The following is a 144,179-nucleotide window of genomic DNA, read 5'->3' on the forward strand; positions in this document are numbered from 1 at the left end:
ACTTTAGTGTTCACCACTCCCTTGTCTATTTTGGGTGTCTGTTCCACGATTTTGCAATTTGATGGGTAAATGTTAGACTAGCTTTCAACTACAAATACCCATGGGCTGTATTTAATATTGCAAGGTACCTAATGTACTCATGAGGAAACAGACAGCCTGCTCAGAAAAAAAGTCAAAAGACTACTCCTTAGTTTAATAAAAAAAATACTCATAGCTTTGAATATACAGTATATATATTTTTCTTTCATTATTTTGTTCTTGAGTGTCATGTATTAGTGTTATTTCTAAAATATAGTCCCTTTAATACAAAGTTGTTCTTGGTTGTTGTTTATTGTAATGGTTACTTACAAAAAAAATCCTTCCAGCTATTTTGCTTTCCAGAAAATTAACAGTTTTATTGGTTTCTCACAAAGAAAAATATTTTTTAATATTTGCACATAGTGTAGTGCTCATTATTTTAAATGTACAGATTCCTTGGGTTTGCTATAACAAAGAGAGAACTCTCCTCACAATTTGCTGGCAGTACTTCAGTAACAAGTGAACATTAAACACCCAATAAGACAGGATTTTATGTGATTTCCTGTTTCTCTGTTCCTTGTCAAGCCCTAAGCCAATTCACTGATTAGAAATAATCCAAGGATATTCTCAAGCAGGTCCCATACAGATGGGTCTGCTTAGATGGCTGTTTGGAGTGTCTTATTTGAAGATGTCAAAAAGACAATTCTGCGGACAGAGCTGTGTAATTCACAGATGCTTTCTTGTACGGCAAAAATACGGATGATTAACAATCAACAGGAAAAAAATGTGGTTAGAGTTGAAATTATTAAATATATTTATGTCTCTGTAAATATAAAACTACCATAAATTATTGAACAATATTATGTCAATCCAAAGAGTCACCTGGATTTACTGTAGTCAAGAGGTGTCACTAAATCCCTTGTGTGTCAATGTGTGCTTTTGTGTGTGTGCGCACTAGCATCCTGTCCAGGGTGTAGTTCCTGCATGTCCTCCTGTGCTATTAGGACAGGCTCTGGAACATGCAGAGTCTACACAGAAGGCACTCCCATCTGGAGGTAATGAAGAACAGGTTACATATTGTAAATAACTAGTGCAGGAGATGATGTGACATTATATTCAGAATGTATTTGGGTTTAGAAAAAATTAATGTAAAAATCTAAATTTCAAACAATTACACATACAGCCTAAATTAATTCACAATTCAAAACAAATGTATCAGGTAAGAACACAATGTTGTCATGAAGGTAATGGGATTGTCGATATTTTCTGCAAACAATTGTATTTTTGTTGTACATTTACAAATGTAATGTCTATGCTTTTTGTTTATAATTTAAGACTTCTTTGTTTGACTATAAGTGGTAGGAACTGTAATAATGTTCCATGCAGAAGAGATGAAGTCATGAGTCAGATCTAAGGTAGCTCTAAATACCTCACTTTTATGGTAGGCCAAATCTGAACACAACATTTCACATGGTTGTGAAAAATGCCTTTGTCGTGCACTAATTGAAAATGCTTCCCCAACTATTTCAAATCAGTTTACTCTTATCACGCATTTAAAAACATGTTTTTGTATTATTATTATTGGTGTTCTTATAAACATTGGCAAATTATGCTAACTTCTTTTCTTGAGATAAAAATTGATCTCTAAAAGCATAATTTGTCTCTTTAATGCCTTAGCACATGCACACAGGTGCTTTTTATATTCTTTCAAGAATTCATCTGAAGGACTTATGAATACTAGTAAACTCTGTAGGAAAGATGCTGATTGCCAATGATCTTCAGCTAAATAAACAGTTACTTTCTTAAATTATTGTTAGTTTTTGAGATGATGACATCTTCCCATGATGCATGTTAGTTATATGTTATGATGATCTTGCCAGGTTATGTCAATAGAATACTGTATGTTTTATATGTACTGTATGTATTCTCTATATGTATGCTACATCATGTACAGTATGTCTTTATCAACAATCTTTCAGGTTGGATGCTCCCAAGCATCTTTGATCACATTTATGGGTGTTAGGTCACCTATTTCCAACAGGTAAACCTCCACTTAACCTGCCCTAATGTGTTAAAAAGCAGCTGGCATTTCACTGGAATGCAAAGATAGTTCACATGGCAATAACTGTAGCTTTACAAGGAAAGGTGACACAAACATTTGTGCTCCTGACTGCTGGCATTTTTATCACTCGCGTTAATGCATCAGCCCTCAGAAATCTGGCCCTCTGTGTGCCATCTAAATATGTGACATTACTGAATTCTGACAAGCTGAAAGCAAAGTCTTGCTAGAATAAGAGCCTTTAAAATCATATTGTGAAAAAGTCATAGCCAAATGTAAACTCTAAATCCTTTTGAAATCCCTTCTTCATCTGGGTTTCAACCATGGGATATTTAATATCAGAATAAACTTGATTTGTACTTTATAGAGAAGGAAAATGTGTCAATGTGCGAGCTGCAAAGGAATGAGTACAGGTTAATTTCACCCTGATAGAAGAAATGTGATGTTTTTGCTGTGGAGTTTTGTTTTAGGAATTTTATAGCACTTTCCCACAGAAATGCATAATGAGTGGTATGAGTCACTTTACTCATAATTATCATTTGTTTTATTGTCAGAAACGCAACCCGAAGAGGCTTTTTAACTTAAAAAACTAATAATGATATTTCTTAACATAATCTATTAGAATTTTTTTTCTGGTTTCTTTTTTCTTGTCATAAAGAGCCTGCTTAGACGCATCTGATAATTAAAGTGCTATGGTACTGAAAGTGCAAGTGTAATCAAGATCTCTTGAATGGAATCCAGGGCAGCATCTATTTTGGGCCTTACAGAAAATACTGGAACATCTAATGAGCGAGTCATACTGCAAACTGCTGCACACAGATCTCCTGTTCCCCTCCCACAGCCTGGGAGGACATTGCTGCCCAATTCTTCTCAGCAAACCGATGAGCAGGCTCACTGCAGGCGTATTAAGGTGACAGAGCGCATTGCAACAGCAGGGGTCAGATCTCTGTGGAATGTGATTCCTTCCTGCCCTGGGGTAGTTGGCTGTCAGCTGTATGATTTCTAAATGTAACAGTTGGTGATAATGAATACACATTTTATTTAAGATCTCTTTTCAAGAAAATCAAAGCACTTTATTGACACATTTTGGAATCCAGTCATCAACACCTCTATATCTAGTAAGACTGGAAAGAATATTAAATTCTCAGCCCTGTAATAATGTTAATTATCAATTATCCATCCATCCATTTACTAACTGCTTTATCCAATACAGGGTCACAGTGGAGCCAGAGCCTATGGCAAGGCAGGATACATCCTGGACAGGCCTCCAGTCCATCACAGAATATACAGTATATATATGTTACATGTACTGTATGTTACTGTATATACAGCACACTGCCATTCAAAACTTTTAGACATTTAAAACATAATCAGGAGTTCCAATCTGTGCAGGTTATAACATTAAACATCTAACTCAGAACTCAATGGTGTTTTCTGCCCTTATAGGACTTTGATCAGTTTATGTAGGAAGAAACTAAACTTGTCATTTACAAATCTTTAATCCTACATACCAGCATTCCACCATCAATTGGTTATTAAAGTCTGAGTGTTCTGTCACATTTCAATCTGTCTTTAGGCAAATACATAACACTGGAATTACATAGAACTGCTCTTGTTAAAGTTGCTGATGTTAGGGGCAGCTGATTCATTTTCACTCTTAATACTCTTAGATGTCAGTGCCACATTTGATACTTTAAAGTATGACTTTCTACTGTACTGTACCATACCTCGTGTGCAGAATACTGTAAAGACTTACAGTTTTGAAAAAGAATGCCAGGCTGCTTAAGTTGTCTGTGGATTAATGTGTTTTTTTCCAGAACTGATTATTGTAATTCCCTACTTGCCGGAGTCTGTAAATCTACACTTAATGAGTTCCAATATGTTCAGCCAATATTTGGCTGCTAGCAGCCTGACCCGGTTGCATTTGAGTGATCACATCACTTCTGTCTCAGAGTCCTTGCATTGGTTTCCAGTCAGTTTAAGTTTAAATACAAATGAAAGTTAAATTGAATTGGAGGGAACACCTTCTCATTTTTATGTCTAGTGGCACCATAAGTAAAATAAGAAAACTAATATTAATTACAAACATATTTTCCTTAAACTAGTATCTCTTTTAGGATTTCCATTTCTGGTCTGTATCCAACAGAGGTGAGCACTGCAGACAACCATACTGCCATTCGTTACTCATTTCTCACTGAGTATATGATTTCATGGGTGACCTATCTAAAATAATGTGGCCTTAATGTCATATAATCCTTGAACATAGATGAAATGTATTGAGTATTTACAGTAATTGGAATTACAATAGCCTATGATGCCATTTACTTGCTTTTAGTGGAACAGTATGAGGAATAGAGAAGTTATAGCAAACTAACGTGACAGTTATGCTGCCCAGCTGGCAGGTCTGATTCAGAATGCGGGAAGCAACCAACTCAGCATTGCTGAAATACCAAAACAGTGCAGAGTCAGGTAAAGAGACTGTAGCAAATGACATATCTACATGCCATGGCTTGGTGATTCATTCATTTTAGCATAATTTTGCCTTTAATAAATACCATCATACTCCCAGAGTTCCTGAACATTTCAGTTTCAGTTGAGCTCTCAATGATATCCAGCTCTCTTCCCTTGAAGTAAACCATGTCTGGGCTGTGTTGTACATTGACATTCCCAGCTCTCATGTATATATTTTAAACCCCCGTGGTCTTAAAATCATGATCTAATTTAGACATCATGTACTGTTCTGTTCACCACATTAAAAAAAGGGATATTGCATTTCTGGAATCAGTTAAAAAACAATAAGGTTAATTCCTGTTCTTAATGGAATATCATGCACAGACAGGTAAAAACCTTTCATTTCTTTAATTTTGAATAGAAGAGGCTACAAGGAGACTTTTTACAAGTATTTAAATCCTGCAGAGTGATGACAAAGACAACCCAGAGGATTACTTTATGACTAATAATGATCTAAGGGTAGAAGTGGAAATTAACGGGATTTGTTTTTAGGGATTAAAACACATAACATTTGTTAATGTTGTGTGCAATACCTGTAATAAGTCACATTACTGAAGAAAACACTGGATGAGATTTTCGGATCTTGTTTCTAACTGTTCTTACCCTTTGCTTCACATTTCTAAAATTCTGTTATTATTTTAACAATGCTGAGATTACTCTGGCTTTATTTTAAATATTACAAAAAGAAAGATTCTATTTGTCATACATATTAGATAAAGTACTTTGATTTTTGGAAAAGTATTATTTTTAGTTTTGTTTTCCAATGAAAGGTTGGCTTTCTGTTGATGATGTGCATTATTAACTCAAACATATTATAGTAGATTCTTGCATCTACAGTATCTATACAATTCCAGGAATATCACCCTGGATGTTCTGTATATTGTGAGACTGAATTCTGAGTTCTTTATTCTGATCAGCAGTTGCTACATCATAAATCAGCAACAGCTTGGACCCCTCCAGATATTCAACTTTTTGAAGTCTTCTGTGCCTTGACACTTTAGGAATTATGTGTCACTGTATGATGCCATATTATGTGTGTTACAAATGCTCAGAAAAAGCAATACTTTTAATTGACTTATGTAAAACATTTTACAGCTTCTCTAGGCAGACTTGTGCTTTTGTAGATCAAGACAATGAATGGTGCTTGGCGTAATAGTGTCATTATGCTACTAAGGGGTCACTGGCAGTTTTGAGCCACACTGTGCTACTGTTTTTGAAGGCATGTTGTCATAGACGTTTTCCAGGGTTCTCCACCTGGGAAAGATGGGATGTGAAATTGAGTGATATAGAGTGAAACAAAGGTGGAATGTCCTGTTTATAAATCATGATTTCTTACATTAGTTGGTCACTATTATGTGTGTAGCATACACAGAAATATAAATGTTAACACGGATGAACTTCAATCTTGGTGCCGCCTTAAATCAACATCATCTATAGACAGTAACTTCTGAGGATTACAAAGAAAATCATTTCACATTTATACCCACCGCCTCAATTTTTTGTCCCTTGAAACAGTTGTAAAATTAAAATATTTACTTAATAATTATTGACTGTTAAACCTCATACACTGCATCCTAACATGCATTGCCTCTGTACCTCACCTCCACTTACACAAGAGGGCACTCGAACCCCGCCAAAAATGGTATTATTCTGCGTGTGCTTGAAACTGACCCCTCCTCACAAATTTTTCATATTATTTTCAGTTGTCCATGATGACACTATTTAAGCTTCAACGACAGATTTATTATTTTAAATTATTTTTAAGGATGATATTTCTCTCTCCCCTCTTAGTAGAGATGTAAAGATTTTTCATTCAGATGCAAATAATACTTGACGTACAATTATTATAACTCAAAGTCTAAAACAACAGCTGCGTGAATCTTTAGGCGTGAATAAACTACTTCAAACTAGTTCAAAATGTATCTGTTTTGACAGATTTGTAGTTTTATGGATTTTGCTGGTGAAACTGAGTACAGTACTGCCTATTTCACACGAAATTGCAAAACATTCCCTCACTGTTCTAACTAACCTACAATCAGAAGAGGCGTCGTGTTTAAAAATGAAGAGTCTAAGTAGATGATTTTCTAAAGACACTATGTTGCCTTCAAAGAGGGCGGTGTTCCCTTTAAAAGGACAGCCCTCGGCTGACGAGTTAAGTCACATGTGAACGGCTTCTGCAGGAAATCGATTCTCTGGGTAGCAAGAGGAAAGCAAGGTAGAGCCAGGCTGAGACAGAAACAGTACTCTCACAGCAGAGCACAGCGTAATTAGACTCGTATCTTCCCCTAACAGGGATGTTTTTAAAACGGGATTTGTAGTGTTCCTCCCCTTCCATCAGTTCTAATGAATGACAGCCTAGATAAAATATCACACACTCTCCACAGCACGATGGACTGTTGAGCAACCCGGCAGATCTAGTATATGCACATGCTGTGTCCTGTATTGTCAGAATGGAGCTGTTTCAAGCCAAAGATCATTATATCCTACAAAGCGGGGATAAGGCTTTGTGGTGTAGCAGAAAAGATGGAACTATGGAAGTCAGACCTGGTGAGTAATGATGCTCAATATTTTACCTCGTTTCTGGTTCGTTCCTCACCCTTGGGAAATTTCTCCTGCCTGGGAGTTATGTACAGTATCTCTGCTCCACCTTGCACTAAAACTGCCAGTTAAGTTTATTCAGTACGCAAACAAACAGACGTCCGATAAAAATAAACCTCCTATGGACGAGCGTTTTTTATAGAATAAAAATAATTAGGGAGGTCAAATCGGTTTATATCACTCTTCACACAGATTCGCAGTTGAACCACGAAGAAGGAAGAACACATTTTCCAGTTCATCCTTATGCTGAGGGTTTTCTTTTGAGCCATTTGGGAAAGACTACCTGGTTATTTGCATTTTGTAGCTAGGTGTCGAAATAGACCAGGTTTAACTCCTATGTATTGTACAGCAGGAAATTCATTTGCCGTCCGTTTGTTAGTCGTAGTTATTTGTGTCATTTTGTTCTTGTCGATAGTAAACCTACTAATAAACTGTATTTTTTTGCTGTCATCACAGCTATGAAAAGTGCGTTTGCTTTACTAGCGTCCTACTTTCTGAAGTATTGCAGTGTTACGTTGCATTAAATACTGGGCTCCAACTCTGTTTCTCTAGGAAATGTGCAAAATATAGTATTTTTAAAAGCTTTGTTATTTTTTGCTACGTTGAATGAATCATTGTGAATGTGTTGCTTACGCACAAGTGCCGAAGTTGTGATTATTATTATTTTTAATAACAATATCCTGCGGTTTGGATAATTTAAACTGTCCAGAGAGGGGTGCCATTACTCGGTTACGAACCGTTGTTTAACTTAATTAATTCCCTTTCCCCGTGTAAACAGAACTGCAAGCTCTCCGCCTGTTTTATAATGATCAAGACTCAAAACGACAATTATAACGCAGAACGTCTCGTTTTAGCCTGACAAAGCTCAGTATTTGACGTTCAAGAAAAAATGATAAAGTGAAAAACAGACTGCTTCTCGGAGCAGGTCCTACAGGGAATGTAAATAGAGGGTACAGCAGGGCGAGGAGATGTAAAAAAATATTTAAGTTTATATTTAAAAAAACTCTCGGCAAAATACTGCGAGGCGTAAAATAAGGAAAAGCCGAAGCTTTAAAAATTACTTGTGAGTACAGCCACTCCCTATTAATAGATTTGTAAAAGGTGGAGCAGGTTGAAGCTTGTACCAGCATAATTCAAGGCCTTACCCATCACTAAACCAGTTTGGCTGCTGGTCTGTGCTTTAAATCATTTTATATATTACAAATACATATCGAGAAAAAATACTTCCAGTTTTGTTTTGTTTTTTCCTTTTACCTTTAATCAGTGTTTCCTCTTACTTGCTTATGTGAATACAATTGAAGTCTTTATTTTAATACGGAAACGTTTTCTAAATGTTTCTTTTTAAAGTTCTGTGCTGAATGTTTATTTCAGTGCAAGGCTATTGGATGTACTGTGCGGTCAGCTCTGGGGTCCTGGGTTTGATTCTAGACTGGTGCTCTTTCTATGTGGAGTTTGCATTTTGTCCCTCGTTCGTATGAGATTTCTCCAGGTTCCTCGCACTCTCCTTGAAAAGCCTTGATTGCGTGCGAGACTTGTGATGCACAGGCATCATCTCCAGGATGTAGTCCTTGCACCCTGTGGTTGTGAGGTGGACTCCAGGTTGGTGCATCCTTACTAGGAATAAACAGATCTTTTATACTGGATAGGAATTATTGAAGTAATAAGCAGGTTTACTGCTGGATTACCTTGCCATCAAATCTTATGCTCAGGGGCCTCAGTGTGATTAGTGTAGTTTAAAACATACAGTAGACCCCCTGATTAGTAGCTCCTTACCTAGCAGTGTCTAAATAAAGACTGTGCTTGAAGTTCAGCGCCTCTGGACATTTAGGACATCTAGTACAACCAGGCCTATCTTGTATCCCTGGTGAAGAATTGGGTGATCATAGTATGTTATTTCATAACTGCATGTGACAGAAATATTGATTATTGTGAATGATGGGCTGGCTTCCTTGCACTACTTAGTAGGCAAATTAACCAACACATGAATGTAGGCATATGTCTCATTCTCATTATTTGAGGAGTCAGTCACGTAGCTTCTCAGGGGCAGGCTTCAGATTTTAAAAGGCTAATATATTCACTCAGAGAAACCATAGTGGTATTGCATTGTTGTTTGTGTGTCAGAGTATTTCATACTAATATTGCTGGATATTTGATGAGGGTTTTGTGTGTTTGTGCGTCTTTGTTTTTCCTTCATCCCTTTATTGTAAAAAAAACACTTTTTTGTAGAATGATCTCCAGTCCCTGTGTGTCCCAGACCCACAGGCGGTCAAAACTTACCAGGTTTTCTATTGCAACAGTATAGCACATGATATGCAAAATAAATGGGGAGACAATGTACCTATATGGATTAAGACATTTAAGAAGTGCTTCAAGCCCAAGATTAAGCAAAGGTCTAAATTCATATCAATGTAAGAGTGTTGCAAGAGCTAAATCCACATTCCACAGTGTGGTTTGTGGTTTTTGGTTGTTGACTGTAGGTATTTGGCCTTGCTTTGGGATTCCCATGTGTTCCAGTCTGAATGCATTCTGAAACAAGTCAAGGCATGTGGCCTTTGGTGTCTGTTCTGGTGCTGTACTAAGATAGTGATGCAGTTTTGAAAGTTTTACTTGCATAAAAATTGGGTAAAAATGTTCAGAATTGGGCATATATGTGTATAGTTATATCGACCATTGCCAAAAAGACTTCACTAACCTGGATCATGCTTTACAGATTAAAGGGAGGAACATCCCTGTTGTTAATGTGCAATGTCTCTGGTAATCTGTGCCAGGCAGTTTGCTTGCTGCGTTCAAGCTAAAGATGGACACACATGATATGGATCACTTACATTGAGCTGCATTAATGAAAAACAGTTATGTGGTCCATGACTCGCATGACTGAGGACTTTGTATTTTGTTAAAAGTGTGCTTTACAAATTAAGAATACAGGTTACTGTTAAAATATATTGAATAAATGTTATCCTTTTCAATGTTTATCTCAGGTTTGAGGCTCTGTTTCTAAAATAGTTCCGTTTCCCCCGTTTGAAGTTTAAACAAACACAGCTTTGTTGTGAAAACTGAGTAACGCTTTCAAATATTTTTCTTACTTCATCAAAAGATTTTTTTTCATGCTTCAGTGTTTTCCAGCCTGTAGTAAAACCCATTGTTCTGAAATATTAGTATTTTTTCAAGGGAATATTTGTTCAAGTAATTTCAAGTGAGTGGTGCCAAAGTAATTGTTTAGTAATTTATATTGAATAGAAATAAGTTTGAAGTACATAATTCTGAAGTCTTTAGCCTCTTGTGGAATTTGAAGGCTAACTGATTGAGTCATTTATGACACTAGTTTGATATATTATTTAGAACATACACAGTAAAACAAATATAAACTGTACTGTAGGTCTCATTTGATAAATATACTGTTAGAGTGCCCCAGGTGTAGTGTTGTATTCCAATAGTATGTTTGTCACCCGTGTTGTTACTAATTTGTGTAGGTGCTATATTTCAGTGGTGAGGTAAATTCCAGCAGTGGAATTGTGAAGCTCTTTTTCTATGCAAAATTCCCCCAAAAGATGGTTTAACATAGCACCTAAAAGTACAAGTCTGTATGTTTGTTTTAATTGTTAATAACTACCCTTAAAACCCTTGGATTCTGATTTTCCAATGAATGTAAATGTAAAAATGTGAACTTTTGTGGAACTGTGCTTTTTTCAAATGTGTTTAAACGGAAATATAAAAAAATAAGGAACTATGCTGCTGGGTCCTAAATGCATAATAAAGAGCTGTGCTTCAGTGTAGCAGATCTTTTAAAATCGTCCTGATGAGCGGGATGAGCCACACAGCCTGAATATTGTGGTCAGGAGTCTGTGCCTTTCCTCATGCTCAGTATTGCAGGTGAACACTGGTGAAACTGTGATGGACGGAGACAATGGGGGACCCTCCGCATGCTGTAAAACAGTGAGCCCTGTGGCATGCCAGGGCATCGGTGCAATTAGATGGTATCAAAGGGAGTTGTCAGTCCTTCAGCTCGCATGTGAGGATGTGTGTGTATGACTTCAGTGCTGCTAGGTCACTGCCTGAGAGCAATGGCTAAGAGTCGTGCCTAAAGCAAGAACAGGTTACGAGCAAGAGGAAGCCGGTCAATCCATCTAGGCCGTTTGCTTGCCAGCAGTTAATTGATCAAATTGATAAAAGCCTTAGAAGATTCTGAATACTTAAATCGTCTCTCCTTGCAGTTATCTCTGTTAAAGCTTAAAAAGCTTTAGGGTTTAGTAGTTCCAGATTTTAGGTGTAGATTGTAATGGCAGCAGGTAGGGGGTAGACTTCGTCTAGATCAGTCCAAAGATCTAGAAAGTGCATTTGAAAACGTAGGCTTTAGAAAATCTTTTTCCTATTACTTTAATCTATACTTACTGTACATGTCATGGTTTCTTTGCTTGGAAGGAAATTGGCTCAGTAAACTCCTAGGACACAGTGCATTTATTTCTTTGGCTACAGTACTAAACACCTGCTCCTACTGGCTGATAAATAAATGTCATGCTTTATACTGTATGTGTGTGTGTATATATAGGCAATATGGTATATTAAGATCCTCTTCAGTGTTATGTTTTGCATCTAGTTTTGAATGTTTTGCACAGTATAAAGATTATTTCCAGAAAAATGATATGATAAAATCAGTTATTTCAAGTCGCTTAATTTTAATACTACAGAGCACCCTATTTCTGCCCTATTTAGTAAAGAGTTACTGTATGTTCCAGAGGGGCGTGAATTAAATCAAGTGATAACTTTAAAACAAGTTGCTTTCAGAGTGTGCCAGGGCAGCAGGCTTGCTGTTCTGGTACAGATTGTCTGCAGTGTTGTACAGTCCATTCCAGCAACGTTACAATTGATTTTGATGACACAGTCCTTGTAATTTTTCCTTTTTTGTGCCACTTATATACAGTACATGGTGCTGAATGACTGTTTTTCAGGCTGTGCTATTTTAGATGCAGGAAAGAAAACTGGTCAACTTTTTACTTTTTTTTTGTTAGCAGTGAGTGTTCTCAAACTATTTTTTTTGAGAAGAGTTAAGAATTCGCCTAGTCACTAAACCTTTTCACTGTGCTGTAAAACCTGTTTTAATAAAACCTATGTTTTAATGAGGCTGATGTTTCTAAAATGGTTTTCCAGGATGTACAGATTTAAAGCTTTCAACGCTTATTTTGCTCTTTCTGATGTAAAGGCTATTGTGTAACCTATGGAGGATTGTGTACACAATGAAAGATCATTATTTGGAAACAACTTGTTAATTATGAATCTACCAAATCTACAGCAAATGGATTTCAATTGAAATGGGGTCAGTTTTTTTTTTTTTTAAAGAAGTGAATGTATTGTTGCATTTCGGCTTTTTACAGAGCACAGAACTTTATACAGGTCATGTACTTGCAGGTGAAGAATGCCACCATGTCACTTCATCTTCTCCCTGTATTTCCTTCTTCTGCCAGACTATTAACACTGAAAACGGAGACTAACTGCGAGGAACTGAAGATTCTTTATTTTCTGTCTGGGAATGTCTTACTAACGTGTGTAAGCACTGCTGCCTTAAGGATTTCAGATTAGTCCATATGAGATGGTTAAAGTAATAGGCAATGAGGGTGTCAAAGGGTCTGGCAAATAGTTAAGGCCAAAAATACAGCAGCTCCACTGGTGCTTCAAACTGTTTGCAGGTTCCATCACAACCTGGAGGCTTACTCTTCTTAATCTTTAAACTGTATGTCTTACAGTAAACAGTGAAGTCAGAGAGGCAAAAAGCATTGGACCACCAGCAGCTTATTTTATGCTTTCTTTTTGAAATATTCTAAACACTCACTGGCAGGTTATTTTACTGCTATTATCATTTTCCTCATTACAGTGTGCAGTGTATACATTTCATTCCTTCTTTTTTCAAGCCTGTTTCATTGCACATAATGAGCTTTTTCTGCAAATTGTAATGTGTTTTTAACAGCTTGCCCTTCTAGCTGAAATTGATTCACTTTTATTCAGCTTCATTAGCAGAGACAATGTAGTCATTTCTTAAACTGGCCTGTATATTGAAGTTAATCCTTTAAAAGCACCCATCAGCCATAGCTTAGATCACTATTGTCTTCTGTTGTATCCAAATCAGCCAGGCAGTCCAGTGGAAAAAGTGTTCAGGGCTTCAGTGATGGGATATAACCTTCTTGACAGACTTCAGGATGAAATTACATATACTGCCAGTGGAGCAGTTATACTTTATAGTCACAATAGTGAAGGGTTTCTCTAATTACATTGATGTGAACCATTTACCTGAAAAGTCCAAAATAATGATTGTGTATGTCTTTAATTTGCCTTAATAAATCTACATTTTTAATTTTTTTTTTTTAGAATCTTGTCTTTGTTTTCTATGAAACACGAAACCAAGACATTCGCCTTGCACATAATTTGAATGGGAAACATAAACATACATTTTGATTTTGCTAATCTAATTTCTTATGTGTATTTATAAAATAATTTAATGTCTTAAAGACATTAAGAGCGAAGTATTTGCAGTAACCAACAATATTTGTGTTTGGGAATAGACAGCAGCAACAGTTCAGCACAGATTTTGTGCAGGAATGTCAGGTTTCAGTAAATCCTTGAGGGATTAACCTATTTAGTGTCCTATAAACTGAGGGTAAAATTGAAGTAATGCCATAATCTATGGGGAAACCAGTGCAGCATATCTAAATAGAAGTTACATGGTCGGTAGACTTAGTTGTTAAAGGTGGTACAGGATGTTTCTGAACAAGTCGGAAGTTTATTTTTAAGAGACATTAGACCAGCCGGGAAACATCGTACGTTCTAGTCTAAACAAATGCACACCTCCGTTTCAGTATCAGTACTTTGTATCTGACAAGGCAGGGAGAAGGTCTAATAATGATACATTGCACAGGTAAAAAGGTTTAAAGTGCACCTTAAACAGCGGTGAGATATAACTTTCCCTTGACACAATTCAAGATATTAGGCCATGTCTGTAATTCAGTTCCATGACAGTGTTCACAACAACAATCTGAAGTCAGTGCTTTTTGGCTCTTTTTTAAGGTACAGTAGGTTTGCATTTCAGAGTCTCCATTATGACTGCTGTTCTCCAACGCTGCAAGCATGGCTGAAATACTGCCTACTTTTAATAATTGATATGCATTTGGGGTAGTAACCCAGGCCCTGCAGAAAGAACAATAAAGCATGGCCAGTGACTTGGATAGTGTGACTGAAATCTAATGCAGTCCAGCTCCTGTTGACATTACTGGGATTCCTCAGAGACCATCATATACAGTATTCTACTACACTTAAAGCTTTATATGGTGGAATCAAAGCCTGCAAACACTTGTTAGTATACACTTTAGTTTCTGTACATGACTTTAATATTCTAGTGCATAAAAATGTGTTTATCATTCATATTTGACTACACATATTAAAGCATTCTGATAACTATGTGGTGTGTTTTGCCATGGATGCGTGTAAAAAAGGTTCACTATTCCATGTCCTGGCCAGAATGGTTTTAGAATCTCTTAGGCTTAGAGGAATTATTTCCACTTCTAATCAGTATTTTCTGCAATATCTCTCATATCTTAATATCATGAGTTTCAGATTTGGGTTACTTCTACCAGTGTGCTTTTGGTTCACAAAGAGCACCAATCAAAGTGTTACCAGTCATGTTGTATTGAAGGGCTTTTTTTGAATGTCTAGGCAGATCAATGTATTTTTAGTGAATACAGTGTTATTGTGATTTCTGCTTTTTGGGGGCTTTTGCAGAGTGGACATGCTTTATGTCTATCTATACTGTTTTTTTTTCTTTCAATAAGGGATAAAAACAGGCTAGGCTTGGCTTATGGAAGAGCATTGCTTTAAACTAATGAGCTCAAGCTACCTAGGGGAAAAAAAAAAAGTATGTAGATGATGGCAGTTAATTCTGTTTGGCAGTTAATTTTGTCAGCCTGTCAATAACAATGTAAGTGAAAACGATGAAGTTATAGTTGAAAAATTATAACTAAGATCTCTGTGGGGGCTTACATTTTTCATGGAAGGGGGGGGCACCTAGCAGTATAAAGTACAGAATGAAACCTTGTAACAATTCAGATGAGCTGTGTGTATTAACCTTTTGAAAAAACACTTGTGTGATCAAATGTTTTTTGTTTCTGTCTTCATTGTGACATTTAGTATATTAACTTTCTTGTATTAGGCCCAATATTTGTGAAACAGAACCACCTTCCATTGAGCTCTGTTCATAGACATTTCCCCCAAAATAGTAATTAAGTCAATTTCAACAGGAATTGTTCACTTCATTACCTCTTTTCTTCCGGTGCTAAGAAAGGGACTAAGTCATCAGACAACAGGAAACATCACAGGGTTGCTTTCAAAGTCAAAAGATCTTTATCACTGCATGAGAGATGAAAGCATCTCTGTCCTATTTCTGGAATGTGTGATATTTTCTTACTATTGCACATGATGTCTTTTTTAAGAAACATACTCTATTCCAGTTGCATGTGACAGTGGTTAACTGTGCAGCATATTTTTTTCTGACGCATTAGAGAACTATTTTACACCTTCAAGATCAATGAGATTAAATTGATCCATCTGTTGGACTGGTAGAAATCAATGGGTTTACAGCATTTAAACACTTAAATAAAATAAGCTAGGCTTTATTGTTAATATAGGGTAAATATAGGATGCTTAAAAGTCTCTGTCATGATTTCCTATTACACTTTGTCGAGAATTCAGAATTCAAATGCATGATAGAATGTTTTCTGAGCTACATAAGAAAATATTTAAGAAATAAAAGGAGGTTGGAAAAGGGTATCATTAAGACATTTTAAAATAAATCTCTATCCTAGTTTATAGAGCTTGCTCTTCTCATTTTCAGCCTTTCATGCAGTACTCGTTATAATCCTTTATGCTCACGAAAGGTTCATACCTTTCCAATGTGACTTTACACAAGGTTCTGGTTTCGAATCACACCAGATTTAAGTTTCATATCAATTACCTCAGATTTCCTAGATTTAGCTCCAGTTGAAATAAATTTAAATGGCATTTTTTGTCCTGTGAGAAGTCCCCAAAAAATGTGTAGGGAGTGGGCAGCATTACTATCTTTTAAGTAAATTCCCTTTCTGATTCCTTGTTTAAATTTCAGTTCATGAAGAAATGCAAGTTTTGTAATGGGAATTTGTAGGAATTAAACACGAGTGGAATATTTAAAAATTAAACAAAACCACTACCTGTCTGCCTAATTGTTTGCTTCAGTGATCTAAAATGGCTTGGTGCTCTGCCTGTTTTCAAGACATGACTAAGTAGTTTATTCTTATGTGCAAGAGACCTGCTGGTTTAACCCCATTAACCACTGCCCACGGAGTTGTTGTTTTTTGTTCACAAAACTGGTTACATATTCAGCAGAAACATTCCTTCCTGTAATAGATTTTAAAAAAACATTTCTATAAACATTATGATGACATTATAGGCGTTCCTGTATATGATTTGTTCCATTTTGTAGATCTGAAATTTGTAAATGGTGAAGCTTTATTTTAAACTTCCAGGGACTACTGACTGACTTAAGTTTAAATTACATAATGTAGCCTGTCATTTCTAAGCTGGCTTTTGTGTTTTGAAACTCTTGTCTTGATCATGTGGTCTACTACACCACTGTTGTCGACATATACAGTAGGTGTCACATGACATTTTACTCCAAATAAAAAGACAGCGGATCCGTCTGATACATGGTCTGAAACTTAACTAGCAAATAAACTTTTTTAATTCAAGTTCTGCTATGAGCTGACAGCGTTTTAAACTGCTCAGTCATAAAGAACTAAGTTTTTTATTAGTAGTATTACTTTTATTTAATCACATCCTATGCTTTGTTGTAATATACATTATTAGAAACTACTGTAGCAACTTTAATTATCAATGCAGAATTGCCTAAACAATTGACTCCTACCGACTGTCTAACCAATTGATTGATTGCAGTAAAGATAAATGCAATGCAGGAGTTGCCTAAATCTTTAACTTTTCTTGTTTAGCAGATTTGACTAAAAAGAACAATTGTCTGTTTAAGGCTTCTAGCACACTGGCTTGGTGTGATTAGTCATAACTTAAACAAAAAATCACTTTTCCTCTGAGTAATGTAGCTGTAAGGGAAAGCCTTAAAATATTTTCCAAAGTCCATGAGACGAGTAAACATCTCCAATTCACTGAGTATGTCATCTGTTCCATTTGTACAACCTCCTTTTATGTTTTTTTTTCTTGCCGGTGGATCTGAGTGAAATGTAAAAATATGTGACTCACAACCTCTCGGAAAGTAATGTCTCCATTTTTAATCATCATTTTTTTTTTTAGTCAGCTCTGTTCTGAGGGAGATGGTTAAGAGGTTCAGGAAAAAAGTATAACTGGCCTCTCGCTTCATTTCATGTACAGTATATATACAAACACACACTGTCAGGTTTTTAATGTAAAACTCCTTAAATTTGATTGCAGGCTTATTAACAAACGTCATGTGGAAAGGTGTTTGTCACACACCTAGTGCTTCTGGTGTTCTGACAGCGATGAAACAGGTGTTCTGGTAGAAACCATTTTCACTGCATCACTTGAATAGTTTGACCTGAGAATGACCATACAGCGCGGCCATGCAACTCTTTTTTTGTTTTGCATGGAGCAGTGAAGGCTTCTTGATTAACACTGTTGGATCAGTGCCAGGAATCCCAATAGAAAATCATGTAATCAAATTCTGCAGCACACTTCCTGCAAGTGAGGTCATGCCATTCATGGGTGTGTTTTTTTACCATCATCCACAAGCTGCACATTATTCCCCTACCTATACAACTGCTTGCCAAGTTTCCACATCCCGCTTGTAGTGTATATACTTTGGAGTTCCAGTAGCACTGCATGTCTAATGAATAGCCAAGATTTCATCCAGGAATGAAGCTGTCATAGCAATACTTTTCATTTTTGGCAGCTTAGCTCAGTTGGAACATGATTAAATCAGAATGCTTGTACATCGTTATACAATGCTTGTTTTTATGTCTAATAATGTTGTCAATAAAGATGAGTTTTGACATTTGGATCTGCAACAAGTCATAAAGTAATCTTTTGTGTTCAGTGTTTTTTTAGTGTTTTGACAGGTCATTTTGTAGAATACTTAGGTTTCATATGTATAGTATGCATTATTGTAATACTATTATGTGTTTTGTTCACATCAAAAGCTTGGTAACCAAAGGGGTTTTGCACTAAAATACTAATTTAAAATGTAATCAACTAAATAAATTTAAAGTGAAAGTTGCACTGTATGTAATTGCCATGTTTCTATATCTTTCATATTGCTCATTAGTTTTTTTTCAGATTATTTGTGGTAGACTTGACAAATTAGTCTCTAGTTGTTTATCACGTGTCCCTGATCACATCTATGATCACAAGGGGAGAAAGTGAAAGACGATTTCTCCATCCCACCCACCTTTGCACTAATTGCTCACCTCGTGACATCTCCCAGGTCATGCAGCCCTGCTCAGGAGGTCCAGTGCTGACTGGTGAAATGTATTCCTTACCACCAGCACTTCAAGCCTGAAAGTGCCCAGGAGGTCCTGGGAGTTGGTGTTTCACAGAGTGCTGTGGGAGCCCCCGCTGACTAACTCCAGCCCTTCTCTGGATGGTGCCTGGCCAATTGTGTGACACTGTCTGGAAAATCCCAGTCAGTCACATCTAGCTATTGACAAGGCCCAGATTCAAACCCCTCAATGACTGGATCACCTGCACTTGCCTGAGCACCCCAAATGAGTTTTGTTAAAAATAATTTAATGTTTATGTTTTGGTGGCTTAACCCCATCTTTATTAGGTATCTAATGGAGGAGTTCACTACGGGTGATAAAATATGGGTTAATTATGTCCATTAAAATGAGGAAGCTCCTAATGGACTCTTTGAGAGTTATTGACATCGCCATTAATGCTGTAACATTATCAAGTGTTTAAACTGTCAGATGCATAATGAAATCATAATATATACAGGTAAAGTAGCTACTTTCTAAATCAAAGTGGTTTCCAATTATTTTATTAAATAAGAGTGTGTGTCACTCATGCATTTAACCTAAGGTATATATTAAAGTGCTTGTGGTATCAGTAGGGATCTAAAATATTTTGAGCACTACAATAATCAATTAGTAGAGTGTAAATCTCTTAGTTAACACAGGCAAGACGTTTTAATCAGTACACTTTAAGCTTTCCTTGGTTAAGTGTTGTTTGAGGAGGTGGAACATACAGTAACTGTGAGTGTGTTTGATCATAAGAGAGAAATATACAGTATGTGATCTACGTATTAAATGTTATCTAAATAAATAAGCAGAAGGAATCAAAGTACTGTATACATTGTTTATATAGTTACAGAAACCGTAATAATAGGCAGCTGAAAACTGTTTTTAAACAAGTTTTTTAAATTGTGAGTGTGAATGAGGAGCTTTTGTTTTCGTGTTCTCGGCTTACAGTAGTTTTGGAAAAAAGTCACAAGACTGGAGGAAGAAAATAGGTCAGCCGTCTGCCACATTTGCTCTTGAGATTCACATGTTGGTGGAAGCTCGATCATTTCTGTACAACAGTAATACTGTGTTGCAAAAGTGGGTAAAGACTTTAACCCATCTCTGCTCTATTTCCATTACAGTGCATTTGTTCACACAAGTGAGAATATTGATCCAATTGTGGTCTAATTATGAGTACTGTATTCACAGTAATGATTTTTAACTATTGTTATTAACATTTGGTGTGGGGGAAAAGTTAAAAACAAAATCTCAGATATTGTTAGTTTATCTGTTGATTTAATATTTTAAAATGAATCTGGCATTAGGATAATAAGACTTCATATTCTGTTGCCTAGATGACTCACTTTATATCCAGACTCTCAAGTTTAGCAGTTTTTTTATTGGACATGCAGTGGTTTTATGAGGTTTTAAGAAATGATACGTGAAACCGACATTGGGCATCTTAACTTTGACCTTTGCAGTGCAAAGTCTGTCCTATGAGAGATCTGTGAAGCTGCCATGGAAGGAGTTTGGCTCATGAGGTGTATTCACCTGTTAGTAAAACTAAATCCCTTCTGTAATCCATTAACTAACCACCATAGACAGTGCAATAGTTTGTATCTTTGGAACTATTTTATTTAACTATTTCATATTCATGGGGTTATAAAACGTATTTATTAAAGGCGGTTGATGCTTATCTTTGGATTATGAGCTTTCATGAGATGACTAGAATGTACAGTAGATTGTAATGTACGTAGCCTCATGGCAAAGATGATAATTTATTGAATAGATTCTGTAGATTTCTAATATTGCTTTTCTTAAATTCTGATGGACATTATTATTAACATGACTTTAAATTTATAGCTTGAAATTTCTGACAGTATTTTTATATTCATACTGTTTAAGAGGCAGTAGGGCTGTAGGGATTTCTTGCTTTGTGAGTCATTGCTTTGATTAGTCTCTGGGCAAATGCTAGAGTAGATTATGATTCAATAACAGTGCACAATGGATTTACATCTGGTGCTGGAGCTTAATTTAATTTGGGGCATGTCTGGCTTTTTTAGTATGTGCATGCGCATAGACCATGAGTTGGAAATTAAGAAGAAGCGATTCCTTACATATAGGAGGGGGCTTGTATTATCCACCACTGAAATGCAGCACATACTGTACCTGGATGGTATGCAAAAGCCATTATGCACCAGCAGCTCCACTACACTGCAGATCGGTTGTGACAAATTGCTTTATAAGTTGAATTAAGGAGAAACTTGAGGTAGGCCAGGTTGTTCAAGCCTAGAGTGGAATTTAATCAGCACACTAAGGTTAGTGCCACAACTCTTTCGGCAAGTCCAACAATATTCTTGGTAACCATAACTGGGGCATTGGTTTTAAGTTCCTTTATCTATGAAGAAATTCCTTCTAGTTGATGTAAAGACTTAAATAAAGATCCGTGTGACGTCCGTGAAGTCATTCCTCACATTCTGGCTGGCAATGTGTTAAGGCAAAAAATGAATAGGACCAGCTTCTTGACACTTCTGTGTTTTTCTTTTTTCTTATTCAAAAAAAGAAATATATATAATTTCTGTGCCTTTCTGGGTTTAAAACGACTTTTTATGTTCTGCTGCCACAGTGGAATGCTTTAGAAAGTAATGGGTTTGCTAATAAACTTTACTTGTTTGAGCCACCTTGACGGTGCTTACTCTGCCTTGTAATGAAGTGTCAGCGTCAGTTAATTGAATCGGAATAAAGGTCTCTGGTGCTGCAAGCACATTGGTAATTATAATCTAAGGAAGGGGGTTATAAAGCAGCACACCTCAGAAAAGTTTCTCTATCTCAGCCTTTAGAACAGGAGATGATTTTTTTTAAACCATGTACAGTAGCTGTGATTAGGGATGTGGAAATATGGAGGGGGGGTCAAATTCCTGTTGGAACATCTCTTTTATAAGCTCCAGGTGGATCTTTCAGTGGTGTAATTTTCTATTTTGCTTTTGTGGATGTTAACTTTGGAAGTTTTGTCAGGGGTTTAAAACTCTCCATCTGGCAATTTTGATGTATTATATAGCAATTATTTAACTAATAGTGTAAAGTAAGTGAACACTACTGGGAGATAAAATTAACCTTTGTTGATATTGAAGACCAGGATACTTTATCCTCAGTTTAAGAATGGGTTATGTCCCATTGTCCTGTTCATAACTATTTTTAAAATCACCACTTCCTTTTTATCATTTGTTGACTGCATTAATAATAATAATAATCGCTTACACTTATATAGCGCTTTTCTGGACACTCCACTCAAAGCGCTTTACAGGTAATAGGGACTCCCCTCCACCACCACCAATGTGCAGCCCCACCTGGATGATGCGACGGCAGCCATAGTGCACCAGAACGCTCACCACACATCAGCTATCAGTGGGGAGGACAGCAGAGTAATGAAGCCAATTCATAGATGGGGATTATTAGGAGGCCATGAATGATAAGGGCCAATGGAAAATTTGGCCAGGATGCCGGGGTTACACCCCTGCTCTTTACGAGAAACACCCTGGGATTTTTAATGACCACAGAGAGTCAGGACCTCGGTTTTACGTGTCATCCGAAGGACGGCGCCTGTTTACAGTATAGTGTCCCCGTCAGTATACTGGGGCATTAGGACCCACATGGACCGCAGGGTGAGTGCCCCCTGCTGGCCCCACTAACACCTCTTCCAGCAGCAACCTTAGTTTTTCCCAGGAGGTCTCCCATCCAGGTACTGACCAGGCTCAGACCTGCTTAGCTTCAGTGGGTTGCCAGTTGTGAGCTGCAAAGTGATATGGCTGCTGGTAGTAGAGTGGAAACTCTAAAAAAAAATCTTTGTCCTTAATAATCATTCCAATACTTAAATAAAGGCCAAGAGCATTGCCATTGTGAGTCAGTTTCATCTTTGTTTTAAGATGTCCACTTTCATTTTCAGACGGTATTGACCTTTTGTTTTGATCTGTCATTGTCATTCACATTTACAGTAACCATGAAACCACAGAGCACAAGTTGGATGTTAATTTTAATAAAACCATGCTCCCTCTCTGTAGTGACTCACAGTATTCATTTGCCTTGTGTTTTACTTTTTTGTTCATATATTCCAAGCTCATCCACTCTTACACCATGTAGAATTCTTCTTTTCTTTTTGGAACCAGTTTGTATGCTGTTACAGATGTTTGGAACCAGTTTGCTATGCATACATACACATGTTTTTATCTTGATTGTTTGTATCTCAATAAGTTTTATACTATAAATCATTGTAATAACACCTTAGTATTCACACTAGGATTTCGATTGTTTCTGTTGAATTTTCAGTTTTTGCACAATAAACAATTTAGCACTAGATTCACCCTCTTGCTGTGTGTTGGCTGCTTTTAAAAATTGATATCTTGCTTGTCTCATGTCAAATTGCCCATTGCTTCAAGCTCAGATATCCAGTTTGTTTGTGTAAGGTAACTTAGTAATTTGAAGTCCAGTTCTGTATGGGTGTTCAAGATTGGCCATACATGGTATAACTGTTGATTCCTTTTCTGTTACTAAAAAAATATCCTCGTTCAGCAGCACATAATCAAGTTTGTCATGTAAAGTAAAAGGCTGACTCTTGATGAGGTGCCAGTGGTTATGAGATTTCAGAGGTGTCGCAGCACAAGTCCTCCATTGTTACATTGTATCCTTTCATTTCTTTTCCATTTATCTCTGCTTAATGCTGCTAATCCATTCAGTTCTGCAAGGCTGTCAAAAGAGCTGAGTCAAAACAATCACTATGGTGTTTTTTACCAGTGTTAATGGAATGACTGCAATCCATTGCCGCAGTAGTTAGCTTGGTGTTCCATCAGTGTATTTGGTTTAACTGTATCTGTAAAACTTCTGATGCACAAATCTCCACCTCTCTCTGGCATATTGCATTGTTAAAGCTATCTTTGAGTATAGAGACATTTACCATTTATTAGCAAAAACTGTAGCAAAATCACTTTAAATGCATTTAAAAATCCATTTTTGAAATATGTTTTGTTACTTAGTAATTAGCTGGTTATTAATTTGACCAAGGACAGTGCTTAAATTAAAGTCTTTAGAGTTTTACTCTGCGTTTTACTGCAGTTGTGCACATGGAACATTTTTACCTCTCACATAGTATTACTGCAGGCATAAAACACATCTGGGTGAGAGAAATCAATACAGGCTTCTGTTATAAATGCAACCATGCATTTTCTCAGCCTTAGTTTTCCCTCCATAAGGACAGCTTCCTGTTGATTAAACTGCTGCCATTTTGAGGAACCACAGCTCATGAACCAGGTACCCATGTTGCTGGGCTCAGAGCTTGTGTGATTCTTCTGTGTTCGACATGTCTCAGTCATGCCGATAGCAGTGCAGTTCTCCAATCTGCAATTGTAATTCAAGAGCACCACTAAGACTAAGGAGCTGTCAGTTTAGATGCAAATTAACATTCTTTGCACTCAGTTTAATCAGATGAGGGTACAGCCAGGCTGAACGGGATTGGGTTGCGCAGCTGATTCATTATTTAATCACCGATGTCTAACACTTTTTAATAGAAGATACTGTGTTCACAGCTTTCTGTTTGATTTTTGAAGTCTTTAATGATAGTTTCACAGATTTTTTTTTCCCTTAACCAAATGCTATAGTGAGAGTCCTCCAGTCTATGTACTAAATAAGAAATGATATAAGACCATGGCTCTTCTAGTCATTGGGCCATTATTATATGAAAAGTGTTGACTTAAACAATGCTGTAATAAGGTCTTAATGAAGTATTATTTTAGTACTTACTGTAACTACTAAACGTCTGTACATCTATATTGTGGTAACAGTTAACAAAGGGGCATATGTTGTCTTGAAGGGCGTTACCAAATTTAGGGTGGCTAAAGATTCTTATTGTAATGAATCATGATTTTACTGTACTGTATGTGGTAGTTTATGTGCTGTTGTTTCTTGTAATGGTTATTTCTCCTTTTTTAAACTATTGTAATTGAATGGGAAGGTATCAGATACTATTATACATTTTAAATGTATTTTTCTATATAGTTAACATTTCTTCATGATTCAACTTAGAGCAGCATTATGCAAATTACAGAAAGAATCCTGTTAACCATAACAATAGGCACATCTGTATTTATAGGTAGGTTACATAATGGAACAAGTATAAATGTAAAATGTAAATGTAAATAGAGCAGATGTCTGTATATGGTGAATATCAGGTCTTACCTGGTTTCTCCATAATAAAAGAGAATTCAAATCCCATATTCTAATATATTATTTGCATTGGAACAATGGAACACATAATGGGTTTATTCCATGCTGAAAAGAGAAGAAAGAAAACAACGTTTCAGCTGTGGAGCCACCATCGGGCTGTGAGGAAGACTTTGCAGCCTACGCATGCTGACGCAGCTACCCACCTGAACTATAATTTGCAATGAAGGGTACCTTTTCTCATTTTACTGCTTGAAATCAGGCTATAAAATTATATTTCTCAATGAACAATTCTGCAGGCTTTTCTGTTTTTGCTAGTAACTGCTCACATCAAGTTCTGCACCTCAGAAAGTGAACACAAGCACCAGGTATCACCTGTAACCTCCAGATGTTTACGGTTATATTATATACTACAGATATTACGGTTAATTGTGTGAAAAGATACTGCAGGCACCTTTAAGCTTTGGGAAGTGATCTGTGACACTCTGAAGAAAAATAGATTTGACGTTTCTGTCTTTTGGAGCATTATTGCAAAACAATACGTAATGCCTTTGGCAGTTTTGTATCTGCTCTGTAAGGACCCTATTGACTATGTAAGAAGTACTTTTACTAACTAGATTTGTTTTCAGTATTTGTAAAAGTTTAAGTAAATGTTCTCCAATGAACTTTGAATACAAATCACTTGAAGGAAGTCGTCTTTTTTTTCTTCTAAGTGGGAATGAGACCTGCTAACTCCAATCAAAATAGACTTTTGCAATTTTTTCATTTGTACTGTAGCCTCTGGTAGAGAATCTTAATTTAAGTTCTTTTGCCTTTCCATTATATTCTAATTTAAAAGGTAACTATATTCTCAGATGGGGGAAAAATGATTCTCTGGTAAATTCTCCAGGAGAGTCAGGAATTATATGAAATTCACTAGAACAGATATGTTATTCTGATGACACGTACAGCTAAGTGGTCAAAAACCACTGTTGTATTAATTTTTTTAGAATGTTCAGTGAGTTGTTATTCCAAATATGCAGAATATTTTTGTACTAGTATTATAAATGGTTCTGTAATTTCTAGCTCATAGCCAGTCGATTGGGCTTGCATATAAGGCCTGGCTGGCACAGCTTTAAATTAAATATTAGGAGCCTCCCAGTCACCTTCCTCTGAAAGAGGTCCCTTTTTGAAAAGCCACCAAGCAATGGGATATTGCTGCCCTCAGGGGCAGAGAACTTCAGACTGTATGTCAATGGTGACCTGGGCTTGAGGTCTCAAACCATCAACGGGGTGGTGGTGTAAACCCTACCTTATATTATGTCAGATAGGCCTCCTTTTGACAGCAAATGTGCTGCTACTTTGGGAGTGGTGTATCCACCCTCAGCTGGCAGTCTGCATTTGGGCTCAGTATTACAGCATAGATGTCTTTTCAGTGTGGCACTAGTGGTCTTGCAATGTTATGTACATTGACCAGACTCAAGAGAGGCAGCATACTGATCGTCTGTTACCCCTGGGGAATTGCCAGGTCTTATAGAACCAAAACCTCTCCCACTGTTTTATAAGTGCAATAACCATTGCCTGCAGCTGTGGGTCTTGGTCCTCCAATGGTGTGGTGGTAAACTCTGTTAGAGGCTTGGCCACGTCCTGGGCCCCATTCCACTGATGCTGCTAACTGGGCTTTGAATCATTCAGTGCCCATCTCTGTATTTGAGATAGCTTGGCATACTACCCCAGATACTAAGGCATTTTGTTCTCGTCATCCTTATGCCTTTTTCCATTAGGCTGCCACACAACAGAATTTGTATACTATCCCACTGATAGGTGGCTACTCTTCAGGCTGAAACTAATGTTAGGTTACTCCTATAACCCTCATTCCCTGAAAGAGAAGACAAGCCACCAAATTCCTTTTTTGAAATTCTAATTTTGAAACCCCAACAAAGGGCAGGAGGCAGGTCAGTCTTCTATTCCCTAGAGGATGGAGCAGAGAGAGGGCATTGTGCTGCTGACTGGCCTCTTGGTATTGTTGGTATAAAAGTTTGTGTCTCTGCCACTGGGCGCAGAGAAATCCCATTATTTGTTAGCTACTGTACTCTTCTCTTTCTGAGAACCAAGGTTACATAAGTACCCTAATGTTCTCAATTCACGCAAGAGCCATTGGTCCTTCTGGAACACATGCAGTTGAATAATGCATCATTACACTTCGGATTCTTGTCTGAAGGTGATTCTAAATAGCAGGGCTTTTCTTATAGACAAGCTGTTCAAGATATTATCTTCTGCTTGCAGGGGTCATCTTTTTCAGTTGGAGTTCGCTACATACTGAGAGTAATTAAAAATGCAACAAATCCTATTGATTCCACTTGACACATTTTACTTCCTCTCAGTGTATATATACAGTATATATATATGTTTATAGTGGCTATAGTATTCCATTTCTGATATATGAAGGAAGCATGACATATCTAAGGTGTCATGTAATGTTAGATACAGTACAGTACAGTGGTCATAGATCTTGGATAGCTTAACCAGAGGGTTCCCAAAGTCCAGTCTTTAAAGGCCAAAATGCTTCTGGCTTTTATTCCGGCCTGAATTATCGAGTTCAACTTTTTGTTTGCTCCTTTGTCAAAATTGCTAAGTTTCCCTGAACTTTAGCAGCAGAGGAATAAAAGATTTGTAAAAGTATCAGAACTGTACTTAGGGAAACCATTTTCTATGCCAATAGGCGAAGGCACAAAAATGTACTTGTGTGAAACCCTTTGTCTAAACTTGCAAATTAATGTTATCTTCAAAAAGGTGCAAAGTAGACTTCAATGCAATCTAAAAATGGGCAAGAAATATTAGTGTGGTTATCATTGAAATGATGTGCGGCGTGTCTACATGTAATGAAGTTACAGTGGCTTTACTGGAATTATTGTACAATGAATGCACTCTGCCAGCTTATCAATAATTATTAAGGCTTGAAGCTGGGCTATATCCAGCCTACCTCCAGAGACCTTGGTATCAGTTAATTTTGAATGTGTTTTGACTTGGTAATTGTAGTATATATCCTCTTTTATTAGTGCTTATGGGTACATTTAAAATATTGCTGTACCTCTACCATATTACATGTATCTTGATAATTGTTTAAAAGCAAGCTAATTACTTTTTACTAATTCATTTTATTTTAAAACTAATTACAAATGTACGTTGGTTTTCAGTGCCATTATGGAGGCAAAATCGTTATTAAACTTTCCTGTAGATCTGAATATTTGTGAATCTTCTAAATGTTATGTTCTGAATCCTCCTTTTTGACCAGCCCTTTCTGTTGCAGAATGAAAGTGGTTCCATTTTAGAATGAAGAAACTGATTGTTGGAATGTTTGAAAGATAACTTGTTAACATAGGATATTTGCACAAATGTTAAACGTGCTTTCAATTCTTCTGTAACAGGTAAAGTTATATTATGGTGTTGCAGCTTTTGCCACTCCACATAAAAACTAAAAGTTATTGATACCAGTCCTATTAGCTTGAAACCCAAAGTATCAAATTTGACTTGGGTTGTTCAGGGTGTGGTGCTGTAGATCGACACCACTGCAAAAAAATAGTAGCCTCCAAGGAAACATATTTTAAATTATTAAAGCTGTATTATCTAAAATGTTAGAGATCATATTTCCAAAAAAAAGATGACGGATAATTCTGCAATGGAATATATGCTTCTTTTGACTTGAATTCGATGTCATGCACTGTATCATTCCAGATATGTTTCTAGAGTGATAATGTACATGACATTCAATGTCTGGGCTTGTATAAAACTATTTTCCTGTATGTTATACTTGCACTGTAATTTGTAAACGCCTATCATTGTTGTCTAGTAGTACGGGATTAGTTTTATTGTTCTGGGCACTGTTCTACACTTCCTGTACATTTTTGTTGGATGGTTCACATGTTTTTTTACTTGCTATGCTTAAGCTTTCTCGTTCCATTTCAAACTGAGTGAAATAATAAATGCTCCTTTAGTCACAATGTGGTGTGTCTTAGTCTATTTTCTCTGAAACCTTTTGCTTCCTGACTGTATTTACTTACACTAACTGTAGCTTTACCTGCCAGTTTTCAGTGGAATCCGGTTGGATTGGTTTTCATTCGCCGTTCTCGCTTGCTTCATTGTTCAAAGACTCGCATCAAGATTTAATGCTCTGACAGGAAGTAATGACAAGCAGCTTTCTTAGACTGTGTGTGTGCAAGCCCGAGAGAGCTGACTGGCTAAACTGAAATGCATTGCCCTCCGAAAGTATTGAGCCAACCCAGTAAAGACAATTGAGGGGGACTTGCAGCTTCTACCATTGGAAATCCGTGACTCGGGAATGTTTTTTTTTTACATTAAAGCAATGCGAGCATCTACTGTACTGCAAATCAGGGAAAAAAAACATACATAATAAAATTTCACTTTAAGGTTAAGGTTTTTCAAAGTCAGGTCACATGCGAAAGCAGATGGCTTTTATGATTGGGGTTATGACCTATCAACATGTTTGTTGTCAAATGGCTTTGTTGCTGAAATATACCCAACCTGTTGTTGCATCAATTTTTTGTATTGTTTATACTCTCCTCCTGCCTTTGACAAGTGACCAGGCAGTGATTAGAGTCTTCACAGTTTAATTCCTAAATGAGTATGGTAATTGACTGCACAGTATTTGTTGCCTGGGAGATGGGGAAACAAGAATATATTCATCACATATGAAGCTATTTCGATGTTGAAAGACTGACTTTGAGCAATGTCAATTAAAGGTGAATGTTCCTGCCTTTCTTCTTGTGAAAACTCGAGACAATTAGGGGGGGTTTATCTTTCACTTCTTAATTTTGTATATATCCGATTGTGTTCTGTGGGATTCTGCAACTGTTGTTACTGCTTAGAATATTCCACTGTTTCAGAATGTTCCTGTAAAAATAACATTGGAAATCTTTCTGAAAACCTGATTATCAAGAAGACTTATGGGGAGCATATGTGATGTTGCATGAGAGTAAAAAAATTCTGTTAAATCTGTCTAGCCTGTGTATAACTACAGTACACTGTAAAAAAACTATGCTTTTTTTACTGTATGTTAAATGTTCACTTCTCTTGCCATTCTTGTATTTTAAATATAAAAATGAATTTCAGCATACTTAACTAATAATACAGCTTAATAAACATCTTGCTATAAAGATCTTATACTTTAACATACTGTTTTGCCAAATGACAAAATATTAAATTAATCTATTCTTTTATCCAGAGAAAACAAAAATTAAATGTTTAGTGCATGTAACGAAAGTACGCATTGATCTATGTAATCAAATAGCCCTTGTTGTGATATCTGAGAATTCCACCCTTGCAGAATCTTATGAAAAAGAGCTTCACAATAATTATTTGCCTGTTTCTTGATAATTAAATTGTAAGGTTAAAAGAAAAAGATTTGTGTGCATAAGTCCAGGAAATGCAATAAGTAATTTAATAAGTTTGCTTCTTAATATTTCAGTTGTTCACAATGTCAGTGCTATTATTGAAATAGGAGTTTGCTTATAAAGCAGCTTAGGCAGCTTACTCAAGCACTTGACAGTGACTTTTCTACTATCTCACATGGCATTATAACTCAGCAGAGATGTTTGCACTTACATTTATTTTTTCTGAAAACCTACAATATTTCTTTATTTTGGTCTTTTTTGTTTATCTTTACTTGGATTTGGTTTATGTTGCTCAGCTTAGTTGGAGTTTTAGGTTTACATTCAGATTTTTGTTCTAGAGTAAAATACTGTGAATGACTAGATCTCTGACTAGTAACTTACTTTTTATAATGAGACTAGATTACACCGAATTGCCTACAAATACCCTAACACCTTTTGAATTGCTAAGAATGATGAGGATTCAGAACTATATACCTATTATAAATATAATGTTATTTCTACAATATTGAAAGTTTATCTGATTTGTCCATTACAGTCATTCTCTAATCTAGAACACCTGTCGAATCTATTGCATTCTCTATTAGAAATTGTTACTTGAATATTTCATAATCTAATCTATTATGTTTTCTGTGACTAGTGTGCATAAGTCAGAATTAATGGGAATAATTGTGCTTGATAAATAAAAATTCAGAATACCAGAAGAACAATTCATTCTCAAATGTAATTTGCTCTGGATAAAAGTGTCGGACAAATACATAACTAGTAAATCTAACCTTCACAGAATACGAAGGCCTGACTCAGATCTCATATGAAGGGTTGGACTTCACTCTTTCAACAGATTCATGAAATAAGAACACCGAGTGCCTCATATATGACCAGCAGAACCTTAAAGTCCACGCTAAATTTCACTAAATAAAAAAATTCTCATTTGAGCGTATTACAGCAATCATTGCCATATCATTAGCATAGTAACATGCTTCAGGTGCAATAATTAACACAGCTCTTTAAGGTAAGGTGTGGATTTAGGAAATAACGCTTTCCAAACTGGAAAAGAGGGAACACGGGTTGAGGAACAATTGGAGAGAGAGAACTGTTATTTGGAGAAGAAAGAAATAGTGTAAAATGTGATTTTACTATCCATACAGTACTGTGAGATGGAGTACAAGAAATGCATCTTTTCTTGAAGGACATAAGGGAAATTGCCTCAAAAACATCCTGCTTTGTGTTGCTTTGAACTGTCAGAATCTGTTGAGACTTTACAGGCAACAAGAAAATATGAAAATGACAGGTTCAGAAGACCGAGACATTACTGAGTCGAGTGAAAATGTCTTCAGTTGACAAACCTAGTAAGCTTGGTCTTGTCCTGCTGTTTCTGGTATCAGTGTCAGGTGTGCTCTGAATCGTTTGTCTTTTTCTTTCCTTTGGCGATTTTCCTTTCTCGGTTAGCAAGGAGTGCCTCTAAAAAACTTCACTTGTGCCGAAAGGCATCCTTTTGTAAGAAGGATCTCGGCTCATAGAACCTGTTCTCCGTCACTGCTGTCTAGCACAGGATTTAAGGCGTGCCTCACGATTAGCAGTTCAGTGGCTGACACCTGCATATCATTATCCACATCAGTGTGGTCTTTTCATCCCACTTGAAGGCATTGCCATGCATTTTTCTTTCCAGCAGGTGCTTCTGAACCTGTTGTCTTACTTGTAGTGCATCAAAGAGCTTCTTCCACTTTAAAATTCAAATCTTTTTTTTTTGCAGATGAATTTTAGTGAATGATGCCAAAGTTTTTTTTAAAACAAATATTAATTCATATTAATACTGTGGTGCAAATAATATTTACACTGCCTGTTCTCAATGTGCCTTGGTGGTGTCCTAAGCAGATTTCTTCCTTAGTTTCTCATTACTGACTAATCCTTCTCCTCTTGCCCGTTCCCTGGTGAGGTGCCTCTGACCTGAAGAGCTATACAAAGGAAGCAGCTCTTATTACCATTGTACAGGAGAGGACAGTTCATCTTCCTGTAATGAGATGTTGTCCTTGGAGCCCTGCGGAAGGGCAGCCAATCAATATCGACAGTGATGTGGGAGCTGCTCTGCTTGCAGACACCCCAAAGATTTCTCCCACTCTGTTTTCTTTTTCAAGCCTTCTTGGCACATGGAGGTTGTTATAGCAGCAAATTTATTTCTTTTCTCCTTCACGCATATGTTTTGCTCAGCAGTAATTCAGTAATGAATTTTTTATGGCCTCTTCTTCGAATGGAGATGCTGTCTGCTTCTGTCTGTCCACAGTCAATGCAGTCTCAAGGGCTCTAGGTTCTGTGACAACGTTACGTGCAGTTTGGGTCTCAGACTACGGCGGTGCTGGCCAATTAGAAGCACCATTTTTGTTGCACTACCTACCAAGCCTGTGGAGGAATTGATGTTTGTTCTTGTGAAACATTATCGACTGTGACAGACTTATTCATATTTGAATTTAATGCTTCCACTTTTTTATAGCATATTTTGAGCTTTTTAGTGCTGTTTTTTTTTTGCTGGCTTAGTCTCGTTCCGTTACTGGTATTCCTTGATGCGTGTCGCATTTCTTATGTGGACAGAAGGCTGTAATGAACTTTCAGCCCTCTCGGCTTCTTTACCAATTAGCTCCTGCAGTGATGCAGCAGTGATTTGGAAATAACAAACAGGGGAGAAGAAATACCTAGTAATAAAGCACTGTTATTTCTCATGAGCAATAATCATTTGTCCTACATACTTAGAAGTAGAGCTTTTATAAGTGGAGTTTTTACACTAATGAAGAAGTTTATTAGGGTGTTATTTTAATTGTCTTCAAAACAAATGATTCTCAGGGAGCGCAGAACCCAGAAGATGATACCGACTTCTAGTATTATGACTCTGTTGACTGAATTGTCTTCTATGCCATGCAGTTTATTTTAAATATAGCTTTGTTCAATGCAACTTGCAAAATAGATGAAAGACAGTGAAAGAATGTTGGGTGCTTGTAGATTAATGGTACCAGAACCTTTTCAAGTGTTCTTTTCTTGCAAAGAAAAGGCCTTATTCAACCTGGTTATATGACTGGTGTGATATTTCATCTCGCAGCACACTGCAGTAGTGGAGAAGCCCGGAGGACAAGGGAACATTCACAGTGTCCTTCACACTCTTCCAGTTCTTTTGAGGATGAAAAAAATTGGATTTTTGAATGTTACTGAAAATGTGGATGTTTCTCTTGGCTTTGTTTTCAAGCAGGTACCTGGTGATAATCATTGTAATAATGGGTTTCTCCCTCTGTCTTTCAGCAACAGACCTGCTGCTGGCTTGGAACCCCATCTGCCTGGGCCTGGTGGAGGGAGTCATTGGAAAGATTCAGCTTCACACAGGTTAGGCCCACAGAACAGGACATGCATGATGCACGTGCTAGTCTCTCGCTTGCTTGTAACGCTTCCAATGACATACTGTCAAGAGAAGACAATTAATACTGGACAAAGCCTGTGTTAACTAAAAATAGTTTTTGAAATCGTTTAGAACACAGCTATTCGGCATGTGTTTCTTTCATTGGCTAGCAGTATAAGAGTAAACAGCACAACATTCTTTTTAACTTAAAAGCAGCTTGATTAAATATTGGACAGGAATATACAGTAAGACAAATAGCAGTTTTAACTGATCTTTAGAGTACAGTAGCAATGTTGCTGTATTAATAATGTTTAGATTTTGCTCTCAGATTGACATTCAGAAAGCAAGTTTTTTTTATCAAATTGAAAACTTGAAACACAGATTAAGTTTAGGAACGGTCTGTTAAGCTACTCGTTTCTGAAATAAATTGATTGCATTCGTGTAATCTGACCAACAGAGGCATGAACCAAAGACAAGTTATGTGAAAGTGGCCTTTATAATTCCCAAAGGATGATGTGCCATGAATGCATACCTATTTACAAGAAAGACTATCAAAGGCTTTTCTGCAGCTGAATGAAACTATGAAACGCCACTGGCACATCACAGCAAATGGTACTACCCTCTTTTGGTCAGACGATTCAATGGCCCACTTTCTTAAAATGTCAACTCTAGACAGAGTTTAGAAGAATGATCTTAATATTGAATATACCTGTCTTATATTTTTTGTCAAGGTAAAGAACGTGAATCATTAAATGTCATCTTTCACTTAGTGGGGGGAAGTTTCAGTATAGTGCCAGAAACTATTATGCACAGTGACTGATAATATCCTTGACATTTCTTCAGAATGTATTGGCTGCCACAATAAAGACTTTTCATTTTTTGCAGCCTATGCTGTTTTAAAGTATTGTAGTTTGTTCATTTAGTTGTATGTAGCTATTTTGTGTCTTTAGATTTAGATTAAGATTCTCTAAAGAGAAGACTTTTCTTGACAGACAGATACAACTGAAGAAAGTAGACAGAAAGCACTGAGATTTTGACATCCAGTCACTCTGAGATTTCAGTTGAAGTACTTTGATGAGCTATTGCTGACATTCTAGGCTTTATGTTCAGCTTTTAGCTCCAGAAGAGTTTCTGATTTTGGTAGCTACAGAACAATTTTTTATTAAACAGAATTTACTGATGAGTACAGACCAGTGTTGTTCACATAGACATGGGTCAGTCGAACCTAGAATCTCACCTTGACCTTATTTGTACTGAGCGATTTATGATACATATTTACTTGCTCTGACTGTTCAAAATGGATGCATAAGGCTGTGAGGCAGTGTATTTTTACCAGCTCACTACCAGTCTGTCCTAATCTGTATCTGAAGTATTCATTGTATATATCCCTACCTGCTTATTGTGGATAAATAAGTTACATACCAGACATGCTTTTCTCAGCAAAAACCCAGATCTGTCTGGAATGCAAAAATGTAACATCCAGTGCTGCCTGTGATCTTTTTAGCTGGGTATATCAGTCTTACACTGTTGAAGTTAATTTCATTAACACTTTGCTGACTTTGCAAGTATAGTGAACTGGAGATAAAGGGCACAGTATTTGGATAACCACATTTCCAGAAATTGGGATGGTTAACTGAATTTAACGCAGTAGTTTATAATTATGTCTAATTATTTATGTTTGTTTTTTGTTTCAGTTCTAGATTAGTGCTGTTCATTTAGGAAATGAGGTTAGTTGCCAAGCTCCTGTAAGAAAAGAGTAATGCTCGTCTTTTGCCATGCTTAATTAAACAATTCTGAAGCTGATGCTTTGCCAGAATGTAATTTCTGGCACACAGAACTACATTGCATGCAGGATCTTTCAGAGTATTAGAGCTGACATTAGAACAAATTTTGCTAGAATAATAGGTGAAGGCATCCCAATGAGTTACCACTTTCTTTTCAGATTCAAACAAATTGCCAAGAGCGGGCAGTGAGTGATGCTGTGAAGAGCCTGATGGTTTAAATTTAGTTGTGGTTGAGTTCTCTACAGTAATGATCTGTAGGTATCCATTTTACCTACATTCATATACATTTAGTATTCATCTGCTTAGGTTTGCTAATTATGTGCAGAGACCCCCGTTAATTACAGTACATATTGTTTTTTGAACATCTTTTCTGCTAATATTGTAATATTATTCAAAAGGTAGAAAGGCAAAACTAGTTATAAGATTTATTAATATTATTCCTTGCAATTATTTACCACTTTCTTTCTCTTAGAGTCTTAAAGTACCTTATAAAAAAGAAAAAAGTGAGCCTGGTCAGTACTGGGAAAGGAGACTTACAGAACACATACAGTAGCTTCAGCAAGTGGTGTTGCTGGACTATGGAGCTTGGTCTGGTTTCTGAACTAGAATTTCCCAAACCAGGGCTTATACTGTATGTGGTAACGGGGACATTAAATAGTTGAAGGTGTCATTCTTTGAATAATGTGTGGAACCAAACCCTTGGCCTTTTCGTGATCCCATGCTGTGTGCAAGAGCAAAGGTGTTAACCCTGGTGCCTGGTTAAATTCCACTCTGATCTGTCTGGAGGTCCCCATTAATTCAGTTGGTGAAGTAATTTCTTGCTTCACCTGATCTCCTACAGTATGTAGTGGCAAACCCAGATACTGTAGGTGCTGTACATCAGTGGTGGGTGAAATGACACACTCTATATCCATGTACAAAACTCATTGGGAAGATGAAAAGTGCCATATAAATGCAATTACCTAGTATTAATTCGGAAAAAAAGACATTTCTGAGGCAGCATTATTTATTGGAAATGAAAAAACATGACAGATATTATCAAAACTATTGGAAAAAGGAGCAATAGTATTTTTTCATGTTTTGTTTTCATTTTGTATTGTCTTCTTGCTGGCATGCTGGATCTAAAACAAAACCTACTTCTACGAGCATGTTTAATGGACTACAACCATACCAGTACAAAAATTAAAATTGCTCTAATTCATTCAGATTTAAAATATATTATTTGAGCTTCTTAACCAAAGGTATTTAAAAAGTGGATTTTTTTTCTCAACTTCGAACGCCAAAGACAGATGAAGTATTAAATGCTAATTTTGAGATTTTATAACTTCTAATAACTAAATATGACAGATTGCAGGTTTGTTCTCAAAGTGGTGTGGTGGGAGTTTTCACTGAATGAAATGCTTTGATTAAATATGCGTTTCATTCTTCTGTCATGCAGTAAAATACAGGTAGTTGACAGAAAGGTACTGTATAAAAGGTGACCTGATGGAAGACTTCAGAAAAGATAAATTGGCTGTTACATTTGAAAATATACTACAAATTATAAATCACAGTGTATGCATCATTGAGGTTCAATATAAGGACTTTCCACATAAAAGCTGCCAAGGTGATTTATACAGGGTATGTTGTGAGCCTTGAATAATGTGCTATTGGTATTCTGCTTTTAGACTATAATTATTTAAAAATATTAAACCTTTCCCCTTTGTAAAACTGATATAGAAAGAGAAAGACAGTCATCCAAGAGAATTCTTTGGCACTGTCTTTCAGAACCAAGTCACTCTTTTGCCCTCTTTAGCCACATAATCAGACTTTTAACTGTTTTCTGTATGCATTTCCATTAGTCTTGAGCAACTTTCTGAAACGTTTTGGGGTTCTCTTTGATGAAATAGATACACAGTGAACAAAGACATGTTTTTCTATCAGTCCATCCATTTTCTAGCTGCGTCATCCAGTACAGGGTAGCAGGGCACCCGGAGCCTATCCCAGCAAGCAGTAGGTGCCAAGCGGGATACTGTACACCCTGGACTGGATGCCAGTCCATTGCAAGGCACACAAACAGTCATACTTGCACCAGGGCCAGTTTTTCCAGAAGCCATCTAACCTATTAGTATGTCTTTGGACTGGGAGGAAACTGGAGCATCTAGAGGAAATCCATGCAAATGTGGGGAGAACATACAAACTCCACACAGATAGAGGCCTAGGCCTGGAATTTAAACCAGGGCCTCAGTGCCAAGAGGCAGAAATGCTAACCAATGCACCACCTTGCTGTTCTATGCTTTTCCATACAGAGCAAATATAAAATGGCTTTATTGTAGTACATACATATGTTATTGCTATGTAATAAAACATATTACAGTCTATGAAGAAATGTCATTTAATGTTCTTTTATTGGACTCCTTGTAGGCTTATACTCATGAGTGGTTTATCTTATTTATGGGCAGATCAGAGATGCTATACAGTATATTTCCCATTCTTTAGACACAGTTTTGTTTTTCTGCACAAAACAGAATTGAAAAGAATCTTAATTCATATTATAGTGTGACTTTCAAAATATTATATATCAAAATCTACCTTTTGGGAACATGGGGATCAAATTGATTTCGCAAGTAAGAGTGACATCATTCTCTTAGAGAGAAAGCAAGGTGATGTTGTAAAATACACATGGATTATAAATTATAGATAACAGTTCAGCTGTAAGAACATACTCTATGCTATGATAATATTGTTCTGTAGAATACCAAAGAAGGTATTGATGAGATGTAAACATTTCCGACATCAATCAAAAGTGCCCTTTACTAATGTATAGTATGTAGTTCTGCCTCGGGAAAATACATCTTTCAATTGATTTCTTCTTGGATGTCATTTGTTAAGGCATCTATTCCTATGTAAACAAAATCTCAAACATACAGAACCTTTCAAAGTTGTGAGATTCCTTCCTCTATACAGTTCTTCATATGAGTGCCAAAAATTATTTTTGTTTTAGTACAGTATATTGGCACATCTAAACCAGCAAAAAAACTAGAACAATATTGATTAAAAAAAATATTACATTAGCCATTATTTTATTGTGGTTTTTACCTGTCTGATAGAAATGTTAGATGTTCTAAACTGGTTAAATTGATTCTAGAAAAGCTACAGAAAAATTAGCAGAGATGATACTGATTCACATCCCAGGTTCATTAACGGTCTGCTTTTGAAAAGGTTTACATGATACACATGCACAGAATTTTAAGTTAATTCCTGTTAGTATGGAAGTGATTGAAGTGATTCTTTTGTTGAACGATGACTCCTCTCTTCTCCTATCAGTTCAGCAGAGATGCATCTGGTTGACTGTTCTTATGGTAGCTAAAAAATAAGTTTGCAAAATGGTGGCAACTTTGCACGCCCGTACCTGAAACTGATCCTGTGTCTTGATGTTATTTACACAGAGATTTCCTTAGTGTCAGGGCATGTGAAACATACATTATACTGATCCATAATTCTGTCCTGCCTTACTTTCCTGTTTTGCCTTCTGAGAGGTCTCCTGCATGTTGTAGGGATGGGAAGTCTTGGTTACATCAACATTCTTAGAGAGTTATTGTGCTACCTTAAAATAAAATCATGTGATAGTCAGTAAGCCTAAGAAACCTATAAAAAAAAGTATATGAAGTATATAAGTTTTAGTATGTACTGTATATAACTGGTTAATTGTTTAATTTGTCTTTGCTTTTTGTGACTTTATTTAAAAAAAACATACAATTTACAGTAGTTTTGTAGAAATAGTTTCCTATATTTTGTTGATATCTTAGATTTCAGAACTGTACTGTATATATTAGAAATGCATTAAAGGAAACTATTTGTGTTTTAACAAGCAATGATCCATATGCACAGTCACTTGAGAAAGCAGTATATGACACTTCTTTTATTACATTATCAGTCAGTTTTCAAATGGCTGTGAAAAATAATCTGCTGGTTTTCCCAGAGTGAGGCAAAGTTAGAAAATGTGGTTACATTGTGCAGCTGCTAGTGTAGGAGGTGGGAGAGCACATCAGAGTAAGTCACTCTGCTGACTAAGTGTTAGTACAGCTCATATTTGGTGTGTTCTATTATGCCTTTCAGACTGCAAAGTAATAACTTTCTTATTCTGGGTTAATGAAAATGGCTATGCTTGTTATATTGCAGAATTTAAAATGTGTGTATACACTGCTGCTATTTCTCAATTTAATGTTTTTTTTAATATTTTTTGAGGCAAAAATATAGGATGGTACTGTCTGTACAGACTGAATTTCAGTCTAAGTTGATATGCTGGTCAGTACATTAGTCTTTTCTAGAATTGATTACTGCAATGCCTTACGCCCTGCACCTTGCTGGGGTATCTAAATCCACATTGAACACATTTCAGTATGTTCTGAATTCAGGAGCCAGAATCCTGACCGGGTCCTGGAGCCCTTGCACTGCACTGGCTTCCTATCAGGTTTTGTGTCAACTTCAAAATCCTCATGCTTACCTATGGTTATAAGGCTTTACATGGCTTGGTACCTTTCTGACTTCCTACTGCCCAGCCTGCAACCTTCATTCATCTGATTCTGGTTTCCTTTTTGTCCTCCAAGCTCACTTACACTCTGTGGATGACAGGGCCTTCTCTCGTTATGGCACAAAGCTGTGGAATTCTTTCCCAAAGGATATTGGATAGTCACTTACCCTTATTATATTGCTTGAATGGTTTATAATGGATGACATGGCATTTATATCGGAGGCTGACTAGATCAAGTACTGTGTTGACTATGTTGATGTCGTTTGGAGAAGTTCATCAACTTGTTCCAAGTTGTTTGGAAGATACTCTCTGTCCATTTTCTTATCTTCATATTGAATTTGTCTGTCATCAGTGTGGTTATGGAAAGGGAGGTGTACTGAGAGGGGGGGGTGAGGTGAGGTGCTGAATCTAGGGTCCATCCTGGCCTAATAAAAGTTTGAAACGTGGGAGTGCTTATTCTGCATAGATGGCATCAATGTTCATCTACAAACTGCTGCTCTCTGCAGGAAGGTACAGTAACTGCCATAAGAACTTAAAAGATTCCAATTGACAGGAGGCCATTTGGCACATCCATCTTGTTTGGTTGTCAGTAGCTATAGTAATTGATCCAAAGAGCTCATCTAGCCATTTCTTGAAGGAAGTGATGCTATTGGCTTATAAAAACATGACTAAGTAGCTTGTTCCAGACTCCGACAACCCTTTATTCAATGAAGTTTAAATGCGCTTCACCTTGGTTTCCATTTGTGTGAAGAAATCCGTCAGGTCAACTTTGTCATTGCCTTTTAAATGCTTGAATCAGGACTCGTAGTTTTTTTTTTCTGTGAAAGACTACAAAAATTAAGCCTGGCAAAATCTGACATTCCTTTGTGCATGGCAGTGTACCTGGTCTATTTCTAGAGCAGTGTAGTAACAGACAAATAAGTTCTAGAACCCGAGATGACGTTTGAGTAACTGAGTTTATTGCATGCAAGGAACAATAAGACCAAAGTATTGTAGCGTATACAGGTTCTTTCAGGACAAAGGACTAGTGGAGACGCGATTAGTGAACCAAGCGACAGGTTTTATTCTTCTGACCGACACACAGAATATATCCCACATGAGGAGACTGACGAACACGTACACATCGTTAGGGTGGTCCGTCTTAACAACAGGCTATCCACCTATATGGCTACACCAGACACTAAAACTGCTATGACACTATTTACATATGCAGGGTCAGCTGCTGGTCATCGTGCTGACCCTCGGACTCTCCCCGGCTACAACTCCCAGCCTGCCCAGCGGTACTATGAGCGCCTAGGTGCGCTTCCTCCTCACCACCGGGCGAGGGCGTTACAGTATTGTTCAAAATATAGATACAAAACTTCCAGTTTATATAGCAAATTTCACCCGCTACGGACGCAAATTGTAACCATAGTAATGGGGGGGCCCCTATGTTTGGACATTCCCAAGACCTTGAACACTTTTGATGGTCGGTTTTATCTTTCCTTCGTTAGGGGGGGTCTTTATCTTGCACTTGGAATTTCATATCAATTAACTCCCATCCCACCATAACTCCAAGGTGCCTAAGCATGGAATGTCTTGTGTTACAAGAAGTCTTTGTGCAGAAAGAAATCACTTAACCCCTTTTTCACATCTTATATCTTTCTTCAGCAGCAATCATTTTTGTATTGTATTGACCAAAATTGTATATAGTAAGTTATTAATTTGTTGAACAATCACAATGTAACATTCTTTGATTATAATTTCTATGCTTTTAATTATGTCTTTTGAAGATGTTTGCATGTTTTGTTTCTCTGCGTTGTCTCGATGAAAAAGATGTCCATAAACTTCTAAATCTTTTTCACAGCTAGTATCTTCACATTCGGTGTTTTCCCATTTTATGACTAGTTTTTTTGCTACAAGCATGTAACCCTCTGCACTTGTGTGTATTTGAATCCCATCCGTTTACCTTGAATTTCATCTAAATCTTTTTAAATTTCCGTTGCAGATCCTAATATTTACAATTCCTCCTGCCTTTAGGCAATATCCCAGTCACTCGAAAAAGAGGGCTTGTATGGAACTATAAAAAACATCCCGTATGGAGTTGGCAACAAAGCACTTTAGTGATACTGCAAACAAGGCGAAAGATGTTGTGGTCAGACAAGACAACATTGGAACTTTTTGGTCTAAATGGGGCCGGCATGGTAGTAGAGAGGGTAGCATTGTTGAATTCCTGGGGTGCTATCTGCATGGATTTTGTGTGTTCTCCCCTTGTTCACATGCCTTTCTTTTGGAACTCTGGTTTCCTCCTACAGTCAAAAGACATACTGGCAGGTTAAATGGCTTCTGAGAAAATTGACTCGAGTGTGAGTGTGAGCTTGTTTGTGTCTGAATATTCCCTGTTATGGACTTTTTTCCCATCTCAGGTATATCATGCCTTGTCAGCATAGGCTCTGGCTCTCCTGTGACTGTATTCATAAAGTGGTTAGAAAGTGGATGGATAGTCTAGATGAAAAATGTTAGGACTGACACAAATTCAACTCGGTAAATCACTTGGTTCTCATCACTGAATGTTCTTTTTGAACTATAATGCCACACATCCACCTGTTCTCTGTCTTACGGATGCGGCATATCCACCACTGTTGTATTTATCACCATCACTCTCTGTTAGCCATGTTTCAGTGATTTCAATTTACATTGTAATTGCTTGTTAATGCAAGAATTTCTCTTGTTTGTAATTTGTTCACAACACTCCTGGCATTTAGGATATTATGTGGTCCTTGGACGTTTTGTTTTTCCTCCTGGAGTTTGCATTTTGGTTCTATTTTGCTTGGATTCTCTTCTTTTCTGTCTTAGTTTAAATGCGAAATGAAGAAAGAGAAACCTATATTTCTTTGTAGGTTCTTGCCCCAAGCTGATAGTCTTTTCTGAGAACTTCTTTTCAAGCTCTTTAAATTTTTTACGTAATGGAAGAGTGCTGTTCATGCCAGTGTTGTTTGTCTCAATGTGAACAACTGGATCTTTGCCTGCATTTTGTAGAAGCCAACCTACCCTGAAGACAAGGCTGGCCTGCAAGATGCCTTCGAGACAGAGTACTGTCTTTTATTACTTGGGTCCTTGGTTTTTACTTCCTAGTTTTTTTTTAAGAGTATAATCTTCAGCAGCAACTGTTTCTCTTTTTTGCCTTTTATGGTGGCACTGGCACTGCTAGAAGTTGTTTGGACTCATGTCCAAACTTCAGAATCTGTTTTAATTGTGTTCTGGCAGCTGCTCCCCTGAGCTTCCAGGTCTTCATGTTTCCATGTCCTGGATTGAAGCACAATTGATTGATGTGAAAGTAAAGTGGTATTAAGGATAGGCAGCTGTAAATTTCCATTAAACTACCTGGGAGCAGCTCCTTTCAGCTTCCCATTGCTGTAGCTCTGATTATTCGCACACTTCTATGAACTTGTGATTTTTATAGTTCCTCCATTTCTTGGTATTCTCTCAGTTCCTGTAGTTTAATTTCCAGTTCGTTCACTTTTACAAGGAGGAACTGGATTTTGAGGCAGGTTTTTCTTTTCATGTATGAATTCCTCTACGACAATCCGCATGTTGCATAAAGTCATGAAATTTAGTTAAATTGTGTGGTTTAAAAGAACTTCTTTTTTATTCAAGTGTATAATGTTTGTTGCCACACAGACACAAAGAAATCTATTTTTCTGTGACTAGAAATAAAACAGCTCTTGATCCAATGCTGCTGAAAAGTAAACAGACTATCATGCATGCATTACTGCACAACTTTGAAAGCAAGTCAGGTTGCTAAGGTTTCTGTAGTCTTCGACTGCCTGCTTTCTGGGTGATTGGACCAGCCAGCTTCACCAGAGCCATGTTAGCTGGCATGGCTCAGAGTAAATCCAGAGCTTTATGGCTCACATAACAGACTGGAGAATGAACCCTCCACCATATTTCACCTGCACAGCAATCCCCTAGCTTGCCTGTTTCTACATCCAGTGGTGAGGACAGGAGGGCTGAACCTCTGGGATCAATTGTGATGTACACTCTACAAGTCTTTTTAATTTGTTTTCGTCTAGGTGTCTTTTCTCGTCTTAACATCTAGAGATTTCAGAGATGTGCCGAGCCAGGGCCTGGACTTCCTCTGAAATATTTCTGCAGTAATTAGCTCCTGTGGGTCCACTTAGACTGACTTCACTGACTAGTCCGCTGCACTTACTTGAAAAATTCTATTACACAGGCCTGCGTTCCTTTGCAAGACTGCCTTTGACTAATGACAGCATTAGCATAATACTGTAGGTAAAGTAAAGAATGTGTGAATGTTTACTTTTTTTTAATATTTAATTGCTTTTAATATAGTTCTTGTCAGGAGAGCTAAATTCTCAAACATTTGATATGCCTTAGGATATAAATCCCTGAATCTAAACAGTGGAAGGTTATTTTTAACTCTGATCAATAGGTTGTTTTTTATTTTTACTTAATTATGTTATTGTTTTTTCTTTAATGGAGTGCTTTTTTTACCTAGTCCTAGGGCTTTACAGGGAATCTTTTTTCATAGACCATAGTAACATGCAATAGGAGAGTTACACATTACCTTATTGTGGAAGTTTAACAAAACAAGTGATCAGTTTCAAAATAAGATTGGAAAACTACGATATGTATTGCACATTATAAAACCTACAGTATGCATTTGCTGAAAGCTGTGTTTATAAGGTACTTTACAATACAACAGGCACAGGATATCTATATAATAACAGATAATAATGATGATGATGGAGCAGTAATGTGAGAATAATTTTGAAGAGTAAATTTCTAAACTCCCAATTGTCTCTTCTGCTGTCATAGTTCTTTCTGTTTTCAGAAAACTTTCCGTATATACTGTAAGTCTGTTTTCTTTGCTATCAGAGTTGTGAAAACAATGAAGTGTTTTTTTTACTAATATTTATTACAAAACCTGCATTGAAATTAAACTTGGAGGTACCAAAAAATGTATGTGAACATTTCTGGTCTTACAACTGAAAAATCTGAACTCACTGGAAGACCGAAATTAAATGCGTAATACAATATATTGCATGGCCCTGGGGAATGATAAAAATAAAGATGTACTAAAATGAAGTGACCTTGAATGCTTCCCTTTTTGCCTCTGGGAAATTAGTTTAGATGTTATGTTCCATGCCTTATATTGACAATGAATTTGGTCTTATTTGTAAGCTGTTTTTTCTGATCTTTAACACGATTTTCTCACATTCTTTTGGGGGGTTTTGTTTTTTTAGAATTTTCTTCTGTATTTTAATCCATCCTGTTACTGTATTCCCTTACCTTTTACCATATAGGCTTAACTTATACTCAAAGCTTTAATTAAATAAAATATAAAATACTGTGAGTTGTCCATAGACCTCAGATGCCTGTCCATCTGTTTCTCTCTATTTGGAATAAGCACATAGTAAAATATCCTTTTGAAATTATGGGATAAATTCCATCTCCAGCCTGGCCTACAAATGCTGATATGCCTTTTCTAAATACCATGCAGCACGCTAGGGATCAGATTTCTCAATAAAATGTTTTTTTTATGTGCTCTAGATATTAGTGGCCTACAGATGTAGCCACACAGAAAACAAGCAATAAATAATAAAGAATAAAGAAATAATAAAGCTGCTGTGGCTTGAATGCATCTTGTTGATTTCTCAAGGACCTGTTAATTGTTTTTGTATTTTATATGTATTAGGTTTTTTAAGACCTTGCAGAGAGAAGATATTCCTTTTTTTGTGTTTCTGTGAGCACATAAAATGTTGTCAAGGAGCAGGACTGTGCTCTTGAACATTGCAAAGTCAGTTTGTTAAATCAACTACCTGAGAGCAAGGAAATATTTAACTTAATTTTAATATATTCAAGCTGAAGACACTGACAGACCTGCAGCCTGTGAGAAGTGGAATACACCCAGCCCCACGTACTCTATTTAGAAGAAACCATCTGTAAAAAAGGGGAAATGGTCAAACACATTTCTTTAGGTGGAGCTATGTTCTTGAGACACAGGAAGAACCCCTTTAAAAGACGAACCCCTTTTACACCGAGGCTTCTAGAAGGTTGTTTGTTCAGCGTGGAGCTGGGAAGAGCAGCAGGAAATAGATCAGTCTTTTGCACCATGCCAATAATGAGATATTTGGGCTGTGGTGGATGTGTTTTCTTGTACAGAGAACACTGTTGCTTGTGTACAATGACTTGCATGCATACTAAAATAACCACATAGTTCATGCTTTATTTTGTATTGTATGGAGGACATGATCCCTTTGTCACTTAGTTGTTTTGCAATAGTGGGAATGCAGTTTTTGTTTTCTAAGAGTGGATGTCTCAAAAGAGAAAGATGTCATAGGCAGTGCTTTGTTTTTTTTCCTGTCACATGTGTGATGGTATGTTTGTGAAGACGTTGAGTTTCTAGGCTATTCTAGGCTATTATACCTCTAGGCAGGCCATATCTTAAGAAAACCTAGCACGCAGGGGTTCATATTTGCCATAGGATCTTTAATGACCAAGTATTCATGTTATCTGAAGGATGGCATCTTTTACAGTACCCGTTCTCAAGCTTCAGCTTGGAAACTCTTGTCTGTTTACTGTTGCAGCATACTATACAACTTAGTTATTCTGTTCACAGAATATTGATGTAAACATTTGTTGTTTTTGAAGAAATTTTGCAAAGGAATATATAACATTTTATCATGGTTCAACAAACACCTGTCTTTTGTTCATGACCCAGATTATACACAGATCACCACCAGCCTATTTTGGGAAGGTAGCACTAGTTCCCCACAACAAGTGATTGTGTCATTGTCATGGCAACTGTCATAAAACAAAGAGGGGCTCTAAAGATTGTAAAGCCATTTTGTGATGAAGAAGGAAAAAGAACTGATAGTGATTATGAAAATAGTGAAAATGTTTGTAATGTGTCCTATTTCAGAATGATGAAATTGTAACATTTATGGCTTGGAAGAGACAGGTCCCATAAGGCATTGCTTGTCATTCAGCAAAGGGAGGGAAGCTGTCATATTATTGACATATGGTTACTTTAGTCTCTTTTAAAAACAGTTATGCTTTAACAGCTGTTGGCTGTAGTCATTTGTCATAGTGTATGATTTTTTGAAAGCTGCCCGTGTAGGAAAACCAAAGTACATTTATTCTTGATGGATATTCTGTTGGCAGCACAACAGTTTTCAGTCCACTAGATATGACTAATTATAGTACATTTTCTTCAAAATATAAGGTGTAAAACCAAGAGAACTGATATCAAAGCACTTTTTTTTACTAGTAAACAATTTCCACGTTTAGAGATATTGATCGCTTTCTTTTCACCTCGGTCTTTTCACTTCAGTAATAGGAATTATAGGGCTTTCAATTTAGACTGAAGATTTACTCATAATACAGACTTCAATTTTCCCTTTCAATACTTAATCCTACAAACCAATACCTTGTATACTCTTCCGGTTTACCTCTAGGTTCACACAATGTAAGAAACAAGAAAAATGCTTGACCTTTTCCTTCACTGAATAAATACAGTATGCAGCATGTATATTTATTACTTGTAAAAATCTTCAAATTTCTGTGCAACATTGTTCATCATCCTTCACCAAGAAATTGGAGTATTGATTAGAAAAGTGTATGACAAAGCTGGATATTTTTATCATCTTGTTTTGATATTGGGTCTGAACACTTTCCTAAATTCCTTTTAGATTCCTTATTTTACTTAGTATCCTTTATAAAGGATGTGATGAAATATGAGTGTCCCTGGTTTTGCAAATTGTTATTGAATGCATGGATTTTTGTTGGTTGTAGATTATACTAGGTATTTTTATACTAAGTTTTTTAACCTGTATAAATTATTTGATTACTGTCAAAACTAAACAAAGTTTTTGTTGTGTACAGGACATAAATTACCTACAGTAAATATAATTTTGATAATAAGTGAGTCTCACTTGCTTTATGTAACTATTAATGGGTTCAGAGTGTATGTAGTGTAAGATCAATAGAAATAAATCCCTTTTTTCTATAGATTGATATACCACCCATCCAAGCGTTTTTGTGGTGTCAAATTTATTTTTAACAAGTATAAATGGCTTACAAAAAAGGTCTCCTGAAATCTGAGTACAGTATCAGTGTTTCCGAAACAAACTGACACCATCTGAATGGCATTATAAACCTGTACATACAGTAATTTTAAAATAATGCAGAAGACCACTGTAGGATCATGCAACAGTATCGTGCTCCCCTTAATGTAGCCACATTAGTGGCCATAAATACAATGTTTTGTTCTCTGTTAGGTGAATCTCTGGAGGAGGCACATTAGTAACAACAGATCAATGTCACACTGTCTGCAGCTCTTATTGATGTTACAGAGAGGCAGAGACTGTCAAATCATGGTAATTGTCTGAAGGAACAATCCTATTTGGTACAGACACACATCCTGTCATTTGAAAATATAGGTATACTGTGTGTTAATTCATTGAAATATCCTTAATATGCATCTTAATTATACCTCACAAATCATACAACTGTGATCCATCTGTCATCTGGAGGGCGTTTAAGTGATGTTGACTCTTCCTACTCTTGTTATTTCTTATGATCTACAGGGCCAATATGTTGTTGCTGGAACAATACTGGAACCATGGAGATGGTTTTTAGACTAGTTGCTCTCCATGTGGGGTAACCCAGAAAATCTTGCTTTAAACGTCTGAGAACTACATCAATGCTTGGTGATTTTGTGCCCTCTGGCTGGAGTTCAAAAATCTAAAAAGAGCATCCTATCCACAGTCTTCAGCTCTGTTAAGTCTGGATTGAAGTTGTTGACCTTTGAATCATAATGCTTACAGAACAAGCGGGGTAGTGCTGTAATGATAGTTCTACATAGTCTCTCAATATATCAGTCCTTGTTTACAAAAAATGTACTATTAAGGAAAATAAACAGATTTAGTAGTTAGCCATTTTTATGATTGGCTTTTCATCTGGAACAATGTGTGAGTTAGCCACTCTACCTTATTGTAGTCTAAATTGTAGCAGTTTCCTGTGTAAAACTGTTCATCTCATTACTTTAAGTAAACACATTTTATGAAAAATAAGTTTTCATCTCTTCTTCAATACTGTGTATAATTCATTCTTTACTGTGCAAAATTTGTTCTTTAGTGCTCAGAAACATTGTCATTACCGGCTGTCCAAGTTGTCCAAGCCTGAATTATGTTTATCCATCCACGTGAAGGAGCCAGAGCCTATCCCAGCAAGCATTAGGAGTAGTGCTGGGCGATAATTCGATAACAATAATTATCGCGATATAATTTTATTCGATATAATTTTAACAAAAGTTCGATAAATGTTCGATATATATGTTTATGCTTCGCGCATGATATGCGCATGCTCACAAAATACTGCGCGAGTGCGCAAGCGTGTTGCAGACTGGGCAGCTAACGCGGTGTTGTTTACCCACACGGTGGTGGCTGACAGGATTGTAGTTAGAGCGGAGGAATGAGCGACACTGAAGCAAATGTAGTGCTGCCAACGGCCAGTATGAAGGATGATGACATCGTCGACAGAAAAGGTCATTCAACTTCGGTAATTTGGAGATATTTTGGCTTTTTACGATCAGACATAAAACAGAGCACTTTAAACTTTGTAGTCTGTCTGAGCCATCTTCTATGTGTGTTTTATCACACTGCAGTATTTAATTTTTCTATTAAGATATTTATTTTGTAAATTTTACTCATGCATATTTCGACATAAAAAAGACTTGAATACTCTCTACCTCAGATTTGTTTAATGTTTCTGCTGTTTGGCAAGTGTTTGTTGTGTTCTTAAAATAAAGAGTTGTTTAATTTATCAATTAACTGTCTGGTTTCTTCAACTTTCACTCAGGAGAAAAAATCTGCCTTTAAACTTGAAAGAAATAAAGATTTGACATTTATAGTGATAATTATCGATATCGACTGATATGAAAATTTTTATCGTGGTAATGTTTTTGGCCATATCGTCCAGCCCTAATTAGGAGCGAGGCAGGATACAACCTGGATGGGACACCAGTCCATTGTAAGGCACACACAGACAAGGACATGCACACACTCACACATGGGCAAATTTCCCCAAAATCCAGTTAACCTAACAGTATGTCTTTGGATTGTGGGAGGAAACCCGAGCACCTGGAAGAAACACAAGCAGGAATTGAACCCAGGGCTTCAGCACTGTGAGGCAATAGTGCTGACCACTGCACCACCGTGCTACCTGAAGAATGTTTATGCATTTTAATTGCATTCATATTTTTCAAAGATTTTATGATTTTACTATATAAAAAAGATACTCTTTTGTCTTTTGTGCTTAACTCAAAAATGTCTTTATGAAACATTAATTATGATAAATCATTTATTTCCAGTGACAGATGCATTTTTATATCTGCTAGTTGTTAAAATGTTTGTTCATGGTGGGAATCCTTCAGTACAAGGTGTAGTTACTGGAGTGTTTACTGAATCAGAGGAAACTACAGTTTTTTTTTAATTTTGTTTATTTCTGCTGGAGTATTCTACAGTTACTCAGTTTTATTTAGATGTGACTAATCCTGAATGTGCAGTGATTCATTCAGGAACTTGGTGTTCAGAGTTTGGAAAATACAGTAGGCTGCTACTTTAATTTTAACTCTCCATTTCTTACTCGATCATAACCTGTTTTTAACCTGGCTTGCACATATGAATTAACTTGCTTGCTTTAAGTACAATATAGCATTAAATGCTATTCTACATTTTGGCGAGTGATTTTGTCTTATTTATATTTCCTTTAAAGACAGTTTTTATAGTATGACTGAGGCACTGAATGTGATAACGATTAGATACAGATCTAATCTCCAGACACTGTATGCCAATTGTTATCTTAATCTGTAGACAAAATGGATTTTGCTTACATTCATTCAGAGGCTGGTTTCTCTCTCTTTCTAAATAAAACATATTTAGGTACACATTTAAAACATAGCACATTTAACAAGGAACACATTTAGTTAAAATTTGATCTTTCTAACCGAAGAATGCAGATTTAAAAAGTTTACCTACTTCACATTTAACAGCTCTCTGCAGAGCAAGATGACCTGTTGTTGACATTGTTTTAAGCACAATTTTTTCTCTTGAGATTTTTGTATGCCTTCACAAAAGAAGTCTACTCCAGTAATGACTGAGGCAGTCCTGCAAGACAGCAGGACATTAGTGGCCTAAAGAACAGAAGAATAATGCCACTTTGTTAAAATTCAATATTATATTAATCCTTTAATATTATGTTATTCTTTCAAAAATAACATTTGTTAATCATGCTTGATACACTATTCTTTTAGGTTACAATATAATCCTTTTATGTTATAACCATAATATTATAAACCATAATATTTTTAAAAATACCATACTTAAGGGTATGAATTATTTCAAAACCATTAGGATTTTACTCTTTAGAACATCATACCCTGTGGTTTTGAGCAAGAGATTGTTGGTTTCCTTTAAAATGTGCACAGGACAGTGGAGTAGTGTCACTAGTGGAGTTGTTTACCTTAGGGCAGGAGCAGGACACAATCTAAAAGTGCATTTGAAAATTAGTTGTTATGCTTCCTTTAGCCTGACCCATTGTTTTTTAGTCTTCATTTTTGTGACAACTGAACTGTAAAAATACCAGATTTGGAAAATTCTGTCTTTAAGATTGAAAAAGGCACCAGCAGCATCGAGGTACAAATCTGAATCATTTTTAACACTGAGTGCTTTATCCTGCGAGGGAGATTAGAGTGAGTGTAGTTTGTGTGGCAGTTTTTTTACATGTTCTACACACCAGATGACATTGTACAAGATGACAGCTTTCCCCTTTCCGAGTTGTGTACAGTACAAAGTCACAGTCAAGTTGGTTATTTTGCATTTCTTTGATCTTTTTCAGGTGCAAGGTATTGCAGTCAGATCAGAGTAGAAACTTTTCAAAACACAAAGAAATGCTTTTAATGCTATGCCGGAAAAATGTAAATATATATCCATGTGTGGTGTGTTTATTCAAGAAGATTGAAATGAATTGTAAAGCTGGATTTAGCTTGTACAGGCAATTCAGCCAATTGCAGTAAATGTACTTAGAATTAAGTGTTTTTATTTCTAAATGTCTTTACAAAATTGAAGTTGGCAGTCTTGTGGCATGTTTTTAGTCAAAAAATGCACGATTTTCAGTTTTTCAAATGGATGGGCAGGTGATGGTAAATATAAGTGGTTTTAATGGTTTTTAGGCAGCTGTCTCAAAAGTGTTCCTTTTGGGCCTTTGGTGTATGCATTCTGGTGACTTTTTGACCGTGTGTTTTTGATCCTATATTCCTCAAACAGGAGAAATTAACATCTTGATGAAACTTGCTATATGCAATGTGGTCGCCATGATTGAATTTCATTCTTTCTCTTCCTCCCTGTAGACCTCCCTCTAGGCCTTATCCTAATCCGTCAGAGAGCTTTGGTTGGCAAACTCCCCGGTGACCATGAAGTGTACAAAATAACCAAGATTGCCGTGATCCCCCTCTCCGATGATGAGCCCCAGGACTTGGAATTGGAGGTACTGTAAAGGCTTTTATTTGCAGAGAGAAGGAGTGTGCAACCTTTGTCCAACCTCTGTGGCCATTATCTTCGCTGAGGATTGTATGTTTGCTTAATTTTGCAGCAGGATCTTTAGTGACTCATTGCAAAACCTTATGCCAAGTTTTGTTACATTTCAGTGTTACTAAGCCTTTAATCAATCACATCTCTAACCTGCTTCCCTCCTACACTTCACTGTGCTCTGCAGTTTCCTGTTTTAATTTTTCTTTCACTCTGTTCAGGTTTTACCTGGAATATCCTTGTACAGCCAGGTACAGTACTGAATAACTGTGTTGGTGTGCTCTAATCATACTGTTACTCATCTGGTTGCTTTTCGCAGCTGAAGGCTGAGTGGCAATTCATTTTTCAATGAATGCATATCAATAAAATGGGGGAACACGTCGCTTATACTAATGTACTAATTTCACGACTGAGCTGTCGTTCTTCAGACAGTGATTTCTGGCTGTGATTAAACCATGAATGAAAATAGTGCAATATGTGATGATCAAATCTTAAAAAAATGTAAACAAGACAACAAGACAAATTAGCACCACATGGCAGGAGAAGAGAAATGGAAATAAGCAGAATTACATGAGGTACTAAAAGATATTTGCCTTAATGTATTTACAATAAAGGGTTTGAATGGCTTGGAAATCAAGTCTATAACACGCTGCAATCTTCTTGTAAATTTCAGCATGTGGCTGTGGAGGAACCACAGGACACAACGTTGGTAAATATGACTTGCATGGATGGCTTAATGATTCATATCAAGACAACTGTTATCTAAATTACTGCTCTTCAGTTTGGATGACTACATAAAAACCAGAATATCAAATATTTTCATCTGTTTTTTAAAATGTTTTGAATTGGTGTTGAATACTGAATGAATCATGTGTGGGAAATCTGATTTATTTTTGTTGAACATGATGGAAATATTTCTGAACACCTTGGTGAAAAATGATTCCAATTGATGTTGATTGGAAAATAAGTATATTTTCAGCCATTTATTAAAATGGGGGCATGCTGAGGTTCTATACATGAATTTTTTTGGCTTTTTGTTTAGATAAATTGCATTTTTTATCTGTAAAATTTCCATGCCATTTCCATCTTTTTATACAGATAAATCTAGTACTATCATGTGATACAAAGGTATCCATAAATGTAAAGCACTTAAAGGACAGATGTGAGGGAATTAAACTTTTTTTTTATCTGCTAGCCTTATTATTAACCATTAAGCTGTCTGGCAGTGGACTAGGATATTAATTATATTAATAAATGTCAGATTATTCCTAATACAAATTACATTATATACTTCAGCACTGTCTCTGATCATGGAACTACAAGGTTTTGCTTGTATTATATATGGATGAATAATATAGCATGGTTTAAAGTTTACTGAAGATAACATTTGCAAAAACAGGACCGCCTATTCATATAACAAAGTTATAAAAATGATAAATTTGAGTAGTGTAATTTGTATTTAAGTATCATATTAATACTGCTGTCTGCTGCTTGACATTTATCTAGAAATTAAAAGCAACACCTTACGTACAGTAACTTAATAAAATGTATGTATGCAACCAGCTTTTTGAACCTACAGTATATAAAGAGTGTCTCATACCTGTGTTGAGGATCATAGTTAAACTATTCCATGACTTCTGAATGAGGTGTATAAAGTTTATATAATTGAATTCTGCATTACTTATCACTGTGAAAAGTGCTACTGTATTTATGAACAGGGCTTGCAACATTACAAATAATAAAAAATAACACCACCTAACAAAAAATGAAAAAAATGTAAACTGTTCATTAAAACACTGACATCCTGACTCCCTCCAGCAGCTCTGCTTGGTGATTTCAGTAACTAGCATTCCACTCCACTTATTATTCCCTGCAAGTGCAATTAAATGATGTGCCAGCTTCACCCTCTCTTTTGCTGTCTGTCATATACAGACCACTGTACTCCTTCTGTTCAGATATTATATTCACTAATGAGACACTGCTTCCCTTGAGTTTTGTGAGCAGCCTGTCCAGCTGTCCTTCATAAAGGTGACTTTCCACATTGCAGGCTACAAAATCAATAAAACACTTGAGAAGATAGTTTGAAAACTCTTCAATACACAAAACTTTTCAAAACATAAGGCCATTATTTGAGAGACAGAAGAGATAAAAAAACTAACAGTACAGTGGCTGAAAATGCACAGTTCATTGAATATCAACAGAATTTATAATTATTTTACTGTGCATACAGTGGTACCAGATTGATGTCATGTGTTGGTAAAGCAAAGTGTACATTGATAATAACAATAAGTTGTTATTATTAGGTAGTTCAAGATTAACCATAATTAAGACTTGTGACGCCACTGAGGGATATCAGGATATTAACCTGGGTAAATAGTTTTTTGAGTCTTTGATAAAGATGCGTGATATTCCTTTTGGAATGTTCCATGAATATGTGTATTATATTTCTAGTGTATGAAGTTAACAATTCTATGGTGTCCCTTATGGCTGAAGGTAACTTTTCCAAGCAGCATTGCTAAAGTCAGTGGTTCCGAAATCTTGTCCTGGTAGACTAGTTTTCAAACCAAGTGATGAGTGTTAATTCAAAATTCAGATGATTTTAGTTGTCTTTTTAACTTCCAGCTCCTAAAAAAATCTGTAGGGACCAGTTTCCCTCTACCTGGTAATTCTGTATTCAGGTGTTAACTGAAGTGTGACCAATTGAACATGAAATATAATAAAAATCAAACAGTGTGGGGGTGTCTGAAACATTGTCATTCCCACATGTGTCTGCTCACAATGAAATGATTTCCTATTAAGAGCTGTTTACCCAGAATTATGGAAGCAAACTTTTAGGTCTGTATGCTGACATTATGGGGAATGACATGCTTGAAGTTGCATATTTTTTAAACCAAGGATTGAGTGCAGAAACAACTAAACAAGCAAACACATCAATTAAAGGCCTCAGTCAGCAGAACTGGGCTGTAATGAACACCAGCAAACAGTGGTCCCCAAGGACGTTTGTTGGAATCTAGAGGCTCAAATAAAACACTTCTGTTCCCATACCAACTCATTCTCACTGATTTTGACCAATGTGGTAGGGTGATTTCTGACCCAAAAATGTGACCCAAAGAAGACTTATGGCCACTGAAGTAGTGCTTTGAATGTTTGCGGATTTACTGAATCTGTCGCAAGTAGTACTAATACTAATTCCTTACACCTATGTAGCGCTTTTTGGACACTCCACTCAAAGCTCTTTACAGGTAATGAGGACTCCCCTTCACCACCACCAATGTGCAGCCCCACCTGGATGATGCGACGGCAGCCATAGTGCGCCAGAACGCTCACCACACATCAGTTATCAGTGGGGAGGAGAAAAGGGTGATGAAACCAATTCATAGGCTGGGATTATTAGGAGGCCATGATTGGTAAAGGCCAATGGAAAATTTGGCCAGGACACCAAGGTAATTTTTTGAGAAATGCCCTGGGATTTTTAATAAAGAGAGTCAGGACGGTGCCTTTTTACAGTGTAGTGTCCCCATCACTATAGTGTAAGACTTAGGACCCACATAGATTGTGGGGTGGGTGCCCCCTACTGGCCCCTCTGATACTTCTTCCAGCAGCAACCTTAGCTTCCCCAGGAGTGGAGCGACTCGCAGAATCTGCTGACGCACCTTCACCAAGACAAAGTCTTGGCTTTGAGATGCAGGCACTCCTGAAAGTGAAAGTGAGCAACGTGCCACAGGAAGTCCAACACTCCCACAGCCCACTGGGTGGAGCTGTAATAGTGACGTCCTGAGGTTTCTTTTCCAGTACCTGTTACTTTACCCATCCCATCTCCTGAGGCATCCACTGACACACCTTCACCAAGAGAAACTGGCACACTGGAGAGACATTGCCAGGCCCTCATAAGTAATTGAGAATAAAAGCCAGTGTCAAACTGTTGGATTCAGTACGTGCACAGGAAGAAGGAAAAATGCCTTATCTGTTGTGATTGTGAGAAAGCATTGTACACAAAATGAATGTTTGAAGCTTATTACTGTCCAAAGTCAAACCCTTCAAGTGAGTTTGTGTCTCTGTTCGAGTGAGATGGTGTTTCTAAATTGTCCTGTTCTGTTTATATCTGTTTAAATAAAAATGTTTGTTTTAATTCCATCAAAAAGTTTACTTGCTAAATGTTCATAGTACATAGTTTATTAAAATGTTACATATTTTTAGATGTGACACTTATGAATCGTTAATTTGAGTATCATTATGTAGCAGTCAATTTGACTGGCCTAGAGGTTATAGGTAGAAATATAGTCCTCATTGACTATTCACATCCTCTAATGTTTTAATGTAAAATGTTTCTATAAAAATCTTTTTCTTTCTTGCCAATTAATTAAATGTATCTATTGATTGAAATCGATAACTGTGAAAAGAAAACTTTTTAAAGATTACACTTCAGTTTTAATTACAATCGTACCATCATATTGCTATTTGCTGATTTCTGTGGATACAACTCGGTTCAATATACTTGTATAAAATGCAAGGAACTTGATTAGAACAGGAGTTGTACTGTATATGGCTTGTGGGGTGTGTGTAGTCAATGTAAAATTGTCAAAAAATGGGAATTAAGTTTCGCATTATGAAGTAAATCTAGTTGCATTTGGATCAGGAAATTGTCATAACTGGAAAGAAGAAAAATTCGAGACTGTAACCATGGAACATAAAGCAACAAATGTCTCACTCTGTGTATTAGAATTATAATTCTGCTCATACATGTTATCCTGTATACAGTCACCAGGGCGATTTTGTTTACTTAAAATTTCCTTAGGGCATTTGTAACCATAGGAAACCAGGGCAAAGTTTTTGTGAGGGCTGTCAGTATTGCAGACCAGCCTCTGCATCTGTATAAAAAAACGTGTTTACATTTCTACAGTATTACAAGTTATGCAAATTCAAGACATCCTGAAACATGGTTAGTGTGCGTGTCAATTGTGTTGTAATGCAGTGCACCATTAGTGGCGATGGGTTGGGGATACGGTACAGTACATGGCCATTAGCTGTTGGGATCCACAGACAAAGTTGAACTCAGCAGAACAGAAATTTGTGACAGAATTTTCAAATAATTCTGGTAATGTAGGAAATTATAATTTTGTTGCCAAATAGTATAATTTTGGGCTGTTACCTTTCTGAAATTTACCTCCTATGATATTTGTTTATTTTTAAGTAATCCTTTCTGCTCCATTATTTTGTCCTTGCTGTGACAATGTCATATAATAAAGAAATGTCTGTCCCCATGCACAGCATGCATGTAAAAACATGTTCTCTTCTCTTTCTTCAGTTCTCTCTGGAGTGGTAAAGCACATCAGTTTCACCAGTGTTGTTCAGATATCTTTTCATGAATTGCTACAAAAACTAATATTAAAAGATAATGAACCAATCAATGGTAATCAAAGTAAACAAATTAGATTCTGCAAGACTGAGCTTACACAGAAAGACACCAATGCATACATATTACCGAGTCTGTCTGTTCTCATGTGTCATCAGGTGGATTACTTTTTATACAGTTAATTTGAAACAATCAAAACAGACTGTGTAACGTTTTAAAATGTGTTTTTTTCTTACAAAATCAAGCTCAAAAGAAACTTTTTTCAGTTACAATATGATTTTTTAAGGAACAACATTTTACTGAATTGTAAGGTAATTCAAGATGAACAAGGTGTCTAAACGTGTCCACTGTTAGAAAAAAGATGAATGAGCTGAAGTTAATGACCAGTGATCACAGAATACAAGTATGTATCTTTTTAGTTTAGCAAAAAAATATCAACAGTTTATTTACAGAACTGTTGTATGTAGCTAATTGGCAGACTGAAATCAACAGTTAGGCTTTGAGAGTTTCTAATAAAGCAGTCCTGCTTTACCTCAAGCAACTGCAATCATCAGGAGAACTCTGACGAGCTCTGTTTTACACGTAGAGGTGACACACTGCAACTTTCAATCAAACAAACATTGAAATATTTTATAGTACATTATGGCCTTTGCTTGAGTGTCTGTTTCCTCATGTCATTTAATAAAGTTTTAAACTTTTGGTTTACTGTACATTTTATTGCAAGTAAAACTGTATATTTTGTAAGCCTGTGTAACAACAACACACTTCTGAGTAATATCAAAACTTTGCAGTCACATGCCCATGTAAAAAAGTTAAATTCTTACCTTTGCATGTTCATATTAATTATTCAAAATTTGTGGTTACATGAACCTTCTCATTGGCTTTGGTAAATGCTATACCTTTGCTGAATACTATACCGGTGTCTTTTTTTATCACTGTTCTTAATATTGTTTTTGAATTTCCCAAATAAATCTAAATACATTGATTGTAACACTGATCTTGCAAGTGAGATACCTGCAGTGTTATGACTAATAATTCTTGTATTTCTTTCATGTTCAGCTATGTAAGAAGCATCATTTTGGGATCAACAAACCGGAGAAGATAACTCAGTCACCTGATGAGTCGAAATTCCTGTTGAAGACCTTCAGTCAGATAAAGTCCAATGTTGGTGTGCCCATGAAGAAAAAGGTAAGTAACAGTGTTCTTTACAACCGCAGTACTTGTTTAATGAATAAAAATGGGCTTTAGAGCTTTCGTGTATGAACGGCATAAAATATTTTGTCAAATTCGAATTAAGTAGTAGTTGTTTAATGATCTATTGGATTGTCATGGTATTAAAATAAGAGGCACCTTCATTCAGTGAAATACTGATGCCCAGATGATCAGATAAGAAGCATTGGTGACTGTGCCAGGGGTATGTGCAGTGTTACTTAGTTCAGTTTTCTTCATGTATCATGTATGATTGTATGAGCCAGATTCATAAAGCACACTTGAATGTGGCTGATCGTTTTATGATTTCATCACTCCTATTTGAATTCTGGGTAATTACTGCATGTGCTGTCTTTGTAAACCTGCACTTAATGTAATCTTGTTGTATTTTATTACTGCTGCACATCTTAACAGGCTTTGCATGCAGGGAAAGTTTTGGATTGGTGACTGGTTTCTGCACAGGGGGGAAGAGAGCAGGGAGGGGAGGTGGAAGACTAAGCCGAAGGTACAAGTTGGTCGGCACTGGAAGAGCTGAGAGAGTAACAGTGCATATTGGGACAAGGGATTTGAGATCAAGAGAGGAAACAGTGGGGACATGTCTCATACGTTACTAAGCTGATGCTGTTTTTCCAAATGTGTTGTCAGTACTCATGTCCTATTACTTAACAGAAACTTAGCAGGAGCTCTGTTTTACAAAATCATTGATCCAGGAAGCAGTACATCTGTTTGGTCCCTTGCAACGAGCTCACTCAATTTTGTACAGGTTATTTGTCTTGGGATATTTACCCATGTGTGTTTAATTTGAACATCATGAAAGGAAAAGGTTCCAAGTGTAGGTCTACAGACTTGTAATTGCAAGGAATAAAGATTATGGAACAGAATATTGTTCTGTTTGAAAAAGATTAAGTATGATTGTTAAACTGAGTGGTTTCGAATTGCAATAGCTATAGAAAAACTGCAAGGACCTTGTAAACCCAGGCTGTATATATAGTAAAGTAGGTGATAAAATATCTTCCTTCATTCTCCTTAGAACCTACGGCAGGTGAAGCTGGCTACACAATCTGTGTCCTAGTATCTCTGGGTGTGCTGGTTGCCTGAAATAACCTCACAAACAAATGCTCTATTTGTCAGTACATGTTCAACAGAAATATAGTTCTTAGTTATTCAGTCTAAACAAGAGCCTGTTGATGAATAGGCTTATTTGTTGCCTAGGCACTAAAAGACCATCTTATTTCCAGTATGTAGTACTATGATGGAAATAATAATTTTGATTCTTTACTGTTTTTTGTTCATGCCTGGCATTCACATGCATTACAAATTCAAATATTAATCAATCTTATGCAAGTTATATCTAGACTCCTTATGGGTTGGATTAGGATTTGGGAAGTATAGTACATGGATTTCATAAAATGAAGCTAAGTAAGCATAAGATACATCCACATGAGTGCAAAATATATATTTTTAAATGATTCTGAATAACTTTATCCCAACAAACTGCTCTGTCTGTAAGGTGTACCCATTTAACAGTGGTTATTCTATGTTGTTAACAAGGGAAGAGACTGCAATATTTGTAAAAACTACTGCCCATTTTCGTAGTGTTTGTTCAACATAGCTCTGCATCTGTGATACAAAGTGCTTTATTATAGCACTGTGTTTAGCAGCCTCTTGCACATAATATAGTAACAGCAGATACTGTTAAAAGATGGTAACATTGCTTCACTGTAGAACTGTAATTCCCAGCCATGGTACTGGTGGATCTGTGTCTGCTATTTTTATTCAAACTGAACCGGTGATCAGTTGATCACTGGTGCTAGCAAATTTCTTTAATTATTTACCAGCTTGTTATGACTTTTTGTTTAAGATCCTGTCTCTGCATTAATTCTTTGGTTTCAAAGGCACTCTGCTTCAAGTGTATTGTTCCAGAATAAAGAATGTAACTTCTCCTCAACTTGTTTATTAAGGGTGTGTTCTTCTTTTGTCTAAACAGCTCTTAATAAGGGATCAGTTTATGATGAGCAGACACTAGGGAGAATTACAGTATCAAACACTCCTGCAGTGAGCTTTTTTCTCTCAACAGACGTCCAGTTGGTTACAGCTTGTTTTAGCACATGATTTTGTAATTTCCCATACATTTAAAGACTTTTAATGGAAATCACTTGTATCACTTGTTGTTAGAGCACATCTGCCTCAGGTTCATCATTGTATATTTGTAGAGACAAGTAAAGTATTGTTACTTATTTTTGGCAAATATCACAAAAGAGCACTAAATATAAAATCTCTCAATCAAAGGGTTGACAGATTTTTTTTTTAAAACAGGCTGTTTCTTAGAAAGGTATTGTTTTTTTTCAGGAGTACAAATCTTGTGTCATACATAGTTTAGTCTTGTCTGTAAAAGTGTAATGGAGACAGTGATACACTGGGACATGTGTAGGTGATTAAACTGGTAAAACCTGATAGATTAAAAAATTAAAAACAAATGCTGTTTCTCTTGTTTTCTGCTGGCGGCAGTAACGGCATCTTTTCACACATGTAGTTGAAGTGGGAAAGACATATCCGAATTTAGGTGCACATGATAGCTAATGGCTAGCATTACCAATTTTCCAGCAGGTGTCCAGATATACAGCTTGTTAAAATCATCATATCAGTTGACTCAATATTCAAGGCAAGCCACAAAATAAAGAAATAATCATTTTCTTCTGGTCTGCAGTATTAAACTGAGGTGTAGGGTACTAAAAACGTTATGGTCAGATGAGCATCCTTGTTTTTACTAGATGAAAAAAATTCAAATGAACTGGGTTTACTGTGAACCACAATTAAAATTACTCACACAGAAAATTGTGTGGGCTGAACTCCATCCTGTTGGGTTTATTAGCAATATGTGCTGATTAGGTACAGAGTGGAAGAGCAGGCATGAAGATGACACAGGATTTATATCTGTTGTGCACCATGTATGCAGAGACTTGGCTCAAAATCAGTTGGACCAATTAGACTTCAAGTGTGGTTCACTCAATTAAATCTATTAACACAGCTAAATCTCATCCCCGATTACCTGCACCAAGGCTTCATTATTTTTAATTAATCTTCATCTTTCCTATAAATGGAAACGATTATATTACTTTCATTTCATTCACAATATTCTTTCCTTTTTTCTTAATTTTTCAATAATGGTACCACATTAGTGATCTTTTAAGCGCCACAGTCTATAAACCCTTATATTCACATCTGGTGGCCATTACTAGCAAATCAAGTTGAATTGTGTTTATTATATTTATCAGGGTACAGTTACTTTAATAAAGGTGAGAATTTGTATATGGGGTGGGGGGAGGAGGGCAGATGGACTCAATAGCATTGCAGTGAAAGTGAATTATTGTGCTTATGTCAACTTCATAATATACGTAACATTTGTATTCCTTTTATTATTATCATTGAAGTTTCTATTATAAAACAATAAAATTTGAATGCAAAAAAAGCATTAATTACATCAGTGACAGATTCCATCCATTCATTGTCAGAAAATGGCTCTTTCCTAATAAGAGTATTTGCAGCCCTTAAACTGGGAAGCACAGGGCACAGTTGCAGAGCACAATGTACAGGCACCTGTGAACCGAGCAAGCATGTCTTTGCAAGGTAGGAGATAACTCATGCAAACCTGGTGAGAACGTGCAAGCTCCACACACAAGATGCCCCCAGGCCAGAATCAAACCCAGGGACCAAGACTTGTGTGGCAGCTGAACTGACCACATCAGCAGTCTCCTTCATGACAGACTGAATAATAGAAATGCAAGACACTCTTATTACAGATTAGTGCCCTAGAGAGGTAACACTGCTGCATGCTGGGTGTCCTGCGATTCTCTGCCTGCAGCACAATTTCTATATGTCAGTGGCAACCAGGAATGAAAAGTATTGTTTCTCCATTAAAATAACTTTTGGCTTTATACCCAGCCACTGTAGTGTTAAAGGTGTGCAGGTTAATTAAGAAAACAAGTGTTATTGGGGTTTATCATTTTCTGTTCTCCAATAACTACCCAAAGTAACAGTATTATCATGAATAGATTTTATATGCGATTGAGTTAAGAGCTGCTGACAGAGGCATCCCACCACAGCATTGTCACTCTTCGATTATGGTCAGCCCAATAGAGTCGCATAAACTTTCCCCATTCTGGACCACTTTTTCCTCATTTTAAGCACTGACATCCCACAGAAAACAGTTTAATGGGTATTCAGGTCTCTTACAATGTAGTATCTGATATGTTAGGCCTACCCGTCTCAAACCTTTTTTCAGTTCTCTTTTTGGAGCTACACACTTCGTGCCTGTTCTGTCTTCAGAGGAGATTTGAAACCAACTTTACAACTGCTTTTTGATACCTAGAAAATATATTTTTTTTAATGGGGAAGAAAAATGGTGTGAAAGAATGTCTTGTGTTAATTGTTACATTTCTGTAAATGTGATTTGAAATGTGTTGCTTTGCTTATCTCAAAACGTTCTATTACCAGAACAGCAAAAAAGATTTACTTGTTGAATATATAAATATTCAAATCTAAAATGCCAAACCTCTTCGTAAATTAATGTTTGTCAGTTTTAAATCCTCTTAAAACATAAGTTCTTTCCACATACTGCTGTGTTTGTTGTGCCAACATTTGGGTTATTTAGAAAGTGTGTATAATTAACTGCTAGAAGAGCTTTTACTCACAGACTTGGTGTAATTAGATTAAACTGAAACCACAAAAGTGATTGGGTCCTTTATATATCCTCCTTTGATGTCAGCTTTGCTTTGAAGATGACAAATATTGTAATTTTGCTGAGATGAGGAAATCGGAAGTGAACCAGTTACCTCTTGACCTTACTGTGATCATGCTGCCAGATAAACTTTATCTTCATTGATTGCACAGATGTATCATCCCAGATCGATCTGAATCACTGAATCTCAGAATCGCTGTCTTTTCTATTTGTCTCCTTATTTTTTTAAATTGTCTTATTACCCTATAGTTTCTTAAATACTGACATTGCTGATAAGTTTGAAAAGAACAAATGTTCCTCTGTGATAGCCTGCCTTTTGAAAAAAGAAAAAATCAGGACTCAGTTGGGTGTATTGTAGGGTGAATCTCCAGCGGTTGATGCAATAGTAGTAAAAGGTTATTGAGGAGCATTCATTTGAAACATTCAGTTTGCACTTTGAGTGCAGCTGGGAGTGCAGTGTTTTGGGGAAATGCTTTCATTCTTAGTTCAAATGTATAGGGCACCAAATTAACACTTAGCAACATTTTGAATTACAGGTGTTTCCTTATATTGAATGTCTTTATATTATATATCCAAATAGTAGTACTATGATAACATAATGATTAAACTGGATTTAAGTGGAGTTTAAATTGCCTTTTTTGGCCTTAATGAAACTGTCTGCATAATTTAGTTGGCCATAGGTTAATGGAGCCAAGAACATCTCCAAATTGGACGATGCTATAAAATCTGGAACAGGCTTATTCAATTATACTGTCAAAGGACACACATTAAAGATCTGTTTTTTTATGCTTACATGTTACTGTATATTTAGTCATGTTTAAATCACTTTAATTCAGAGTTTAAAGGAATCATTTCATTTTTGAAGAGGGAGGCTACTTTAAGATTTTTTTTTATATTTGAAAATAGGTTTTTGGTCCTTGTTCTTTACCTGCTTAATCATAAAGTCCTTTCCTATTATAAAAAAATTAAGTCTATCCATTTTAAATAGCCAGCCACCAGTGTTGTAATCCCAGTTGTTGCTATTACTATTATCATTTAAAAGGCTAATGATAATGTTTCTCAAAAAACATCAATTCAATTCCTTTATTTCAAAGGCATAATTCTACATTCCCCTTGAAAATGTCAAAATACATCTGATAAAATGAGTATTTTTAAAATACATTTAAAATTGATTACAATGCTGCCTCATTATGCTTCATGTAAAATACCGTTTAGCCACTTGATATTAGGCACTTGTTCTAATGGACCAAAGGTCAGTAGGTGAAAATATGCATCTGTGCTTTCTATTGGTTTTAATTGTAAAGGGATGTGTTGTTTAAAACTGAAGTGGAGAGATGATTTCCCAGGGTACAGAAAACAAATGATTATTTCCTGTGTTTCAGATAAAAGAAAACAAAGAAAAAGAGCGTCTGGAGCGACGGTTACTGGATGAGTTGTTCAAAATATTCATGGACTCTGACTCCTTTTACTACAGTCTGACCTATGACCTCACTAACACTGTCCAGAGGCAGGGCGATTGTGACAACTCCAACTTGCCACTTTGGCAGCGGGTAAGTAGATGGGATTTTCATGAAACCAATTAGCTTTCTAATGAACTTGCTTGTCATACTTGTCATTGCTTTTTGTATAGTTACCTGAAGAAAAGCACAGTGTTGACTTCCTTTCTTATTATTCCTTGGTTTGCCTGCCTTCAGGATGTAATTTGCATCAATACAGGGTAATTTTGTTTCATCTCCTTTGTTTTGAATGTAGATTTGCCATTTATCTTTATTGTATTCCCACCAAATTTGGGACCATTGATTATTTTAAAGTTTGGATCTTGAGCAGCAACTCTTGCACCTACTCATGTCGGAGGAGAATGTCTGCATGTCTCCTTCTCTCCTGGCAGAAGAGTTTGCACAAATTGGAGGACACCACTCAAGTCAAGTTGCTCTTGTGTCAAGAGCCTGCTTTTTATCCCTACCACTGTGATGCAGTAATGTACATGTGTTTTGTTATGTAAACAATGTATGTAAGGTATCGTTCACATTTTTATCTCTTTTAAAAGGTGGATGACAGATTCTTCTGGAACAAGCATATGATTCAGGACCTCATAGATTTAAAGGTAAGTTCTGGTAGGATGTCCTGTAATATTGTGTTTCCTCCAGGATTCTTTTGCATCTCTTTCATTTAAGCGCTCAACCTAAACTCTGTTGTAGCATAATCTGTAGTTCAGACTAGAAAGCTTGAATATGTTGCTGTGGATCATTTTATGGACCAAGGAGTCCATAAGCTTTTTTTTTATTCTCGACAAAAAGCTGTACATTGCTATACATAAATCAGACAATATTGTATTAATGTAAGAGTATACTGGGAGAATGCTTTTGCAAATGAAAAATATTTGCTCACAGGGGTTGGTATTACAGTAAGTGTGAAGACACCAGATGCCTATATTTCCTCAGTTCTTAAGGTTGAGGGTTAGATGTGAGGTCTTTCCAAGATATCACTTGCAGAGTGCAAACTTTGCCGTTATACAGAAACGGATGTAGCACTTTTATATTTAGGATGCTTTCTTGACAGACATTTCTGACAGTAACCTGGGCGTGTTACTACTAAGGAACAAGTAATAGTAAAATAGGTTTATTCCATGCTGAAAAAAAGAAGCAAGAAAACACAACGTTTCAGCCATGGAGCCTTCTTCAGGTGTGACCCCGTGTTACAACTAGTAACCTATTAGTGGAAGAATTATTTCAGTCTGTCCTGGTAAATATCATTTCAGACATGAAGGTGTGCCTGCCTGTTATTCAATAAATATCTGATCAAGACCAGCAGGTAAATGGCCAAGGTCCCATTTCATTCTGTCTCTGTGTGCATTTAGAAAATCCTTGGCAAATCTGCTGGAACTTTTAGAAAACAAAATGGGCCTCTGTGGATGCTTTTCTGTGAAATTGCACTTAATGATATAGTATTACAGAGACAAAATAATTCTAATTAATAACGGCTCAGCATAAAACATACATTTGTTTTAGCTTGTACATAATCTTACCAGTATTTTTGCACTGTTTTCAGTTTTAACTTTTGAAATACATTTTAAATATTTGCCAATGTGAGATGTCGTATCTAAGTGGTGCTTCTTGCTTTTTCACAGCCCTTGGGCTATTTCCTTTGCTTGTTAGTTTCCATCTACCTCAGGTTATCAGCGTTGATTCGCAAATCATCCTGTAAATTCAGCATAAAATTAAAAAAAGGTACTTTCCCACAATTGCTTGTAGGCATCATTTTCTCTTAGAACCTTATCATTTAATTAAAAGCTTCAGGAAAAAGAGCTTATATTGAGTTTTTTTAAGTTAAAATTGAACTTTGTAGACCCTAAGCGCTGCGTGATGTTTTTTTTCCTTGTTTCTACATGGCCTTGAAACAAGACCACACATAACACTTTAACACACACAGAAGGTGATTTTAAAGAATTAAAATGTTGCGTATTTCAACGTTGTGTGTAATAATACCAATGCCCAATATTTTGTGATCAGACAGAAATGAAATGCATGTGCAACTATTATATTGTGCCAGTTTTTCTGCTGAGTACAGTCACAGAGGCCTTTATAATCATGTTGCTGAAGGCTTACCGAATATTATTCCACATTATTCAGAAAAGCTGTATGCTAATATACAGTATGATCTAATAGGCAATTTTAGGCATGGAAATGGATCCAGCATATGAATGTAATATGGGGAGAGGCAGTGCAGTGGCCATACAGAATGAAAGGCACAGCAGAGTTGCAGCAGATGATGCAGGTGAAGGACTAAAACTGTTGATTAAATTGAAATGCAAAAAAGCAGTTAAAATGTGGAAAATCACATTTATTAATTAGATTAGTGCTATTTCAAATGCTGCCTTGTCATTTCTGATCACATCCTACCTTGATACTATACGTACAGTATATATGTATACTTTATGTATTCTATGGTGGATATCAATTTTCAAGTTATTTTTAGAAGATGTTATTTAAATAACATTTGTTTTAAGTTATATGTGTAACTGGTAAAATAAGCACTAGTATAAGTCAAACAATTTTCATGAGTAACTTTGAAAAATGGCATCCCCAAATAGATCATGAAATAGTTTAATTTAGGTCTCTCAGACAGACAAAGCATTTTCTATCAATATTATCCACTCAGACGGACAATTTCCCTCTTGAAACAACAGTGAATTACTGTCTCATTATCAGTAAGGCCTGTTTCAAGCCCATTTAGATTTTTTTACCTCAAAAATGGACGGTCTCCTGATATTATGTACTATATACCATGGACAATCCAAACAGCTCTGGGGTTACGATAAAATGCTCAACTCAAACTCTGAGCCATTTTTGTTTCTACATTTGTCATGATAGGCTCAAATTTCATTGCACTAGGTGAGTGCAATTCTAGAACTTTCCTTGGGTCTTGGAGGTGTTACTGCTGTAAGGAAAAAAAATAAATTCAGCACTGAAACTTATTTTTGAAACTGCATGAAAGTAAAGCAAGCACAAATACAAGGAGGTAGCTGGATCAAATTCGGGAGCTGTTGTCTGTGGTACCTGGGAATTGCAAATTTTAAAACAAAGATATGACTGTTTATGGTTTAAAAATTCCCCTTAACAGCTGAACTGAGACTTTAAGAACAATAACTGCTAAATTCCTGATTCTGTTAACAGTAATTCTCAGATCTGCCATTTTCTTGGGAATTTCACAGTCTGTTGGAGATTAGTGAGAAATCCTTGAATTGTGGTTTTAATTTGTACATGTATACAACATCAAATCTTCAGCTCTGTCTAACTCCACAGGGGAAAGTGTTATTTTGGTATAAGTTACTAAATAATTTACAGGGAAAATGACAAAAATGTTTCAAATGTTTATTGTAATTAGGAAAGAAGAGAAAGTTTTAAATTGCATACGTTCTTTCTCTGATGACAATGACTCACTTATTTACCTTGTACAGGTAATTTTCTATACATATCAGCAGGCATCAAATGTATCTTTAACATGCTTATAATTTGGAAATTTAAAATGATAAAAGTATTTATTTTTTCTATGTTATTTTCACCTTACAGTAACAGTAGCCAAGCTCAGTTGTTATACAGAAGTAATACTTTTATTTCTCATAAGTTAAATTTAATGTGTCTGTACCATTTTTTTTTCACTGTGTAAGAGGAAATGTATTAAAACCAAATTTCACATAAGGGTCTAGATATTCTGTTTACATATAATTAACTTGAAAGAAAGTATATGAAATTGAAAGCAATATGACCACAGTCCTAATAAAGAAAATTGATTATATATTAAGAATCAGTGGAGAGGGTGAATTGCTAATTCTGCTCTTAATGTGAGCAGCCAGAATACACTGCTGTCCAGGTCATTTCAAGTTTGAATTCCAGCTGAGCCGAGTTTTGCTGTTATGCTGTTGATGCGTTTCACCATAGCAAAATGAGATCATTTTGAGGCCTGGAGGTTTCTTGGGTTTTTCTGTCTACAAAGCTGTGTTCGCACCTCATGACTGGGTTTAGCGAGTTGACAGTTGTAATCCCTCCTGTAAAAGTGGATCAAATAATTGGGACTCACTTGGAGTCTGCTTCTGTTCCTTCTGGGGTCCCGCAGGCAGACGTCTGGGTGCTGCCCATCATCCAGGGCTTCGTGGAGGTGGAGGAGCTGGTGGTGAACTACAGTGAGGGCTCAGATGAAGAGAAGAGCAGCCCTGAGACGCCCCCTCAGGAGGTCACCTGCGTGGATGACATTCACCCTCGCTTCACTGTAGCCCTGATCTCACGGAGAAGCCGGCACCGGGCAGGTAGGCATTGCCATTGCTCTGTGAACACTTCTTTCTTCACGATCTGCCATTTCTGAAGAAACAGGTGTATCGCACAGTGTTCCATGCGTTGCGCAGTAAATAATGTGTTCAGCTTTGCATGGGCCTCGATGATGGAATCTGGTGGTAAACGAAAGCCTCCACTTCTGAGTTGCAGGTTTGAGATTTTATGGGTATAGATCTGTAAGAGATAAGACAAAGAAGAATTACTTCTTCAGTTAATGGAACAAGAAACAGGTTTAGCAGAAAGTACACCTTTAAAAAAAAAAACATGGCCTTTTGTATATGATGGTCAAAGAAAAGTACTTTAAAATGAAATACTGACGTACTTTAGGCTGGGGGTGGTTTCCTAACAGGAGTTAATACTCGAAAATGTATTGCCTTTAATGTCTTAATTCCTTTGAGGAAGCTTGGTTCTCCCTGCAGTCTGAAACTGCAAACACTACATACTTCAAAGATGTTTGTTTTTATGACTAGCTCTTTTGAAGATGTTGTCAAGTGAAATAATGGCACCAATACCCAAAATATATGGAAATTCCATATCACATTATGATCGACGGAACAACACATTTTCTGTTGGGTCAAATGCAACCTTAACTGTAACTATTCCTTTTTTGTTAGATCTGTTGAACTGTTGCGAATAATTCCCCAAAAATGAATAATAAATAAAAATAAATAATAAAATAAAGTTGAAACCATCATGACATTGAAATGTGCAGACACCCACACAATTCTATCATGTTCTATTAAATATGAGACTTGACAGAAAATTCTTTATTAGACTTCCGTCATAGAAATATAAAACACAGTGACTTTTCAAGGTACTTAATAAAAGCATGGCACATTCAGTTAAAATGTTTAATTTTAATTCCTTACAAATGTTATTTGATAGCTAGTTTTTCTACACCTACACTATAGTTGAGTATAAAGGTTGTGCCTTTGCATATATCTTTTAAAAGAAAGGATGCTGTTCTTTAACTTCTTTTAAAGGTTTCCCATGATCAGTGATATTAAGAGCACACAGGCTTTTAACTACAGTACACAAAAGTAGTGATTACATTTCTCACTTACAAATATTTATGAAAGATTTAGGAAGAGAAATCTGTTCCCCTTGTTGTTTTATAAAATGAGCTACAGGTATATGTTTCTATTTTCCAACCCGTTAGTAATCAGGATGCTTTCTTACCAGAGAAGCTCTTTGAAACCCCTTTAGAAGGAAAGCAGTCAGAACCTGAGACTTGGGAATCTCACACTCTGTGGCTGCATCGATGAATGTTTCACGCTTTTATAGGACAGCATTGTTTTAAATATATTTATTTTCTACTGTATTTTGGAAAGAATTTGTGGAGCTGTGCAAATACACTGTTCTACCCATCTGAATCTGTATTTCCCTGTGTTTCTGTTTTTCTCAGGGATGAGGTATAAACGGAGAGGTGTGGACAAGAGTGGACATGTAGCGAATTATGTCGAAACAGAGCAGCTGATCCATGTGCACAACCACACTCTGTCCTTCGTCCAGACAAGGGGCTCTGTCCCGGTCTTCTGGAGTCAGGTGGGGTACCGCTACAATCCTCGGCCTCGACTGGACAAGGGTGAGTGATCCACTGGGAAGTACAGGTGTGTCAGGGGCAAATGTACTGAACAGCAGACAAACTCTGTTGCGCTGTTAAGCCACTTTTATAGACATTTCCTTTCAACATCATGCTGATTCGCTCTAGTCACATTGTTGAACTTCTGTTTTCATTGTTGAACATTGTTCTCATTTTAAATATGTTGCAATGGCATGCCTTGTATTTTTGTCATTCTATAGTTTCTCCTCTTTTTATCATATTATTTTTTGCCATAGATTCTGAGTGTCCTACACTTCACTGTTTTACTGATGAAAATGTTTCTGCTCTTGCCCTGTTTGACATCTCTGTATTATTCCTGCTCTGTATCAGCATACTAGGTCACTGATCAGATGGTTTGCAGTTTCTGCCATGTTGGGTATTTATGATAAAAGGTGCCCATGTGCATCAGAATAGCAACACACCAGGGAAAAAAAAGCCTGAAGCAATGACAGCTATTGCCAGTGCAGAGGCAGTATCTAAAGCTGTGAATTAAAAACATGATTGAAATGATGATGTGAAATGTGCTCCAGAAACACAGAAATAGGAATAAAATAATTGGAAGCTAGTTCTGTAGCTAAGCTACAATAATTGAAAGCTACTGTAAGTAATATCCTAGGTTGTTGGCATGAGTGCAAATGAAGCATTTTTTATTCATTTGCCTAATACTTATACTTATACTTGCTGTATGTGTAAAATGGATGCATGTGCAGCATGTAATATATTTTTTTGGATGTTCAAAAAAACCTTTTTGAATGATTGATTTTTACCATCCATTTATACAACTGGTTACTCGTATAAAGAGGTTACGTTTTGATGAAAATGTACTGTAGTTCTACATGTACAGTATGAAGCAGACATGACTGACACACAATGTCTAGCTAGAACCTGTCCTAGATGAAGAGTTTGAAAATGTTTTAGCAATCATAATTTTTATGTACATACAATAAGCAATATACTGGATGCAATACAATAGAAATAAGCAATATACAACAGAAGGCTTAGCTATAGATTTGACAGATCGTCTTTAGTTCAATTTGAGAAAACAGTCTTGATGTAAATTGAATAATTCTTTGACTCTTTGCGGTCTCCAAATTATGAAAATAACATTGCATTACTGTCAAGACTGCAGTGAAGGGCAAATAGACAATTCCAAAGCCTAAATTTGTATACTTGACATGGTTTGATTCAGAGACTGCTTCTTTTTAAATTTCTCATAAAGCTTTTTTGACATTTCCACTTGCAAAAAATAGGAGCCAAGGGCACCAAGGTAGTATGATTATCAAGGTAACAAGAGTGGTTTTATTTCAGAGTCAAGATAAATAAAGTGCAGAAATGTTTAAACTGTTACTGTAGCGGTAATGTGAGGCAATTGCTGAGCTCTGTCCTTTGTACAGTATGCTTTTAGAAAATCCCCTTCTAAAAAAGGGCCCATTTTACAACAAGTGAAACAGGGTAAAAACAGCACAAGCTCTTACCAGGAAACGCTGGAATCAAATTCTGTTTTTTTCTCAGGTGAAAAAGAGACTGCTCCTCTCTTTGCTGCTCATTTTGAGGAGCAACTGAGGATTTACAAGAAGCAGGTGAGTGTGGCCTGAATAGATGGGATGTGATTGCACTGTGCATTGAACAATACAAATATTCTTCCGTTTTCTTCATCTAAAGTTTGCCTAGAATACCAAAAATAACATGAGGGTGTCTGTAATAAAGCTATACCCTAGTCACCTGGTGTTTCAAAGAGGAAAACAACTTTTTAGCTTGAGTGCTTATCCTATACATCTTTACCTTGTTGAGGAGGCTAATGTAAGATAAAACATAAACTGAATGCCCAGTATTAGTAAAAATACATAGGAGCTAAATCCCATTTAGAAGATAAAGTTTAGTTTTTACTGACCTTTTTTTCAATTGTAAGGCAAATGACAAATTAACCTTTTGTTTGGATTTGGGCAGGTTATCATTAATTTAGTGGATCAAACAGGAAGGGAGAAGCTGATTGGAGATGCATACCTCAAGCAAGTTCTGCTTTACAACAATCCCAACCTGACCTATGTGTCTTTTGATTTCCATGAGCACTGGTAAGACATCCTGGCAATTCACTGAGAGTCTTATTCTTTCAGTTAGTCCTTTAGTTTCAATGTACTTCACCAAGCCTGTGGAGTTGGAGATTGTTCTGGAAAAGGAAATTCAGTTGCGTTCTAACCTTTACTGCTTCTCTCAAGGATGGGAATCGAGAAGTGATGAGTGGGAGGATAAGCACCGCTAGCAGATTGTTTAATGAAGATTTCTTTCCCCTAAACGGTGGTTCCCAGGAATAAAAATCATCAATTTTAAGTGGGAGACCTTAAATTTAAATTGTTTCACCATCTACACAATTCTTTGTGGGAGTGAGTGGGGGGCAAATTTCTAAATTTGGAGCATGTTAAATTTAGAAATCGCTTGGAAATCCCTCTGAGAAGCTGGATGACTTCGATGCTTCCAGCTTCCCCCAAGTAATGCCCCTGGTGGCGAGGAAACTCTTTGGCTGCACAGTTTGTCTGCTTTGAACAAACCTTCTGTTAATATTGTTTCACCTTCATGGATGGTTTATTTTATCTGACTGAAGTCAGTCTGATAGGAGTATCAGTCTGATAGCAGCATAGTTGTAGAATGATTGCTTGAGGATCAAGTCAAGATGACATTTTAAAACTCATCTGAAACCTAAGAACAATTTAATTTGTTTCACTATGTCAAGAGAAAATGAATGAGCCTTCAGTATGGACTTAAAAATGAGAGTGGATGGATTGCTAATGTCTTTACGAATGGAATTATATTGAAATAGTACGAGGGAGTGGGTTGGAGTTAGCTGAGTAAGAAACTGTATTCCCACTGGCTGATTACCACAAACAAGGTAATTTTATTTGTATCTATTATAAATAAGCATTATTGGTCACACTGATTTAAAGGTTTGACTGGGCACCCACAGAAAGAAAATCTTTGCTAGGCTTGGATAAACGTGATTAGTGTGCTTTTATACGACCCAGGATCCTGTTCTGAGTAAGTGCCAGACACAGTATGGCCTGCTAAGCTAATCAGGCTTGCAAAAGGTGCATCAATTGAGCCTGCATGTTTCTAGAAAGTTCCATGATGTTCATTCTTCAGTAGTCAGATATTAGAACTGATAAAGTAAAATATTAATTACATGGTCTGTTTTGCTTAGAAAATCAAGAAATAATTAAATGAGTGACCTTTTTCCCAGAATTACAATGTTTTGTAACCTATTTCCAAAGAAAATCTCAATTTTCAATAGATATTTTTAGAACTTAAAATATAGAATAGAAGAAAGCTCAGTTCTGTTGTGGGAAATAGGTGTTTGCATAATGCAGTGCTCTTTTTTTAACCCTGTACTGAGATATGGTGGACTGATCGGTAATTATTTTAATGTACTGTAGCTTATGCTACAGTTGTAAATTTAAGTTTGGACTCACTCCAGGGATGATATGAACTATTTTATTTAAAATTTGCTGGTTCTTTTTTTTGGAAGGATAACATTATCATATCATACAATAATTAAGTGTGGTCTGACAGACAGTATGGAACCTGAATATATTGTTTTCATTTTTGCTTTGCAATCTAATCAACATTCTAGCTGAAAAGATCTCTAAAACATGTTTAGATTCCAGGAAGATTTAGAGGAAAGTATGTACATTACAAGAACATGATTGTAAAGGTGAGCTGTTTTTAAATTGTTGATTTTGAGGTCAACTTTTGATCTGCCAGCCATATGTCTATGAAATTCTTTTTACTCCTGTTCTCTGTTCACTCTTTTTGTTCTAATTTAGTGGTGACTGGATGCATAAAAAAATGCTATTAGTGAAAGCCTATTTAAGTCCACCGGAAAGCAATGCAGATGGTGTTTCAGTGCTTTAACAATATTTCCCCCTACCACCACCTGCCTTCTTTTTATTTCCATGTAGAACTGCCATTTCTTCTGAAAATATCTCCACATCAGCTTGGAAGAGTTAAAGATGCTAAGGACCGAGAACTGTTTTTATACCAGTTGCTATCGTTGCTCACAGTTAAAGGGGAACTGACACACTATTTTCATATCCCAGGGTTAGAAAGAGTCGGGATTGATGAGTGTGTTTCAAACCACGATAAAAGTAAAATGTGCACAGTAACCTGTAAAACCACCAATTTACATAACAAAATAGACTAAATTTGCAGGTATGTGCAGCATCATGTTCTAGTATTCAAAATGAGGCAACAAAACTTCTAGTGACATGATGCGGCCCTATTACATTGTAGACAAGCAGGCTTGTGAATACAGGTACATCTCTTTTAATCCAATAGAAATATTGCTTTGATTTTGAGATTTTTGGTTTTGCCAACAAATACTACTTGTTAACTCTACACGCAGAGCATGGAACATTTCTGCTGCACAATCTGTAAACAACGTTAAAGAAATAATTAATCATTAAAAAAAAATTAAGCCATGACCAGTCCACTGTACACTCAATATCTGCCTTCATTTAATTTGAGTTAGCTATTAGGAAGACTGTAATCTTTACTGCAGTATCCTTTAATATTGTATTACAATGATGTACAGTACTATTGTATTGCTGCAAATCCTTAAGGTGGCATGAAGTAGCCAGTGTAAAGAACAGCACAAGTATTTTCTGCACAGTTAAATGCCAGCAATGGAGTTCCAATTAACTTAATCACATCCATAATTTTGAAAATAAAAGCTTTTTCATGTCTCAGTGACGTGTACATCTGCATAGTCAAAACAGGAGAGGTATACTGTATACTTCTAAGTAAATATTTCTGTTCCTAAAATCTTTACATACTTCTTTTTTGTTGAATGATTGCTACTGTATGTATTTGAAAAAGGCAGATCGACTGAACTTGAAGGGTGACAAAAAGTGTTTTACTTGAAGGGTGACAAACTGCGTTAGAATTAACCTACATTTCCTTTATTGAGAGAGTAAATGTTTGTGGGTTTTAAGCTATTAATTACCTAAAGATCCCTATGAAACCTGCAACACTTTGGTTCTTATCATTGGCAGACACTTTTATTTGAATGTTTCATGCAATGCATTTTAAGAAAAATAGTATATGATATCCTCAAAGGGGCAGCTTTGCTCTCTGCTGCGCAATGTGAGAGGACTTCACTAATTAAAGTAATGTTTTTTTGCAAATTTAAGTGGAATAAAACTTTATTCACGTTGTTACAGATTAGAGCAGAGCTATTCAATTGGTGGCCCACTTAGTCCACTCCATTACACAATTTTGCAGATGTCAGCTCCTCAGTTATTTAATTGTTAATTAGAAGGCTCAGTGTAGCAAATGAGGTGGTTGTATCAATGTATTTTTGAAAGTCAAGACCACATATTTTTGGTATATTGTATTTTGGTATATATTTGGTATATTGTAAGTTCCACCATTCTCTAAATCTTAAACCAAAAAAGCTTGCTTATATTATTTGATTATTTATTGTTCATTTATTGTTTTTATAAGGAACTTGGCTTTAGCTTTGGAGAGCAAACATGTGTCATTCAAATGGCTGAAAATATTAAGCTATAAACTGATGAAACCATCAATATCTAAACGTATCGATGGAGACCAAAATCACAATATTGAGAGGTGAAATAGTGCTCTTTTCCTGAGATTCTAAAGCACAGTTTAATGCATGGATTGACTTCCACATTGATATAACTTGAGGATACAGACTACTGTTTTTTTTTAAATGACTATATTTAAAATATTAAAGATACATGGAGGTAAACTAAATGTTTTGCCTCTTAATATTTATAGTTTTGTCAAATTTGGTTTTGATGATTTTGATGAAGTACAGTGCCATCTTATTCAATACAATCGCAAATGTTTTCACAGCCGGGGGATGAAGTTTGAAAATGTCCAGACTCTTACAGACGCCATCAGTGACATCATAACCGACATGAAATGGGGCTGGTGAGTTTGTGTTGCATACTGTGTTAAACATGGTTTGTCATTCACATTAGAGTGAAAGCTAGTACAAATCAAAAGGCAGGATTCCAGTTGTGGGCAGCACTGAACTGCCAGGGACATGTTTGTGATTTCTTTACTTTGTTTGGAGTTACACCTCAGCCCACATCCATTTTCAGTCCTTAATAAAATATGTAAGATCTGATGCTGTAAATGCTGGACTGAACCTTCTCTAGGGTGAATTTCTGCTTTGCTGTCTTGTATTTCCACCATCTTTCTCTGAATTCATTAATATATCTTTTCAAAAACATTCTGATTTTAAACAGCAAGCATAGCTCTCCACTATTAAAATGTGTATAGTGTGGTGGCTTTGCTTTGACTGATCAGAATAGTGATCAGACATCTTGGGTTGTTTTCCAGGGCTCCCCGTCTTAGGCTTTGAGATTGACATAGTCTGCAGCAGTGAACATGTGTTGTCTTTCACAGGACAAAGGCCAGTGCCAAAACACATGGTTTTAACTGTTACTTCCCAATGCAATGTATAGAAAGACAATACATTTTTTCTGGAACTCAGGTGACTCTAAATGTATGCACAGTCTCTATAACTTGGATTATGCTGCCCTATAATATTCTTTGTTAACACCATTGTTCTGTGCTCTATAAAACAAAAGCACAGCTGAATACACTTGTGCCATTTCAGTGAAAAATCTATATATGTAACTTTTTACAGCTACAGAAGAATATACTTTAAAATACACTCCACATTTATTTCAAGTCAGTAGAGTTTGTATTAAAATGTATTGTAGAAGGCCTTATATGAGGCATGGATAATGAGGAAGAGAGGCAACCTCATCCCACTTCTGAATGAGCTACTACTGTAACAGCTTCTCTAGTGCGGTTCCAAGTAGAGTTTCTAATCTACTTTAGATTCTTGGACTTCCTGTACTTTGACACAGGAATTAAGGAATTCTCAAAAATCAATTATAGCACTTTCTAGGTTGAATTGAGGGAAGGGGGACTGGAGTCAAAACATTTCCTAAGCGGTCTAGTCCACCCTTCAGTTCATAAGCTCGTTCTTGTGTTGCCATGCCGACAGGGTGGACCAGGCTGGAGTGATCTGTAAACAGGAAGGCATTTTCAGAGTGAACTGCATGGACTGCCTGGACCGGACCAATGTGGTACAAGCAGCTATCGCCCGCATAGTCATGGAGCAGCAGGTGAGCTCTTTCGGATTCTCTCAGTTGAACAGAACAAAATGATGGCTAAACCAATAAAGATTTGTTTGTTCCTGTTTAAAAAAAACCCTACTTTTTTTAGGCACAAAACTCAAGTTTCATAAAGCGTGTAAATATTTCCTTTGTAAATCTACATTTGAGGAAGATAATGGGGGAACAAAACTTTCATTATTGGAGGTCTGTTGGATAGCAACAAAAAACTAACTTTTTCATATTTCATATGCAGTTCTCAGGGTTTGAAACAGTGGTAGATTACTGCAAAGACAATTACATTAAGCACTCTCGTACAAAGCCACGCACCTGCGTGCTGAAGATGAAAGAATTGTAAAATAGAGTGCAGGGAAGGCTTGACTGTGCACACACATCTGTTTTGAAGGAATACAAACTTGCCCACTTTAATTAAACCGCTTAATATGAGACGATTATTGAGTCTGTGAGCACAATAAATTAATCTGGTGTCACTGTATACATTTGCATGCCATTACACTGAATAATTGTGGAAACTGTGCAGATAGTCAGTGTTTTGACAGGTAGAACCTTTAAGTTATGTATTTTTTATTTCCATTTCATTCATTTCATTTTGTATTTTGTATTTGTATCCTTGATCCTTCTCTTAACGACAGACTACTGTTCTTTAAAATTTTCTCCATTCATTGGAAGTTTCATTTCACACCTCTCTGCACCCATTCTGACTTCACACCTCTTGATTGGCCTCTCTTTCTGTCCCCTGCTCCCGCCTCTCACTCCTCCTCCCTCCCAACCTTTGTTCTCCCGCTACTTTACCTTTGCCTACTGCCCTGTCTCTCTCACACCTGAAGAAGGCTCCACGGCCGAAACGTTGTGTTCTCTTTCTTCTTTTTTTCAGCATGGAATAAACCTATTAATTGTTTTTTGATTTCTGATTCAGGTATCATGTCGCACACCAGTGATAGGCTATTATGGAACATGTAATGTTCACTCTTATTTTCTTCATTATGAAAGAACAAGGTGGAAAAGATTTTCGGTCAGGCAGATTAAAATGTTAGGGAGCAGCATGTTCTGCCTTTATGTTGGTGGCTTTCCCATTGTAAACATTTCAAACAATCATGGTCAAACCTTTCTTCTGCTATTGATTTGTATTGAAGTGATTATGGACTTCACACCCTTTATATTTCCTCTGTTCCTGTTTCTCCTGTACGGCCATCATATTATTTGTGTGAAGCCACAGTCCTACAGTAAGAAACTGGCTAGTCATTTTGCATTCAGCTCTTTGAACTTTCAGTGTTAAACTGCATCCATTCACTGCAGTGAATTGTCTCACATTTCAATTCTTCTCACACTGTTCTTTATTGTAAGATGACATTTCACACCCTTTACAACATTATCAGCTTTCAGTTGTTAACACTGTTGGATCTTTTTTCTCTTGGCTGTTGTGCAGGAGTTTATATTTTTGTGCTTTACCTTTTAATATTTCGTATAATAGCAAGTATTTCTTAGAAGAAAATGCCAATGTAAAACATTTCATAGATTAAATATAGTTTGAGAGCTATTGATCCTTTTCATTGCCTCTAATTAGTAACCAATTCCCAATTGAACTGTGTGACTTTGTTTTAGGCTACTGTTCAGTGAGCGTTTTTGGTATTAACTCTGATCTCAACTGTATATGTAATCAGGCCGACTGGATTCAATGAATACATGTCCCCCGAGGTTTTCTGGTTTTTTTTTAAAAGCAAAGTTTTTTTTAACCCCTAGGTTAAAAAGGGTTGAATTTAAGGTTCCTGGCAATATTTTGACTGAAGCAACAGAATGGAATGAAGTGATAGTGCTTTTATTTCTCAATGGAAACAATAATTAAGAGTGAATTGCAACCTACAGTATGTGATGAGTGGTTTAAACTAACTAAGGCAATAGTGCATTTCTCTGGTTCTTGAGGGATATATGATCTTAATTTTGTTTTGAGTAAGCTGATTATTCATCTGATGCAATTATTAGTTTGTTTTTACAGTACAAATGCTTAACACATTTCCCAGATGAGATTTAAAGAGGCATATGAAACATACTGTATATGGTGTATAGTCTCTAAGGCCTGGAGTTGGCTTTTCTGGCTTTGAGGAGCTCTATTTAGCATTTGTGCTAAATTGGCAAATGCATTGTATGAAAGTAAAAAGAAGCAGAATAAAATCCTTTAATCCCAGAATGATATTCGATTCCAAGAAATGAACAGTTAGTTTAGTAGTAATAAATGAGGAATTGGGATTCTTTGCTTTTCTTTTGAATGTGTATATCACGTCAGTGATTTAAGCTACAAGTGATGTAACCTTGGCACTGGAAGCTTATTCTGCAAACCTGTAAAACAGGAGTCTCACATTGCTGGAGGTCACAGTGTCCTCTGGTGTGAAACTCTTGACTTTAAGCCAGACTTGAAGCTGATCCATGCTGGTTCTTGGCTGTTCTTGGTCCATGCAGCTGAAGAAGCTGGGGGTGATGCCTCCTGAGCAGCCGCTGCCTCTGAAGTGTTACAGGATCTACCAGATCATGTGGGCCAACAATGGAGACACCATCAGCCGACAATATGCAGGCACCGCAGCCTTGAAGGTATGCTTTTCTCCTTTTTTTTTTTTGCTCCTCCTTTTGCAGTGTCCTAAATTTAGTAACCTTTACTGAAGCACATCTTTCCTGAGCTGACATTAATGAAAGCAGAGCTGAGACGTTCAGAAAGATATAAGCCTTTACAGAAACCTTTCAGGAAAATGCAAAGCTATGCCCAAGCCGTGTATCTTGTAATGAAGCTTTTTTTGCATTTGCAAATTGGAGAAATGTATCTGTGAGTGTCAGCCTTCACATTTTGTATCACTGTAGACTATATAATCATAACCAAAATTTGAGAGGAAAAGCAGGCCACGTTTTTAGCTCAGTTTCCTGCCTGAGATCTTTTTGGAACTGTAAAGCTTTTGCTTACTACACAAAAATGAATGTGAACACAATGAATATTGGTTCAAGAAGAACTATACTTGGTGAATAAGATGATTGTGGGGTTTTTTTTTAAAGTTAAATTTTGAAATATTCAAGGGTTATGCAAGGGTAGCCAGCACACCATCATATTTGTGTATCTGTCTGATACAGGGACAGAAGTGCAACAAGACATGCTTAATGCACCTATTTGTCATTTCTACATCTCTGATATCATTCTCTCTATAAAACCACTCCAGCTGTCTTTTTTTCAGTTCCTAAATTTTAGAATCTCCAGTTTCTCACTAGAAACCTATCTGATTAAGAATTGTAAATTGTTTCTTGCTTTATATCTGAAAACCCTGCATCATATGGGCTGAGAATGAAGAAGTGTAGGCTGATGCCTCCAGCCTTTGAAGTTTAAGATGAAGTATTATGATTATTTGGAGAGGGTGTTTTTAAATTCAAGTTAAATCGTGACCTCTGCAACTTTATGGGTGCCTGCAGGCTCATGCTTTTCCAATTGGTACTGAACCTTCTGCACATGAGACAAGAACGAAGTGTAATAGTGTATCTAAAGATGAATTTCTTGATGGGCAGGTGAGCCAGAGGAGCCTGTCTGCACTTTCTCATTCTCTTGTGTGAGTCACTGCTGTGAGCAGTTAATTAACTGTGGGCTTTGAGATTATTTTCAAGGTTTGTACATATTTAAATGGAAAACTGTCATCCTGTGATTACATGTTTTACCAGTTTTATGAACATTAGAAACAATTTTTATGCTGTTTCTTTATTGACATTCGAACCCTTCTCATGAAAGGGGGATTTTACAAGAACAGGAGAGAGAAAACTGGCTGGTGTGATGAAAGATGGGGTCAACTCTGCCAACCGGTACTATCTGAATCGCTTTCGAGATGCCTACAGGCAAGCTGTTATCGGTAAGGAAATTTCTGTTCACATAGCCATACTCACACTGTAATGTATTCATCACAATATAGTTGTCGATGCCCTGTTCAACTTCTCCCCTTTCATAATAATGATATATGCTTACTCTAAATCTAATTACAAATACAGTGCCTCACAAAAGTATTTAGACCCTTTCTATGGTATCTAGTTTTGTGAAATTAAAATAAAAAATAAAAACAAATGATGCATATACATTTATTAAATTGAGTATTTTTTCAAAACTTAAATCGATAAGATAAGTTACAGTAAATGTCAGTAAAAACTGTACAAAAATACTGGAATATGTTGATATGTTGCATAGATATTTAGACCTGTGAACTCAATATTTGGTGGAGTGAACCTTTGGCAGCAATTATACTGGAAATCGTTATGGGTAAGGCAGATGTTAGCAGATCCAATCAAGTTCTTGTAGCATGTGTTGGATATATTAGTGCTAATCATTACCAAACTGTGAATCGGTGAACTGTCTGTTAGTTTATAGTACACAATTTACAAACTTGATCTATTAACGTGTGTATCAGTTTTGAAGAAGTACTTATCTGAATTTGCTCTGCTACCCATACAGTATATAACATTCAGATGTCTCAGAAAATGAGAAAATTTACAGAATTTAAACTAAGGTTTAACAGGTTTATCCAGATGTCTGTCCCCTCTGTTAATCTTGATTCTGGGGTTGTGTTTCTGTGTGCAATCAGGATTAAAGCAGCTTTATTTAAAAAAAACATTAACATCTGTTGCAGGATTCTATTTTTTTAAATCAGTGTAGTTATTGCTTTTGTTATGAGGAGTTCCTTGAAAAGTCACAGCTGTGCTAAAATGAAATCTGCTATACACTGTAATGAGTTCATTAGTCCGTGTTATATTTGTTAAAGCCCATCTTTTGCAATGTAATCAGGAAATCTTTCATGACAGTCACCCTGAATTTATGTAAATGCAATTTAAAGGCAGCATGAAGGAAAATTGATGGGCAATTTATTCATTCTACTGACCTCTTTTCAGTATCACAGCACCACAGTGACACCTACTGTACATTCAGAGGCCATATCTGCTCCACAGTTGCATCTAGCTTGCCTTAAAGTCTCCTGTGGAAAATATTTGTTCATGTACTAGAGTCTATTTAATGTTGTAATGTAGAATGTGTTGTAAAATATAATTAATAAACATTCAGTTATTCATTGGCAAATTAATTTTCAACCAAGAAACTCTACAAAAGAAAATCACTGCAACTCTATTACATTAAGACTGAAATACTAATGGTCCATTAGTGCCTTTTCAGTGCACCAACTTGAGCTGCCCTTAGTCTGATAGTGCTTTTTTAATGCATAAATTGCATTATTTTATGCTTGGGCAGTCGGATATTTGTTCTTTTGAAGTAGATTCATTTCATTAACACAATTCAGACATATTTACCTCTTTTTGAAGTACTTCCTCTGGTTAATGTTCTTTATTGTGAACATTAAAATGGCCTTGTGTTGTTAACGTGAAGTTGTTATAATTGATTTAATGTTTGCTTTTCTGAGGTGAGAATTTCTTATCTATTGCTTAAACCCTTAAAAGGTGGGAGAAGCGGTTATACAGGTACAAGGAAAGTATGATTTTTGGCCTATATTTGTTCATTCTGCAGCCTTCAGTCAGGGTATTGGCAATACTGACGAACATTCTCGTATGTGTTGACTCTGTACAGATCTAATGATGGGCATACCCGTGACAGAGGACCTGTATTCCATCTTCACCAAGGAGAAGGAGCATGAGGCTTTGCAGAAGGAGAGCCAGCGCAGCCAGCAGGAGCAGGTCAGCCTGCTGCTGCAGACCTACATGCAGCTGCTCCTGCCGGACGAGGAGAAGTTTCATGGGGGCTGGGCGTTGATCGACTGTGACCCCAGGTCAGGCCAACATCCAGCATCCAGCATCCAGCATCTTTTCACTCTTGTCTCCTGTTCTGTGTGTCCAGTCACCTAAATCTGTACATCTGTGTACAGTATCTGTCCAGTCTTTATTAATATCTATTCAGCTGTCCCTCATGCATCCATACATGTTAGCAATGACTTTCAAAATTACCTCACCTTAAATTTTTTTTTAAATCCTTATTATTGTAGACATAAATTATTTCAGGTTCTGTTGTTGTGCTGTATGCAAAAATAAGAGAGAAAAAGAATTAATCACTATTTGTACTAGATGACATATCTGTGCTAGATGTTTTGAGGGTGAGGACACAATTTGGACCACCAGTGTAGTAATGGCATGGATTGCAATTCAGTTGTTTGTTTTTTTTTTGCAGAAGAGTTGTAATATTTATAACAGTATTTGTAAGTGATGTTATTTCTTTGTTAGAGCTTTGTATAATACATACATTCTCTGGAGATTCTTTGAATTTGAAGAATGGATATGCTAGCTTTCATTAGATAGCATTGAGGGACACAGCTGTAGGAAGTGTCATCCATCTGATGAGATGTTAAACCTAAATCCTTACTGTGTGGTCATTAAGGATACCATGGAACGTTTTGAAAAGAGCTGGGGGGTTTATACAAACTGGCCTCCCTAAAATTCCCTCTTTATTAATTAGTGCTTGATGAAGTGGGTATTCAACTGTACACAGTACTATACTGTATATGTGTAGTGGTTTGATATAATTTGGGGGAAATAATTTATAAAAGCAAGAAAATAAGAATAATAAACTTTATTTTATATAGCGCCTTTAAAGGTGGCTTCTCAAAGCGCTTTACAGAATGAGAACAACAATAAGTAAAAAGAATACACAAGAAAAACCATCTAGCTATTGATGCAAATGCAAAACCAAATAGCTATTGTTATTACTACTACTACTACTCCTTTTTCTCCCCTGGGAATAAACCAGTTAAGATGTGACATTAAGGCTGGAAAAGCACCAAGACATACAGTAAATCTCTATATAACATTTGAATTTTTTGACAAGGTTAACCCCTAGAAAGCCAAGAGAGTACAGTTGTCTTTTGTCTGCCCATATCAAACATACAAACGTAATGACAGATTATATTTTCTGATTCACTGAAATCCTTTTTTTCCCCCCTACAGCCTAATTGATGCCACCCAGAAGGATGTTGATGTTCTACTCCTCCTTTCAAACTGTGCCTACTATGTAGCCTAGTAAGTTTTTGGATACTTTGCTCTCCTAAAGAAAAGGTTAGAGTTTGTAGTATGGTTTGCTTCTTGTGTTGTATGCATGTGTGAATCCATGTACATGAGTGGATCATGAATCTTACTAACCACTGTATTCAATTAACAGGACTTTCACTATTATGTACTAAAACTACTAAGGTATGTTTTTATGTGGTACGACTGTTTTTGTATACAGTACATCCTCCAATAAATGGAAGCTATGAGATTGGCCAACTGAAAACTGGGAATATGTCCTGAAAGACTTTAGATGTGACAAATCTTCCCATTCCCAAGGATCATTCTTTATTCTGACATTTCGATTTCCTAAACAATTTGGGTTTTCTAAAAATTTAAGCAGTATTAATGCAGCAGTGGAAGAAAGTTAAATAAATGTAGAAAGAAATAAGAACACCATAACTCATGTTACTGATTTAGGGGAGTGCCAGGCATAGTTTATCATTATTACCACCATAACTGTTAACTTACTTCATTTCTTCAGCTATGATGATGAAGCTGACAAAGTGAACCAATATCAGCGACTTAGCCTGGAAGGCTTGGAGAAAATAGAAATAGGTAAGGAGATGTTTCCCTTCTAAAATGATTTTTTTACTCTCATTATTACAGTTTGTCTCATTCATACAGTAGATGTTTATAAAAGTATTTAGAATAGCTGGTTGAATGGAAGACCATATAAAATAATCTATTTTGAGAGATCTGGTGGCATCACAGTCTATATACTGGAGATGCATTGACTTAGTTTTGGGTGAATTTGTAAATTAATTTGATCGTAGTGTGACTTTGATCTGACCGAGATTTAAGTTAAGGAGCTGAATACTGGATTTAATTTATTTAGCCAAAATGATAGTGTAGGTAAAGGTGCATATTTAGACCAGTTGAAGAATGCTCGTGTTGAGCAGGAGCTTAGTAACCTGGCAACCAAATTATCAGCCATCAGCCATATGGAAGCAAGTGGCTCTGAAGTGATATTGGGAGACATTTGCTTGCTGTGATGTAGCATTTAACAGGAGTGAGAACATTTTGGGATCAACAGAACAATGATAACAAAGGGAGGAGGAAACAAAATCTGGCATTTCAGTTTGGGAAAAAAAAAGTAATTAAGCTCTGCTCCTTTTTCCTTAATAGGTCCTGAACCAACGCTCTTCGGAAAGCCCAAGTTCTGCTGCATGAGGCTTCACTATAGGAACCAGGAGACAAGTGGATATTTTCACACATTGAGAGCAGTGACACGAAATCCAGAAGATGATGGCAAAGGTAAAGGACAATTATGCTGTTAACAAAAATGCTGTTGTTGCCTGCTTTATTTTATACCGGTTGTCATGGAAAGCACTAATTTCTTAAAGCTAAGTAGTACAGCTTTACCACTATCAGAAACGCTATGGTGTGTTATTGAAGTTGCCAGTGTAATTTTTGCAGCTCATTTTCCCTCAGCAGTAACTGTTCCCCGATGGCTCTTATTGTCTTTCAGATACTTTGCAGTGCATTGCTGAGATGCTACACATCACAAAACAGGCCATGGGCTTGGACTTACAGGTGGTGGAGAAGAAGCTGGAGAGGCAGGTTTACTAGTCTTGTTTCATAATGAACTAAAGAAAGCTGTTTTGTCTTCTCGCTTGAGCAGTTATTAAAGCACACAGGGATTTAACTTCTCTGTGGCTGTGGAGTAGTTTGTAATCTTGATGAGCAGTGTAAAAATACTGATTTCATCAGTTCCTTTTGTTCACACCTGCTGAATCCAGCGGCTTTTGAACAATAAGGGTTGTAGTTGTTCTCACAGTGTTGCAATAAATGACTGTCTATACAACAGTTACCTTGAAATCTGAAAAACAGAATTCAACAGATTGAATTGAATTAACAGAATTGTAAGTGGTCCTGTACTTATCTCTGAAATATCACTTGAAAAGGATAGGTCAGTGTGCTTTTAAAATACTTGGACTTTGTTTGCTGGTTTTTATAAAAACCTGCCGGTTTATATGAAATTTTGGTGAAATTATATTTGTGTTTGTGTTTTACTAAACAGAATTTAAGTATTATTTTCTTACGTCTGTTATCAGAACGCTGCTCATTCATGGTGCAGTCACTGCAACCTGTCCCTGAAATACAGGGTGCAAGACCAGACTGCATCCCTTTACAGGACAATAACAGCGCAGTAGAGTTTGAGAATTTCTGAAGCCAGCACAACTAAGTCTAAAAAAAGCCCTTTTTTAATAAAGAAGAAGTTGCCTATAAAACTAGAAAGACCCCTTGAAGCACAAAAATGTAACGGTTCTATGTCAAAATCACTTGAACTTGAACTTTATGGCCAAATGTAACCGGTACATGTACTGGAACAATGGAATTCTTGCTTACGGAAAGCCTTTTGATTGTTAAAAACAATTGTAAAACACAAAGTGCAGACAGTGTATTACAGTAAGACAATATACAAACACAGCAGACAATGTACAAGTAAACAGTTCGAATGTAAGTAAACAATCACAAAATCTTTTCTGTTTCCTCTGACATTTTTAAGTCAACACAAATATTAATAAATGGCAGACAGAAATATTTCATGATATTTAAAGATCAAAGAGAAATGTTATTTATAGTTGAGATGTCCTGAAAGGTATGAAAAATGGTTGGTGAGATGGTGGGCAAAAGTAACTGGCTTGCACAATTTAACCCTTACAGTGGAATCTTTATAAAACGTCTATCGTGTAGTTTAATAAGAATATTGAAAATAATCTTTTATTACTGATATCGTGGAGATAACTTGCAAATCAAATGCGAAACTTCAGTTTTTTTAATAAATTCTGTGAAGGTCCTGGTGTTTCAGCAGCATTGTATTATTTTTAAATAAACATTCATCTTGCCTCGGTTAGAAAATTTGGAGCTAGCATTGTACGTAATGTAACACTGGCATGATGGGGAGTGCAGCTCCACAGCTCTTGGGTTGAGGGTTTCATTCCACCAAACTGAGGCATCTCCTGTTTGGAGCTTCCACATTCTCCCTGTGTTCATGAGGGTTATCTCTGGCTGCTTTGTTTCGCTCCTGCATTCCAGAGACATGGATTAAATGGTATCTCTGGTGTGTCACTTGTGAGGGATTTCCCTGCAGTGGAGTGGTGTGCCGTCCAGGGTGTAGTTATTCCTTGCTCACCATGCTTATAGAATAGACTGTAGTTTGCTGTGAACCTTACCAGGAGTTAAATAGCTTTCTGAAGATGGATGAATTGAAGGTATACAGCCCTTTGTTTTACATATAACAGGCCTAATGTTCCTAAAAACATATGTGCTTGTCTACATTTGAGGTGAAAATTGATGATGAAATAAATATTCATTTAAATTCATATTACATGCATGTATTACCTGGCGACTTAATCTCCCATGAGAAACAATAGTAAAACAATTCTCACCATTTTATAATTGTTGCTCTTTTCAGAAAGCACAGTAAGCCCCATGAGGACATACTTGGAATCCGTACAAAGAACCAGAGTCAAGTCCTGGGCAGCACTGGTCTGGCTCAGGGCAAGAACTTCCTCATGAACAAGTTCTCCTCCCTAAACCAGAAAGTAAAGCAAACCAAATCCAATGTGAACATTGGGAACTTCAAACCCTTAGGAAAACTGGGCACCTTCTCTAAACCTGATGTGAAAGTCAATTTCCTGAAGCCTAACATGAAGGTGAACCTGTGGAAATCTGACAGCAGCTTGGAGACATCAGACAGCAATCCTGGGATTGGAAACATCAAGGATCACACTGACCGATCAGATCAGGAGATCTCCTCGGACACAGACTCCTGCCACTCAGACAATGAATTCTTCACTGGCTCCAAGGCTGAGGAGGACCACCAGCGAGCTAATTCCTTGGAAGATGTGGATTATGTTCTGCCTAGCTGTGGCATTGTGGCCACTGCCCCGCGTCTAGGAAGTCGCTCTCAGTCAATTAGTAGTGTGGATATCAGCATTCCCAGCATCCCTTCTGTCATCCGGATCACCAACTGTGACAGCAAGCCAGAGAACGAGGCTGAAAGCAACAAGAAAAATTTGGAGCAAATTCCAGATTCTGAGGATCCTGTACTGATTGACTTTGGCACTCCCATTGATGCCTACTGCCACCAGTTTGTCCAGGATGCACAAATCAAAAGCCAGGGGCCACCTGAGGAAGAGCCTGGTTTCCAACAGCAGAATCAGGACATGGGCCCTAGCACTATCTCTCCTTCACACAAGGAAGGGAAATTAGACGCTGATGATCAGCAGCCCTCCAGGCCGTCCAAGCTGGATGTGCTGTGTTCTACTTCAGATGGAAGCCTCCTTGCTGTCCAAGCGCCAGTTTCTGCAGCTTCGTCCTCTTCACAGAAGAGCTTGGGGTCTCAGCTGGAGGTGAGTACAGGCCCTTCCCCAGCAGATGGCAATGGCAGTCGAGTGGTGTCTCCCTTTGCCAAGATCAAGAGTTCCATGGTCCAGGTGGCCAGCTTGACTCAAGCTGGACTGACCCAAGGGATCAACTTTGCAGTGGCAAAGGTTCAAAAGAGCCCTGAGCCTGAGGCCATCAATGAAACCCAGCAAAAAGAACTTAAAGCAATGTTTACACAGTGCCAGACAAGAATCATCCAGATTTAGTCCACTTATTTTGGCTTGCTGTAGATTCTCTCTGTGGCTTGTTGTTAGGCATCAGTAGAAATAAGCTTTGCACAATGAGAAGCTGTCATGGAAGACTGACACAACCTGTAGCTAAGAATCATGCTTCCAAATACTGTTTTTTAACTAATGTTTACAGCCTTTTGTAGCGCAGAATATCGATAGAAGTGGCTGTGCTCTTTATCCCCATAAATTGTCTTCATAGACTGATATTTCATCAGATTTACAATGAACTGCAAGGAACTCTTGGAAGGAATGGCACAAAGTCGAAGCAAATTAAGTTTTGTGTGGCTAGATTAGTAAAAAATGAGCCTTTCTAATTTGAAGTCACAATTATACAATCAATGCTCATTCATATTTTTAGCTGATAAGAATTAATGCTGTTTCGCCATAGTGACAGACTTCACATTATTTATTTCCTGGGATACCCAGGTCTTTTTGGACAGTGCAGACTTTAGACTTGCATCCCTGGCCTTCTGGTGAAGACTGATTTTCAAAGTGAAAAACAAGAAAGCAATAAAGCAGTGCAAATTGTAGGATTTTGTTTTATTCTGAAGGTAATTTGATTAATAATCTGACATTTAATAATATTGTAACTGCATTTAAATACGCAACATAAAAGGAAGATTTTCATAAAAGGACAAAAAAAAACAAAGATTGCCCCATTACTTGTATGAGAATTGGTCCTGATAGAGATATTTGTATAAATTAAGGATGTTCATGTTAAATGCTGACTTTCTGGATCTTGTAAAATGCAATTTATAAGTAACTTTAATATAGCATTTGCTTCTTTGCTACACTTGAGGTCTAAAACAGCTACTCCAATGTAAGGGTAGTTTGCATACAAAATGCTGAGAAAATGCTTGGAAATTATTTTCTGTTGCACAAATTATATTTTAAGCCTTAATAGATCATTATTTGGGGATACAGTGCATAGTCACTAAATCTAGTCTTGATTCAGGCTGGAATCAGAGCAATAGTGGTTTTGTGTATTATCTCTGGGAGGGATCAGGCTAGTTGTACAAGTACACTTCTGTTGGTACACTGTTATACTGTATACCTATAAACCTAATTAAGTACTACAATGACTTTCCCTGGTACTGAGCATAATGGCTCTCAATATTCTGTATACTGGCACTGCCAAAGAGGCAAGGTAGCTGGTGCTTCCTGGCTAAAGAGCAAGGCTGACAGATACATGGGCTTGTCAGCTCAGAAGAATATCAGGGAGTTTACAAGCTGTATTTAAAGTACACACACTGGATTGAGCCAGAAGCTGTTTTCCCACAACATAAAGATGGTTTCCTTAGAAACACTGGTATTGAGCATTCTCAAATCAAGAAGGGTAGGAACTGGTTATAAGTTATATTTAAACTTAATGTAAAGAAAAAGATTTAAAAGTCTTAACATTATCACATTCCCGGAGGCTGAATTGGCAGTCTGTTCTTTTTTCTAAGCAAAATGAAAAATATTTATTTCATTCAGTTTGCAGGGACAGTGGAGTTGTTCCAACTTTCCTTTTAAAAATTCAGGCACCAAGTGCTATTAAAATGTTTTTTTGTTATTTTTGGAATATACAGTTCAACAAGGACTCCATGGATAAAGGTAATGAGACACATCTGTGCAAGACCTCTCCTTTTCTGTAAAAGGAATTCTAAAATTCTATGTAGGCATAGTTAAGTATATGAGCCTGTTATTAGATTGCTCTAAATTAATGTATAGCTACATTAGAGCCAGTGTTTTAGAGCAAAGCCTTCTGTGGTACTCGTACAGTAGATGTGTCGCACGTTATAAGCAAATTCTCAAGTGTCTTTGTTGTCCAGTCTCTTACAGAAACCTCTGTGCAATGAGGTACATCATCAGCAGAAACATTGTCACCTCTGGTATTCAAAGTTTTATTGTACATGTTTTAAATGTGCTTATTTATTCCTGTTTTATCACAGTACTGTGTTTTCTCTTGGAGTGTTAAATGTTTTAAAAACATCTTTACATTAAAGGTATAAACTCTGCTGTATTTTAAGATGTGAGGGATGTACATTGGAATATTTTAATAAAAAATACAGATTGTGAAAGTTCTTGCAATGTTTATTTTTTAATTCTGTGTTAGAACACTTTGTAGTGCTTGAGTTCTGTGAAGTTGAATGACATAGCGTAATCTTTGCCATATCTGTATCCTGTTGTTTCTGTGAGGCTTCCTACCAAAATTGTTCAACCAGCCACACATGACAGGAACAGAGTTCATAAGATAAAATACTACTACTCTCTTCATTCCCAATTTAGTCCAGACTGAATGTTATTGTAAACTTAGCATTTACTGTACAAACACTGCCTCCTTATGGAAGAAACAGTACACTCATAGAGTAGACAGAACATAAGTGATTTGTGCTGTAAAATGCACTTGGTAAAAGTTATTTTGTAAAATCAAGTGAAACACCTGATGAAAAATTCTCTGTGCAAAATGACTGGTCTGCATCTAGGCATAAACGGACATTCAGAGAGAGAGGGGAAAGATCTTATGCAGTCAGACAACACATAAAAAGCAATATGAGCATGGTGGCCAAACTGATACTAAAGATAATTTTCTTAATGTGTGCATGTTTTGGGTAGACCCAACAATAACTTCAGACGCACCTACAGACCTGATACAGATACAGTGGAATTTCAGAATGTTAACTGTAGAGTCTGGAAATAACTGCAAGGCAGCTTATCTCGCTAAGAACTGTAGGCCTTTGGAATACAAACATGGAAACATATTCACTAGGAACATTGAAGTATCCTTTGGTACAGGCTTATATACTAAGCAACAAAAGAAACGTGTAACAATGTATTATTTTTAGGAAAATCAAGTTCACCGATTTTGTTTAACGATCACATTTCTGGAGTGGACTGCGATACACCTGAGTGGACACATTTAACCCATTGAATTTCAAGCTTGGTGAGAAACAAGAAAGGGAATATTGGTTCCTTAGTATTTCTCTGCGTATCAAGAGGACAATAGCATTACTATATTGGAGGCTAAGTCATATGTCACCTCAGGTGGACATGCTAGCAGTGGAGCCTTGTCCTCTTGAGCAAGGTTTTGTGTAGATGTGCTGCTGGATGTCAGACGGGCCAGACGTGCAGGATGATATACTAGTATACTAAATGTTGTATGATATACCAGCATTGATGGGGGAGGTCTGTATGTGATGATCTGCGTTGGACCATCTAGCCCCTTATTGTGTTTGATGGTGATCTTACTGAACAGAACTTCTCTGATCAAGTCCCTGGTGCTTCACTTGCTGCCCTTCCTGTGGATTTATCCAGAAGTGACAGGATTCCACCAGGACAACACATGCTCATGCTACTGCTTGTGTAATGACCGCTTTCTTATCAGACATTTCACAAGAATGTGACAGTTATGCCGCAGCTGTCCTAACTGCTAGAATTGAGTCTCATTAAAATTTTGTTGGATGAGCAGGGATGACGTACAACAGGTAGGGCTCAGGGACCAGTGACCAGGCATTTGCTTGACCAAGCTATGCGAGAATAATGGGACAAAATCCATCAGGATAGAATCTGTAACTTGGATAAGGTGATGCTCAGTACAGCAGAACACTAAAAAACATGGAGTATATTGAGACTGAAACTTTATTTTAAGCAGGCAGAAGACTGATACCAGTACATACTGTATCATACTTGCAAAACAGTAAAGATGCAGTAGTACAAACAAAAACATGTGCACATTAAATTATAACTCATCCGGCACTAAAGAAAATCCCTTGTCTTCAATCCTTATTAGATCCACAATAAAATTACATTATAAGACAGTTTAAGCAAAAGCCTTACTTAACATAGTGAGAATTATAATTAACAGCTGAGCAGTTGGCATCTTTCAGTTTGTATCCTATGGCTAGTAACTATAATAAAGTTTGCACTTAAGGCTGCAGTGAAATGAAGGCTAGGGAGAAACTAGTAGCAGTTAAGACTTCATACAGTATACAACCAGGGAAAGTAAAATTTAAGATAGAACCTGAGAAGGCACTTCATAAGAAGAGTCTGGGCATGTGCATGAAGAAACCCATCAATGACAATGTCTCAAGCACAGCTGAAGGCTGAAGGGATTTTAACAAAAGGCAGGCAACACAGCTAAAAGTGTCTGAAGTGAAGACCAAATGTAAGGCACTGGACTGCAGAGGTGGGTGTACAGATCCCTTTACAAAGTCACAGGAAAGGCGTGGATTCATTAGTCTCAGTGAATTTGTAAAAGCTACCAAACAAGACATTTGAACCTGGACAGAAATGACAGGCTGGTCTTATGCACTTGTATAAAATGTCTTTATCAGCTAGAATATTTTTGTTTTTAAAATGATTTTTAAAAAATAAAGTAAATATGCAGGTTGTAGCATATTTTTTTCTGGCCCTCAAATGTTATTTTATAAAAAGGGAAAAATAAAACAGATACTAAAAGAAGGAATATTTCATTTAAGAGCCCTGATGTTTACAGTGCTTCATTTCCTGTGTACCGGGCACCTTTCAGCAGCAAGATGTCGACCTGGCAGTGACACCACTGGAAATTGTGTCCTAGCCTCAAAAAACACATTATCTGTAATTCACCTTTTCTGCCAACAGTTTGTGTAATTCAGGGGTGTAATAAGACTGAAAAGCAACAAATACCATCCAGGGAACACTAAACTATACAAAACTGAATTCTTTAATACATCCAAATAAAAACCTATTTGTATCGAGGGGTGGGGTCAAATTATTTGACATAACAGAACAGTTTTCACATATTTCCCATCTTACAAAAAGTACCCATAATTCTTTTTCTGATATGCTTTTCTTAACAGATATTGAGTTAATTACATATAACAAGATTACGAACCATAATAATATTCTCTCAGGGAAAAAAAAAACGGTTTTGGTATAAATTTTAAACAATTTCACCAAGCTCCATGGTCAGTGATCTTCCTTGGCATTCCTGTGCCTGACCAGGGCTATTCTCTACTCGCCCCAGGGCCAGAAGAGTTCAGGCCTCTGCGGTGCACACAGTAGCTTGGGCGTTTAAGGCTCGTTCCCGTTCACACACTTCTGTTGCTCAGTCCTATTTTTTCTCAGAGTTTCAAGGTGTTTTGCCCTCGTCCACCTCTCCCGGGAGAGTGTGGTCTGCCCCACGCTGAGAGACAGCAGCCTGCAGAGGGAGAATCAAACACACCCTGATCAACAGCAGCGTAAAAAAAAAAAAGTGAACAGTAAATTCCAATTTCTTTACAAAAGACTGAAGTTTACTGACGTCATCAGCATCGACATCCAAGCATATCCCAACCTGTTACAGAATACTGCATGCTTTATGCCATCTGTTAAACACATCAGAGCTTTACCAGAGCACTTTCTTTGACAAAAAAAGCAGGCAAGTGTTAAACGTGTTCAGCTACAGTGCAGATCATCTTATAAGGCAGCTGAAAACTACTGATCTGAGACCTCTTGCACAGGCAGCCAAGTGTTACTCAGGGCTGAAATGATTAACTCAGACCTGGCACTCTCTACCACAGAGCATTACAAAGTTAAGGTAAAAGAAACTATTAGACATTAAGACAAAAAAAACGCTACAGAACCTCAGCACATACCTGGCAACAACGAGCAATTTGTGAAGGTCTTCGCCAGAGATGCTTTGGGGGTCGTTTTTGCGCATTTCAACAAAGTCATCCTCCACTGCCTGCAAGGAAAAATATCTTCAAGTCTTTGGGATCACTAGCACTGCATTTATTACAGTCTCCACTGAAGTGTGATGACAACTCGGGTGTCGGCTGAAAGTTAAATTGGTAAGTTTAAAGGTAAATTTCAGATTTTTTCCCATAGAAACAATGGTCACACGTTATGCAGTCCCAGTATATATACTTGAGAATAATCTTTAATTTAAATTAATTACCAATAGCAGGAATTAGCTCCTAATGGGTTAACATTCTAATTAAACCCTTAATATTTTATTTTTAGTCGATCATATTCAAATACAGGCAAGTATATTGACCTTTTTAAATTTGTTTAAATCCACAATGAATGTAATCATGCATTTAAAGTCTTAGGCTCCAAGTCAGTTTCCTCACTGATTTGATTTTTTTACTTTAAGTTTCAGAAGCCTGTTTATTAAAATGCTAAAGGTTTGAATGCTTTGTCTTCTGTTTCTGTGTGTCACCTTCCCAGATTTTGGCAAGCAATGAGCAGACCTGGACTTAATCCAAAACTGTTAGCATAGGCTAATAGGAATTGAAACTGACAGGAAAATTAGTTGACTATTTTCTTGCACCATAACAAAATGTTTTCACTTTCAGCCAAATGCGTTTCAGAACGTGGGGGAAATAACTGTCAGTGATGAAAAGTTTTTTTAATTAGTGTAGTTAGATCATACATGTATATTTTATTACTCTTGATATTTGTATTGATGTAGACAGGGAGTATGATTTTAAGACAGATCATTGTAATTTATGATAGCTGAGTGTAAATTGATTGGTTCTAGTCATGTTATAAGTACAGTGAACTATGTAATTATAATTAAATATAGCTCATAATAGCTAAATGATTTTGTTACAGTGATAAAGACATGTCAAAACCAGAACTTTTGTAATGCAGTTCCCTTAGAACAGTTTGCTCACTTTTAACTGAATAATGTGAATTCTTCAATTATTGAATATAAAGTATGATATATACAGTATAATTTAAATTATAATTCAAAAATTAAATGTAAATTGTAATGATTTTTTCTTCATACCAGAAACACGTTCTCCTTACATTTGTACATGTTTGTTTTATTTAGGTCCTTATTTGGAAGACCTTGCTGTTATCTTCCGATACACACATTAGTGCTGGCAGAGCTTAAACCTAAAATAATGGTAACATTCCTTAATGTGGCACGTCAGGGACTTAGAAAACCCAAAGTGGACGCTATGACGTGGTTCTCTTCATGCTAGGGTTAGCCAATAGACAGATTTCTTTGTTACAACTGGATTGGTAATACTTATTTGCATAAGTTTGTTTTTCGAATCATCTTACACTACAAGTAGCCACGTTTATCCTTCGATCAAAAGTAGCAGCACCCGTTCCTTTAGCTTCTGTCTCCATGAGTGGAGAGCAACTCACCTTCGTCACCTCCTCGGAGATGCTGTACTCCATTGTCCTGAGCAGGCTCAGGTAGACCCGGAACTTGTTGAGCAGGGAGGGAAGGAGAGACACCTGCAAAGCGCTCAGGTACTCCTGCATGTTGGGGGGGTTCAGCTGAGGCTGGAGATGGACCAGGCAGTCGGACTGTGGGGTGACAACAGTTTCAGCAGTGGCAATATTGTCCATGAGGGCTGAGCTACATGTATACTGAACTTGCTGCAGAAAACCACACTTTTGTGAGCAATAGAAACAATTTCCCTTTCTCGAAGAAAACCACAAAGAGAACACTGCTTTCCTTTCCTAATCTTAATGTTTTATAATTTCAAATGTAGAGTGTCCAGAATCAATTTAAAGACCGTTACAAACAGAATAATAATAATAATAATAATAATAATAATAATAGCTTACATTTATATAGCACTTTTCTGGACACTCCACTCAAAGCGCTTTACAGGTAATGGGGACTCCCCTCCATCACCACCAATGTGCAGCCCCACCTGGATGATGTGACGGCAGCCATAGTGCACCAGAACGCTCACCACACACCAGCTATCAGTGGGGAGGAGAGCAGGGTAATGAAGCCAATTCATAGATGGGGATTATTAGGAGGCCATGATTGGTAAGGGCCAATGGGAAATTTGGCCAGGACGCCGGGGTTACACCCCTACTCTTTTCGAGAAATGCCCTGGGATTTTTAATGACCACAGAGAGTCAGGACCTCGTTTTACGTTTCATCCAAAGGACGGCACCTGTTTACAGTACAGTGTCCCCGTCACTATACTGGGGCATTAGGACCCACATGGACCGCAGGGTGAGCGCCCCCTGCTGGCCCCACTAACACCTCTTCCAGCAGCAAAAAGAAGCAACCTCTTCTAAATTCCAGAGTTGTTAAAAGTTTGAAAGCCACATCCAACCTATGTAGCTGGACAATTTAACTTAGGTTCAATGTATGAATATGCTCATGAGCAGCTCTCTCGCTTCGGCTCCAGTTTAGAATGCAAGTGCTCAAACCTCAGCTTTGTATTGATAATCAGCAGTATTAAAACAATCTTGCAGCCAGTAACAATTTCTAATGCCATCACTTGGCATTAAAAGAAAAACCATTTGGTTCTGCCTCCAGCAATTATCTCATGCCTGCCTTACGCAAGTCAGCTGAAGGATGCAATCAGCTTGAAATCCAACATGGCATATTCTCTTCTTCACATCAATCTGTGTCAGAGAGGCTTTTGTCCATACCGGTAGAAGTGATCTGCCTTCTGATGTGATCAACACATTAATATTGCAGGGGAATTCCATCCGGTGGTAGTTGAAGTCGTAATCAACCTTCTGCCACGAGATCAGGTTACCGAGGGCAGTGATATTTCGCACACCTAAAGACAGAAACCACAAATTACAGCGTTGGAAGGTGAGGAACATCATCACCATCTAGAAGCATAGCTGCTGATTGCTTTTAGCGGCCATCTCCATAAAACAGGATTAATTGTAGTGTTTCTAACCATCCAGGATAGAATTGCAAATCCTTCAAACAAATGTAATAAAGACTGCTTATCACCTTGCAGCATATGGTTGGATCCCACAATCTAAATATAACTTGAAAGGGAATGGCTAAAATATTGAGTAATTATATATTGTACTATACTACAGCAATCCTACACAACCTTGACAAAAGGAAATACAGTCTTAAAAGCACCTGAATATTGATTGCAAGAATAACAGTTTTGGCCTAGAGTGAGAGTTTGTTTAGGAGGTTTACCAAGAAACATTTCTTGGCAAATGAAACCATTTCACAAATAAGGCCGACCCATCCCATTGTGTAACTGTTCCGTCAGTTCAATGACATTTTGTCAAGAGTTCACAGGAAATGAAGCTCTAGAGCAGCCGGGCTCACCTGCGGTGTCCAGCTGTCCCTGTTCCAGCACCGTCTCATCCAGGAAGAGACTGGTGTTGCGGGCCAGCTGCAGGACACTGCTCACCAGCCGGTTGGCTGTGTAGTCCTTCTGTGGAACCAACCGCAAGCTGTTCATGTTGTGCAGAGTCATGCCGAGGAGATAAGACTGGAAACAAAACAGAAGACAAAATAAAGACAGAATTCCACTAGGAGCAGTGTGGTTTGAACATATTTACCCAGGCCAGTCTTCTCTACCCCAGTACTCATCAGGTTTTTAAACACGGTTAAATAAAGCATCTTCTCCGCATCAACCAAGTGCTCCATAACACTGGTCCCTTACGTTCCTAAGCTGCTTCTAAGGTCCAGCTTTGTAAGCCCTGCTTGCAAGTCCTGTGTAAGAAGAGCTGCACCTATGGCCTCTTACATTGAGTCATGCTTAATAACACGCATCCATTCCATCATCAGAAAAACTGACGTACTAGCACACTAGAGAAGTTTGAAAGACAAAACATTCTGTGGTGTATTTGACCAAATTGTAACCCCCAGGTTCTTGGGGAGAGGAAAGGTGCACTCACAGAGGGAACGATATTCTGTATAACGCGATACAGATTCTCTGTGTAGGCAGTGTTGCGGGGACAGCCACTCAGATTCAGTGTGAATTTCCCCAGGGGCAGGACATCACGTCTTGCATACCTGTAGTGAGGAGAACATGGCCAAAACATTATTTCTTCTCGTCTTTCAGGTCGCCCGAGTTGTACGGAATGCAACAATAGTTTTAACAAAACTACCACACTCACTTGAGTTCCACAAAGGTACATTAACCTGCACTTTAGGAGGAACAGCACAGGAGATAGTAACTGAAGATTATGTAACGCTATTTTTTTTTGGAGTTAGAAAGAATCAGCATTGATGAGTGCTTTTCAAACACTTAAAGTAAAATGTACACAATAACTTGTAAGACCTCCAATTTATACATCACAAAATAGACTACATTTCCAGGTATGTGCAGTGTCACGTTCTACAGTTCAGAATGAGGCAACAAAACTTCAGGCAACGTGATGTAGCCTTATAACATTGTAAAGAAACAGACTTGAGAATACATTTCTTTGCATCCAATAGAAATATTGCTCTTGACCTTGCGATGGTTTTGCCTACAAATACCAATTACTTGTTAACTCTGCATGCAGATCATGTTGCAACATTTCTACGGTGAAAACTCTGCTGCACAACTTGTAGATATCCGCTCGCACAACGCGGTACATTAGTCATTACCGTGACCATGACATTAGTCATGAATCGCAATTCTTACCAACTCTAACGCAAATTTGGAACATGGCGACTTACAGTACTTTCACAAAGTTCACAATGTTGTGCTTAATTCAAAATTTGTATTTTTATTCTGCGACATCAATGAATTTAGTCTGTTCCCAAAACGTAATAATGTAAATTTGAGAAATTTTGAGTGCAATTCCCCTTTAACAAACTGCTCTAAAAAAATTTAAAAAACTGCTATTTTTGGACAGGGAATAAAATATTAATCCCGTTTTATTAAAAAAAATAAATACTGTGCATACAGCTTGCACTTTCTTCCTCCTTTCAGAATAGTTTTTGTGATTCATAATAAGCCTCTTCAAAACTGGCAAAGCTGTACCACAATATCAGCATTTCACACACATTACAAGGATTGCGGGCTCATGCCTTAGATGAGGTATATTAAGGACACTTTTCCCCCAGTGACTCACACAGTGGAAATGAGATGCAGGATGAGGTACTCGGCTGCCAGACTGTCTCCCAGGAGCACATGGGTGAGGTACCCCAGCAGTTCAGCCCTCACCGACGTCACTTCACTTAGGAAACTGGACACAACTGCACGATAGTGAGAAAACACGATTCTTTACGATGCCCCTCGTGCACCAAAGCACCCTGCCATATGGTGACAATCTGATCATTCCTAGCTGAAATGCAAGGATGCACACATTACATGAGCCGCAAAACAGAAAACTACCCATTTCACAACAGATTTAAGAATTAGATTAAAACAAATTGCTACTAATTAACATGTTTATTAATTAGCTCACTTCGAGCATCTTAACTTCCTCTTGATAGTCCAACACACTTAGTAAAAGGAGTGACAAATGAGTACACTTTAAAAACAATTGCACTCAATAAATCAGTGAGCCTGAGATCTCAAACTATTCATCTAATAAGCTGATCACTACATGCAGAGATCAAGCACAAAGCTTTTGAAAAATACATTCCCTCCTACATCTGTTCCCGGGTCCTCACACCCTACTGCAGACTCACAGCTCTGGTCGGCTAGCCGGGGCAGCAGGGGGTTGTTGTGTTCCAATTTGTGCACCAGGAGCACGTGCAGCCGGGGCACCAGGGAGGCGGGTGGACTGCGGACCTTCTGCTCCTCGGCACTCTCTGTGCAATCCATAGTGTCCAAGAACGAGGAGGTACCGTCCCTGCAGGGCCGCGACAATGACAATGCTTCTTTTTCCTTACTTCACATTACAGGAATTATTCAATTACAGGTTTGTGAACTGTTTAGTAGAGAAGTAATGGAGCCTTCCTGCATCCAGACCACTGTAAGTTATATTCTGTAAAACTCAGAAGAAACTGTCTTGCCCACAACTTTGTAGGGGTCATCCACTCACCCACGTGTTAGCACCCCATTACACTGAAGAAATGGTAAGTGTTTTTTTTTTATATTAGTGATCCATTCCAAATCAACAACTATTCACAAAATGCAACAATTCCTCACCTTTCCTCATTCAGTACACTCAGCACTGGGTCTACTGACAGGATGCCATACACTTCCAGCATGTCGTTCACCTTGACACTCTCCCAGTCTTCGTACATCTGACAGAAAGAGGCCACATGAGCTACAGGCTGTGCAAGCAATGTTTCATTCTTAAGGACACTTGTATCTTACTACGCTTCTTTACAATAAACGAAAAAAAGATGGGTTATTTTGTCTTTCTTATGAAGAAGAGCTTTAATGCTAAAGATTTCACTAAGCAGCTTTCTCAGTTAGTCACATAAATGTTCAAGCTAGTTGAAAAGTAACACTTTGATTACAACGCAGTAACAGCATGATTTGGATTAGTTCTGTTTACAATATTTCAGGGTAATTATGGCAATGGATACAGTTTTGTCACCGCAAAGTTGTTTTTTGCTGCAATTGTCATGGCACACCACCTACAGCACAATGGACAAAAAAAAACTACAGAGCTAAAGAGTGCTGATCATGTCATGGTATTACCTTGACAAGACAGGCTGGTCCCTTCTCTCCTGGAAGAGGGAAGTTGAGGTCAAGGGGGGAGGAGCAGCCAGGCAGGGAGTTGCTCTGGCCGGATGGAGCTTCTGTCTCCAGACGCTTGGAGTCTCCGCTGGTCTGGGATTCAGCGATCCCTGGCGGTCCTGAAAAGGGGGAAGCCAACTCCTTTAACCTTCTACCTAGGACAAACTGTGATTTGCTAGTTCCATTCTAACATTAGAATGAGTAGACTTTGTTTCTACATACCGAACAATTTCTGGGTGGATGGAAAAAAATGAGAACGAAGCAAAAGCTCTGAGCTCCAAGGTAACAGAGTCAAAATTACAATTCACGGCTATAAATAGAAGTCTTGCTCTTTGGCTTCTGTTCAGATGTAAGAGCTTGAGATACCTGAAAGCTGGTCTTTTTGTTTGGAAGGCTGCATGTCCATATCTTCGTCCTCCTCATAGCTGCGCTTGTGACGGCAGGGTGTGTAAGATGTCGAAGGACTGACACGGGCCTGACTTTCACAGGCATAGGTGTGCACGACAAAGTTAAGATCAATTACAGAGCAAACCAGCCTAGCAGAGTCAGACCAGAGCCATCTAAATCACACAGAACCTGCGTGGCTAGTCTCTGAATCAACAAAGATTTTGCATGCTAACAGAAACACTCTAAATTGTTTTGCCTCTCCTTAACCTCCAGGACACATTAACAACTCGTGTTTCGCTGTTGACTGACTCGAAACCATCAAGACTTGTGAATGTTCACACTGCTGAGTTCTCTCTTCTACAGACTTTTACCATTTACAGGTGGGGCTCTCTCCCACAGAGCTTTAAAAAATACCGAATGAGTTTTAAATAAAAACATCTGAGTTGGCATGTTACCTCTATCACAAGATTTATGCTTGTAACCCTTTTCTTCATGTTATAGACACTTTCACGATTCTTCACAATTTTGAGACGACACTCGGCAAGTGGGTGAAGCACCTACATTCTTTATAGAATGGACATTTCATTAGTTGATGTTTAAATCCTCTCCAACCGACTTTAAAATCTGTTCAACAAATGAGTGGAAGACAGTTCTGATATTCTGGCTTTCTTAGATCCAAAAATGCCAAGTGTGATCAATCAGCAAATCTGACCCTATATCATATTTTCAAAAAACAAACGAAAGGATATCTCTTTCACCCAAGGGGACTCTCCAGGAATAGGCACACAATAGAAGGTTTGTCTCTCCAGAGTTACACTCTTGTTCGAGTTCAGGTCGACTTCCTGCTGAGGCTAAAAGCATTCAAATTAGAACGACAAGTTATCAGCTTTTTAACAGTGAGTACATTCTGGGATTAACTGCAGAGATAGCAATGTAGTTCTGCTGCCCCCTAATGGAAAACTGTATCCAGAATAACACTATTCACTCCCACATAGACACTCTCAATGACTTAGCCATTTTAATGAATAAATGGTCATATAAAAATACATCCATTAAAAACATAATAATCTTATGAATTTAAGTTTTTACCCTTGAAGGGTTCAGGCACTTATTCATGGTACCTTTATAAAGCAAACAGTAATCAAAAGGTTTCTTAAAGATATGCCAAATGAAAGCCTCTTATTCATATTTTTTATTTTTGAATTACTATTCTTAACTGTGACATTTTGTAAATTTAATCTCAAACTAAACTACGTGAAATTTATAATACCTCCACACCCAAACAATGTGGTTGTGGCTAATGTGCATTTGTTTCTGATGGTTGGTGAAACCTTTTCACCGTTTAATATAGTCAGATTGGCCTACAGCTGGTTGGGTCAGAGAGTTAGGCTCTCTCATCCATTTTACAGACCATGAACCTGCGTTAGCTTTGTATCAAGGTCTCTTGTTCTGTGACCTTCCTGAGGTCTGTCGTTATCAAGCAAGTTGCTCATTTTAAACCTTGTTGTGTTTACCAAAGTACGGTTGTCAGGGATTTCTCAGTCTTTTACAGGCTGCCAAAGTCCAGGGAGTAAAATGGCTCCCTAGGGTTCATCACTGCTTCCATCACATGTAGCAGCATTGCATTCTCCTAACCACCTGATTCCATGGTGCAAACACATGCACTGCATTAATACAGAAACTGTCCTACACAGTGTCTGCTGGCCTAACCTGTTATTGCAGCAAGGCTCTACAGCTTAATATACATGTAGAAAAAAGGATCATCACTTACCCCACATTCTGCAATGTCTCTGTATTTTCCAAATCGCAGGACCTGCAAGAAACAACACGGCACCAGTTAAAATAAGAGTTGCTGTGTGATGGTCACATGGCAGAAAAGCCATGCAGAAACAAAACAACAGCAGCTTTGCAAGTATCATGAATCATGTTTAAGTCTTAAGAGGCTGAAAAGCTATTTTCTTTACGAATCACAGCAGATGGATATATGCAGGTGAACAATGGTAAAAAAGCACAGAGAAGATGGCAGAGCGATAGTCAACTATTGCCGCGCAGTAATCAACTAAGGAATGCAACAATTCTGATTGTGAATTCATCAAACCAAAAATGCTCGCAACTTCCAGTGTTAAAGACTGCTTTATTTTTATACGTAAGCAAATTACTCTGTTTTCATCCAGCATTTTATTTATTATAGTGACAACTATGACGAGACCTGCAATCATGAAAGGAAAGAATTTCTCTCAGTAACATTTCAGACTTGCCATCCTGCGAACCAAACAAAAACCACCCTCACGACAGTAATGTCCACAGCAGCTGCGAAGGGCGACGATACCAAACGACAGAAAGGCAGAAGAGACAGGCTGGGTACTCACTCGTTCTTTCGAAACGGGATCAACGGTTTCGTACACCCCCATGTAGAACTCCGGATCAAACATGTCCTGCACCATACACCGGAACTTGACCAGACTGTCAGGCTTCAGGTAGTGTAGAGGAACATCATTTAAAGAAGGAACCTGGTAAAACAAAACAGCACTATTCATAGTTGTAAGGTTACACTTAACCTTGTAAGTTAGTGTGTGATCCATTGGACTGTCCATTGCTTGTGGCAAGCACACATGGAACAACAGAGGAATTAACTATATGTCAGCATGTATGCATTTATTTACAATTCCACAGCATCAGCACAGTGCTGTATCCAACTAAGCGACACTCTATTATATTGGGTTATTATACCCACGCAGCCCCAATACACGTGTGGGATAAGTAGAAAAGCGAGCAAGTACAGTATGTACTGTAATAGTTACAATGATATATGGAGGTTTCAAATCTAAATATCATTGTTTTTGATCCTTTCAGTAAGAGGACAAACTCAGACTTACCCAGTTTGCTGCATCATTCACTTTTAGCTTCTCTTTAAAATACTCCACCGCTTTCTTCTCCCATTCAGGACTGGGGGTCTGAGCTGCAAGAGTGCGGAGAGTGAACTAGAACACTGAACTAGATTGAGCAGAGGTGCACCGATTACCCATTCTGTTATAAGAGGTGCACCCATTAGTCTCGAACTGCAAAACGTGTGGAAGAATATCAAGTTAAGATTTTTGCTACCTGATGTAGTGGAAAACTCGTACCGCCCAAATACATAAATTGCTTTCATTTAAGGGCTGCTTTTACATGGAATTGAGCCTACTCATTAAACACATACATCTGGGTTAATGAGCTGTGACCACCTTCAAAGAGTCATACTTTTTTAGTTGATCTATACTTAATACATTAATGAAAAAGTAATGATCTAATTTACAGTACATTAGTCTATCGTTAAAACGAAAAGTTAACAGTGATATTATACAAATCGAATAATTAACGTAAAAGCTGGAAAAAGGAGGGCGTTACAGGTTTCTTGTTTTTTTAAAACACGTATATTTTTTATCTTAGGAACAAGTAATAGGTTTATTCCATGCTGAAAAAAAGAAGAAAGAGAACACAACGTTTCGGCCGTGGAGCCTTCTTCAGGTGTGTGTTCTCTTTCTTCTTTTTTTCAGCATGGAATAAACCTATTACTTGTTCCTTTGCAGCCTACGCATGCTGACGCAGCTACCCACCTGAACTATTTTTTATCTTATGCTATTAATTAAAAAATCTCAGTAGTTGCTCCGCGGTAGTACAGCGATCGGGGTAGATAAACTATCCTGATCCAAAGCGAGCACTTAATTAGTGCAATTAAATCAATTCAGTCATTTAGCTTTGCCAAATTCCTGCAACGAAGCTAACATCCATGTCCGAAAGGGATTGTGTTTCTCGCACTCTATGACCGTGCTTCTCTGGATGAAATACATCTAATCCCCTAGTTTCGATTTGCGCTGTTTACACCACGCCTGAGGCTCAGAAGAGTCCAGCAACATGTGACAACAGTGAGTGGCGAACATGATCGAACATAGGAAGCCACACAACAGAAAGAAATAGTTATAGACAACATCCTGAGCATATATAGTTACTTTTTTTAAAAACATCTATAAAATAGGCAAAATCAGATTCTCTATCCGCGGTTCAAATCTCTCTAGTACGGGTTAAACGAAAGTAAAGCAACCAAAATGATCCTTTACCAACATCCAGCATCAGATCATATATCAGTAGATCTTGTTTCCTAGGTTCTTATAATATTGATATAATATAATATTGAAGAATGTACATTCGATTTTTGGACACATTTCGCGTACTGTGAAAGTTTAAGAAACAGGAACCATAACTTTTCCCGTGACTTTTTGACAGAAAACAATTTGTAGCACTACTTTCTGCTGTTGACGATAAATATTAAACTACTGTTATATGACATAAACTCGTTATGTCAATAGCCTACATGTAGCTAAATGCATTTCAAATTGGATCGCAATTTGCTGAGAAACTGCATAAAACGCATCGTTGCAAAAAGATCCACTTACCAAAAAATCCCTGCACAACGCTTAAAGGGCTGTTAATCCAGTCTAGAGCCGAAGGCATCTTTGCTTGCTTTAAACTGTAGAGTTGATTGCTTGGAGCGCGAGAAAAGTAAATTTGGAAATACAATTCTCCACTGCAGGAACCAGATTCAGAAACTCACGCAGCTCCAAGGGACAATTCACAATGGCGGGAAATTTACGTCACCAGAGATGAACCTCTGAACTTTGCCGCAAGTACGACGTCAGAGTCCTACTGAGAACCGCTTTGACGCCATTTTTACTGTGGGCGTCTTCATGCTGGGAGAATTTAACTTTAACACATCTTTCTTTGTTTTCCACGTTGAACTTTCAACATTGTTTGAGCTCCTTGAACTATTTTCCCGTGATAAAATGTACTCTCAAATATAGAATGTTTAAACTGCCATACATTCATACATTTAAACCATTTGCTAAAGAAGATATAACTGTCCACAAATGCCTAAAGTGGAGATCTCTGCTTTTATTTCGAACATTCATCTGTTAGAATCATAAAAAGCATTATACTGTATATATAAGAGAATAGTACAATGATAGGGAAATTACCTTGCACAGCCTCACCATACTTGAGATGCTTTGAGGCTTAAAATAACTAATTTACCCTGTGTTAGCTTTATTTCTAGGGATATCAGGCATATAAATAGAATCCTTTTTGTTTTGAAAAGGTTGTCTTTTGAAAAGACAACCTGAAGAAGGCTCTACAGCTGAAACAGTGTGTTTCTTTTCTTCTCTTTTCAGCATGGAATAAACCTTAACTTGTTCCTTTGCCGCCTATGCACTCTGCCACAGATACCTACTTGAATTCTTTTTGTTTTCTCAGCTGGAAGACAGATGTGCATTTCAAAAGATGACTGTGATTTCCATTACCATTTGATTTCCAATCAAAAGCACCAGAAAATGATTTTAAAAAATGGAGAGAGGGGTTCAGAGACTGCACTGTGCATCTCAAACAACACCTCTTACAACTAACAGAAAAGTGCTACATAGCAAATAAAAGCTTGAGACATTTTTTAGGAATGGTGAGCTTTCCCTGAACAGCAACACTTAGTGCTTAGTGTTGCTCTTTCCCCAAATTGATAAGGGTCAGTTCTGTGTGAGCTAAAACAGTCCATATACCATTTCCACACAACTTTGTAGGAGGTACAAAAACTGGCTTGTTACATAGTGAGACTAAAGGCCAGCCAGACAAATGTGCTTTAGTCTTAAGAACAGGTGTTAGACCTGGTACAAACAATTCTACAATACATAAACATCAGCTGGCTGCCCACAGTTTATGGATAAACCCACAGCTTATGGATAGACTTGCTACAATACTGTTTCTGCAGTTTCAGGATTTTGGAATATCCGTTTCATGCAGTTATGTCGTATTGCAATTTGGTATGACTATATTCATATTACTAAAACCAGTACAAATCGATACTTTATTTGATAAATAATGCAAAATCCTGTTATGCCATCCAATTCCTGTCCCCAAAGGATGTCTAAAATTGTGTTTTTTAAGGGAATTCCTATTTTTCTGAATTGTAATTATGTTATGCTTGCATTCATAACAATAATTAAGTGATAGTCTGTTAATTATACAATTTAATTAATAAAATAAATGTAAAACGCCATTACAACCTTAAAGTTTCGTGTTTAACAGTATATTTGATTTTTTTTTGCAACTTTGCTTGTTAGCTGGTTTTGAACCATCTTGGTTACTGGCAATGATACTAGTGGCAAGCTACTCAATGAGCGGATCAGCTGTGTGTGACGTATCTCGACCTTTTACCCCAGATCCGGTCCGTGGAACTGAAGCTGGTAGGATACGTGTAATTGCTGTCTGAAAATGGCTGAGAAGAAGCAGAACAGCAGTTCCAGCACAAATCTGCTTTTCTCCACGGCTCCGGAGTTTAACTTCAGTGTACCGTTTATTCCTGTCAGTCAAGCCACCGCGCCTGCGGTGCTTTCGGGAGGTAATGTACCACAGACTGGAGAAGGGATGGGGTGCAGTAGTATTAATCTAAATAGACCGACTATTCCTGCCTCAGTATTTAACCTGACGATTAAAAAACTGCCAACTGTGCTTTTCAGTTGTTTCGAGTGAACACACAAATGCTGTTCTGGTTGTTTGAAGCTTTTATGCAGTTCGGTACGAAAATCGTATTAGTGTCCCTGTTGATATCGTGAACTAGCAGGCTTATCAATTACGTTTCAGTTTTACGGTGTTCATTGATTACATTTGATTTTAAAAGACCAAACACGCCAAGGCCACAACGCCGTTTCACTTTGAAGTGTGTTATAAAACTTAATCTAAACTTTGATTTGCCTAAGTATTTTTTTAATTAATATCTTAACAATGTTGATCTTCACCAACCGTCATGAATTACTGTAAATAGTTATCATCGATCGATGCTCGATACGATTGTATTGATAGCGCTCTATTTACTTTCAAAATCCCAACATTTAAAGAGATTTGTGTGTGTGAGGCTAGACAGCTTTAAAATTCGCGACGTTTTAATTGGATCAAAGCAGAAATATCTTTTATTGCTATTAACGATCATGGCAAGGTCAGAATTAAATGGAACTTTTTTGTTACAAACGAAAAATCTGTCAGTGTGACATTTAGAAGAGTGCCCGGCACAGAGATAAACTGGCCTCCTCCCTGACGTCGTGTTAGGAGTAAACAGGCATTATGTAGTATAAGAGGGCGCGATTAGTTGTTGTCTCAGTTGTCATTATCTTCAAGCATACAGTAAAGCTGTGATCAGCTGAGCTTCCTGCCTTTTAAATGTTATAATTGCACTCTCATTTTAGTATTTCTTTAATAAAGTGTACATTACACAATGGTTACAAATATAATTTCTGATTACGTGTTATCTTTAAAGCAGTGAAACTGAGTATTAAGTATGCTTTTTACTAGATATGCCCTTATAGGTAACCATTTAATCAATTTATAAAGACCTGTAACAGTATAACTGTGAACCGCTAATAGGTGGTCTGTTAAATTAAGTCATTCAGAGATCATTCAGGAAAATACATACTGTATACATATATTTGAAGAAATAGTTCAGGTGGGTAGCTGCGTCAGCATGCGTAGGCTGCAAAGGAACAAGTAATAGGTTTATTCCATGCTGAAAAGAGAAGAAAGAAAACACAACATTTTGGCCATGGAGCCTTCTTCAGGTGTGTGCAACCTCCTCATCCTCACACCTGAAGAAGGCTCCACGGTCGAAACGTTGTGTTTTCTTTCTTCTCTTTTCAGCATGGAATTAACCTACTATTTGAAGAAATGCCCAGTGCTACAGAACAGGGAGGTTGCACCATATCAAAAGCTGCCAGCTTAAATTTACCCAAGATCTTGGCCACTAGGTCTTAACTTAGCGTGGGAAGCAACTTAGGTTGAGCCTAATTTTAGTATTTGTTCTGTTTTGTAGTTGTTTTCTTTTCCTTTTGATGTTTTGTTGTCTTCAAAGATGAAGTTCCAAGCTGAACACCATCTGTCGCTTGATAAGATTTTTTGCTGCATGAATTACATTGATGTCATAGCCAAGAACATTTCCAGTTAACCGTTATATTTGGATCTGTAGCCCTGGCTGTAAAAGTATGAAGAGAATACCAGAGTGAGTGTTGCTGTTGAACTGATTACTACAGGTTAACATGCATGAACTCCTATCATGGAGCGCCATACATCTTTGTTAGTTATTATAAGAGGAGTATTTGTGTCAGACTTCTACAGCTTTTATTTATTATTTTGATATTTTTTTTTTCCTGCAGGGACATGTATAGTTTAAAAATATACCAAGTAAAAATGCCTGAGGCTGTTGGGATTCCCCAAGAAGTGGAACATTATCTTGCTACGTTTTAGGTTGCAAAACCTATGAATAAAGAAGTAGAATATTTTCAAATTCTGTCATTGGGTGGAGTGGTGGCTCTGTGGCTAAGGATCTGCGCCTATGTCTGGAAGGTTGCCGGTTCAAATCCTGCAGCCGGCAGAGGAATCCTACTCCGTTGGGCCCCTGAGCAAGGCCCTTAACCCCAACTGCTCCAGGGGCGCCGTACAATGGCTGACCCTGCGTTCTGACCCCAGGCTCTCTCCTGTGTGTCTCATGGAGAGCAAGCTGGGGTATGCGAAAAGATAATTCCTAATGCAAGAAATTGTAAAGGGTTAATAAAGTAATGTTATATATTTATATATATAATGACATCATAGTAAGCCTACTGGTGCCATCTAACTGATGTCACAATAGCGATTCAGCAGCAGTGTCTCAATCATAATCTAGTCAACAGCAAGCAGTCTTGCATTAAACTGGACAAGTGCTGTTTTTAGACGTTTTACTCTCCCTAGCTAGGATGTGTCCATTCTTTCCATAAAAAGGTGAGGAGGAATTATGAAATTTGATGCTTAATCGAAGTCTTTGGAAGCTTAAGCTTACAGATAATAGTATTATTGTGATTAAATGTGAAAAACATATAGAAAGTAGTTCAGTGTGGCATAAAAAGAGTTGATTGGACAGAATGATAATCATTGTAACACATGGGCTCTTCAGCTGTGGGTCAGGATCCAAAGTAGGTGTAAATGCTGTTTTTATGAGTTGCAGCAATGGATGGAGGTGGGTATGAAGCTCCATTTCCTGCTCATGTGTCATGTCCTGGCTTGTGCCCTGTCATCTAGCATGTGTGAGAGAATTGCAGTGTACTGCAGCTCACAGAGGATTCCTTAATCCGCTCCTTGTAACAGTTTCCTACTGTATGTAATGCAACTTGAGGAGAGTGTCCGAAATGATCATTCCAGAACAGCTAGATCAGAGGTCTAAACTTGGCCATTCTGTTTTCTTGAAAATGTTGACCCTTCCAAAATGTGTAAACAACCATAATTTCAGGTTATGGCGGGTTTTTTTTGTCTGGGCTTGGGTATGACCGGTTGGAATTTCAATGAGCTAGTGAAGATCCCATGGCACTTTTCATGAGAGTAGTTGGGGTGTAAACCCTTTTGTCCTAGCTAGATCTTGCTCCAGGCTTGCCTGTCTAATTGGGCCTGCATGAAGTTCACTGAGCTGGTGAAGGAGTTTCCCCACTTCACCTGTTGTGCTGTGTAGAGGGTAGGGGGGGGTGATGACTGTAGTGTATCATCCAGGTCTGGTGCTACACTTCGGCGTGGATGAAGTGGGTCATCTCCTGTAATTCTATTTTGCTTTGTTGTCCTTGCTCGTCTGGAGAGTAAGTTACACTTAAACCCTGGGATTTACTGAAAAGGTTTGGTGTAGGTTGGAGTATATTAGAACCTTGAACATGTAGCTCATTGGGCTTGCCAAGTCTGTGTTCTTGGCCTAATGTTTCTGTGCCTTTTCTTTTAAACAGAGGATTCAGCGGATGTGGGAGAAGAGGACAGTTTCCTTGGCCAGACATCAGAAAATGCAGACCACCCACCTACCTTCAGCTACTTTTCCAAATCCACAACCAGCAGTGATCCTTTTGCCTCGATAGGACAGCAGTGTGCTTCTCCAGCATCTTCTGCAGGGACAGTGACCTCAGTGAGGCCAGCTGTTTCTCTGCCTTCCGTCTGCCCAGGACAAAATGTGTACCCCACCACCTCGGCCTCTCCGTCAAACTTCGCTCAGCCACCGGTTTCTCAGTTTGGAAATGCAGCTTTTCCGGGCCCTCAGGCAGGGTACACCCTACCGCCAAGCAGCGTAGCCCCACCTAGTGGACAGGCTCAGCCGGCGGGATACAACCCCTACCGCCACACTCCCTTGAGCAGCCGGGCCAACCCCTATCTGGCTCCGCCCCAGCTGCAGCAAGGCCAGGCCCAGCAGCTTCAGCAGGCAGCTTTCCTGCAGGCTCCTCCTACTGCCCCGCCCTCTCAGACATTCCAGACTCCGCCTCCGCCACCATCACAGGTGACCGCTTCGTCGGGCCTTTCATATTGTTGCACGAGCAAGGGACAGTCGTTAGATCACTATGACATTAGGGGACATTACCTGTGACCTGGATAGCCACAAAGATGTTGAAGGACTGTCAAGTTTACAGATCTGCCAGCATACAAGTGATGCATCTGTATTACAGTGCATAGATTAAAGTGCCTGCTGACAGGTTTCTTTGCAGCAGTATGCCATAAAATACTAGTTTTAATTAACTAAATAGTACTTCTTTATTCATAGGTTTTGCAACCTAAAACGTAGCAAGATAATGTTTCACTTCCTGGGGAATCCCAACAGCCTGTGAGGCATTTTTACTTGGTATATTTTTAAACTATACATGTCCCTGCAGGAAAAAAAAAGTACAATTAAAATAATATATCAAAATATATACAAAAAGCTTCAGTCTTCTTATATCGTCTTTGGACTGCTTTAGCTCGTTCCTTGTTTTTTGCAAAATGACTAAACTCCAGTTTTAGTCATTTATTGGAATCTGAAGGTAAATTAGTTTAAATCAGATTAACTAGGCTTATATAGTAGTGCCGAACGTGACTTGAAGGGCTTATTGCTGACATAATACCATATCCTGTCCTGTGTGTTTGATGACTGAAATTATGCTTTTCTTATTCTTTTAATGTTCTTGTAGTATTAATATAGTATCTCTCAATTAGGTCTGTCTAAACTATCCCCTTAATTGGTGAAGTAACTTTTTTTTTTACTTCTCCACCTGATTCACTGTGTAGTGGGGCCCCTGTGTATCACACAGATCATGTCAGTGGCTGATGAAATGGATGCCCTCCTGTCGATAAAGTGCTTAGAGACCCTGTGGGATGAAATGTTTTATACGAATGCAAGGAATTGATTTTATTTTAGCGGCATTAGGCAGATAACAGCACACAAAACTGGAACACGCAGTTTGCTTACATTAGATTATTTTTGTTGTGTGTCAGCGCGTTTGCTTTTCCCTCATGACTTTTGCTTTGAAACCACTTTGAAATTTTAAGGATTTATGTTCTCAATTTTTTTATAGTCAAGGACAAAATATATAGAATTCATACCATAAAATACGAGATGGCTTTCTTTTTATATACTGTAGATATGTTAGGGCTTATTTTTCAAAGTTGTGTATCTTCTGTTTTTTATCAGGGGGGAATTGAAAAACAGTAGCTTGGTATTGAAATGTTATTTAAGTTTTAAGGTAAAAAAATGCACTGCAATGATATGCAAGTTTAACTCAATTGGTTGATGAAACATTTTGTCTTAAAATCAGAAATGGATTGTTGATTTTTATAATACTTGACATTAATGTTAATGCTAGTAGCCCTGTTTTCCAGTGACTTGGTTGTGAAATGTTATTAAGGCTGTCCAGATGAGGGCTTTTTAATTATTACAACCCTGCACTACTGAATATTAGTTGAGGCCTTGTGTGCCCGTTGTTTTCAAGAGATGGAATAAGGCAGTGGGTGCTGAAGAAGAGGTCAACTATTCAGGAATGTTCAAGAAATTCTAAACATTTTCAGAGTTTTTCTGAGTCTTAGGCACCAAATTGCAATTTGTGCGATCATGAAAACATATTAGGACCTTCTGGCTGTTTAAGAGAATGAATTTAGTTTTCCATGTGTGTACACCTTTATTGTGATAAATTAGTTTGGAATATACTGTAGATTAGTAATTATGCGAGTTGTTATATGTAAGAGATATCTACACAGCTATAAAACGTACCACTTGTAGTTTTTTTAATAAAAACAATGCAGAATTTATTAGGAAACGGGTACGATGGGTTTATCATTGACCCGTGTGTGTATTCTTTTGATCAAAATTGTTTTTGGAGAAATTAGTCTACTTGTTTAAAAAAAAACTAAAGTAAAAATAAAAAATGTAGTTGCCAGATGTATGCTAATATTCTACTTTGCATAGTTTTGCTATATATAACTTTTATTTTAATAACTTTAGTCTGTTAAAGTTCCCATTGCCTGTTTATACACACAGGGCAGATCGATGATTTAAATTCTTAACCCTGTAGTGGTAGAACAATTGTGCTGTTCACTTTCCAGTAGGATCTGCTGAAGCCCTTTCCACACACACGGAGGACAGGTGCTCTGGAGGAAGAGGGTGAGAGGTACTGCAGGTTGACTGAAGGAAGAAATATTCTGACTGTTTTTTATTGTTGATTCACAGGCTCCCCCCATTCGGAGTCACGCCCCTCCCCCTGGACTCCACCCTGCCGGTGCCCTGATCTCAACTCCACCCACGATGCCCTATACCTACAATGTGTATGAGCCAGTTCAGCCCCACTGGTTCTACAGCAAGCAAGTGGAGTCCAAGGAGATCTGGTTTCCCTTCAGCATCATCGACTCCATCAAACTGGAGGAAACCTTTAACTCAGGTGAATGAAGAAAGCTCTGCCTCTTTGATCGCTCCATTACTCATCTTGTTGCAAGAATTTCCTAAAGTTCTCAATCTCTTTATTTGATTTCTCTTCAACACCAGTTCAGCCAGATCCAGAGAATGTAGTGGTGTGTACAGATGGGGGCCGCTACGACGTGCAGCTTTACGACAGGATAAGGACTGCAGTGTACTGGGAAGAGGAGCCTTCAGAAGTCCGGCGCTGCTCCTGGTTTTACAAAGGAGACACAGACAGCAGGTTCATACCTTACTCAGAAGAGTTCAGCGAAAAGCTGGAGGTACGTCTCGGAATGGCTTCATGTGCTGGAAAATGTTGCTGTGTCGAATGTTGTATCTGTTCTTGTGTTTGGTTGTTTTTATAAATATATTGTCTGCTTTAGTCCCGATTTGTCTTGCCCAGACTGGACCTGTATACAGGAGACTGAGAATTTATTGTCCTTTGATCTCATGCTCTGCCGAAAACACATATTACCAAACTCTCCCGCTCAGAAGGAGAGGCTGTGGTACGATTAATGGACTGCCTTTTCTTTGAGGATTTTTTTCAGCTGACATATAAGGAAATGATTTGGGCTCGTTGAATGCTTCACGTTGCCATTACAGTCATGTTGACACCGTTGGTCTTTGGTTTCTTTAGGGAGAATATAAGAAAGCTGTCACCACCAATCAGTGGCACCGGAGACTGGAATTTCCCACTGGGGAAACTATTGTCATGCACAATCCCAAGGTACTCTTGTAGCCAAAGGCAGCGTCTTGAAGCATAATGACAATTCCTGCATGAAGTTAAAAATGGAAGCATGGTATACATCCCTCTTGTTTCTGCTCTCTCCTTTGGTCAGCTTCTTATTTTCATTGCTTGATTTTTGTTTTTGAAATGTTTCAACTATTTCTGTGGATAGGAAGAAAGGATTGTGTTCCTTTCACAACGGTTATATCAATAAAATAAAATGTTACAAATGGGGGTCACGAAAATGGTGAAAATCAGGAATTGGCTAAGCGGATTAGTCAATAAGTAAAATAACATTCATAAGCCCTAACTTAGTAAGTGATTTCTCCAGAATATACCTGAGCGGTTGGTATAATTAAAGGGACATTAATTCTTCATTCTCTCGCACAGCTGTGGTGAAAAGAGTAATATTCCAGGTACACTAGGTTAAAAAACAAAAAACAAAGGTTTATTAACAATGACAAGACAAATACTTTGCTACACACAACAAAGTATACAACACTCAAGTTACTATATTTACATTATGTGCAGACAAGACGTTTTAGAGGTCTAACATCCTAATCACCCAGAAAACCTCAGACTGCATCTAAGTATTAAATAATGCCTACAGAGGCCAAAATAAGAGAGACACTGCATTCTAAATAAAAGCAATACAACCTGCAGTAAAATCTCTCTCTCTGCAAACCCAGATGCCACAAAATAAATGGGAGCCTCTCTCCCTATTCAAAAATGCACCCACAAGCTGGAAAGACGTCTGTAATAGAAGTATCCTTCTACCCATGAAACCCTAAAAAGAATAGCAAGCTCTCTCCAGCAAGGTTCAAATACTTAGCTTCAATCAGGTTTTGTCTGGATGATCATGAAGATGGAGCTCTTGCCTGGCGCAAGCTTTAAGTTCCAGCTCCTTTCTCGAGGTCTGACCTTCTGTCTCTCCTCTCTTCTTGTCATTTCTGTTTCTTTTCTTCTTCTTCTTGTCTTCTACTTCCCTTCTCTCCTCTTGTGGTCTTAATCTGATCTTATATAGTGTTTTTCTGGACTGCTCATTGACAATCATTAACCCACGACTTAATTACCTAGGTACATCATGGTAAATGTTTTTGATCAGGGCATCCCCCACATCTCGGCAAACATCCCCTCTGCTTTCAAACTAGATGTTTACACTGCCAAGAGTCACACACTTTATCTAAAACTCTTAGAGACCATTCCTAGTCACCTAACGACAATTATACTTCATTATAATGTTTCAACCCATTATGAAGAAACTGTGATCCTCAGAAGGTCTGCAGTTGATGAACATAACCGTGTTTCTTGACCATGTGCTTTTTACGACTTTTTAATAGCCAAGTTTTAATGCCAGTTCTCTTTGTGATATGAGGATTTTTGGTTGGTATCAGGTAATAGTGCAGTTCCAGCCCTCGGCAATGCCCGATGAGTGGGGGACAACACAGGACGGCCAGACCAGGCCCAGGGTTGTGAAGAGAGGCATTGATGATGACCACGATGACATCCCTGATGGTAAAAAAGACTCCTCTTGTCTCGATTCTTTTTCATGACCGAATTCTTTTCAATTCCAACATTTTTAAGAGCCCTTTCTAATATGTATGCTTGTGAAACATGTATTTCAAAACACAAAAATAGTCACTCCAGAAGAAATAACCCACATCAGCAAAAAGAATTGCTGAGTTGCCTGCTTGTTGTGAGGAGCATTGTATTCCAACTGTATAAATGAGAATGTGTCATAAGACTTGGACATTTTTTAATATTAATTCAAGAAGTAAATGTTCTGAACTTCCTTGTTATCTCCTTAGTTCTTTTAGTCTTTCATTTTTGTCTTTCCTCATCCTAGTCTGAGATGCCATTGAACTGAATATTAGCTCAGATATGCTTAACAAAACCTTTACATTTATAATATACTTACATTAATGGCATAGTAGAAGATTGTGTTGAGGTTAACTTAATGCGCTGCATTTTGATATTGGTAATGTAAACATTTTCCTTTTGGAAGGATTCTTTCCACTCCTTCATCTGGCAAAATGTCAGCTGGTGGAATGATGTTGTTGAGACTAGGAAATAGTCCCCAATGATGCTATTTAAGAGATTATACAGGACAGAATGAGGATTTAATTTTTTTTTATTTCTGTGGTATAGTGGTCGCGTTTAATTTTACATTGAAGTCAAAACACTTACACGAGTAAAAATAAAGTCTGTGCTAGCCGAAGAGGCCAGCAATGAAGAGCTTTCTGCCAGGGCTGCTGTATGCCCATCAATAACCCGCTGGCTTTTAATGCCCGCAGGAGAGCTTCGTCAGGTGGATCACCTGGTCTTCATGGTGCACGGAATAGGGCCTGTCTGTGACCTCAGGTTCAGGTCGATGGTTGAGTGCGGTAAGTCTTCATGTCACCTCACATGCAATTAAAGTAGAACCATAAATATATGTTTTATTTATACAAGTCAACAGCATTAGTCTGACACCTGCAATGGACTGGCATCCTGTCTAGGGTGTACCTGGTCTTGCGCCCGTGGTTCTCCTGTGACTCTGAACTGAAAGAAGCAGTTAGAAAATGGATGGATGGATCAGCATTAGTGTAGTGCTTTTTACCGAGAAGCACAAGAACATCATTTTCCTTAATTTCTTGTCACTTGTCTTATAGTATTTTTTTAATTAAATGTCAATGACTAGAAAAGGTGTAAAGATTACAGCGGTGAAGGACCTAAAAAAATCATCTGAGATGTACAAGAGTCTGCTGCCCATGTCTGTCTTTACCTTCATGCTTTTGGAAAACTCATTGGTATCTGATTGGGGCATATACCATAGGAAGTTAATCATTTAAAAAAAAAAAGGATTTAATTTGTTCTGCCATGAGATTTTTTTTTTCCTCCACTGGAGGGCGCTGTTTAATCAGGCTAGAGACCAACTTCACAGAAGTGGTTTAGTCGAAGATTGCCAGGCTCGGCTATCGCCTTCTTTGTTACTGCTGTTACTCTTCATGGAAACGTTTCTGCGTTGCATCTTCAGTGGATGACTTCCGGAGCGTCTCTCTCAAGCTGCTGCAGAGCCACTTCAAGAAGGCGCTGGAGGACAGAGCCATCAGCCGTGTGGAGTTCCTCCCAGTTCAGTGGCACACAGCCCTGCATGGGGACGCCACTGGTGTGGACAGGTGAGGACTTGCGACTTCCCTCAGAGAGCAGACTGTCCTTGACCACAAGTCCCCATATCTCTCTATTCTAAAGAGGGGACTACCAGTCTACTGGCCTCTGTCTGTCAGCTAGTTACACGGTTTAATAATGAGGAGCAAGCAATGCTATAAGATAATTTTATAAGATAATACAATTTCTTGTATTAGGAATTTGTCTTTTCACATACCCCAACTTGCTCTCCATGAGACACCCAGACAGGGAGAGAAGCTTGGGGTCAGAGCGCGGGGTCAGCCATTTATACAGCGCCCTTGGAGCAGTTGGGGTTAAGGGCCTTGCTCAGGGGCCCAACGGAGTATGATTCCTCTGCCGGCCGTGGGATACAAACTGGCAACCTTCCAGCCACAGGTGCAGATCCTTAGCCACAGAGCCACCGCACCACCCTCCCTAAAACTCTTATTTGGGAATGTACTTAAAAATTACATTGATTTCTACATTGAGGATTCCAATCTACTAAAAGTAATCTATTCCAATGGCTCTGATGTGCTAATGGCTTTATAGCTTCATACATTAAGCTCTCACAGGAATATTAGACACAAAGTAGTTTTTTTTCTTTTTTCTTCCATCTCACTATTACCTACAGTGAGTCATTATATAATGTTTTAGAATAACATGGTACAAGAGACTGCTCAATAGATGCACTTGAGTATTTTTTTCTGCCTCTCATCCAGGCGAATCAAGAAAATTACGCTGCCAAGTACAGGCCGATTGCGCCACTTCACCAATGAGACTCTGCTGGACGTCTTATTCTACAACAGCCCTACCTACTGCCAGACTATTGTGGATAAAGTGGCACTGGAACTGAATCGACTGCATGCGCTGTTCATGAGCCGAAACCCAGACTTTAAAGGAGGCGTTTCAGTAGCTGGACACAGTTTAGGTAAAGGCACTACTGTATTTCTCAATTCAGCACTGCTGCTCAATCAAGAGTTAAGAACAGAAGCTGCTGGTTACTGAGCTTCAGAATATGGTGCTCACCAAAAACTGATATTTCAGTACAGGGGATTCAAAAAAAAGTGGACAAAATATACTATCAGAATATTGACTGGATCCCTCGTGATGTTCATTTTGAAACATGCCACTCATCAGTGTTTTTCATTGATAAACCTTTCTTTTCTAGTAGTGTATTTATCACTTATCATTTTGCCAGTAAGATTAACTAAAGTATAGAACATACCAAGGGCATGGGATTTTTTGGTGAATATCAGGTTTTTTAAATATTTGCTTTTATCATTATGGTAATTAATGGGACAGAAAAATATGTTTTTATAGATACCATTACTATAATCATTATGAAACAAAACATTAATGTTGTATAAAGGAAAATATTTTAGTGAGCATATGGTAAATCTGTTCTCTTACCAGTATAGAAAACAGTGCAACATAACCAATTTTCTTGTCTTCAAATTCAGCAAAGTTCTTCTCACTGCTATTTTCATTATCAGTGCTACTCCTGGTAAAAAAATATTTTTGAGGGGAGTATGAAGCTGCACTAATCAGTGTGTGTGCTGGCTCAAGCATAGGCCTTAGACAGTCAGCAGTACCTTCTCTGACTTCTCAGAACAAGGCAAAATTACGCATTTTCTCAAGCACCTTGTTTCTTGTGGCATGACTGAAGTTTGCTTTAGTATATTGGCTTATGCACGATACCTATCATCACTATTCTTGAAGTTACATCTTCAGGATATAAGACAGGAATATTTTAGGGGAATTTGCAACGGGAAAAAGGGATCTTAAATACCGGAAAATATAGTAAATAGCAAAGATTACTGTTGTCTCAATACATGCATTTTTCTTCAAAGAAGCTCTTCTACCATTTTCACTATCCCTTTTCTATTTGTTGCAGGATCCCTTATTCTTTTCGACCTGTTGTCTAACCAGAACAATACCTCCCAGCTGCCAGCCCCTGCACTTTCCATTCCCAATGGTGGAAACCCTCCAGAAGCCAGCAACCTCAAACAGGTACAAGTGCCAGGGCGTATGTGTCTTCTCTAGAAGATGTAATGGTAACCTAACTCCATTGATCATGGGACATTCCCTGCTGTCCCTCCTTAAGGCTCATCCTGCTGTGACAACATTTTAGGAGGGTAATGCACGTGCTGCCATTGTAACAGTGGCTTTTTTGTGAAATAAGAAAACAAAAGTGGCCAAAACAAAAAGTTATGCCACAGATGACCTATGTACCAGATTTGAGCCCTAGTGAACCTTTATGTGGGGTTTTCTAAGATAATTTGTGGCATCTAAAGTTTAGAGACCAATGAACAAGCTTGAACTAAAAGAGTAGCAGGACAGAAGCCCATCACATGGTATCTGCTAAATGGTGCAAAGCATGCGTCCCAGGTGTACATCACTTCCAAAAGTGGCACACACTCCTAACCTGCATTGTTTAATTAATCTTTGTAATGTCTTTAATAATAAAATATCCATGCACCTCCCACACAAAATTACACTTGTACACCTCGTTGCCATTTTCTAACTTTTTGAAACGTTTGCGATTTTTATGCTCATATTTTGTTCACTTTTATCAATTACAGGAGACGCAAAATCTCCTTTTTAATATTAAAATAAACTGATGCCAATTCTGTTTTTCTTTCTTGCATTTTAGATGGGGGGCTCAAACCCTGCTCTGCAGGGAAGTGGTGAACTTGCAGAGGATGCAGAGGAAGAGGAGGTTGAGGAGGAAGGAGAGGAGCTTACGAGTCTGCCTGCAGCTCTGGAGCAGCTCAGCCTCTCAGAATATCTCAGCACCTTTGAGAAAGAGAAGATTGATATGGAGTCCCTGGTCAGAATAAAGACAAAAACTTAGTTTAAATACTTCACAAAGTGCAGTGTAGCTTCTTTTAAATGCTAGAAATGCTCATTTAGGAAATCTTAAGTTAATCTTAGATTAAAATAGAATTTTCTTTCTTAGAAAATGTCCATTATTATTCATCTTCTCTGTTCTTCCCAATTTCAATAGCTCATGTGTACTGTGGATGACCTGAAGGAGATGGGAATTCCCTTGGGGCCAAGGAAAAAACTTGCCAAGTTTGTGAAAGAAAGAGTTAGCAAGCAGGTAGACACTTCTTTCCTTTCCAGTTCCAAATTCATTACTGGTTCATATCCTGGTTGGGGTTGATTTCTGTACTGACAGGGACTAATCCACAGACCTTGATGGTGCTACATTATGTTTTTCTTTAGTGTCACTTGGTGGTGTCATTGGGCACTTTCTTAGCAGACAGCAGTTAGGTTTTTTCAATGCTTTCCATTGCATGGCTTGGGCATCATTAAGTATAGATGTGGAAACAGAATCTGGCTAAACATTGGCGGTGGGGTACACACACTGGTGTCTTGTACATGGATGGAAGTAGGACTTTGCTAGGCTGGGGCAATTCAGTGAATTTACGATTCCAGAAAGTGCTGTGTTGTGCAGTAGTTGAGAGGTTTAATTGCCAACTAGTCATGCCCTCAACAGATTAAGGGTGTAAACAGTCTTAAAGACCTGAAGTAAACTTGAATGTAGTGCTACACTGAATTTAGCTGGTAGCACTAATTGGCCTCATTTGTTTTTAATTGTTTTGGACTGCGCCCTGGTTAGGAAAGGCGAAAGGCTGCAGCAGAGAGGAAGGCCGCGACGGAGGCGCTGAGGAAAGCCAAGCAGGAGGCAGCTCTGCAGGCCAGAGAAGAGGCAGCGGCAGAGGCTCAGCTTTCCCACTCGCAGCCAGACCCCTCCAGAAGGAGGCTCTCCGTCGGCGGCACAGTCTCTTCAATGCATGTGGACTACGACTACTTCGAAGTTGGCACAGGCCAAGTGGGTATCATTCCATCTGTAGATTTAACAAGAATAATTTTTCTCTCCTTCTGAAACAATGTCCCCTGTACAGGAGAGAGAAGGTTTTCTGTGGTGGGAGGCATTGCAGTTTTAACCATCTGAGGTGTTTCGGAATAAACAGGCACGGTCAAAATTTTCCCGGCGACACTTTGTATCTGCCTGCGTCCAATGTGTTGTCTCCCTAACCGGGGCATTGAAAGGTCACACAGAATGTTACTTGGAGGGGCTAGGAAGTGGGTGAATGTGCAAGATTGCTCACTAGGCCTCCACGTCAGCTGTGATGAAGAGGGAAAAGGGGGGAGGCGGGCAGGTGGGGTGTTGCAGAGAGAGATGCAGTCCTAGATAAGTGGGTTCTGAGACCAAGAGCCACATTCTGAATACTTTGTCCTGTGCGGTATGTGTTGAAATGAAAGGGGGAAAATTCTACCAGTGGTATGTGCGTAAACCACATCTTTAAGTGACAAAAATCAAAAAGGTTGATTTAGCAGAAACAGGAAATGCCCTTTTCAGCCCTCCCTATTGATTTTTTTTGTCTTATCATGAGTAATGGAACACTAACAGTCACTTCTCCTAACCTTTGTTTTTCCTTTAATTAGCGATCCTATTGCTATGATTCGGGGTACAAAACATTTGAGAATGGGACGGGTCAGGTCAGTGTGCTCATGAAGTTGCAAAATGCTTTGCTTTGCCTTTTCTGGAGCTCTAAAGTTTGCTTTGAGTGACTGAAGTTAGTTTAATAAACAGAACTTGGGTAGTGCCCAAAATCGAATTTAAAGTATTGCCACTGTAACTTTAGTTATTATCCTTTCAGCATTTTGATTTTGTAGTGTATGGTTGTGTAAAACCTGAAGCATTTTGAATTGTGGTTAGGCAGAAGAGGATACATATATTTCACATTTTTATTTAGGTCTGAAGCTGTTTTGTGATTAGATAAAACCTCTTTGTAAATTAAGATAATTGACAATGTAAGGTTTTTTAATTTATTGCTATACCGAGAAACCTGTGGGCGTTCAAGCGTTTTGATTCTGCAACATTCCCGCAGAGATAAAGATAAAGGGGGATTATTATGTTAAATGTTATGGTAGACCCTTCAGAAGTGCATTCACTTTTCTGAAAACCTAATCCCATTTTAAAATGCCTGCATAAGACCCATATCATTTGCAGCTGTTTCATTCTGAAAGCTATGTCATTTGACAGTGAACAACTAAACAGTGTCACTGGCTTTAGGACATCTTTTCTTCATTTTCTACAGTATTGAATGTAAGGCTAATATTGGAGGGGTTTTATCTTAGGAGAGCAAATTTCTTATTAATCCTCGTTTGTCTCATTGGTAGTGCTTGTTTGGGATACGGAAACCATTTCAACATTAAGATCTTTACTCTGATAGGTTAGTGCTGAGGTCCAGACCTGGAAGGCCACAGGTCTGCAAGTTTGTCAAAGTACCAACATTTTAATAACCTTAGAAAAGGGGTGGTCCAAATTAAAGCAAATTAAATCAATTGCTTAATGCAAAACAATCACAAGATGATGTGGGCCTTAAGGATTGGAAATGTGTATCCCTGTGTATAGTCACCATGCTAAAGATTACAGAATTTCCTCCACTGCTGTGAACTGTACCTCATCCAAGTTTTTGTGTGAATTAAAGAAGAAGGGAATCAATCATATTTCAGTACCAGAACACAGAAAAAGAATAACCCTCTTTTTTATTGTATTGCAAATGTATATAAAACATGTTTAACAAGATTCCCTTCATTTGTTAGGTCATAAAATAGTGTGTATTTCATATGTAATAACTTCCATGGACACCAAAGCTTTTAAAAATATTTTTGAAATCATTTCACTATTGGGCACTATTTAACATCTGTGCATGGGAAAAGGCTATATTATTCTGGGTTTTTGTTTTCTCTCTTTTATCGTAGGTGTCTGTGGTTTACCATTCATTGGTCTTTGAACCGATGAATTTCTTTGCCTTGGGTTCCCCCATCGGAATGTTTCTGACTGTGCGGGGGCTGGAGAAGATTGAAGAAAGCTACCACCTGCCCACCTGTAGGGGTTTCTTCAATATTTATCACCCTGTGAGTCACAACAACCCCTTCTTCGTTAGCCTCAAGCTCTTGCGTGTCTCCTTAGGAGGAACAACACATGAGATGCTTGCATCTCTGATGGCCATCTGCAGAGATCTAACAGAGGTCTTCAGGAAGGATGACTCCAGGGGCCTTGTTTGATCAAGTGATGAAGATGTACGGCCCAAAGTCCAGTGTGTGTCCAGTACCAGCTGCGAATGCATTATAAAAAATATACTGACATCCGAGTAAATATTTGAGTGTAATGTCAGATCGTTAAAGAGTTGCAGGAAATCTGGTTCTTTATAGTGCCTTTTTCCATGAAGAGTAAATAAGGTTTAGTAAATTCTTACTAAAATGCTGTTTCCCCACAAAATCCATTATACCCATGAAGATTCCCCATTAAGGGGGTTGGGGGTCCTTCAGCTGGAAGCAGAACTCATTGCTGTTCTGTATTTTTCCTTTTACAGCTGGACCCAGTGGCGTACAGGATTGAACCAATGATTGTTCCTGACCTGGATTTAAAGCCAGTCCTAATTCCGCATCACAAGGGAAGGAAGAGGCTTCATCTGGGTAAGAAATACCCATGCAAGGTTCTCGTAAAGACTGATTTTTGTGTTCATTAGATAACACAATCCTGCGTTTGGCACGGTTGTTGTTTCTGGCGTGCCCATACCAACATTGTCCAGTTTCTTCGGAATGAGGAGCAGTTTGACATGTACAAAACTATATAGGCGTTTCTGTGGTTCTAGTCAAAACTGCATGACCCTATTGCTCATCAGCTTCCCTGTTGCCCAAGCTTGTAGTTCCACAGTTTGTAAATGAGGTAATCAAGTACTTAAATTGCGATGAAATATGTGATCTGTGGCCCAAGAAATCACTTAAGTATATTTTTAAATGTGCTGTGATTGAATTTGTGGCAATGTTTTTGTGACGGTAGACCTGCTACACATTCTAAGTAATAAATGGCTGTGAATGTGAAGCCTAATGTGTGCACTAATGTTAGACAATCACAACCACATGATCTACTTCTACAAAGTACTCCAGCTATGACCTCTCATTTTATAACCTCAGCTATGGTGATTAAATAAAGTCCCGCTGACGTTCAATCAGTATACAGGGTGGAAAATACAACTAACTTGTTGCACTCCTAAGAGACACCGATACACATCTCCTTCTGCATGAGCTAGTACAGCTCGAAATGCACAAGCACCCTCATGAAGCTGCATTGAGAATTTTAAAGAAAAGGTCATACTGAAAAGAATAACTTTTAGAATTGAAGCGCTGGACTTATGAACTTACTTGCCAAACCAAGAGCTGGCAAGACTGAGTCCTGGCAAGCTCAGGCACAAATGACACATTGTTAGCAGGGTTTTAACACTTCCTTTGCAAGGTGCTATTTCCCGGACCCGGTGTGCTTTGCTTTGCAGAACTTAAAGAAAGTCTGACGCGAATGGGCTCCGATTTGAAGCAAGGTTTCATTAGCTCCCTGAAGAGCGCCTGGCAGACCCTGAATGAGTTTGCCCGGGCTCACACCTCCTCTCCACAGCTGCAGGCCGAGCTGGAGAAAGTGGCCAACCAAATCAAAGAGGAGGAGGAGAAGCAGGTTGACGAAGGTGAGCCCCTGACAGGGATTCCCACATGTACAAATTCAGTTTCATGAAGATGACAAAAGGCGGCTCTGGTGACAACCACATTTTAATAGCAGTGAATTTGACATCAACATTTGCTTCACAGGAATCCGAATGCGTTATGAGCAAAAACGTTCACATTTGACTTGTTTGGTTGCAAAGGGTTAACACAGCAATGTCTCAGACAGAATCTGCTGTTCGTTTACAGTAAGAGGGATCTTATACTTGCTTTAATATGTTATTTATCCGGGAATAACAATCTCTGAGGGCTCTGTGAATCCGTTCCTAGAACCCCTTAAAACACAAAATATACAGGCTTAAGTATTGTATTATAAATGGTATTTCTTTTTTATATAATTTATGATGGGTAACAGACTCGTTACGACTTTCATCTGCCATCCTTAAATATAAAAACGAATACACGCATTCATAATTAATCTGATTATCTGATTGAGATTATTGAAATCTGATCTAGATGCCATCATTTGAAGTTGTCTTGGAATAATCTACGGGAGAGTATTTTTGTAAGATTCTGGAGTAGAAGGAAGTCCCCTTGAATTTAAGTGTGCTATGGACAATACAGCAGGGAAATTCCAGATTCACAACAGATTGTGTGATGCCTTCAGAGGGAGTGTGCTGTGTGTATGGGTATAGTCTTCATCTATAATGTTTGTAGGAGACATCTATAAATATGCACAGTATATTGGTCATGGGAATATATAAAAATAATCCAGCTGCACATTTCTTTTTTCTAAAGTGCAAGCGTCTCATGATACAAAATATTTCATGTGGTTCTCTAGGCACTTCTGCATGAGACATTTTTGTCTGTAATTTTTAACCTTGATTTTTTCTAGAAATCAAAATGATAGAAAGCCCAGACCAGATAAAGGAGGATGACCTTGCTGTGAAAATTGGAATGCTGAATGGAGGGAACCGCATTGACTATGTCTTACAAGAGAAACCTATTGAGAGCTTCAACGAGTATCTGTTTGCCCTTCAGAGCCATTTGTGTTACTGGTAAGAAGAAATACAGGAGGGGTTTTGGTTATTTACTTCTATGTAAAATGAACATAATTAATTATTATTCATTTTAAATTAAAGACCTATGGAGTCCATGTCAGGAATATCCAAAATGATTTGCGTCCTGTTCATTGAATGTCACAAGTTTTAGACCAGAAACACGAGGAGCCCCATCCATTGGTTATTTGTGTTAAAGTGATCCAAAGATCTGCTCAAGCCTTTTCTTTATAAAAGCCAGGTTATCAACCTTAACAACATGGTAGAATAGCCCTTCAAGACGTATATTTTTTTCTTATAGTTTTAACTTGTGTCCGTTGAGTTGGGTACCTGTGCGGTCTTTTTGGTTGAAGACAAGTTTTACTTTGTTTTACTGACAGCGTGGGTCATTTTAATGTAATGTTGTAACCAATTGGGTCTTTTCTAGAATGTTTCTAGACACTGCTCATCCACAACATACCCAGTACAACATGTACAGCATACCCACACCCTTTGCTGTCCTGAATTTCGTCTTACTGGTCTTGATTTCCACATATTTCCCGGCCTCTTTGTTGAAAATTCCTAGTTGCATTGACTTCAACAATGGTGTATTTAGACGTATTTTTGGAGATTGAAACAGTTCTTTCAGGATTCAGGTGTACGATTCATCTGTTAAATCTACAGTATGTCAGAAGTGTTACAAGCAGATTTAATGTTCATGTTTAGCTATTGACTCAACCAAACAACAATCCGCTATATCTGTGTAATAAGGTTTTTGTGATGTTTTATGCGTTTTCAGCCTAACCATCCAATGTATTCTTTCTTTTATCAGGGAATCTGAAGATACTGCCTTGCTGATTCTTAAGGAAATCTACAAGACAATGGGGATTAGCCCTGAACAATCCATACACTGATGACCTTAGCCAGAGATTGTATGCCAAATCATAATATATTGTGCATTTATTTTGAATTCCTTTTTATCGAAAGTCAAAGCTGGTAGACTGCTTTCAAAAGTAAGAAATGACATTTATGACAGGCTAGTGATCAAGTAACAAGATAAATACAACAGTATTTGGCCATATGTCTTAAATTAAGAAAACTAAGATGTGTAACAAATTCCAGACAGGAATACTTTGGTTTATTCTTAAACTTTTATATAATGTGAGTGGTGCAGAGAAGCTGATGTTGGTGATAGTTGCTTCTGAAGCTAAAAGAGATTAAATGGCATGAGAGAGAAATCATGGACTTTTTCAATTCAGTATTGTTAAAAAAACGTAGCCAAACCTACTCTGGTTTTAGGCCACATATATTCAGTCTGAAGGCACAGCAACAGTCCACAATAAACATTAATTTACCATGACTCTATTTTGCTTTTTATTTTGCTTTATGTGACTAATTGTGATGCATGTCTCTTGCAGTAAAATATTAATATTAAATAATTCTCAGTACAGTTTTTGTTAAGCAAAGGTGCACTTGGTCATTTACCTGCTAACTGAGAAAACTGTCTTTTCTGGTCATTACTCAATGTATTCTCAAATCATGTCTAATTAGTACGATAGAATTTTCATGTCATTTTATTTGCCAAAATAAAATGACATATTGTTATATATATTGTTATATAAAATATTGTTATATATATTGTTATTTTATATTAAACCGCTTTATACCATACGGTGTAGCTGGAAGCGGGAACCTACCCAGCAGGCAACAAGCGCAAGGCAGGGTACACCCTGGGCAGGACACCACTCCATCACAGGGCCAGTGCAAGCCTGTCATACATGGGGACAATTTAGAAGCCACAGTAAAGGCCGAGGGGGGAAATGTGGCCCGGGCACCGGGATAACTCCCTACTCTTATCCAGAAATGCCCAGGTATCTTTAATGATCACTGAGAGTCAGGACCTCGGTTTAACATCTCATCCGAAAGATGGCGCCCACTACAGTATAGTGTCCCTGCCACTATAGTGGGGCATTAGGACCCACAGAGACCACAGGGTGGGTGCCCCTCGCTGGTCTCACTGACACCACTTCCAGCAGCAACCATAGCTTCCCAGGAGGTCCCCCATCCAGGTACTGATCAGGGTCATCACTGCTTGGCTTCAGTGGGTAGCCAGTTGAGAGCTGCAGGGTGATATGGCTGCTGGCGTATGATAGAATTAAAATGTTAAAAGTTTTAATTGCAATTATTCACATGCGACTCAAAAGTATGACTACACTGTTATTCTGTAATTTCTCCAGAAATACCTTTAGAATGTATTTTCTTACATTACTGCTATTAATATAGTTTTAGTCAAATTTGAAAATGCAGTTGTAGGTTGTGCAAGATTTGAAGGCCACAATAGCAGCGACTAAGGAGTTACTTCCTCTTTTTATATTCTATGTGGTAAAATGAAGATAACAGCTTTCTTAATTCTGAGTAAAAAAACATTGGTGTCTGCAGTCTGTGGTGAGAAACAATCTTGAAAACTCCAAGGGAAAAACCAGTACGAAACAAAAATTAAATATAATTTATGAGAAACCTTAATTTAGAACAAATTAAATTGTGTGATCGCAGAAATAGGTCCTCTCAATACTACTTTCTAAGACCCAAACCATGGCTACGTCCACATAGCAACACCAGCTTTGGACTGGAAACAAGACTGGGCAAAAACGGCTTAATGAATCAATAGGTAACAATATTCTGCATTCATAAATTTAATCTGAGGTCCACCGTTCTTGAATGTACATGTATAACTGCCTTTATCAAGAGGAAATGTTGATATATATTACTGTATCTGCAGGTTTATATTACGGTGACTATAAAAAGATTGGTTTACTCCAGGACTGACAAAGACTTGAAGATAGCTAAGGAGGATTTATGTGCACTAATTGCAGCCTTGCACAGATGTCTGTCAGTTTATCAATGATGACTGAGACAAAATAAGAGGTCTTTAAGAACACTATATTTTGGGTATCTAAAAGAAGATGTAATTGGTGCCTATTTTTCCTACCTATTTTGTATAATTAAGTCTTCCAAAAGAGGTGGCACAGTGGTTAGCATCACTGCCTCGCAGTGCTGTGCCCCTTGGTTAAATTCTGGACCTGGTGTGCTATCTGTGTGGAGTTTATAGGTTCTCCCCAAGTTTCTGTAGGTTTCCTAAGGGTGCTGTGGTTTCCTCCCACAGTATAAAAACATACTGTTCGGTTAATTGGCACAATTGGTCTGGTATGTGTGTATCTGTGTTTGTGTCTGTCTGCCTTGCAATGGACTGGCATCCTGTCCAGGGTGTACCCTGCCTTCTGCCCATTGCTTGCTGGGATAGGCTCCGGCTTCCCCATGATCCTAAATTGGATGAAGAGGTTAGAAAATGGATGGATGTCTCCCAAGAAATTCTATTAAAATGTAAGGTATTTTTTAGTTCTGTTTCTAATTCAATGTACTGTTAATGACCTTAAGTGGCCAAAGAGTGCATTCTCCACACAGCTAGCATTTATAGGTTAATAATCCCTATCCCTATGTACTGTACCCTCAGGTTTGGCACAAGTGTGCTATACATATTTCTCTATTGTACTCATGAGGTTCAAAGACATAAATAATCCATGTTTCAATTATTCTTTTTAATTGATTAAAATATAATCGACTATAATGAATATTTCATTTAGAAAAGATGATGCTCTATCCAATCACAAATTATAGTTCAGGAATTCCCAAAGATTTCCCTAGAACATTTTGTCGACATTCTGAACGCTGGCGTGAATGTGAATTTTTTACACTTGCTAACTGAATGTACAATCAAAATAAATGAAATATACTTGCATCCCTAGTAGATTTATCTGTTTCAACAACATCGGAATTTTACATTTTTTTTCTTTTCAAGTGGTAACTGGTAGGATTTTTTGTTCACTAGGACTGTGATAGCAAGGCTCCCCACTGGATGTGCATCCTGCAGAATGTTAGCAATGGATCCTCAAGCAAAAGGCCTAATTACCCAAAATTCAGTGTTGACATTTAAAATTTTCACTAAGTTTACATGAAGTGATTAGGTATTATATATTTATAATATTTCATCGGGGGAAAAAAATTAAGGCAAAAATATTCAGTTGAAATGTAATAAGCTTTAAATCTCGGGTTATCGGTTCTCCTTGATATATTTGTGAATTCCAGTTTTTTTTGGGAAAAAATAACATGCACTTTCATTTCTGTTTTCTTCGGTATCCAAGGAGAATTTTAACCATTTGGGAGTGTTTTCAATGAAGTCCTTGACTATTTAAAGCCTCTTATTATGTCACTGTCAGTGTCAATTGCTAGGCGACAGGCTGCCTATGTAACCAAGCACCACTCCCACACAGTTCATTTTCACAACTCCTCTTGTTCTGAGAAGCAGTTCAGCTACCCACTCACTCTTCTAGAATTGCTGAAGGGAAATTGTTCATCACGAGGCAAAAAATAAAAAAACCTTTATTTTACTTTGGTGTAATATATCAGTATATCCCATTTGTTTATACAGTGTGTGCATATTCAAGAATACATCGATTAGCCTGTAAGTTGGACTGAAAAAGATGAAAGATTTTAAGCTTTTTCTAGGCCCTTTCAAAATATTATATTTCTCTTTACAGATGGAACATTAGTAAGATTGGTATGCAGAACTCTTTACTAGTCAGTTATATCTATGTTCGGCCTCTGATTGAAAAAAATATCAAACGTCGTCTTATACCATCCATTTTTAAACGACTTTATTCCAGGGTTTCAGGAGAGCCAGAGCCTGTACTGGCAAGCAATGGGTGCAGATTTCAGTCTACACTCTGGACTTGACACCAGCCCATCTTTGGGTACACACGGGGAAAAAACACACACACACTCACAACAAGAGCCAATTAATTTACCAGTATGTCTTTGACTGTGGGGGGAAACCCACACACAGATGGAGAGAACATACAACCTTCATTCAGACAGCACCCCAGGAAATGGACCCAAGGACCCAACACTGCATGGCAGTAGTACCACCCTGTGGTACCACCCTCTTTTCTTTTTCAATAAATTACATCTAAGTTTAGTCTGGTCTTGTCATAAATCAGGGTACTCTGCAAATTACTAAATTTGTCAAATGTAATCAGGGTTGAATGATTACCATGTAGACAACCATATTAGAAAGGATTTCTGGGTGTGACTTCTAGTTAATTCATACAATGATCTTCGTTGTATAAAACTATAAAACATTATTTGGTAAAAAAAAACCACCCGATGAGCACATTTCAAACATCATCTGATCAGCTGTAACTGAGATTAGATTTACAGGTCAAGTGCATCTTGAAATTTGGAGGAGCAGAAAGAACCAGAAGGGATGGAAAATCAATGATGCACAGGAGTGGAATAAATAAAGACCTCAACGTGTCTGGAGATTGCAGGGTTCAAAAGTAAAGTAGGTGGGTTTTACATAAGGCACAGTATGAAAGGGGCTTATACATCTTTTAATTCAGGTTTAAGGCGATTGAGTAAATCAGCACTATTAAATACTGTATTCCTAGTCTTTCATCAGACTAAATAATTTGGTAGCCTGTAAAGTGTTCGCTCAGTTTGTGGGTTGCTAAGGTTCAATCCCTGATCGTTTTGATACAAAAGAAAGAAAGCCTCCTTGTTAGATAGCTGGGTGTAATGGATTGGAGATGGGGTAATTGTTCGCCTCTTGTGGGTAGCAGATTGTCAAGTCTCTTGACTCCATTGACACTACATTCCTTGATTCCATGATATGAGCCTATCTGGATCAGATTCTGATATATGACTAGCTGCTGTAAAGAACACAAGAACAGTGACAAAATTAGATGAGACCCACCTAGATTGTTTGGTGGTTAGAATCTCAAATGTCATGCTAGACTAGTTCCTGGGAAAAGAAATGTAATATACAGTAGCATACTTAAAGTACACTATTTTAAGTTACGAAAGAGGAAGCTTTCAGTGAGTATTTAAATAGCCAATGGAGGCTTGAAACATACACTACATGCAGACCTAAAATGAGGTATTGCTAAACAGCACTGTGGGCCAGGGAAAATTAATATGCAGGTAGAACCTTTGTACCAGAAGGTACAAAGTGGCATCAGTGGATGAAAGAGGCAAAAAAATCATTTTCTGGTTTAGGTTTAGCACATTTCCTCTTATGACTAGGTCACAGTTTCAATTCTGGTTTACTTGTTTGCAGCACCCAGATGCTTATTTTTACTGCCCTGGGAGATGGGGGGGGGGGGGGGGGGTGTAAATACAGAAAGGTCCACTCTCACCTTACTCCAGTAAAGCACATCAGTTTCATTTTTTCAGTTCAGTTTCAGTTTCAAAATACATGAATATCAGCCCTCAAAAGGAAACTGTAAGATTACTGTACCACTCTGCTTTGATTGTGTACTTTCCATTACACACGTTGTATGTGAGTCGGGTATTCCGTACTGCTGTAATGAGAACTCTTTCCTTTCTGCATTCAGTACTTTGAATGTGATGGTACTGTACATTCTCTTAGTTTTATACTTATTTCTGCACAAACAATAAGGGTAAGGGATAATGATTAATCGGCCCTCGAAATACTTCTTTAGCCATGTAATAAGTAATTATTTCAGACCCCACAGCCCACAGAAACTTTCAAAACTTTCAACATTAAATTTGATACGTGATATATATCAACCAGGAAATGTGTGGTTGACAGACCTTCCGTTACTGTTTCACAAGGCAATGACACAGTTTGTACGCTTTAAGGGTGGTATAAATAAACGTGCTTGAAAACATCTGTCATGTAACAAGAAACAACTAAAGTTTGTAAAACACTAGCAGCAGCTTGGCTTGGATTATTGCATACTGCAGTGGCAAAGAGCTATAGAGAGTGGGGTGAGTAATTTAAGCATTTTAAAAGACATTTTAAAATAGATTATGGAAAATAATGGATTTCAGCTATTAAGGTGACAGTTTAACGTTTCCCACTTGCAAGGCTCTTGACAACTGCCATCCTCTGTAAAAAATAATTTAAAAATCTGGAAAGTGCTCTGCAAATTATTTCATTCATTTATATGTACTTTGCGGCAGGTGCTGTCAGTTCTTAATAATAGGAAATCAATAAAGTATTACTGTATCTTAAGAATGTAATTTTAATCTTTGATATTAGTGTTTGTAGTACATGACAGAAATGAATCTCTTTCATTTTCTACTTTATTTTCTTGGTTGTGTTTTTTTTTAAAAAAGCCATATCTGATAGAAAGTAGACCTTGAGTAAAAGGCAAAAAGACTTTATCACATTCTTGGTCATTCAGTTGCAGTACATTGACTAAATGAAAAAAAGGAAGTTGGCATTAAATGTTTCCTCCTCTGTTTTTTTTTTCCTCTTAGTATGTTGTTATATTCCATTTGGGTAAATTTGTGACATCTTGGTTGGTAATAACAAGTAACAGTAAAATTACATTGTGGTTCTAAAACTGCATTTTTATATGGATTAAAAATATATACAACATTGATACATTCTTAAATTCAATCTGAAAAGCTATTAACTTTTTCAGTCATCCTAGCAATTATCTGTATTCCCAAAACTGAAGTTAAAAGACTTTGAAGCAGGAGCACGTTGTTCAGTAGTAATGGCAATTGGTAGCTCCATCACTAGCTGTGATGCTGGTTTTGAACCATTGGTATTTCATAATCCTGGATTCACTGAAGCACAGATGTCAAACTCTCTCTCTCTCATCCTAGCGTTAATCCTGCATCACCAGGGTCCGCTTCTCAGCACACCCATCTCCATTTGGTGGTTTGAACCAAATCTTTGAGCTGACGTTGCCATTAAATGCGACCGAGAATACTCCAACCGGCACGTCACTCCGCCTGCTGTCAGACTGGGGGAGGAGAACAAAGTAATGTAGCCATTAGGAAGCATGGGACATTTGGCCAGGACACCAGGGTTACACCCCTATTCTTTTCAAGAAACACCCTGGGATTTTTAATGACTACAGAGAGTCAGAACCTCGGTTTTATGTCTCATCCGAAAGACGGCGCTTGTTTACAGTATAGTGTCCCCCTCACTATACTGGAGCATTAGGACCCACATGGACTGCAGGGTGAGCACCCCCTACTGGCCTCACTAACACCTCTTCCAGCAGCAACCTTCGTTTTTCCCAGGAGATCTCCCATCCAGGTGCTGACCAGGCTCACACCTGCTTAGCTTCAGTGGGCTGCCTGTTGTGAGTTGCAGGGTGATATGGCTGCTGGCATCCCCAGATGCCAAACTGTTGCCATGAATTGTTGAATCTGGAACAGCCCTGCTTCGAAACAGTTTGTGCCCCCATCATATCAAAAGCTCAGACTATCTTCTATACTATACCAAATTATTGTTTTCATGCAATTAAAAATTAAATGTATAATTGCACCTGCCAAAACAGGCACATTTTTGAGAGCAAACAGACTGTGTCACCCTTCCACGCTTAATTATTTTCTCAGATACTGTATGTTTTCTTTGGTTTTTAAGTCTAGTACTGTTAACGATGCTGTTTTTTCTTGGTACAGTGGCCTTACATTTTAGCTTGGCTATGTATAAGACATTTGTTGTTAGATCTAGTAGTGTTTTATATACTATAAGTGAGTCAGTGAGTATGTTATTCTTTTTTAATAGAGAGTTGCATTAGGCTTTGTTAGGCTGTAATCAAAATCCTTAATGTATTGTATGTACTGAATGCATCCTTCTTGCCATTTCCTGTTAATTTTGAGTAATTTGGAAATACTCTTTAATCTGGCATCTTATTTAACAAGCAGAATGTATTTTGAAGATGGGGAGGCAGAACATAGAGTTAAATACAGAATCTGATTTCTGTAATGCTTTTTGAGTTCTGCCATAGTGAAACTGAAGGTTAGAGGTGTGATTGTAATGAGAGACAGACAGCCTCTTAAAAATTATTGGTGATTGTATCCATTACAAACCTAGAAGTCTGGTTTTAATGCAAAAGCAGGCCTCTGCCACACTGAAGAAGTGGATATATTTTGGACCCTTAGAAAATAACATTGAGGAAATCACAGCAAAATCAAAGATCAAAATTAGTAACAGTTCATATACAGTATGTACAGTATTGGAGCACAGTTCACACTTCTACCACAATGTATCCATGTGTTGCATATGTATGACACACCGGTGCATTGAAACAACTGTATTTTGAAAACTGTGCACCACAGCAGTGGAATTTGGGAAGTCACACTTCCTCATCTGCAATCAATGTCTGAGTGTCAGACCAAATACGACATCCTCAGATGCAACAGTATCTGCTGATTACAGGCCTTCAGCAGGGTTTCTGGTTCTAATAGTTATCATAGTTGCTTTATTGAACTCATACGTTGCAGAATAATGGACATGGTTATGAATAAAAATGATTAGATGTGGTGGCGGCGCAATTAACTAGGGTCCTGGCTTTGATTCAAGCTGGTAGTGCATGACATACTGTATAGGTTCATTGGCATCAGTAAGCTGTTCTCCTTACATTTTGTGTGTGCCCTGTGATGGACTGGCATCCTGATCAGAGTGTGTCCTGCCTTGTGCCCACTATCTGCTGGGTTAGGCACCAGCTCATCCTGATCCTGTATTGTATTAAATAGGAAGTACATTATAATTTAGTCCATGGTACAGATCAGTGTAATAAACAGGTATTTCTGTTCATTGTTTCCTGAACAGGGAAGTCGTTTTCATTTTACACTTCACTTAAATAAGATTAAACCAGTACAATTTACTATTGTCTTTTTCTCCACTGGCGTGTCTGCTTCTTCAACTTTGTCGTGGTTTTGAAATAAAAGAATTGTGATTCCTTAAAGCTGGGCTGTTAGTTTTAGTGGGTAGGTTGTAACCCCGTCACAATAACAACTGGTGCTGTGTACCTGTTACCAAAAGAGTTGACAGTTCTTCATGACCTGGCCTTTTTCTTTCGGCTTACTAGTAGCAAATCATGTATAACTTGTTTTTCTGGTGTGGTAAATTCAGTGTGGAATTTGTACAGGTGACATCACGTGGTTAAAATATCCATCAGTCTCTTGCTGTAAAAGTATGCTCGATTCTCTGAATTTTTTTTTTAAATTTTCAAACGTTTGCTAATATATTTGGGTGAATTTCGTCTTCCTTGTCAGAGAAGAAGTCCACTTTCCCAAAATTCTCTTTAATGATCACTTTCACTGTGTTATTGTCTTTTTCGTGATTCATTGTTTTTCTTTTTTATATTTTATACATTCTTCGCGTTTTTTTACGATATTCATATCTTTCCCGAATTTTTTCAAATTGCTTTTTTACTTTAGTATTAAGCTGGGATGTTTTTTCTTCTTCTAATTGGACATTCATAATCTTCAAACAATCCAATCTGCGTAGTGATAAGAATCTGTCTATAAGATGAGGGTGAGGAACATATTGTGTATATATACAGTCAGTAGCACAGAGTATTTCCAAGCTAAATGGCACTCTTGGCTTCGAGTGAATTATTTTCCCACGCACAGCTCGTTTAAAGTCGCAGAGGTGCGGAGGCGTAGGTTAGCTAGCTTTGTTGATGTTGTGTGTCAATGCTGTACCTTTTAGGTAGCTACTTCACCTGAAATAAAGACGGCGAAGTATTAATGCATGTTACATAGCTCGGGCAAGCAGTATGTTTTGCACCTCCTTTTTAGCATAGCCAAATGGTTTGCAGCGCGTATTTTCTTCTGAGCGACAGATTAAACTAGGAACAGTACAGACGGATGCCTCGAAAAATTGAAATGAAAGTAAATGAGTGCGCCGATGGATTTAGATTTTATTCCGCAAATCCCGAAGGTGAGATAACGACGCTTGGGGGGGTAATGGCAAGAAATATCCTTAACGGGGATTTCTGGTAGAAAGGGATTTGAGAAGGTAGGGATCCTATTAGAGAAGATTAGTGGGGCCTTGATAACAGCGAACAAGAGAAAGGGAATGACTGAAAAAAAATCGTGCAGAGTCTCCCAGAGTGCGGTCCGGCTGTAGTGATAGCAAGAAGCACCTCAACTCCTCTAAAATCCCACGGATCATCATGGGGGCATTCAAATGATTGCTAATTCGGGTGTACTTCTCGAAAGAGCTGTTCTTAATGGTTTTCTTAGGACCGTAGTGAAGATAAGGTAAGACCCCGCTCTCTCAACTTCAGGCACTTCACAAGAAAGCCCATATTCGGACTTCAGTACCGGTGTTTTGATAAATGAAGGTACAATAATGCAAGCGAGTGACCTGATTAAGGATTTTTGAAACGCAATTTCCATGGAGAAAGCAACTGTTCTATCAATCAGGGAAGATTACAAATAGCAACGTATGTTTGTTTAAATTATCAGTTGAGTGCTAATTAAGAAGAAAATCTTTTAATTATTATTCAGACTTTTTGTACCTGTAGCAATTCCTCTTTTGATTTGAAAATGTGATTATTTTCATGAGGATTACTGTTAGTAATATTCGAGCATTTGAATCTCAACACACTCGTCTATATGTGCAAAAATTAATTACATTTAGAAACTTTAAATTATTCAGGAATATCTATCTGTCCAGATTTCCAATAACCAAACGCATGAAACCGTTCCCCATCACTTCATGAACATTGCATGGCTTTGACCATTTTCATTTGTGTGTTTGTAATATATGTTTGAAAAGAATGGAAACTTGTTACCACTTTCAGGTCTGAAAGCTTTTCCATGAAAGTAATACTCTTAAATCGCAGCAAAAATAGAATATCCAGAAATAGTCCTGTTCCATTTTTACCTATCGAAAGCTGAAGTGTCGCGCCTTCTGTAGTCAACGGTTGCATGTTAATCACGCAAGTACCTTGAAATTGAGGCCCCTTTTAAGTATAAATATTTTAGTGAGGCAGTCAAATGCAAAGATAGTATTAATTTACATGTTGTCAGTTTGGTCAGGATAGTGCCCTCTTGTTGTGTCTTTCGGTTGGTTTGTGTGGTTTTACTCCAGCAAGCGGGGATACGCACTTGGTAATGGAAGCTGGGAAGAAAACCAGTGAGGAAACAAGAACAGAGAAGTTGGTTCACTGTGAATGTGGCAGCAACATGCCATTGGGTCCGAATACAGACCGAAAATAATTTTTTTATCTTGTCACTTTACAAACGCACCTTGTTCTGAACTTGACTTGAAAGCAATCTGGCAACAATTATCTCCTCTCCTGCTTCTCACCATCATCTAGTATGTCTCTGGGTTTGAAATACATTTAGCATGTTAGAAGCTCACTTTTTAGGGTGACATTTAAGAGCTGCACTGCTGTTTACTACAACAGTACAATTGTTAGAAACAACATCTACTGTGTAAGAACAATAATAACAAATTCTCTGCAGCTGGGTTTGTAAAAATAACCATATTTCGAAACTAGATACAAACATTTATTTCTGCTTATAATATTAAATATCTAAACCTGGTTATATACTGCATATATATTAATAAAACCGTATATATATTGTGTTAATAAAAAACGTAACTCTGATTACACAACAGGTGTGTAATTGGCTAGTTCTGAACTAGCCGTTCTCATCCATGGTGCTATCATGGACCAATGCCACACTAACCACCTCACGTTATGCCAGTAATCTGAGCCTGTGACGCCTTCGACATGCATATATCCTACTGGTAAGGGATATAAACTTTATCGGTAAGATATATATATATAGTACTGTACTTAGAATATCAGAACACTTCTATTTATGTTTCTGCATAGACATTTTTATTACCTTATCTGTAATTGAGTTATGCAGCCAGGAGAGGTCAGTTTAATCTCCACAGCATGCAAAGTATTTGCAAATCATCGAAGTGTCAGACTTTTATTCTCACTTAATAAAATTTATAATTTATAAATTTATAAGAAAATATAAAGTTAAAAGTCAACAAACAGCAGAACTTTAGTTTTGCAACGACTCAAATCCATTGTAATGTTTTTTTTTAATTCCTGGCCTTTTTGCAAGTCTATTTAATAAACATTTTACTTTACCGTGATATTTTAAACTTTAAATGGATCTATTATAGTAAATACTGTATGTGTTTATGTTCTTCAAGAAGGTCGTGAGAATTTGGCTACCAGAATATAATAACTCATTTTCTAGCACGTTTACTCTAGTTTTAGGTTTTGCTCAGTTTTGTTTTTGTTTAGAATAAGATAGATGAATTAATTCGTGAAATGAACGTTGCATTTTAAAAAGTTTGTCCCTCCAATAGGAAGCCAGACTAAACATTAGAAATCGGAAGTTTCTGATATGAAAGAAAACCGGTTCATATTTTTAAACAATGACTGATTTCCATTTATTTTCCAAAGTTGCTTACTGCTTACTTCAGCAGTTTTTCGCTGTTTCTTAAAAATTGAATCATTTTAAGAAAAGGAACCAAATTATTTTTATCCTCCTGTTTTACAGAAAGGGGAATATTGTCTTATGACAGCCAAGGCGTAGGGGTGGTTCCATTCAGTGCACGCTTGGGGAATGTAGCCATACAGAAATTCAATACTGGTGGGCTGGACTTAGCTTCTTTAAAACTTTTGCTTGCTTTCTACTTGTTAGCGGGAAGCAGCCTGAACTACAAGCGTGGAGGATCGCGTCTTTATTTTTAGTTAAGCAGATTATTAGGATTAAAGCTTCGCAGAAAGATTTATTTTGTGCACGAAAAGAAAATGAGGGTAAGTTTCAGTTGTGTGCTTTCTCTTCAGCTAAGTGCGAGCTACAGTTCTCATCATTGTGGAATTACAAGTACATAAAGTAAAAGCGTAAGAGCGTAAACGTACAAATGAAGATTGAAGGATTTCATTAAATTAAAATAGGTTTTCGCAGAAGTATAATTTCATATTAAGTGCCAGATTAATTTCTGTTGGTTGAGATTTTACCTTTACCTTTCTTTGTTTAGAAATGTGAATCCTATTTTCAGTCTCTGGTCGAAATGCGGTGCACTACGGAAGCTTTTGGCATTATCTTTAATTTTTTATTACTATGTCTCATTCAATGGTTATCATAAGCTTCAAAATTAACTTCATAGATGGTTATAAACATTTTTAAAAGCTTAGTATCTCCTACCTGATCCTGTAATTAAGCTTGCATAGGTTATGAAAACAACATTCTGAACAGGATACACATGTGCAGAACAATAACAATGACGGTAGCGATAGTGAATGAGTCAGTGATTGTTCTCTGAAAGTCTGGAAATATTGTTATGACTTTAGCGTTGTTTGTCTGCACTTATAATTAATCTTAACCAAAATCCAGTGCAAAAACACTTAATCAAGTACAATGTCTGATTTCTTATTTGTGCTCCGCATCGTCGCTTGTGCTTACCTGATACTTTTCTACGTTTTCTGAGGTCTTCGTTGTCAAATGTAGTCCAACGGCTAAATGCTTTTCACTTAAATACTGTAGGTTATTTGATCCACGGTTCACATGGACATATTAATAGTGTTCCTAACATGATTTTAACAGACTGAAAATATATCAGATTAGATCTGACATTACTGACAAAGACAACATAGAAGTTACAGATTTTTTTACGTTTTGGGGGGGGTTTACTTTGTCATGAAAAAACAAGTGGAAAGATAAAATGGCAAACATGAATGAAATGAAAAACAAATTCATAATGGAATTATCTTCACATCTTAGAGAATTCTTTGAGGATAACATAGCCCATAGCTTTTCTCTATCCATTTCATTTAATTGCTGGTGTTTGTTTAGAGCTTCTCATCCCAAAGGATCCTACAGTGCTTTGCAGGTAATATGGGAATCACTTCATTCACCTCTGAATTACAGCACCCACCTGGGTGGCATAGCCAGCACGACACAGGACTTACATCAAAGGTGGAGAGGTCAGAAGCTGTTTCACCAGCTCAGTTAAAGTGCAGATTTATGGAACCCAGATTGTGCAAAAATAAAGTTGAATTTAGCTAGGATTCTGGGGCAAACATCCCTACTCTTAAAAACAGTGCCATGGTTTCTTAAATGGCTAAGTAGGTACAATAGTAACTTTATTAGACATCTGTTGTGAGCAATAGCACCTCCTACAGCATAGTGTCTCTTATTCCCTTACTGGGCCAGTGGTTTGGAAATACTCTTCTCTGTTGTCCAGAGTTTCCTAATGGTCCACAAACACCACTTGCCAAATCCTTTGTTTTATAGTTTCTGGAAGGAGATAGTATCTTCCACAGAACAAAGGAGAAGGTTAGATATGAGCTAAAGTTTCTATGAGGAATTTTGTTCTGAGTAGACTGAAAACTGTCTTAAATCATCCCACTGGAAAAGGCCAGGAAGGAACACACTAGCCTAGTAACTGGTGTGATTTCTGATTCACATGGCTTCTCAAAACGCAGTGTTTGGAAAGTCCATCTGTCAGAAATATCCAACTGGGGACTTCCTTCCACCCAGAGAGCAGAATCTGCTGAAGTAAGCAGTGTTGGTGCAGTAACATTAAAGTGTTCCATTACTGATGATAGGACTAGTTATTCTGTTGGTTCCACCAGGTCACACCAGTTATCATCAGTGCTTATACAAATGCTATATACTGTATTGTACTTGTCTCAGGTTCATTTTGAACAGAGCAAGACTGAAACTAAAAGATGTTTTGTACCAGTAGCTACACTGCTTGCTTTGTGATCTATTTTGCTTTTGACTTGGGAGGCAAATGAATTTGATGATGCTTGAAATCATTATACTGATGGGACATTTATATGTATCATGTTCAGAAGGTTCCATTTCCCCATTTTGGAATGTGATTTCAGTGCATCACCTTAATGTGGCAATCAATACATAGAAAACTGAAGATGGACGAGTTTCCTCTAATTTCACAGTCCAGTGAGATTACAGTTACAGTTGGAGTAGTAGGGCATTGAGGACAAAAATCTAGGTTTAGTTTTTTTTTCTTTAGAGGTACTATTTTCCCCCCAAAAAATAGCACTTAAGCAATTTGGTTACAAACAAAATGCCCTGAACTGGACATTTTTGAGCATGTGAAAACTGACTTTATTTCTCTTATGCTAGTATGAGGAATCTGGTAATAGAGGGTAGAAAACTTTTAAAGTGACAAATCTTAAAATGCGAGGAGGTATAAAAATTAATGCTAGCAAGTTATGAAAAGCGGCCTGTTTAGCCAGTTTGGCCTTAGCTGGAACTGTGGTTTTCTTTTATAAAATGACGTTCTCTCATGATACAGCTTCATATGTGATGCAGTGTCAT

At 37.5% G+C, this 144,179-nt stretch overlaps 4 protein-coding genes across 7 annotated transcripts in view; 3 read left to right on the top strand and 1 right to left on the bottom strand.

Annotated features, from left to right (window-relative positions):
- The first annotated feature begins 6,802 nt into the window (after nucleotides 1-6,802).
- Nucleotides 6,803-92,177, top strand: inpp5f (inositol polyphosphate-5-phosphatase F). The gene is made up of 20 exons (XM_088915601.1): nucleotides 6,803-7,135; nucleotides 33,567-33,647; nucleotides 52,370-52,506; nucleotides 58,960-59,088; nucleotides 65,230-65,397; nucleotides 65,895-65,951; nucleotides 69,461-69,650; nucleotides 71,081-71,260; nucleotides 72,791-72,858; nucleotides 73,226-73,350; nucleotides 77,147-77,224; nucleotides 78,315-78,435; nucleotides 80,899-81,027; nucleotides 82,199-82,316; nucleotides 84,029-84,227; nucleotides 85,396-85,467; nucleotides 85,979-86,052; nucleotides 86,623-86,751; nucleotides 86,966-87,057; nucleotides 88,920-92,177. Exons 1-20 carry the CDS (start codon nucleotides 7,039-7,041, stop codon nucleotides 90,093-90,095), a joined length of 3,420 nt encoding a protein of 1,139 aa, XP_088771727.1. The 5' UTR covers nucleotides 6,803-7,038; the 3' UTR covers nucleotides 90,096-92,177.
- Nucleotides 92,178-93,722: 1,545 nt separating this feature from the next.
- Nucleotides 93,723-107,463, bottom strand: mcmbp (minichromosome maintenance complex binding protein). Its single transcript, XM_088915599.1, has 16 exons — nucleotides 107,260-107,463; nucleotides 105,703-105,785; nucleotides 105,196-105,336; nucleotides 104,598-104,639; nucleotides 103,575-103,677; nucleotides 102,806-102,934; nucleotides 102,401-102,558; nucleotides 101,900-101,997; nucleotides 101,437-101,600; nucleotides 100,875-100,998; nucleotides 99,708-99,825; nucleotides 99,133-99,298; nucleotides 98,481-98,614; nucleotides 97,224-97,388; nucleotides 95,717-95,805; nucleotides 93,723-95,280 (listed from the first exon to the last, which is right to left on the bottom strand). Exons 1-16 carry the CDS (start codon nucleotides 107,315-107,317, stop codon nucleotides 95,154-95,156), a joined length of 1,899 nt encoding a protein of 632 aa, XP_088771725.1. The 5' UTR covers nucleotides 107,318-107,463; the 3' UTR covers nucleotides 93,723-95,153.
- A 1,644-nt stretch (nucleotides 107,464-109,107) lies between these two features.
- On the top strand, nucleotides 109,108-129,375 carry sec23ip (SEC23 interacting protein). Of its 2 annotated transcripts, XM_088915602.1 has the most exons (19): nucleotides 109,108-109,247; nucleotides 112,633-113,171; nucleotides 115,368-115,575; nucleotides 115,680-115,873; nucleotides 116,230-116,319; nucleotides 117,714-117,834; nucleotides 118,614-118,703; nucleotides 119,336-119,477; nucleotides 120,186-120,394; nucleotides 121,361-121,476; nucleotides 122,120-122,296; nucleotides 122,474-122,569; nucleotides 123,092-123,304; nucleotides 123,922-123,975; nucleotides 125,245-125,400; nucleotides 125,859-125,961; nucleotides 126,819-127,004; nucleotides 127,874-128,036; nucleotides 128,848-129,375. In XM_088915602.1, the coding sequence occupies exons 1-19, from the start codon at nucleotides 109,121-109,123 to the stop codon at nucleotides 128,927-128,929; spliced, it is 3,066 nt and encodes a 1,021-aa protein (XP_088771728.1). In that variant the 5' UTR covers nucleotides 109,108-109,120; the 3' UTR covers nucleotides 128,930-129,375. The 2 variants fall into 2 exon arrangements, with proteins under 2 accessions (XP_088771728.1, XP_088771729.1); XM_088915603.1 differs by lacking the exon at nucleotides 123,922-123,975.
- A 9,052-nt stretch (nucleotides 129,376-138,427) lies between these two features.
- Nucleotides 138,428-144,179, top strand: part of LOC148834969 (ras-GEF domain-containing family member 1A-like) — a 22,656-nt gene continuing 16,904 nt past the window's right edge. The window contains exon 1 of one of the 3 annotated variants that reach the window (XM_088915894.1): nucleotides 138,428-138,786. In XM_088915894.1, the coding sequence (XP_088772020.1) occupies nucleotides 138,742-138,786 (45 nt within the window). In that variant the 5' untranslated portion in view covers nucleotides 138,428-138,741. Of the gene's footprint in view, nucleotides 138,787-138,858; nucleotides 139,110-141,520; nucleotides 141,647-144,179 lie in introns of those variants that run through there. The other 2 variants (XM_088915896.1, XM_088915895.1) reach the window with 2 other exon arrangements.

Source organism: Atractosteus spatula, chromosome 5 (genome assembly GCF_055471065.1).
Source record: "Atractosteus spatula isolate fAtrSpa1 chromosome 5, fAtrSpa1.hap1, whole genome shotgun sequence".
Lineage (NCBI taxonomy): Eukaryota > Metazoa > Chordata > Actinopteri > Semionotiformes > Lepisosteidae > Atractosteus > Atractosteus spatula.

What these genes read in the sequence shown, in the direction of transcription:
- inpp5f (XM_088915601.1), top strand. Translation starts at nt 7,039, where the DNA reads ATGGAGCTGTTTCAAGCCAAAGATCATTATATCCTACAAAGCGGGGAT. An exon ending in CTACAGGCAAGCTGTTATCG is followed by an intron (nt 82,317 to 84,028) that starts GTAAGGAAATTT and finishes GACTCTGTACAG; the next exon opens with ATCTAATGATGGGCATACCC. An exon ending in CTTGGAGAAAATAGAAATAG is followed by an intron (nt 86,053 to 86,622) that starts GTAAGGAGATGT and finishes TTTCCTTAATAG; the next exon opens with GTCCTGAACCAACGCTCTTC.
- mcmbp (XM_088915599.1), bottom strand. Translation starts at nt 107,317, where the DNA reads ATGCCTTCGGCTCTAGACTGGATTAACAGCCCTTTAAGCGTTGTGCAG. An exon ending in ATCCCGTTTCGAAAGAACGA is followed by an intron (nt 104,640 to 105,195) that starts GTGAGTACCCAG and finishes TGTTTCTTGCAG; the next exon opens with GTCCTGCGATTTGGAAAATA. An exon ending in GTCCCCTTGGGTGAAAGAGA is followed by an intron (nt 102,935 to 103,574) that starts TATCCTTTCGTT and finishes TTGTCGTGCACA; the next exon opens with CCTATGCCTGTGAAAGTCAG.
- sec23ip (XM_088915602.1), top strand. Translation starts at nt 109,121, where the DNA reads ATGGCTGAGAAGAAGCAGAACAGCAGTTCCAGCACAAATCTGCTTTTC. An exon ending in AAGAAAGAGTTAGCAAGCAG is followed by an intron (nt 122,570 to 123,091) that starts GTAGACACTTCT and finishes CGCCCTGGTTAG; the next exon opens with GAAAGGCGAAAGGCTGCAGC. An exon ending in GGAGAAGCAGGTTGACGAAG is followed by an intron (nt 127,005 to 127,873) that starts GTGAGCCCCTGA and finishes GATTTTTTCTAG; the next exon opens with AAATCAAAATGATAGAAAGC.